The sequence below is a fragment of the Balaenoptera acutorostrata genome, chromosome 7 (assembly GCF_949987535.1).
Source record: "Balaenoptera acutorostrata chromosome 7, mBalAcu1.1, whole genome shotgun sequence".
NCBI lineage: Eukaryota > Metazoa > Chordata > Mammalia > Artiodactyla > Balaenopteridae > Balaenoptera > Balaenoptera acutorostrata.
The window spans coordinates 77,166,216-77,288,111 of NC_080070.1; the positions used below are offsets into that span (position 1 = coordinate 77,166,216).

Consider the following 121,896-nt stretch of genomic DNA (forward strand, 5'->3'; position numbering starts at 1 on the left):
TTGTTTTCTCTTTCACTGTCCTTCCTGCACTTGTGGGTCTATGACTATATTTCAGCCATTTACAGTAGGTCTGGTGAGGTTTGAGGTGGGAGAAAAATGAAATAGATGTATTAAAGATGTCATCTTAACCCTGAAATTCTCATTCCTTTTTTCTTTTACATAAAATAAAGCGATTTTTAAATGATACCATGCAAAGAACTCCTACAAAAAAAAAAAAAACACACAAATAATCCAATTCAAAAACAAAGGACCAGAATGGACATTTCTCCAAAGAAGATATATAAATGACCAAGAAGTAGATGAAAATATGCTCAACATCACTAGTCGTTAGGGAAATGCAAATCAAACCCACATTGAGATACCACTTCATATTCATTAAGATAGCTATTATCAAGAAATGGAAAACAACAAGTATTGGTGAGGATGTGGAGAAAGTGGAACCCTTGTACATTGCTTGTGGAAATGTAAAATGGTACAGCCACAGTGTAAGACACTTTGTCAGCTTCTCAAAAACTTAAACATAGAATTACCATATGATCCAGTAATTCTACTCCTAGATACATACTTAAAAGGATTGAAAGCAGGGACTTAAACAGATACTTGTCATTCATTGCAGCATTATTCACAATAGCCAAAAAGTGGAAACAACTCATGTCCATCAACAGGTCAACAGATAAACAAAATATGGTGTATATGAATGTAAGCATAAAATACGTATATATATATACACATACATACAATGAAATATTATTCTGCCTTAAAAAGGAATCAAATTCTGATACATGCTACAACATGGGTGAAACTTAAAAACATGCCAAGTAAAATAAGCCAGACACAAAGGATAACTATTGTAGATTCCGCTTAAGTGACGTACATAGAATGGGAAAATTGGTATAGACAGAAAGTAGAATAGATGTTACCAGAGGTTAGGGTAAGAGAATGGAGAGTTAGTGTTTAATGAGTACAGAGTTTCTGTTAGGGATGTTGAAAAGTTCTAGAAAATGGAGGGCTGCACATTTTGAAAATACTTAATGTCACTGAATTGTACACTTAAAAATGGTTAAAGTGATAAATTTTATGTTGCATATTGATATATTTCACCACAATGAAAAAAATTAATTGGGTACATACCAGAGTGATCAGCATTAGGGTGCTCTGTTGACTATATTTTGTGGCAAAGTTAGAATTGAGCAGAAAACCTTTTGCTCACCTCTTATTGAATATCTTTCTTCAACCAATGACCTCACTTTCCTCCTAATGACCCTGAGTGGCTAAGGACCTTCAGCTGAACACCAGCAATCTCTGCACAAGCCAGCAGTAAATAATTAGCTGGCAGTCCGCCTGCAGCTGGGCTTCATTGGGCTGCACAGTGTTTCGAAATACTTTAATTTGCTGCCAACTTTTAAAATTAAAAACAGAAACTAATAATAATCTAGACACCCAACTCTTCTTAAAAATCAGAAGAGCTAGTGGCCCTGGGCTCACAGTCATGCATGCTCACAATGAACTGAAGGTAAGAGCTTGCAGCTGCCCTATTAAAACACAGTGCCCTAGGCAATTCACCATAGTCCCACCCCACCTACTTTCCTCCTTATATTACTTGCCTGGCCCTATGGGCATTTTAGTTTTCAAGCTCTTTAATAAGAGGGGATCAAAAAATAGAAATGAAGAAGGTAATCTATAAAGCTACAGGTAATATAGTAATCCCAGGATACCTGATTTAACTCCCCATTTTTCATTCATTTAAATGATGGGGGTGGGATATATTACATTTAAGGTATACTGAGAAACATTAGTAAAAATTTTATTTTTTATAAAGTGACATTTTATAAATGTGATAGTGAATTTAATTTCCTAATTGTATCTTAGGATAATAATAAATTTAGAGAACAAAACTGGCTCTAAGACTTTTTATAGGATCACAAAATCAATTCAAATCTACTTAGAAAATGAGTCATCAAAAGAGACTATATATCCACTCAGAACTGAATTGCCACAGCAAATAGCTGGGAAGAAGAAATAACAAGTACATGTAATTTAGGTACTTAGGTACTGTGTAGGTATTTGGGAATTGTAAATGAGAGAGCATATTGGACTGGGGGTGTCAAGTCCCTCCTGCCACTTCCTAGCTGTGGGAGATTTGACAGAAGAATGAGAATAACATTACTCATTTTAAGTTACACTGATAAGGAGATAGTACATGTGACAATGCTTGTAGGCTGTAATGCAGTATTCACATGGGAGCTATTACTTGTCTGCAGTGTGCTGTATATCTTAGTTCCCATCAGCTCAGTTCTACTCAAAGTGTGGTTGATGAACTGACACTGGCCCATGAACTCTTTGTTACAGGTCTGCAATAAGACAAATACCAAAGTTGATTGAGTAAACCTTTGGAAATAGCAATTTGATATCGCTGCATTATCCAAGCCTGTGATCAGTGACTCCTCAGACCAAGGTACAGACCAGTCAGTATTAGTGAACTCAGAAGATGAGGGGCATGTGGCATGAGCTGCATACAGGTCAGGAGCAGAAGGAACATTTATTTTAAGGTTAGTTTGTCAACTGAAACCCCAAGGTATATAAAAACCTGAAAAAGTAAGCATTTTTAATAACATTTTTACAGTTAATTTGAATGTTAATTAAGCCTTTTAAAAAATATGATGGCTAAATAAACTTCACTGGACATTTTTGCCAGAAACAAAAAACAAACAAACAAAAACCCAAACATACTTTTTCTGAATGTAGTTAACCAAATGATGACAATAGGAGTGATTCCAAAGAAAGAAAGGTTAAAGGAGTTTGTACCTGTTTTATTCAGAGTATGATCCCCTTGTTTTGCAGCCATAAGTGATGGCCAAGTGCTAAAACCACAGTGTGTTATCTGTAGAAACGTATAGCTAATGAAGCAATGAAGCCAGCTAAACTCCTAAACTTAAGTGATAGGTTTTCTATTTTATTTTATTTTATTTTATTTTTTAACATTTTTATTGGAGTATAATTGCTTTACAACGGTGTGTTAGTTTCTGCTGTATAGCACAGGGAATCAGCTATATGTATACATACATCCCCATATCCCCTCCCTCTTGCATCCCCCTCCCACCCTCCCTATCCCACCCCTCTAGATGGTCATAAAGCACTGAGCTGATCTCCCTGTGCTATGCGGCTGCTTCCCACAAGCTATCTATTTTACATTTGGTAGTGTATATATGTCCATGACACTCTCTCACTTTGTCCCAGCTTACCCTTCCCCCTCCCCATGTCCTCAAGTCCATTCTCTACGTCTGCGTCTTTATTCCTGTCTTGCCCCTAGGTTCTTCAGAACCATGTTTTTTTTTTTTTTAGATTCCATATATATGTGTTGGCATATGGTATTTGTTTTTCTCTTTCTGACTTATTTCACTCTGTATGACAAACTCTAGGTCCATCCACCTCACTACAAATAACTCAATTTCGTTTCTTTTTATGGCTGAGTAATACTCCATTATATATATGTGCCACATCTTCTTTATCCATTCGTCTGTCGATGGGCATTTAGGTTGCTTCCATGTCCTGGCTATTGTAAATAGAGCTGCAGTGAACACTGTAGTACATGACTCTTTTTGAATTATGGTTTTCTCAGGGTATATGCCCAGTAGTGGGATTGCTGGGTCATATGGTAGTTCTATTTTTAGTTTTTTAAGGAACCTCCATACTGTTCTCCATAGTGGCTGTATCAATTTACATTCCCACCAATGGTGCAAGAGGGTTCCCTTTTCTCCACACCCTCTCCAGCATTTGGTGTTTGTAGATTCTTTGATGATGGCCATTCTGACCGGTGTGAGGTGTAGTTTCTCTAATGATTAGTGATGTTCAGCATCCTTTCATGTGGCAATCTGTATATCTTCTTTGGAGAAATGTCTATTTAGGTCTTCTGCCCATTTTTGGATTGGGTTGTTTGTTTTTTTGATATTGAGCTGCATGAGCCGCTTGTATATTTTGGAGATTAATCCTTTGTCAGTTGCTTCATTTGCAAATATTTTCTCCCATTCTGAAGGTTGTCTTTTCATCTTGTTTACGGTTTCCTTTGCTGTGCAAAAGCTTTTAAGGTTCATTAGGTCCCATTTGTTTATTTTTATTTTCATTCCGATTTCTCTAGGAGGTGGGTCAAAAACTATCTTGCTGTGATTTATGTCATGTGTGTTCTGCCTATGTTTTCCTCTAACAGTTTTACATTGTCTGGCCTTACATTTAGGTCTTTAAACTATTGTGAGTTTATTTTTCGTGTATGGTGTTAGGGAGTGTTCTAATTTCATTCTTTTACATGTAGCTGTCCAGTTTTCCCAGCACCACTTATAGAAGAGGCTGTCTTTTCTCCATTGAATATTCTTACCTCCTTTATCAAACATAAGGTGACCATATGTGCATGGGTTTATCTCTGGGCTTTCTATCCTGTTCCATTGATCTATAGTTCTGTTTTTGTGCCAGTACCATACTGTCTTGATTACTGTACCTTTGTAGTATAGTCTGAAGTCAGGAAGCCTGATTCCTCCAGCTCTGTTTTTCTTTCTCAAGATTGCTTTGGCTATTCGGGTCTTTTGTGTTTCCATACAAATTGTGAAATTATTTGTTCTAGTTCTATGAAAAATGCTTTTGGTAGTTTGATAGGGATTGCATTGAAGCTGTAGATTGCTTTGGGTAGTATAGTCATTTTCACAATGTTGATTCTGCCAATCCAAGAACATGGTATATCTCTCCATCTGTGTGTATCATCTTTAATTTCTTTCATCACTGTCTAATAGTTTTCTGCATACAGGTGTTTTGTCTCCTTAGGTAGGTTTAGTCCTAGATATTTTATTCTTTGTGTTGCAATGGTAAATGGGAGTGTTTCCTTAATTTCTCTTTCAGATTTTTCATCATTAGTGTATAGGAATGCAAGAGATTTCTGTGCATTAATTTTGTATCCTGCTACTTTTCCAAATTCATTGATTAGCTCTAGTAGTTTTCTGGTAGCATCTTTAGGATTCCCCATGTATAGTATCATGTCATCTGCAAACAGTGACAGTTTTACTTCTTCTTTTCCGATTTGGATTCCTTTTATTTCTTTTTTTTCTCTGATGGCCATGGTTAAAACTTCCAAAACTATGTTGAATAATAGTGGTGAGAGTGGACATCCTTGTCTTGTTCCTGATCTTAGTGGAAATGGTTTCAGTTTTTCACCATTGAGAACGATGTTGGCTGTGGGTTTGTCATATATGGCCTGTATTATGTTGAGGGAAGTTCCCTCTATGCCTACTTTCTGGAGGGTTTTTATCATAAATGGGTGTTGAATTTTTCGAAAGCTTTTTCTTCATCTATTGAAATGAACCTATGGTTTTTCTCCTTCAGTTTGTTAATATGGTTTATCACATTGATTGATTTGCATATATTGAAGAATCCTTGCATTCCTGGGATAAACCCCACTTGATCATGGTGTATGATCCTTTTAATGTGCTGTTGCATTCTGTTTGCTAGTATTTTGTTGAGGATTTTTGCATCTATCTTCATGAGTCATATTGGCCTGTAATTTTCTTTTTTTGTGACATCTTTGTCTGGTTTTAGAATCAGGGTGATGGAGGCCTTGTAGAATGAGTTTGGGAGTGTTCCTCACTCTGCTATATTTTGGAAGAGTTTGAGAAGGATAGGTGTTAGCTCTTCTCTAAATGTTTGATAGAATTCGCCTGTGAAGCCATATGGTCCTGGGCTTTTGTTTGTTGGAAGATTTTTAATCACAGTCTCAATTTCAGTGCTTGTGATTGGTCTGTTTATATTTTCTATTTCTTCCTGGTTCAGTCTCAGAAGGTTGTGTTTTTCTAAGAATTTGTCCATTTCTTCCAGGTTGTCCATTTTATTGGCATAGAGTTGCTTGTAGTAATCTCTCATGATCCTTTGCATTTCTGCAGTGTCAGTTGTTACTTCTCCTTTTTCATTTCCAATTCTGTTGATTTGAGTCTTCTCCCTTTTTTTTTTTTTAATATGTTCCTTTATCTTAAAGGCACAAATTAAGTACGTTTTTTTATTTACTTATTTTTATTATTTATTTATTTTTGGCTGTGTTGGGTCTTCGATTCTGTGCGAGGGCTTTCTCTAGTTGCGGCAAGCGGGGGCCACTCTTCATTGCGGTGCGCAGGCCTCTCACTATCGCGGCCTCTCTTGTTGCGGAGCACAGGCTCCAGACGCGCAGGCTCAGTAGTTGTGGCTCACGGGCCTAGTTGCTCCGCGGCATGTGGGATCTTCCCAGACCAGGGCTCGAACCCGTGTCCCCTGCATTAGCAGGCAGATTCTCAACCACTCCGCCACCAGGGAAGCCCCTCCCTTTTTTTCTTGATGAGTCTGGTTAATGGTTTATCAATTTTGTTTATCTTCTCAAAGAACCAGCTTTTAGTTTTATTGATCTTTGCTATTGTTTCCTTCATTTCTTTTTAATTTATTTCTGATCTGATCTTTATGATTTGTTTCCTTCTGCTCACTTTGGGTTCTTTTTGCTCTTCATTCTCTAATTGCTTTAGGTGTAAGGTTAGGTTGTTTATTTGAGATTTTTCTTGTTTCTTGAGGTAGGGTTGTATTGCTATAAGCTTCCCCTTAGAACTGCTTTTGTTGCATCCCATAGGTTTTCGGTCGTTGTGTTTTCATTGTCATTTGTTTCGAAGTATTTTTTGATTTCCTCTTTGATTTCTTCAGTGATCTCTTGGTTATTTAGTAGTGTATTGTTTAGTCTTCATGTGTTTGTATTTTTAACAGGGTTTTTTTTTTCCTGTAATTGATATCTATTCTCATAGCATTGTGGTTGGAAAAGATACTTGATACAATTTCAATTTTCTTAAATTTACCAAGGCTTGATTTGTGATCCAAGATACAATCTATCCTGGAGAATGTTCCATGAGCACTTGAGAAGAAAGTGTATCTCTGTTGTTTTTGGATGGATTGTCCTATCAATATCAATTAAGTCCATTTTGTTTAATGTATCATTTAAAGCTTGTGTTTCCTTATTTCTTTTCATTTTGGATGATCTGTCCATTGGTGAAAGTGGGGTGTTAAAGTCCCCCACTATGATTGTGTAACTGTTGACTTCCCCTTTTATGGCTGTTAGTATTTGCCTTATGTATTGAGGTGCTCCTATGCTGGGTGCATATATATTTATAATTGTTATATCTTCTTCTTGGATTGATCCCTTGATCATTATGTAGTGCCCTTCTTTTTCTCTTGTAATAGTCTTTATTTTAAAATCTATTTTGTCTGATATGAGAATTGCTACTCCAGCTTTCTTTTGATTTCCATTTGCATGGAATATCTTTTTCCATCCCCTCACTTTCAGTCTGTATGTGTCCCTCAGTCTGAAGTCTGTCTCTTGTAGACAGCATATATACAGGTCTTGTTTTCTGTATCCATTAAGCCAGTCTATGTCTTTTGGTTGGAGCATTTAATCCATTTACATTTAAGGTAATTATCAAGATGTATGTTCCTATTACCATTTTCTTAATTGTTTTGGGTTTGTTTTTGTAGGTCTTTTCCTTCTCTTGTGTTTCCTGCCTAGAGAAGTTCCTTTAGCATTTGTTGTAAAGTTGCTTTAGTGGTGCTGCATTCTCTTAGCTTTTGCTTGTCTGTAAAGGTTTTAATCTCTCCGTCGAATCTGAATGAGATCTTTGCTGGGTAGAGTAATCTTGGTTGTAGGTTTTTCCCTTTCATCACTTTAAATATGTCCTACCACACCTTTCTGGCTTGCAGAGTTTCTGCTGAAAGATCAGCTGTTAACATTATGGGGATTCCCTTGTATGTTATGTGTTGCTTTTCCCTTGCTGCTTTTAATATTTTTTCTTTGTATTTAATTTTTGATAGTTTGATTAATATGTGTCTTGGCGTGTTTCTCCTTGGATTTACCCTGTATGGAACTCTCTGTGCTTCCTGGATTTGAGTGACTATTTCCTTTCCCACATTAGGGAAGTTTTCAACTATAATCTCTTCAAACATTTTCTCAGTCCCTTTCTTTTTCTCTTTTTCTTCTGGGACCGCTATAATTCGAATGTTGGTGCATTTAATGTTGTCCCAGAGGTCTCTGAGACTGTCCTCAATTCTTTTCATCCTTTTTTCTTTATTCTGCTCTGTGGTAGTTATTTCCACTATTTTATCTTCCAGGTCACTTATCCGTTCTTCTGCCTCAGTTATTCTGCTATTGATTCCTTTTAGAGAATTTTTAATTTCATTTATTGTGTTGTTCATTGTTGTTTGTTTGCGCTTTAGTTCTTCTAGGTCCTTGTTAAAGCTTTCTTGTATTTTCTTCATTCTATTTCCAAGATTTTTGATCACCTTTACTATCATTACTCTGAATTCTTTTTCAGGTAGACTGCCTATTTCCTCTTCATTTGTTTAGTCAGGTGGGTTTTTACTTCACTCCTTCATCTGCTGTGTATTTCTCTGTCTTCTCATTTTCCTTAACTTACTGTGTTTGGAGTCTGCTTTTCACAGGCTGCAGGTTCGTAGTTCCTGTTGTTTTTGGTGTCTGCCCCCAATGGCTAAGGTTGGTTCAGTGGGTTGTGTAAGCTTCCTGGTGGAGGGGACTGGTGCCTGTGTTCTGGTGGATGACGCTAGATCTTGTCTTTCTGGTAGGCAGGACCACGTCTGGTGGTGTGTTTTGGGGTGTCTGTGAACTTATTATGATTTTAGGCAGCCTCTCTGCTAATGGGTGGGGTTGTGTTCCTGTCTTGCTAGTTGTTTGGCATGGGGTGTCCACCACTGGAGCTTGCTGGTCGTTGAGTGGAGCTGGGTCTTAGTGTTGAGACGGAGATCTCTGGGAGAGCTCTCACCAATTGATATTACATGGGGCCGGGAGGTCTCTGGTGGTCCAATGTCTTGAACTCAGCTCTCCCACCTCAGAGGCTCAGGCCTGACACCCGGCCGGAGCACCAAGACCCTGTCAGCCACACAGCTCAGAAGAAAAGGGAGAAAATAAATAAAGAAAGAAAAATAAGTAAAATAAAATAAAGTTATTAAAATGAAAAGTAAAAAAAAATTGTTAAAGTAAAAAAGGTAATAAAAAAAAGAGAGCAACCAAACCAGTAAACCCACCAATAATAACAAGCACTAAAAACTATACTAAGAAACACATAAAAATGAGAAACTAGTCCGTCGCAGACAGCAAACCCCAAGTCTACAGTTGCTCCCAAAGTCCACGGCCTCAAATTTGGGATGATTTGTTGTCTATTCAGGTATTCCACAGATGCAGAGTATATCAAGTTGACTGTGGGGATTTAATCCACTGCTCCTGAAGCTGCAGGGAGAGATTTCCCTTTCTGTTTTTGTTTGCACAACTCCTGCGGTTCAGCTTTGGTTTTGGCCCCGCCTCTGCATGTAGGTTGCCCTCTGTCATCTGTTCTTCGCCCAGACAGGAGGGGGTTAAAGGAGCGGCTGATTAGGGGGCTCTGGCTCACTCAGGCCAAGGGGAGGGAGGGGTACAGAATGCAGGGTGAGCCTGCGGCGGCAGAGGCCAGCGTGACGTTGCAACAGCCTGAGGTGCACCGTGCATTCTCCCGGGGAAGTTGTCCCTGGATCACGGGATCCTGGCAGTGGCGGGCTGCACAGGCTCCCGGAAGGGGAGGTATGGATAGTGACCTGTGCTTGCACACAGGCTTCTCAGTGGCTGCAGCAGCAGTGTGAGCGTCTCATGCCCGTCTCTGGGGTCCACACTGATAGCTGCGGCTCACACCCGTCTCTGGAGCTCGTTTAGGCGGTGATCTGAATCCCCTCTCCTCACGTACCCCAAAACAATGGTCTCTTGCCTCTTAGGCAGTTCCATACTTTTTCTCGGACTCCCTCCCAGCTAGCTGTGGTGCAGTAGCCCCCTCCAGGCTGCGTTCACGCAGCCAACCCCAGTCCTCTCCCTGGGGTCTGACCTCTGAAGCCCAAGCCTCAGCTGCCAGCCCACACCCGCCCCAGCAGGCAGGTGAGCAGACAAGTCTCTCAGGCTGGTGAGTGCTGGCCGGCACCGATCCTCTGTGCTAGAATCTCTCTGCTTTGCCCTCTGCACCCCTGTTGCTGCACTCTCCTCTGTGGCTCCGAAGCTTCCCGCCAGCCCACCACCCCGTCTCCGCCAGTGAAGGGGCTTCCTAGTGTGTGGAAACTTTTCCTCCTTCACAGCTCCCTCTCAGAGGTGCATGTCCCGTCCCTATTCTTTTGTTTCGGATTTTTCTTTTTTCTTTTACCCTACCCAGGAACATGGGGAGTTTCTTGCCCTTTGGGAAGTCTGAGGTCTTCTGCCAGCGTTCAGCAGGTGTTCTGTAGGAGTTGTTCCACATGTAGATGTATTTTTGATGTATTTGTGGGGAGGAAGGTGATCTCCACGTCTTACTCCTCTGCCATCTTGAAGGTTGCTCAAGTGATAAGTTTTCGCATTAAAAAAAAAAGTTCAAAACAAACAAAAAAATTATGGAATAAAAAATATTGGACTAAAAAGTTGACATAGACATTTAACATTTCTTTAACAAACATCTGTGCTTTGAGAGCTTCCTATAAAATGGCACTTCAGGCTGCTAAAACTAACGAACCATATACAGTTTCAAGGACATTAGTGAAAGACCAAATCAAAAATATTTTCTTCAAATTGTCTGATGAATGTAAAGCAAAAAAAAGTAGCTCAGGTACCACTTTTTCTAGTGGTACTATAGATCAATGTTTTCAGAAACTGGCTAATGATATGAAGGACTAACTTAATGATAAATAAAGCTAGCAAAATATTTTTCATTGCGTGGTGCAGTGGTTAAGAATCCACCTGCCAAGGCAGGGGGCACGGGTTCGAGCCCTGGTCCAGGAAGATCCCACATGCCGCAGAGCAGCTAAGCCCCTGCGCCACAACTACTGAGCCTGCGCTCTACAGCCTGCGAGCCACAATTACTGAACCCATGTGCCAGAACTACTGAAGCCCACGTGCCTAGAGCCCGTGCTCCACAACAAGAGAAGCCACTGCAATGAGAAGCCCGCGCACCACAAGAAGAGTAGCCCCCACTCGCTGCAACCAGAGAAAATCCCTCATGCAGCAACAAACACCCAATGCAGCCAAAAATAAAATAATTAAAATAAAAATAAATAAATTTTTAAATATATATTTTTCATTGCAAGTTGATATGCACAGATGTAGCTAACACGTAAAGTTAGTAAAACAAAACATAGACACAACTTTGATATATGTTATCTCCTATGAGTAACATTATGAGCAATCCAACCTGGACTGTCCATTAAAATCTTTAATGCTGATAAACATGTGTACATTCAGATACAAATGAACTTATTTACAAAACAGAAACAGACTCACAGACATAGAAAACAAATTTACAGTTACCAAAGGGGAAAGAGGGGGGAGGGAAACATTAGGAGCTTTGAATGAGCAGATACAAACTACTATATATAAAATAAACAACAAGGTCCTATTGTATAGCACAGGGAACTATATTCAATATCCTGTAATAAACCATACAAACCAATGGAAAAGAATATGAAAAAGAATATATGTGTGTATATATAGATAGATATAGATATATAGATAGATATAGATATAAAACTGAATCACTTTGCTGTATACCAGAAACTAACACAGCATTGTGAATCAACTATACTTGAATAAAATTTTTTTAAAAACATGTGTACAGGGAATTCCTTGGCAGATCAGTGGTTAGGACTCCACACTTCCACTGCTGGGGGAATGGGCTTGATCCCTGGTCGGGGAACTAAGACCCCACATGCCTCAATGTGGCCTAAATAAATAAATAAATAAGTAACATGTACATTCAAAGTATTCACATAGGAATTTAATATAAGAATCATTATTTCCCTCATAACTTTGTTTAGTTATGATTGTAGAAACAAAAAGTTGAGTGTACAGCAATTTCTATACTAACCACCACTGGGTATGTACACACCCAGTGAGCATGTACGGTTCTTGTATCTCTTTTCCTGTATGATGTCATATATATGTCTCACAAAGTAAAACCAGAGTGTAGAGATTGAATGAAAGAGGAACAGAGCTAAGAATAATTTCCAAGTTTCTGACTTAAGCAAATGAAAAGGTGGTAGAGGCAATTTACTGACATTTTGAAGAAATAGGATTAGGGAGAAAAATGTTTCATTTTTGACATGTTTTTAAGATATACTTGTGAGATATCAAAATAAAGATATTCAAAGTGGATATGATTTTCTTACTCAGAAAATAGAAATTTAAGGAGTGTTCAGAATTTCAGTGTTTCACAGCTCACTTCTAAATTAGTTTTATGTAGTGGAAAGAGCTGGAATTCACATATCCCATATTTTACTACCATAGTATTCACATATCCCATATTTTACTATCAAATGTGCTACAAACTAGCTGTATAACTAGAGATATCACCAAACCTTTCTTAGCTTCCATTTCCTCAAGGAAATAGAAATCCTACCTCATTCATAGGGTAGGTAACTCAACTATGAGCATTTTGAAAATGGAAAAGACAAACCAATGTCCAGAGTTACTATTATCTCTTATGCTTTTGGATAACAAATCAAACAAGCCATTTATTTTCTTTGTTTTCATAAGAATATCATTCCTTCATAAAATTGAAGGAAGCAAGTTTAGAAGAATTTTTCATTTCTAAAACAAATAAACTTTAAAAATTAAAAAAAAGAATAAAGTTTTAAAAGAGCTATTCTATTGTGGTCATTTTTAAAGGACCCAATATCAATTTTAGAAATCCAATGATCACAGAATTTAAATGAAAAGAATAAGTTCTCCAAAATTCATATTTTATTAAAGCTCTTTACATTTTAAGAATTAAACCACTCACCACAGATTTTCTGTTACTATTTTGCAAGGTGTTGGAAGTATTAAATATATAAAGACTATCATCATTAAAGAAAATACCTTGTAACCCCCAAAACAAGAATAGCATTAGAGTTACCGCATGTGCTTTTAAGTCAGAGGGTCTGTGTTCTAATTCTGACTCCACTTTATAGATGCCTGGGACTTCCCTGGTGGCACAGCGGTTAGGAATCCGCCTGCCAATGCAAGGGACGTGGGTTCGATCCCTGGTCCGGTAAGATCCCACATGCCGCGGAGCAACTAAGCCCCTGCGCCACAACTACTGAGCCCGTGCGCCTAGAGCCCACATGCTCTGCAACAAGAGAAGCCACTGTGATGAGAAGCCTGCACACCGAAACAACGACCCAACACAGCAAAAAGTAAAAACAAACAAATAAATAAATTTATATAGTTGCCTGAACTTAGACACATTATTATTATTATTATCATTATTTTGGCCACGCCATGCACAGCCTGCAGGATCTTTTTTCCCTGACCAGGGATTGAACCCCTGCCCTCTGAAGTGGAAGCATGGAGTCCTAACCACTGGACCACGAGGGAATTCCCCTAGACACATTATTTAAAGTAATGAACCTAGTTTCCAATCAGTAAAATGTAAATATTTATAGTATCATCCTAAGGGAATGGTTAGGAGCATTAAATGAGATGATATATGTAAAACACTTAGCACTGTGTAAAAGGGCTTGAGAGCAATTAGATAGATGTCTCATGAAATCAGAAAAAAATGATTAGAATATATATGAAAAATTGACCAGCTTCAACAGTAATCTAATTAACAGTGGGTTTTTTTGTTTGTTTTTTTAAATGTTGTTGTTAAAAGCATCTAGTGCTGGCAAGAACAGAAAAGGAAGGATTCTATTATTACTAACACAAGAGTAAATGGATAGAGGGAGATGTCAACATGGCAGAGTATGAAGACCCTGAACTCATCTCCTCCTACAGACACACCAAAATTACAACTACTTACGGTGCAACTATCTATGAGGATGACCTGAAGACTAGAAGAAAAAGTTTCCACAACTAATGACATACAGAAGATATCACAATGAGACAGGTAGAGGGGGACGGAGACACAGTATAGTCAGGACCCATACCCCCAGGTCGGAAATCCACAAAAGCAAGAATAGCACAATTGTAGTGGTTCTCCCCAAGGAGTCCAGGAGTGCCGCACCAGGAAGACAAACCCCCAGAGTGTCTATCTTTGAAAAATAGCACATTTTATGTTCAGGAGAACCAGAGGGCTATAGGAAACAGAGACTCTACATAAAAAGGGCACACACAAAATCTCACAGGCTCTGAGTCCCAGAACAGAGGCAGTAGTTTGAAAGGGGGTCTGTATCACCCCAACTGCTGATCTTGGAGCACCTTCTGGAGAGGCAGGAGGAAACTGAGCCTCCCCCTGGGGATGGAGACACGGGGGCAGCCATTTTGGGGAGTTCGTACTCCTACAATAACACCGGTACTGCAAAGTGCCATTGTGGAATCCTCGCTCTAGCCTATTAGCACCGGAGACCCAGCCATGCCCACCAGTGGATCGACATCAACCCCAAGCACCTCTGGGCCATGGAGCCAACTATGCAGAGCCTACCCTACCCTCCAATAGCCCACAAACACCACACAAGGCAGAGCCTGACAGAGGCCAGCCCTGCTTACCAGCATGCCCATGAAAGTTGGCTCCCGCCACAACACAAGAGCCCATACGGCCCATGCAGGGGCACCCTTAGAGGATATGGCTCTGGTGACCAGAGGGGAGCATATTGCTGAGCCCCATAGGAGATCACCTACATGAGGCCATTTCTCCAAGACTGGGAAACAAAACTGACATCCTAACATAAAGAAATCAAAACAAAGAACTGGGCAAAATGAGGATAGGGAGGAATACGTTCCAAACTAAGGAATAAGACATAACCTTAGAAAAAGAAGGAAACAAAGTGGAGATAAGCAATCTACCTCATACAGAGTTCAAGGTAATGAATATCAGAAACATACTCATAGAACTCTAGAAAAAAAATGGATGAATACAGTGAGAATTTCAACAAAGAGTTAGAATATATAAAGAAGAATCAAACAGAGCTAAAGAATACAATAACTGAAATTTAAAATTCACTAGAAGGAACAAACAGTAGATTAGATAATACAGAGGAACCAATCAACAATCTGGACGACAGAGAAGGGGAAATCACACAAGGCAAACAAACAAAAAAAATTTTTAATAAGATAGCTTCAGAGACCTCTGGGACAACATCAAGCTTACTAACATTCACATTATAGGGGTGCCAGAAGAAGAAGAAAGAGAAAAGGGGGTAAGAACATACCTAAAGAAATAATAGCTGAAAACTCCCTTAACATGGGAAAGGAAACTGACATTCAGGTCCACTAAGCACAGAGAGTCCTGAACAAGATAAACCCAAAGAGTTCCACACCAAGACATTATAATTAAAATGGCAAAACTTAAAGAGAGACTCCTAAAAGCAGCAAGAGAAAACCAATTAGTTATGTCAGGGAACTTCCATAAGTTATTCAGCTGACTTTTCAGCAGAAACTTTGCAGACCGGAAGGGAGTGGCACAATATATTCAAAATGATGAAAGGGAAAAGCCTACAGCAAAGAATGCTTAGTCAATAAGGCTATCATTCAGATTTGAAGGAGATATAACGAGTTTTACAGACAAGCAAAAGCTAAGAGTTCAGCATCACTAAACCAGCTTTACAAAAAATGTTAAAGGGATTTCTCTAGGTGGAAAAGAAAAGGCCACAATTAGAAGTATGAAAATTATGAAAGGACAAATCTCGCTGGTAAAAGTAAACACATAGTAAAGGTAGTAGACCAACCACTTATAAAACTAGTAGGAAGGTTAAGAGACAAAAGTAGTAAAATCATATATAACCACAATAACTAGTTAAAGGGATATACAAAACAAAAGATGTAAAATATGACATCAAAATCATTAAATATCGATAGGGGAGTAAAAATGTAGGGTGGTTAGAATGTGCTTGAACTTAAAAGATTATCAACCTAAAATAATCACATATATATGTATAAATAAACACACACACACATATATATAAATCTCTGGTAACAACAAACCAAAAACCTAATAGATACACTCACAAAAAAACAGAAAGTACTCTAAACATAACAATAAAGATAGTCATCACATCACAAGAGAAGAGAGCAAAAGAAGAAAAGAACAGAAGAGAATTACAAAAAACAGAGAACAATTAGCAAAATGGCAAGTAACAACAATTTTTTCTTCAATGAGCTATCAATAATTACTTTAAAAGCAAACAGAATAAATGTTCCAATCAAAAGACCTTGAGTGGCTGAATGGATTAAAAAAACAAGAGCCACACACCAAGGGGGGAAAGTGGCGGGGGTGGTGGTGGGATGAATTGGAAGATTGGGATTGACATGTATACACTAATATGTATAAAATGGATAACTAATAAGAACCTGCTGTATAAAAAATAAATAAAATAAAATTCAAAAAAAGAAAAGAAAAACAAGAGCCATATATAATATATGCTGTCTATAAGAGACTCACTTCAGATCTGAAAACACACACAGACCAAAACTGAGGGGATAAAAAAATGGTATTCCATGCAAATGAAAGCAAAAAGAAAGCTGGAGTTACAATACTTATATAAGACAAAAGAGACTTTAAAAGAGACTTTAGGACTTCCCTGGTGGCACAGTGGTTAAGAATCCGCCTGCCAGTGCAGGGGACACAGGTTCAATCCCTGGTCCGGGAAGATCCCACATGCCGTGGAGCAACTAAACCCGTGCGCCACAACTACTGAGCCTGCGCTCTAGAACCCATGAGCCACATCTACTGAGCCCGCGTGCCACAACTACTGAAGCCCGCGTGCCTAGAGCCCGTGCTCCGCAACAAGAGAAGCCACCATGATGAGAAGCACATGCACCGCAACAAAGAGTAGCCCCCACTCGCCGCAACTAGAGAAAGCCCGCGTGCAATGAAGACCCAACACAGCCAAAATAATAATAATAATAATAATAATAATAATAATAAATAAATAAACAGTTTTATAAAAAAAAAAAGACTTTAAAACAAAAACTGTAATAAGAGAAGAAGAGAGATAATACATAATGATAAATGAATCCATGAAATAAGAAAATATAACAATTGCAAATACATATGCACCACACATGGGAGCACCTAAATACATACAGCAAATATTAACAAACATTAAGGGAGAAATTGATAGTATATAACACAGTAACAGTAGGGAATTTTAACACCCCACTTAAATCAATGGACAGATCATCAACTATACATGAATGGTTTATAAATTATGGCATATCACCTTCTGAACTGATGCATTGAGATGGACACAACATCACTTCCATGGTATTCTTACCCAAAATGCATAACCTGAATTTAATTATGAGAAAATATCAGAGAAACCCAAATGGAATGATATTTTACAAGATAAGTCAGGATAATGAAAGGTAAAGAAAGATGGAGGAACTATACCAAATTGGAGGAGACACTACAACTAAATGCAATGCATGATCCTGGACATTTGCAAAACAATTGGTGAAATTTGGATAAGGTCTGGAGATTAGTTAATAGTACTAATAGGTCTGGAGAATAGTGTAATAGTACATAGTTAATTTTCTGGTTTTAACCATCATATATAATTATGTATGATGTTAGCATTCATAAAAACTTGATGAAAGATATACTGAAAATCTTTGTATTATTTTTATAACCTTTGCTAAAACAAGTTATTCCAAGATGAAAAATTTTTTTTAATTTTTAATTAAATAATGGAACATTCATACAATAATTATGCAGCCATTAAGCATGTTTATATATAAATAATCTTAATGATGTTGGAAAATGCTCACATATAGCATTGTGGAAGAGAAAACAAAAACAAAAACCAGATTATGAATTGGATTATAAAGTACAAATTCAACTATGTAAATTATACAGTACATGCCTTGAAAACTAAAGCCCAGAAAGAATCCACTAAAATATTAAGAGTAGTCATCTCTAAGTAGAAGACTATAGGTGATATTTTCTTTATTCTTTTTGCACTTTTACATTTCCCAATTTTTTCTTCAATGAGCATCTCCCATGTTTAGAATTAGAAAAATGTTATTTTTTAAAGCACACCATAAATTTTGTATCACAAAAATTCATTTATACATATTTCTTCAGATTTGTTTTAGTAAAAAAATACTTTAAATACTTTGAATTTCCAAAACTATGATTTTGATAAGCCAACAATGATAAGTCTTGGCTTATGTTAGTTTCTTAATTTAGTATCAGTATATAGCCAAAAATGATTCATGTTTTTACCAGCTATTTGGAAATAAGTTCTTGGCACTATGCCCCTCTAAATCCTGTGAAACTCATGTGTTGAAACAGTTACTTTATTTCCACCTAATAACTGGAACCATTCCCCAGGTCATCAGAGAAGGTTGAACATATGCCTGAATCTCAGTCACGAATAGAAGGAGCAGAAACCTAATCATTTCTTTTTAGCCTACTACAAGTTAAGAGAAGAATGCATTTGTGCCAGAAACTGGAAAATAAAAAAGAAATCAGATCTCGCTGGGAGACAATTCAAGATGGCTACCAGGTGTCTTGAACACCCCTTTCTTCATATGACAGCCTCCCGAGTAATAGGATATTTAGCAATGCACAGTTGAAGGAGTATAAAGCATGGCTCCTTATCCCAAAATACCTCATCTATGAGATAATATATATGATTGTTATACACATGTGTCTGCTCCCTCCATCCAGGCACTGCCTGGATAAATATAAATAAATATCCCATAATATTCCCCTAAATATATTCCATAAATATTCCCCCATTCCTACCCTGACAAGCTTAAGACCAGGCCCCCATTCATGTCTCCAGACTTCCCATTCCCTACTCCCACTTCACTGAATTGTGAAACTTCAGTCACAATTCTGAGCTTGGTTCACCTTTGCATCCTTACCCAGCTAGTCTTAGCTTTCAGTCACAACTGCATCAATACCAACTCTGTTCCAATCTCATCTCTGCAGGTCAAACCGATCTACAAAGCTCCCAAGGCATGCAGTAGCAACTGCTTAGTCATTCAGCCCACTGTCACCCTCCTGGACCCCCATGGCTTCATCAGCCTGCCTCTACACTTCAGTACAGCTCTCCTGGACCATCTCCACCATATGCTTTCTACACTCTGCTTCCTGGGGGCCCAGTCTCCCCACATGTAACATGCCAGGAAAAGACTGATTTACACTGTCTCCTATTTTTGTTTTTTCTTAATTTATTACTGTCCTTATTCCAGAAAGGACTTAATATAACATATACTCTGATTCTATATTCTATTGGGGTATAGTTGATGTACAATATTATGCTAGTTTCGGGTATACTACATAGTGATTTGACATTTGCATACATTATGAAATGATTACCACAATAAGTCTACCAACAATCTGTCCCCATACAAAGTTACTACAATATTATTGACCATATTACATATGCTGTATATTATATCCCCATGACTTATTTTTTATATAGCTGGAGGATTGTACCTCTTAATCCCCTTCACCTATTTTACCCAGCCCCCCAACTCCCCTCCCATCTGACAACCACCTGTTTGTTCTCTGTATCCCTGAGTCTGTTTTCATTTTGCTTTGTTTTATTTCATTTATTTTTAGATTTCACATATAAGTGAGATCATGAAGCATTTATCTTTCCCTTCTGACTTATTTCACTTAGCATAATCCCCTCTAGGATCCATCCATGTTGTCCCAAATGGCAAGATTTGATTTTTTTCATGGCTGAGTAATTTTTCATATATATATATGTTATATATATATATATATATCTCACTTCTTCTTTATCCATTCGTCTATCTATGGACACTTAGGTTGCTTCCATATCTTGGCTATTATAAACAATGCTGCAGTGGACATTGACAAGCATATATCTTTTCGAATTAGTGTTTTTGTTTTCTTTGGGTAAATACCCAGAGGTGCAACTGCTAGATAATATGGCAGTTCTAGTTTTAATTTTTTGAGGAACCTCCATACTGTTTTCCATAGTGGCTGCACCTATTTACAGTTCTACCAGCAGTGTATGAGGGTTCCCTTTTCTCTACATCCTTGCCAATACTTGTTTTTTGTTCTTTTTTTTTTAATACATAAATGTATCTATTTATTTATTTTTGGCTGCATTGGGTCTTCATTGCTCTGTGCGGGCTTTCTCTAGTTGTGGCGAGTGAGGGCTACTCTTCGTTGCAGTGCACGGGCTTCTCATTGCAGTGGCTTCTCTTGTTGCAAAGCATGGGCTCTAGGTGCACAGACTTCAGTAGTTGCAGCACACAGACTCAGGAGTTGTGGCTCACAAGCTCTAGAGCGCAGGCTCAGTAGTTGTGGCACACGGGCTTAGTTGCTCTGCGGCATGTGGGATCCTCCCAGACCAAGGATCGAACCCATGTTCCCTGCATTGGCAGGTAGATTCTTAACCACTGCACCACCAGGGAAGTCCCTTTTGTTGTCTTTTTGATGATAGCCACTCTGACAGGTGTGAGGTGGTATCTCATCGTGGTTTTGATTTGCATTTCCCAGATAATTAGTGATCTGAGCATCTTTTCATGTATCTGTTGGCCATCTGTGTGTCTTCCTTAGAAAAATGTCTATTCAGGCCCTCTGCCCATTTTTAAATCAGTTTATTTGATTTTTTTTTTATGTTGAGTTGTATGAGTTCTTTGTACATTTTGGATATTAACCTCTTATCATATATATTGTTTGAAAAATCTCCCATCCAGTAGGCTGCCCTTTTGTTGAGTTTCTTTCCCTGTGCAAAAGCTTTTTAGTTTGATGTAGTCCTATTTGTTTATTTTTGGTTTTGTTTCTGAGGCGACAAGATCAAAAAAAACATTGCTGAGACCAATGTCAAAGAGTTTACTGCCTATGTTTTCTTCTAGGAGCTTTATGGTTTCAGGTCTTACAATTAAATCCATTTTGAAACTATTTTCCTATATGGTGTGAGAAAGTGGTCCAGTTTTTCCAACACCATTCATTGAAAATGTTGTCTTTTCCCCACTGTATATTCTTGCCTCCTTTGTTGCAGATTTATGGACCATATAAGCATGGGCTTATTTCCTGGCTCTCTATTCTGTTTTACTGATCTATGTGTCTGTATTTGTGCCGGTACGACACTGTTTTGATGACTGTAGCTTTGTAGTATAATTTGAAATCAAGGAGTGTGATATCTCCAGCTTTGTTCTTCTTTCTCAAAACTGCTTTGGTTATTCAGGGTCTTTGGTGTTTTCATAGAAATGTTAGAATTATTTATTCTAGTTCTGTGAAATATGTCACTGGTAAAAATGGGCATTGCATTGAATCTGTAGATTGCCTTGGTCATTTTAACAATATTAATTCTTTCAATCCATGAGCACAGTATAACTTTCCCTTTGTTTGTGTTGTCTTCAATTTCTTTCATCAATGTCTTATAGTTTTCAGAGTACAAATCTTTTACCTCCTTGGATAGGTTTATTCCTAGGTATCTTATTCTTTTTGCTGCAACTGTAAATGGGATTGTTTTCTTAATTTCTCTTTCTGATGGTTTGTGGTTAGCATATAGAAACAAAACAGATTCCTTTATACTAATTTTGTATCCTGAAACTTTACTGAATTCATCTATTCGTTCTAATAGTTTTTGGTGGCATCTTTAGGATTTTCTATATATAGTATCATGTTGTCTGCAAAAAATGACACTTTTACTTCTCCCTTTCCAATTTGGATTCCTTTCATTTCTTTTTCATGTCTGATTGCTGCAGCGAGGACTTCCAATACAATGTTGAATAAAAGTGGGGAGAGTGGGCATCCTTGTCTTGTTCCTGAGCTTAGAGGAAATGCTTTCAATTTTTCCTTGTTTAGTATGAATGCTGGCTGTGGGTTTGTCATCTATGGCCTTTATTACAATATGTTGAGGTATGTTTCCTCTACACCTACTTTATTGAGAGTTTTTATCATCAATGGATGTTGAATTTTGTCCAAAGCTTTTTCTGCATCTATTGAGATGATCATATGATTTTTATTCTTGGGTTGTTAATGTGATGTATCATATTGATTGCTTTGTGGATTTGAATCATCCTTACATACCTGAGATAAATCCCACTTAATCATGATCCATTTAATGTACTGTTGAATTCAGTTTAATATTTTGATGAAGATTTTTTGCATCTATATTTATCAGTGATATTGGCCTGTATTTTTCTTTTTTTGTGGTGTCTTTGTCTGGATTTGGTATCAGGGTGATACTGACCTCATAAAATATTTGAAATCGTTTCTCCCTTCTCGATTTTTTGGAATAGTTTGAGAAGGACAGGTGTTAAATCTTCTTTAAGTGTTTGGTAAAATTCACCTGTGAAGCCATCTAGTCCTGAACATTTGTTTATTGGGAGTTTTTTGATTACTGATTCAATTTAATTACTGGTAATTCATCTGTTCATATTTCCTACTTCTTCCTTACTCAGTATTTAAAGATTGTACATTTCCAGGAATTTATCCAACTACTTCTTATGGCTATAGATGATTTTATTACTTTTGTCTTTAATCTTCCTACTAGCTTTATCAGTGATTGATCTACTACCTTTACTGTATGATTGCCTTTACAAGTGAGACTTTTCCTTTCATAAATTTCGTATTTCAAGTTGTGGTCTTTTCTTTTCCACTTAAAAAAGTCCCTTTAACATTTTTTGTGTTGTCAAGCTGGTTTAGTGGATCCGAACTCTTTTATTGTTTGCTTGTCTGTAAAACTCTTTATCTCTCCTTCAAATCTGAACGATAGCCTTGCCGGGTAGAGCATTCTTGGTTGTAGGTTTTTTCCTTTCGTCACTTTGAATGTATTGTGCCAATCCCTTCTAGCCTGCAGAGTTTCTGCTGAAAAGTCAGCTGAGTATCTTATGGAAGTTCCCTTGCACATATCTAGTTGCTTTTCTTTTTTTTTTTTTTTTTTTTTTTTTTAAAGGATTTTCTTATTTATTTATTTATTTATTTATTTATTTTTGGCTGTGTTGGGTCTTCGGTTCGTGCGAGGGCTTTCTCCAGTTGCGGCAAGCGGGGGCCACTCTTCATCGCGGTGCGGGGACCGCTCTTCATCGCGGTGCGCGGGCCTTTCTCTATCGCGGCCCCTCCCGTCACGGGGCACAGGCTCCAGACGCGCAGGCTCAGCAATTGTGGCTCACGGGCCCAGCTGCTCCGTGGCATGTGGGATCTTCCCAGACCAGGGCTCGAACCCGTGTCCCCTGCATTAGCAGGCAGATTCTCAACCACTGCGCCACCAGGGAAGCCCTAGTTGCTTTTCTATTGCTGCTTTTAAGATTATCTCTTCATCTTTAATTTTTGCCATTTCAGTTATAATATGTCTTCAGTGTAGACCCCTTTGGGCTCATCTTTCTTTTTTTTTTTAAAACTTTATTAATTAATTTATTTATTTATGGCTGTGTTGGGTCTTCGTTTCTGTGCGAGGGCTTTCTCTAGTTGCGGCAAGTGGGGGCCACTCTTCATCGCGGTGCGTGGGCCTCTCATTATCGCGGCCTCTCTTGTTGCGGAGCACAGGCTCCAGTCGCGCAGGCTCAGTAATTGTGGCTCACGGGCCTAGTTGCTCTGTGGCATGTGGGATCTTCCCGGACCAGGGCTCGAACCCGTGGTCCCCTGCATTGGCAGGCAGATTCTCAACCACTGCGCCACCAGGGAAGCCCCTGGGCTCATCTTTTTCAAGACTCTGTGCTTCCTGGAACTGGATGTCTGTTTCCTTTCCCAGGTTAGGGGAGTTTTCAGCTAATTTTACTTCAGAAAAGTTCTCTACCCCTTTTTCTCTCTCTTCTCCCTCTGAGAACTCTATAATGCAAATGTTAGTATGCTTGATGTTGTCCCAAAGATCTCTTAAACTATCCTCATTTTTTAAAATTCTTTTTTATTTTTTCTGTTCTGCTTGGATGATTTCCACTACTCTGTCTTCTAATTCACTAATACATTCTTCTGTATCAAATAATCTCCTATTTATTCCTTCTAGTTTATTTTTTTTCAGTTATTGTATTCTCCAGCTGTTTGATTCTTCTTCATATTTTCAAACTCTTTGTTAAATTCTCACTGTGTTCATCTATTCTTCTCCTGAGTTCATTAAGCACCTTTATGATTGTTACCTTGAACTCTTTATGGTGTCTACTGCTTATCTCCATTTCATTTCATCCTTTTTCTGAAGCTTTGTCTTTTTCCTTCATTTGGAACATATTCCTCTCTCTCCTCATTTTGCCTAATTCTCTGTGTTTATTTCTATGTATTAGGTATATCACCACATTTCCCAAACTTGGAAAAGTGGCCCTACATTGGAGACATCCTATGGGACCCAGTAGCACACTCCCTCTGGTTACCAGAGCTATATGCTCTCAGGGTGTACCCTATGTGGGCTGTGTGGGCCCTCCTGCTGTGGTGAGGTTGACTACTGTGGGTGTGCTGGCAGGCAGAGCTGACCCCAGCCCTGTTGGCTGCCAGGCCCTGCCTCATGTGGTGGCTGCTGGCCCACTGGTGGGTAATGTCAGATCCCAGTATGGCTGTCTGCTGTGCCCAGAGTGTCCTAGGCTGGTGCCAGCCCACTGTTGGTCAGGTAAACCCCCAGTGCTATGAGGCCAGAGGGAAGACTCTGAAATGACCCTTGCCAGCACCAGTGTCCTTGTGATACAATGAGCTACCAAAAACTGCTGTTGCTAATGTCTGTGTCCACAGGGGGAATTCCAGTTGCCTCCTGCACCTCTGAGAGGCTCTTCAAGATCAGCAAGTTGGTCTGACCCAGGCTTCTTTCAAATTACTGGCTCTGTGCTGGGACTTGGAGCACGTGAGGTTTTTGCATGCACCGTTTAAGAGCAGAATGTCTGTTTCCTACAGCTCTCTGGTTCTCCTGTACACAAGTCCTGCTGGCCTTTGAAGCCAGACATTCTGGGGGCTTGTCTTCCTGGTACAGGACTCCCAAGCTGGGAAACCTGATATAGGGCTCTGACCCCTCACTTTTGGGGGAGAACCTCTGCAATTGTGATTTTACCCCCATTTGTGGGTCACTTACCACCTGTTGTGGATTTTGAGCATACTACATTTCTGCCCTTCCTACCCATTTTGCTGTGGCTCCTTTTTTATATCTTTAGTTGTAGAAGATATTTTCTGCTAGCTCATTCTCATAGATAGTTGCTCTGTAAGTAGTTGTAATTTTGGTGTACCTATGGGAGGAGGTGAGCTCAGTGTCTTCCTCCTCTGCCACCTTGGTCACTCCTTCTAAGATGGGATCCTTAACCCATGTGGCTTTTCATAGGGCTTCTACCTGCCCTATGAAGTATAATGGGATCCAAAACTGTGTTTCTCTATGACATCAATTCCTGCCCCTTCTAAGACAATAGTGTCAGAGGCAATTCTTTTCCCAAAAGAAAAACAAAGACAAGGCACTGACCTTGAAATACAAGCTAGAAGCCAAGTAAAATAAGAAGACAGCAAAGGTTACAATACTGATCTTGCTGTGTGTGCAGCTCAGACCTTTTTACCAGCCAAGTGCTGCTCTTCCACATCCCCTGCTGGATATATAGTTGCTGCTGCAACTCTTCCAAAGTCCACAGCCCCAGGCCAGCTGGTCTGACACATATTTACACCTCAGAATGTATAGACTAAACTTTAAAGAGAAGCCACACTTGCTAATCACATTTCATTAACGTCAATGCCATACTAGAGAAAGGGAGCACCCCTCAGTGCAAAAAGTTATTTGATATTAGGAAAATTAGTCTGAGTTTCCCTGGGCTTCAGTTTCCTCATCTATAGCATGTGATGATAACATTCACCCCCATATGGTTGCCATAAGGATTATATGAGCTAGTACTTGCAGTAGAGCCTGGCCCTGACAGCCAACCAACAATTTTATCTCTCCAGTGCCCTCTAAGTGGCACCCAACCTCTTGGCACCCTAGTGACTTTACCTATGAAATGGTGATAATACCTACACAGTCTACTAGTAAGACCTGGCTGTGCCCAATGAGATAACGGATGTGTGTCAAAGCACTTTCTAAACCATGAGGTATGCTGCTAATTAATTCATCAGTGACAACACCTGCCTGGCACTTTGAAGAGACAAAGATGGCAATGCTAGTTTCGATCCTTGCAGAATTTTATAAATTTGTGGATGAAATAAGCCTGCGTGAGAATAACTATGTTTCAAAGCAGAGTCTAAGTGGCATATTTAGTTTTACAGAAAAAAAAAAAATGGGATCATAGAGGAAAGAAAAATTGGTTTTTGTCTGAGGTGGAGAGTGGGACAAGAATGACAGATGACTTCCTGAGTGTGTTCAAAATCGAACCAGGTCCTAGAAACAAGTAAGATTTGCGGCACCAAAAATGAGGAGAGGGCCTCCCAGACTCCGAAAAGAGTGAGGGCAAAGATGCAGAGGAATAAAGTTTCTGGGGACACTAAGGACTCCAGTTTGGCTGCAGTATGGGATGAGGTACCAGAGTAGAGAAGAGGGTTAGAAAGAGAGGTTTGGACACCGTAGGGTTCTGTTGAATGGAACTTTATAGCCAGGCAATGATGAGCCATCTAAGGTTTGTGAGCTGCCTGTCTGAGGAATTTTACTGAAGACAATGTGAAGGATGGCAAGATATGGGAAGAATGAAGGTGAATACAGGAAAGAATTGATTGCCAAATAGAGACAATGGCTTGAAATGATTTGGCAAGGGCAGGGGGAGAGAAGGGACTTAAAGGAAGGGGAAAATATAAATGGAAAGCATTATAATCAGAGTATTGAAGAAAGAGGGCCACATATTATCACTTGGTTTTACACATACCAAAGAAAAAATATCAGAAGAATGTCGCAAGCTCAAATTGTTCCTGTTCTTAAGTAATCTTCAAAAAGACAGAAGCAGTGAGATGAAGTTGTAAAGTGCTTCTTTTCCAGACTTCTAGAATTAATAGGGCAAAAGTAGGGGTGGTGGTGGAATTACTTAGCATCTGAGTAGGTGAGTTTCAGAAATAAATCTCAGCAATATGCATTCAGTCAACATATACTCTGATATCTGCTTTTGACTTTTAAAGTTCCATAACGTGTTACAAATTATATTATTCTTAAAATATGTTTACCTGAGAGCAGAAGCTTATCTGCCTGTAACTCCATGATCATCCTGCACAATGAGGAATTTACCCTGCTGCTTTTTCAAGGTAGATTGGAAATCAACCAATGCAAATCAAACCTTCTCATTTCATCAAATATTATTCACCCCACTGACTAAATTGAGAAAACAAAGACAAATACAATATGGAATGGTCAACTCATCACAGCAAGGATGGGGCTCTTCTGCCTTCAGCACACTATCTAACATATTAGCGATAATTAACATATATTAAAATAAGCTATCTCATCAAGCATATGCCCCCAATTAAGATGCTTATTACATAACACCTTCACACAAAAACATACTTTTCAGGATTTGGCAAGTTCTTCTTTTAAAGTCATATGTGTTTAATGTAGAAAATAAGAAAAAAGAAATAGCAAGCATGGGACTTCCCTGGTGGTGCAGTGCTTAAGAATATTCCTGCCAATGCAGGGGACACAGGATTGAGCCCTGGTCCATGAAGATCCCACATGCTGCAGAGCAACTAAGCCTGTGCGCCACAACTACTGAGCCTGTGCTCTAGAGCCCGCGAGCCACAACTACTGAGCCAACATGCCACAACTACTGAAGCCCGCGTGCCTAGAGCCCGTGCTCCACAACAGGAGAAGCCACTGCGAGGAGAAGCCTGCACACTGCAATGAAGAGTACCCCTGCTCGCCACAACTAGAGAAAGCCCGCACACAGCAGCGAAGACCCAACGCAGCCAAAAAAAAAAAAAATTAATTATAAAAAAAAAACTTCACAAAATTATTTTTAAAAAAGAAAAAGAAATAGCAAGCATGATCTAATGTACCATGATCGATATGCATTTATCATTAATTTTGGGTATACTTCCTCTTAGTCTTTTTTTCTATGCTTTTTTTTCTTTTGGGCCTCTCAGCATGGCTTGCGGGATCTTAGTTCCCTGACCAGAGGTTGAACCCAGGACCTCAGCCATGAAAGCCTGGAGTCCTAACCACTGGACCACCAGGGAATTCCCCTTTCTGTGCTTTTTAAAGAGGCATGTTAAGATTAGAATGTGTGAAAAAAAAAAAAAGATTAGAATATGTGTGTGTGTGTGTGTGTGTGTGTGTGTGTGTGTGTGTATCATCCTGCTGTTTTATTTTGCTTATCATTATAACAAATATTTTCCCATTGTTAAAAACTGGAAGAGTTCCCTCAGAATCCATATTGCTTTAAGAAGACAAGCTGAGAAACTAATCTGTATTAATTTAGAAGTGAATGGAGATTTCCAGTTTGCAGTCCAACATTTAAAAGCTTAGAAGTCATCACAAGAAAAAAGCTGAACAAACTGATAATCAACAACCCTTCCTAGATCCATAGAAAATTAAGGTCACAGGGCAAACCCCAGCCCCCAAATTGGAAAAACAAACAAATATAGAGAATCACCGCTTACCAGGAACAGAAGCCCAGGAACAGAAAGCCCACTGCTAGAGTCAGTACCAGTAAGAACACGTAAACTATAATCGATGAATTGCTGGAGTCTCATTGTAGACAAACGTGAAAGTTAAAAACTCTGAGGGGTCATGTCTTAGGAAAGCTCCCATACTTTCCTGAGTTTTACCTCTAAGAGCCCCACTAGGTTCTCAGTGTGAAGACTGGAGGAAAATTCCCAAGTGCTTCCAGCAGGGGGAGGGGAAATATAATTATTTTGAAATACACACAGAGAATTCTGCTCTCCTTAACAAAAGCCTGCCCTCAAGGGAAACTGTTTTACCTTAACCTAACAAATTTGGGGTTTACAAGAGCCTAACCAATCTGGGAAAAGGAAAATACCCAATTTCAGCCCCCTCTAGACTACCTGTCTCACCTGGGGTGGGGAGGTGGAGGCAGGAAAGAAAGCTGAGAAGCACTTGTGGAGGCCACAGCCCCGGGGCACAGGCGCACTAACTATAGGACTGTAGAATGCCTCCCGTCCCCATATCCCCACCTTACAACCACAAAACAGGGCCCCTGTGTAATAACAAGGGATTACAGCTTGAAAGAACTGCCAGCCTCAGACCCTATTTGAGTAGGAGTCTTTTAGGAAACCAAAAGACATGGGAGACAAAGGCAGGCCATTAGAGGAAATTCTAGGCTCTGCCACAGCTACAGCAAACGGTAAACACAGCCTAACTCCCAGCCAGATAAACATACAACATCACATTAAAATCCTATTAACCTCATTTCCCTTAATCCAATACATCATGTCCAGCTCTGAACAAATAATTACAAAACATGATAGAAAGCAAAAAAAAAAAAAAAAAAGAGTCAAACAACAAAGTAAGCATCAGGACATATGACAGAGATTTTGTAATTATCTGACAAGAAATTTTAGATAACTATGATTATATGCTAAGTGCTCTAATGGAAAAAATGGACAATATGCAAGAACAGATGGATAATGTAATCAGAGAGATGAAAACTCTAAGAAGCTATAAATCAAACACACTGTAAGAGAAGTGAAGAATGTTTTTGATGGGCTCATCAACAGACTGGGCGTGGCTGAGGAAAGAATCATAGAGCTTGAAGACATCAATAGAAACCTCCCATACTGAAAATCAAAGAGAAAAAGGAAAGAAAAGTGCAACAAATTATCTAAGGACTATGAGAAAATTACAAAAGGTATAACATTACATGTAATGAGAATACCAGAAGAGAAGGTAAATGAAATACTTGAATTAATAATGGCTGACATATTTTTCAAAACTGATGACAGACACCAAACCCCAGATGCAAGATGTTCAGAGAACAATAGGATAAATACCAAAAGTCCTACACCTAGGCACATCACATCCAGACTACAGAAAATAAAAGACAAAGAGAAAATCTTGAAAGAAGCCAGAGAAAAAGAGCATCTTACCTATAGAGAAAAATAAGAATTATATCAGATATCTCTTCAGAAACCATGCAAGCAAAAAGAGAATGGAGTGTAATATTTAAATTGTTGAAAGGAATGTAATGGGGGAGTGTTTGGGGGTCCCTAAGACCACCTTCATGTTCCATGACTCACTAGAGGGACTCACAGGATTCAGAAAAGCCAAATCATAACCATACTCATGGTTATGATTTATTACAATGAAAGTATACAGATCAAAATCAGCAAAGGAAAAGGCACATAGGGCAGAGTCCAAGAGAAACAAGATACAAGCTTCCAGTTGTCCTCCCCAGTGGAGTCACACAGACAGTGCTTAATTCTCTCAGAAATGAAGTGTGACACGCGTGAAGTGTTGCCTAGCAGGGAAGGCTCACCCAAGAGTTGATATCCAGGGTTTTTATAGAGTGCCCACATGACTGATATTAGCTATTTAGCCTTCAGTCCTCTCCAGAGGTCAAGCTGATACAGTGTGGCCCAGGGCCTCAGGGAAACAAAATCAGACGCTCACCATAAATCACATTGTTAGTGTAAACTATCTGACATAGTCCAAGACACCAGATATACAGATACACTCTTATCAGGCAGGGCTTAGAAGTTATGACTCAGGTGATGGTCAAGGACCAGTCCTAAAGACCTTTCTTTGGAATGTATGGGATTTGGACAACACAGGCCTGATGAGTTGATCATTTACTACACGAGAAGCCATTAAGGACACAGTTGCCTACATATGAAAAAGCTCATCAGATGGTAATGGAATCGGATGCAGAGCTCCTTGGTTCTGTGTGCCCCTTCCCACATAGGCGCTGTGCCCTCAGTAGAACATATACTAAAATATGGCTGTCAAACAGGAAGGGCAACAGTGTTCCTATGATCCTTGCTGAAGAGTCCATCAGTGGGAAGAGGACTTTGCAGAAGCTTCTGTTAGAGAGAACATAGGATTACTGCTGTAGAAAGGCAGTGTGATGGAGAGAAAGGAATTGCAGGCTCAGAATGAGGACACCTGATCTAATTATGACATTTGTCTAATGGCTTCAGGGTCTTCATCTGTAATATTTTTCCTACTTAGAGACAGAAAGCATTATTGCACAGTAGGTAGGAGTGCCAGCCAGGGCAGGCTTAATGGGCAAGCAACCTGTGTGGGCACACACAGCCCTACACTCAAAAGAGCCAAGAACTTCGTTTCACGCTCTGCTATTACCATCTTGAAATTCCTAACAATTTTTAAACAAGAAGCCCGACATTTTTGTTCTTCACAGGACCACACAAATTATAGAGCCTGTCCTGGTGTCAGGATTGGAATGGGCCTATGGGTTCAAATCCCCACCTACCACTTTTTAGGAATATGACCTAGGACATATCATCGAACCCATTTTATTATTTTTTAAAATTTAATTTAATTTAATTTTACTTTATTTACATATTTATTTTTGGTTGTGTTGGGTCTTCATTGCTGTGCGCAGGCTTTCTCTAGTTGCTGCAAGTGGGGGCTACTCTTCATTTCGGTGCGTGGCTTTCTCATTGCGGTGGCTTCTCTTGTTGCAGGGCATGGGCTCTACGTGCACGGGCTTCAGTAGTTGTGACACATGGGCTCAGTAGTTGTGGCTCGCGGGCTCTAGAGCGCAGGCTCAGTAGCTATGGTGCACGGGCTTAGTTGCTCCGTGGCATGTGGGATCTTCCTGGACCAGGGATCGAACCCGTGTCCCTTGCATTGGCAAGCAGATTCTTAACCACTGTGCAACCACGGAAGTCCCTTGAATCCATTATAAACCTATTTTCTTTTCTGTAAACTGAGGATAAAAACAGGTTGTTGTGACAATGAAAGGAGATAATATATGGAAAGAAACAGCATTGTACTACACATAGTCTACAAGTGGTAACTATTATTTGTTCTCAACAATGACAAAATGAGAATATATTAGCTGCCCTCATTTTAGAGTTTATAGAGCGTATATCCATTGCTGTGTAACAAATTACTCCAAAACTCAGTGGCTTAAAACAACATTTATTATCTCACAGTTTCTATGGGTCAGAAATCTAGGTGCAGCTTAATTGGGCCCTTGGCTTGGTCTCTTACCCATCAGGGTGTCAGCTGAGACTGCAGTCACCTCAAGACTCAAGAGGAAAAGAATCTGCTTCCAATCTCACTCATGTGGCAATTGGCAGGATTCAGTTCCTACTGGGTTGTTGGACAGAGGGCCTCAGTTCCTTGGGGCTGCTGGCTGTAAGACTCTCTGTTCCTTGCCAAGTGGGCCTCTCCATAGAGCAAATCCCAACTTGGCAACTCACTTCCATCAGAACAAGCAAGCAAGAAGAACCAGAGTGAGACTGAACAAGACAGAAGTCACAATCCTTTTAGCCTAATATCAAAAATAACCTATCATCATTTTTACCATATTTGAATCATTAGAAGCAAGTCACTAGGTCCATCCCACACTCAAGGGGAAGGGATTACACAAGGGCATTGTTAAAGACTGAACTGAGTCACCATAAAATCCATATGCTGAAGTCCTAACCCCCAGTATCCTAGCATATGACTGCACTAGGAGACAGGGCCTTTAAAGAGGTAATAAGATTAAATGAGGTCATATGGGTGTGGCCCTAATCCAATATGACTGGTATCATTATGAGAAGAGGAAGAGATACCAGGGATGCACAGGCAGAGGAAAGGCCCTGTGAAGACACAGTAAGAAGACAGCCATCTACAAGGCATGGAGAAAGCCCTATGAGAGATACCAAACCTGTCAAGACCTTGATCTTGGGTTTCCAGCCTCCAGAACTGTGAAAAAATACATTTCTGTGTTTAAGTTGCCCAGTCTGTGGTATTTTGTTATGGCAGTGCTAGCAAACTAACACAGGAATGAATACCAGGAGGCTGAGAAACACTGAAAGCCATTTTAGAAGCTGCCACAGAAGACCTTGGCCTAGCTTATTGTCAAGCCCCTTTTATGCAACAGTCTTTTAAAAGGAACTTCTGCTTTTGCAGAAAAGAATACAGTTGGCACTCTCCACCATGGCAAAGTAGCCTGACAGCCATTAAGCAATCTTAAATAAATCTGTATCCAGGAAATTTTAAGCTCTGTGATTTACACTGTCACCTGCAAAGATGTCAATTGCTAGAATTAACATTCTTAAACCTTCAAAACTTAAGTAATCTCAGATTACAGAACATTAAAGACTTTCAGAATCACCCCAATGTGTCCTAGTTTGTTGTATTTCAAAACCTTGTTTTGAGATTAGACCTATTTCTTTTGCCATCATTTTTATATCTATGCATACCCTAGGCATTTTCTGATCTAATCAGAAAGGAAAGCCAGTAATATACTTTTTTCCAAACAAGTTCTTTAAAAAGGATTGACATATGCCGAATTTCCTACAGCTGCAGCCTTTCAGACAGGAATCTTGCTCTTTAAGAAAAAGAAAGTAAACTAATAGTTCTATGAAGACCTTTTCAATGTAAAATAACTCGTGGGAGTTTTCTTCAAAGCATTTGAAAATTCTAATAATCTAGCTATCCGCCCACATCAGTACTCTTAATTAGAGCCTCTTTTTACTTAAAAGGAAGTATAACCAAAAACAAAAAAAAGCAAGAAAAAATAAGATTAAGCCAAGCATATATGCCAACTCCACCTCTCATTGACCACTGTGTCAATTAAAAAAATAGTCTGGGACTTGCAGTTCCAGCCATGACAAAATAGCTGATATTAGACTTAGCCTTACTGACATATTCTGGGCAAAAGACATAAAATAACAATTTTCAGAATTGGAGAGCAATCAAAACAGAACTATGATACTTGAAAGAAGGAAAGCAAAATGAGCTTCACATTTCACCCAGCATGGGAAGTTGAGTCCAAGAAGAAGTTGCACTTCAAAGGACAAAGGAAACAAACTGGAGTTGGAGGTTGCCATGGTGGCAGGGATTCAGAGGTCAGGGGCTGAAGAGGAGGGAATTGCACAGGAGAGAACTTCAGGGAAAAGAACTCACGAAATTTTATAGAAATTCTTCCCATATCCTTGGCCCCAACCTCTTTGAGTACAGGGTGAGACTCCCAGAATCCTAGCAGAGAATAACTGCTGGGATACTGGAGAGCTGGGAAGGAACTTCAGAGGCAGCACAGCGCTGGGAGGATGGTGGAGTTCTAGCCATCTAACCAGCCAGAATAGAGGGATATTGGATCCTAGACTTTCATATGTCACAAAAAAAGATCATGCTCTAGGTATAAGGACTATACCCTGGGAGAAAGGTCAAAACTGAAATAAACCCACCATAACAGTCGAAATCCAATCCTCATCAGAATTAAGGTGATTTGCCAGTAAATTAACTGGCAGCTAGAACAAAATTCAACTCTTTTTAGAGGAAGATAATACTATCCGAGCTTCTAAAAGTATCATCCACAATATCTAGCTTGTGTTGACCTTTAAAAAACAAGACAGCCAGTTATTTTACCAGGAAAATGAGCTTATTCGGAAATAGCAGAGGAATTGTTGTTCAGGACATGCAAACTAGGGCACGCCACAGGCAAGTCTGAGGACACAAGGGGAAGGTGGGCTTTTATTAGGTTTTTAGGACGTAACTGGGGAGGACTGTGGTGGGTCTTCATTGGCTGCTGGCAGTGGGCAGCTTGTTGTTGATGGGTCAGAAGGAAATCTTTCCTCCTACTGCAGTCTGTAAGCTGTGGTGAGTGATATATGGGTGAGAGCTCCCCCTTCAGGGCTTCCGGATTCTGTTTTAAATGAAGTTTCCTTTATTTTCTCACATGAAACAAAAATTTACCAGGTGAGAAGAATCAAGGTAAAGAGACTAATAGCCAAGAGTTAGAATATTGAGATGATCCACATATTGGAGTTAGCAGAGATGACTTCAAAATAACTATAATTAATACATTAAGTAAAACAAGTTGATTGACAGTGAAGATAACAAGAGGGAGTTCATCAACAGAGAATTAGGATGTTATTTTTTTAAAGAAATCAAGTAGATATACAATAATTGCAAAATTCAATATCAGAAATTAAGAATTTATCAGATGGGTTAACAGCACAACAGAAAACACAATTAATGAATTTGAAGACAGGCCAAGAAAATATATCCACACTCAAGCAAGGAAAGAGAAAAAATAATAATAGAAAAAATAAGTCACCTAAAATCCATTTTTGGAAAGATACTCTCTTAGTTACTTTTCTTTTTCTTCTCCTTTTCCCAAACAGGTTACTTTTGAGAAAAGTAGGGTAAGAGTGAGATTTAAATGAATACGCACCAGGTGAGAAATATCTACAGTCTCTGACTTAACAATGTTTCAACTTAACAATTTTTTGACTTTACAATGGTGTGAAAGCAAGATGCCTTCAGTAGAAACCATGTTTAGAATTTTGAATTTTGATCTTTTCTTGGGCTAGTGAAATGTGGTACGATAATCTCTCGTGATGCTGGACAGCGGCAGGGAGCTGCAGCTCCCAGTAAGCCACTCCATCATGAAGATAAACAGCTAATACACTTAAAACCATTCTATACCCAAACAACCATTCTGTCTATCACTTTCAATACCATATTCAACAAATTTAATGAAATATTCAACACTTTATTATAAAATAGGCTTTGTGTTAGATGATTTTGCCCAACTGTAGGCTAGGCTGAGCAATGATGTTCGGTAGGTTAGGTGTATTAAATGTATTTTTTACTTATTTTCAACTTACGATGGGTTTATTAGGGTGTTGAAGACAGTCTGTAATTAAGAATTAGGCTTGGCCACAAAAATTAAGCAGAAAGAATGCCTGGACAACTCAAATCTCCCCCTTTCAAAGCCCCCACCCTCTCCACATCCAGAGGCCAGAAGCCAAACCATTGCACTCTTCTTCAACAAGTTCAGGACCTCTACTGGACTGCCCACTCTTCCAAAATTTGGTCTCAGACCCTACTTTTTTTTTTTTTATCTTAATGATATTTTTTAACATCTTTATTGGAGTATAACTGCTTTACAATGGTGTGTTAGTTTCTGCTTTATAACAAAGTGAATCAGCTATACATATACATATATCCCCATATTTCCTCCCTCTTGTGTCTCCCTCCCACCCTCCCTATCCCACCTCTCTAGGTGGTCACAAAGCACCGAGCTGATCTCCCTGTGCTATGCGGCTGCTTCCCACTAGCTATCTATTTTACATTTGGTAGTATATATATGTCCATGCCACTCTCTCACTTTGTCCCAGCTTACACATCTCTCTCCCCAAGTCCTCAAGTCCATTCTCCACATCTCCATCTTTATTCCTGTCCTGCCCCTAGGTTCTTCAGAACCTTTTTTTTTTTTAGATTCCATATATATGTGTTAGCATATGGTATTTGTTTTTCTCTTTCTGACTTACTTGACTCTGTATGACAGACTCTAGGTCCATCCACCTCACTAGAAAAAACTCAATTTCGTTTCTTTTTATGGCTGAGTAATATTCCATTGTATATATGTGCCACATCTTTATCCATTCATCTGTCGATGGACACTTAGGTTGCTTCCATGTCCTGGCTATTGTAAATAGAGCTGCAGTGAACACTGTGGTACAGGACTCTTTTTGAGTTATGGTTTTCTCAGGGTACATGCCCAGTAGTGGGATTGCTGGGTCGTATGGTAGTTCTATTTTTAGTTTTTTAAGGAACCTCCATACTGTTCTCCATAGTGGCTGTATCAATTACATTCCCACCAACAGTGCAAGAGGGTTCCCTTTTCTCCACACCCTCCCCAGCATTTATTGTTTGTAGATTTTTTGACGATGGCCATTCTGACCAGTGTGAGGTGATACCTCATCATAGTTTTGATTTGCATTTCTCTAATGATTAGTGATGTTGAGCATGCTTTCATGTATTTCTTGGCATTCTGTATATCTTCTTTGGAGAAATGTCTATTTAGGTCTTTGGCCCATTTTTGGATTGGGTTGTTTGTTTTTTTGATATTGGGCTGCATGAGCTGCTTGTAAATTTTGGAGATTAATCCTTTGTCAGTTGCTTCATTTGCAAATATTTTCTCCCATTCTGAGGGTTGTCTTTTCGTCTTATTTATGGTTTCCTTTGCTGTGCAAAAGCTTTGAAGTTTCATTAGGTCCCATTTGTTTTTATTTCCATTTCTCTAGGAGGTGGGTCAAAAAGGATCTTGCTGATTTATGTCATAGAGTGTTCTGCCTATGTTTTCCTCTAACAGTTTTATAGTGTCTGGCCTTACATTTAGGTCTTTAATCCATTTTGAGTTTATTTTTGTGTATGGTGTTAAGGAGTGTTCTAATTTCATTCTTTTACATGTAGCTGTCCAGTTTTCCCAGCACCACTTATTGAAGAGGCTGTCTTTTCTCCATTGTATGTTCTTGCCTCCTTTGTCATAAATTAGGTGCCCATATGTGCGTGGGTTTATCTCTGGGCATTCTATCCTGTACCATTGATCTATATTTCTGTTTTTGTGCCAGTACCATACTGTCTTGATTACTGTAGCTTTGTAGTATACTCTGAAGTCTGGGAGCCTGATTCCTCCAGCTCTGTTTTTCTTTCTCAAGATTGATTTGGCTATTCGGGGTCTTTTGTGTTTCCATACAAATTGTGAAATTTTTTGTTCTGGTTCTGTGAAAAATGCCATTGGTAGTTTGCTAGGGATTGTACTGAATCTGTAGATTGCTTTGGGTAGTAGAGTCATTTTCACAATGTTGATTCTTCCAATCCAAGAACATGGTATATCTCTCCATCTGTTTGTATCATCTTTACAGACCCTACATTGAAAAGGTGCTCACCCTGTGTCTCATTCCCTCAAGCTCTGGATATTGAGCAAATGGATATGCTAATTAACATAATGCAATTCATTTCTTAGCCCTTACAGATTACCATTCAACATGATAATCCTGGAAATACAATACATAATGCAGAGAAGTAAATTACTGAGATTGGAATTTGATACTCTAAGACATGCAAGTATGGTAGTACTTTAGAATAGAGACACTTTATTTTAAATAACAGTAATGAGGAAGAAGAGAAGGATGATAACAAAAATAACAATACCTCTACTATTTGCTCTAATTGCATATAAACTCTTGATCCACATGGCATTTAAACAACTCGTCAATATCAGAAATAATGTAAATGCATAATCTTAGGTGTTTTACTTACCTTCCTTCAATCTATTACTTAGAAGACCCAAAAAGTAAAAGAAAAAAATTAAACTGTGGAGAATGATCCTGTTAAAAGATATTCAGTATTAAATATATCACAGAGGAGGGAGTTCTTCAAGACAGTAAATACATACTGTTACAGAACTTATAATCATATACTTATTGAACAAAGCATTTCATAAACTGTTTTATTCTAGTTCTTAAAATGTACTTGTAGCTCTTCTATAAAGTTTAGTTTTCAACTAAATAATAATAGCTCTCCATTGTCTATCAGAAGACATCTAAGCTCTTTCTTCTAACATTCTAGACCCCCTATTATCTGCTTTTATCAAACTTATCCACCACATCTCTCTAACTACAGCCCCCATATACAGTTCTCCTCACATCAGAGCAGTGCCTGTTTCTTGCATATACCTCTCATTAAAAATGCATCCAGTGATGAATCTTTACAGAAACTCTGCCCAGATCTTTGGTCCTGAGCTGTATGAGCACAGGGTGAGTGAGACTCCAGGAAACCCAGCAGAGAACAGTTACTGGGAGACCGGAGAACTGAGCTGAGCAGAAAGTCAGAGGTTGTACAAAAATTTACTTTTGGTAGGCAACTAACATTCTATGCCATTTCTACTTCTTTGCTTACCAAATATTGAGACCCCACTATGTGCCATGTACTATTCTAGGTGTTAGGGATATAGTAGCAAACTAATCAACTAGGTCCTTGCCCTTATCATAAGAAAGCCAGGAAAATGGGGAGGGTTGAAAGAGGGAGCAGGAATAGTGAGGGAGAATTAACTGACATTTGTTGAGGTCCAAAGGCAAGAGAGGGTATGACTCTAAGAAACTAATGTGATCCTTTTGGAATTTATTACTAAAACCTCTTCTCATTTCACTTCACCTTCTCTAGTTGATCCTACCTATTCTAGAGAAGATCTATTTGATCTTATCTCCTCCCTGGAACCTGAAGTCAGGGTAGTAAATAAAATAATTCAGAGAAGTTGTAGTGAAGTAAAATGAGAAACTATATTAGTTATAAATTACAAATGGAACAAAATATAAAACTGTAAATGAAAATATACCAAAAGATAAAGAAGTTGTGATATATATACATATAAACATACATACACACACACACACACACACACACACACACACACACACAGAGAGACAATGGAATACTACTTGGCCATAAAAAAGAATGAAATTTTGCCATGTGCAGCAACATGAATAGACTTGGAGGGCATTATTCTAAGTCAAATAAGTCAGACAGAAAAAGACAAATACTATACAATATCACTTATAGGTGGAATCTAAAAAATACAACAAAATAGTGAATATAACAAAAAAGCATCAGACTCACAGATACAGAGAACAAACTAGGGGTTGCCAGTTGAGGGGATGGGTAACATAGGGATGGGGGAGTGGGAAGTACAAATTATTGAGTATAAGATAGGCTACAAGGATGTATTGTACAACACAGGGAATATAGCCAATATTTTATAATAACTGTAAATGCAGTGTAACCTTTAAAATTGTATAAAAATAATTATTTTTTTAATTAAAAAATAAAAACTATGTTTTCTAACAAACAAATAAATAATAAAAAAACATATACCAATGTTTTCTAACAAACAAATAAATAAATAAGAATAAAAAATATATACCAAAGGAAACCTTAGGAAAATATTTTTTTCCAATCTCAAGACAGAAAGACTTTGTTAAGTATGAAATAAAACTCAGAAGGCATTTTTAAAAGTCAATGATTTGATTAATAAAATTCAAAACTTCTGCATGGCAAGGATGGTCATAAGCAAAGTCAAAAGACAAATGAAAACTTGGGGGAAAATATCTACAACTAATATCACAGATAAAATTTCCCTAAAATATAAAGTGCCTATAAATCAATGTAGAAAAGATCAATACTCCAACAGAAAAATGGGCTAAAGGAAACACAAATGGTTATTTAAAATATGAAAAGATGCTTTACTTCACTCATACGAAAAATGCTAATTTAAAGAACAATACACCATATTTAAAGAACAGTACACCATTATCTGTTTGGAAAGACGGAAAATGTGATAACACACAAGCCAGTGAAGCTGGGAGCAAATGGGGGCTTAGTCTTCAGAGACCTACTAGACTCCTAACAGCACACAACTCAACCATTCCTAGGGCATGGCCTTTATCTTCATGGTCCAGAACAGCTGTGATCCAGTTATTTCAGATCCAAGAAACATATCGATACTTCCCTTTTAGGGAGACTTCCCAGAAGTACCACACAACACTTCTGCTTACATCTCAAATATCAAATTATCAGTCAAAGAGCCACACCTAACTGCCAAGGAGTCTGGGAGCCTTTTAGCTTGATTGCAATAGAAGCAGCTAAATATCACACTTTGAGAAACAGAAAATGGATTTTTGATAGGCAACTAACATTCTCTGACATGTCTACTTTTTGCTGACCAAATATTCATACACACTAATTCTCAAGTCTCATCTAGATATTGCATCCAGGTCATAGTTCGGGAATTCTGGGAAATGTGCACCTCCCATTTGGACTGCATGGCTCTCCAGGGTCCAGCAATCTAAGAACTTAAAGACAAGTTAACTGCTCCCAATTTACCCAATATACAAAGGTAAAATAGGAGCAAGATAACCACATTAAAACTGCCATTCAGAAAAGGGGAGAGAGGAAAACCTGCGGTGGTCACTGGTCCATAGCAATACAGAATTACATGGGGCAGAAACAGAGACTTCCTTTCCTGGCAGTATCTGGGGCTTTCATTTCTGCTTTCATGGAAACTCCTTCTGGGCCCTCTAATTTTGCTCTCTAGGAGTTTCTTTCTTGCCCATGGCCTCATCCTCAGTAGGCATTAGGGAACACCAGGGAGCTATTGACATTTCTTAGCTCAATTCCTGTTAGTGGCACAGTTTTCTTCAGAAAAAAATGTATTTCTCCCTCTCTGTCTCCATGCCCTTTTCCTTACTTCCTCTTCTGGACTGTCCTTGATGTAAGAGGAAAGAAAATGCTGCAGTACATTTTTTTCATCATTCCAGTTATTATTATTTAACTTTTAATATCTTTGCTTCTTACAGGAAAGAGAACATCAACTCAAACTTCCCAATACAGTTTCTGTCAACGTCAAAAAAGTTTTTTACATTTAATTCAAAAGCATTTGTAGAACACCTACCATGTATGATGCACTAAGGATCCCAGGTTCGAGGAGATCCTGGTCCCTATCTTGGCATGGTGGTTACAAGGTATACACAACTGGCAGCACTCATCAAACTGTATACTTAAGATCTGTTCATTTTAGTGTATGTAAAATATACCTCGATAGAAACGTACGCTATTCAAGGAAAGATTAAAAAAATGTTTAGTTTATTATAGTTGGCATAATAATTTCAAGCAAGTTAAATTTATGATATGAATTTGACTACTCTATGTGCTATTGTGTATGGAGCCCTGGATACTGGATAAAGTAGATGGGCCCTCTCTATGGAACTTGAAATGTTAATATTTTGTAGTGTTGCAAATGTCCATTATACCACTTCATTCGTTGTATAAATTACTTTTAAATGTGGCATGTATCAGTAATAACATCATATGCTTTTAGTTAGCAGACATGGGTTCAATTCCAAGTTTTCTCTGTGATCTGGGGAAAATGACCCAAGCTTCTGTTTGATCTGCAAAATGGAGATAATGTCCTACTTCACAGCATCGTTGTGGTAACTAAATGAAAAAAGTGCCAAGTCAGAGTAAACATTCCCTTTCCCACATCATCTCCTCCCAACATCTTTTGATGTCATCTTTTGGCCAGGATTCATTACCAATTATGACTAACACAGAGAAAAATACTGGCCCTTTACAATGACTCATGTTATAAAAGTTTACAGTTCTCAAAGCATTTTATACTTAACACATATAATTGTATAACTCACCCATTCATTCTTATTGAACATCTACTATGTCAGTACCTGTGCTAGCCTCTAAAAATACAGTCCTGTGTTTATGGAGCTTGCATTCTAAAGGTGAGATAAAATTATTTATATACATATAGAAAACCAGGTGGGTAAAAGTTTTTTGAAGAATAGTAAGACAAGGTTAAAGGAGAGAATGAGCTGAAGAAGACATACAGATGGCAAACAGGCACATGAAAAGATACTCAACATCACTAATCATCAGGGAAATGCAAATCAAAACTACAATGAGGTATCACCTCACACCAGTCAGAATGGCTATCATCAAAAAGTCTAGGGGCTTCCCTGGTGGCGCAGTGGTTGAGAATCTGCCTGCTAATGCAGGGGACACGGGTTCGAGCCCTGGTCTGGGAGGATCCCACATGCCGCGGAGCAGCTGGGCCCGTGAGCCACAGCTACTGAGCCTGCGCGTCTGGAGCCTGTGCCCCGCAACGGGAGGGGCCGCGATAGTGAAAGGCCCGCACACCGCGATGAAGAGCGGTCCCCGCACCGCGATGAAGAGTGGCCCCCGCTTGCCGTAACCGGAGAAAGCCCTCGCACGAACCGAAGACCCAACACTGCCAAGAATAAATAAATAAATAAATAAAGTAGCTATAAAATTAAAAAAAAAAAAAGTCTATAAGTAATAAATGCTGGAGAGGGTGTGACGAAAAGGGAAGCCTCCTACGCTGTTGATGGGAATGTAAATTGGTGCATCTACTATGGAGAACAGTATGGAGGTTCCTTAAAAAATAAAAATAGAGTTACCATATGATCCAGCACTCTGGAGGTTCCTTAAAAAATAAAAATAGAGTTACCATATGATCCAGCACTCTCACTCCTGAGCATATATCTGGAAAAGACGAAAACTCTAATGCAAAAAGATACATGCACCCCAATGTTCACAGCAGCACTATTTACACTAGCCGAGACATGGAAGCAACCTAAATGTCCATTGACAGATGAATGGATAAAGCAGATGCGGTATATATATACAATGGAATATTACTCAGCCATAAAAAATGAAATTTTGCCATTTGCAGCAACATGGATAGACCTAGAGATTATCATACTAAGTGAAGTAAGTCAGACAGAGAAAGACAACTATCATATGATATCACTTACATGTGGAGTCTAAAATGATACAAATGAACTTATTTACAAAACAGAAAAAGACTCACAGACTTCAAAAACAAACTTACGGTTGCCAAAGGGGAAAGGTGGTGGGATGAGGGATAAATTAGGAGTTTGGGATTAACAGATACACACTACTATATATAAAATAGATAAACAAGGACCTACTGTATAGCACAGAGAAACTATATTCAATATCTTGTTATAACCTATAATGGAAAAGAATTCAAAAAATATATATATGTATACTGAATCACTTTGCTGTACACCTGAAACTAACACAATATTGTAAATCAACTATACTTCAATTTTTAAAAAATAAAATTAAAAAAGAATGGAGATATAAGACTGGTGTAGGGTTTGCTGTTTTACATAAGGATCAGAGAAGCCATCTCTATCAAGATGGCATTTGGGCAGAGAATAGAATAAACCCATGCATATGGGTATCTGGGAAAAAGAGTTCCAGGAGAGAAAACAGCTAACTCAGACTCCAAAGTGAGAACATGCCTGGCCTTTTTGAAGGACAAGAGATCAAAACAGCAAGAGTGCAAGTGAACATGGATGAAGAATCCTAGGCGAGGAAGAGATCAAAGGCACATAAAACCAGATTACAGTTTTGTAGGTCATAGAAAGGATTTGGGCATTTACCCTCAGTGAAATAGGAAACCACTGGAAAGTTTTGATCAGGGTGTGAGGAGATCTTACTTTTAAAAGGATGTAGAAAAGACTTTAATGCATATGGGAAAGCAAGAGGGCTACTGCAAGTCTAGGACAGTATTCTCAAATCTGAGTTGTATCCGTCACCTACAGGACTTTCTAAAACAGATTGATCACACAAAAAGAAGTTCACAAATGTTCACAGCAGCTTTATTCATAACAGCTAAAAACTGGGAACAACTCAAACGTCCTCTATGTACATCCATACCATGGACTACTCAGCAATAAAAAGGAATAACCTGGATAAATAAACACACCACCTCAATCGATCTACAGAGAATTATGGTGAGTTTAAAAAGCCAATCCCAAAAGGTTACTTCCTGTATGATTCCATTTATATAACTTTAAAATTAGTTTATTTATTTTTGGCTGTGTTGGGTCTTCCCTGCTGCGCACCAGCCCTCTCTAGTTGCGGTGAGCGGGGTCCACTCCTCGTTGCGGTGCGCAGGCCTCGCATTGCGGTGGCCTCTCCCGTTGCGGAGCATGGGCCCCAGGCACGCGGACTTCAGCAGTCGTGGCTCCTGGGCTCCAGAGCACAGGCTCAGCAGCCGTGGCGCACGGGCCCAGCTGCTCCGTGGCACGCAGGATCCTCCCGGACCAGGGCGCGAACCCGCGTCCCCTGCATTGGCAGGCGGACTCTCAACTGCTGCGCCACGAGGGAAGCCCTATGTAACTTTCTTGAAATGACAAAATCATAGATGAACAGATTACTAGTTGCCAGGGGTTAGGGACAGGGATGGGGTGTGAGGGAGGAAGGTTGGCTATTACAAGGGCAACCTGAGGGATCCTTGAGGTGATGGAAAAGTTCTGAGTGTAACAATGTCAATATCCTGATATCCAGACTTACAAGATGTTACCATTGGAGGAGACTAGGCAAAGTTTACAGGGATCTTTCTGTATGGGTTCTTAAACTGCATTCAACTCTACAACTATCTCAAAACAATAAGTTTAATTCAAAACAATGGTTGAAGTAATTAAATCACACACACAGACCACTGGGGCTCATCCCCAGTTTCTCATTCAGGAAAACCTCAACACGTGCATTGCTAACAAGCTTCTAGATGATGCTAGTCTGGGATCAGCTATGACAGCCACTGGTTTACTGAATAACACATTGGGGCAAATATTATTCCTATTTTGTGGAAGAAACTCAAGTCTACAGAGTAAGTGACTTCTCTACCAAGGGTAGTTGGAACTAAGCGGCAGGGCCAGGATTCAAATCAGGTCCTATCAGCTCAGTGTTTGCCTAAGTAAAATCAAGGTCAGAAATAATCTTATTTGTAAGGACTCTCTAGTGCCTAGCACAGAACAGAGACCAATGCTTGCTAAACTGGATTGCACTGCCCTGAAATCTAAAATTCAATAAAATGTAGGAGCTTAGTTATAAACATTTCACAAACCTTCAGAGATACAGACATTAAAATGGTCCTAGTCTCAGCTCTTATCCTATGCCTTGAACAAATGCTTAAACTCTGTTTCTTAGCTTCCTCAGATGTGAGAACAAGGAACTGGTCCCTTTCCACTTAATTCTGGATTTCTTTCTTTAAAATCTTCTGGGGTTTTATAAACAGCTACAAGTTAGTTCCTGAAAGAAAAAAAAAGTTACATTTCCTATCCATGTTAGTATTTTATCAAAGTGGACACTTGCCATAGCTTTATTTCAATTTCTGGAAACCCTAAGTGAAAAAGAAAAATGTGCACCAAAATACTAACTAAACAAAAATTCACTGACAACACGTTTAGTAGAAAGGATGAGGGCGTGGGGGAAAAAGGCCACAATCTTAAGCAATTCTATGGGGATTTAAAAGCTGCTCAGAGCTTTTAGCGAAATCATACATGCCCCGATTCACGGAAATGTTAAAGCAATTTCATTAACTGCATACCAAAAACGGTTTCCCTGCAGTTAGCTCTCCGGAATTCCACTTTAAAACCCCCTTATGCAATAAGCCTCCACAATAGTCTTGTCTCCTTGTCTCCTAGGCAAAGGTAACAAAACTTGAGGAAATAGTCTTAAATAGTTAGGAGGGTTTTACATTAGAAATAAGAAATTTCTGGTAATGATAGCTCCAGTTACCGGAGATTACATTCATGATCATTCTCTAACACTGGATGTTAGAAACATTCAATCCAATGGGCACCTCCCAAACCATGTCATATCTTGTTTCAGGCCTACTTTCCTATAATTAATTACAATTCCCAAAACTAAGTAAATAGATCTATTTTGTTAGAATTACAAAAAAAGCTAAGTTTAAAAAGGGAGGGGGGCTTCAAATACAGATAAAGGTCCCAGGAAACCAGGATGCAGAACTGAAAACTAGTTCCATTAAATGCCTTTTCTTCTATCAAAAAATAGGAAGTGTTACTATTCTGTGTAGCTCACTATGGGCTCTTGCCCAGCCACCTCTAGCTTCCTAACAGTACTGAGGGAAATCTAAGACTCACGTTTAACTCACAAATCAGACACACAACTCGCCAATGCCATTCCCATTCCCTACCAACACAGCCAAAGAACCCTATTTCTTTTAATCAGAATGTTACTCCAATGCAGTACAGGAAGTAAGGACTCAGTTTGTCACAGAGAGCTGTCTCTACTTTTACTACTTCAGAACATCTCAGAAGGAGTTATTAATTCACCGCAAAAGGAAACTGGAATCCGTTTGTTAAGTGAATGGACAGGAATTAACTTGGAAATTTTCTTATTTTTTTAAAGTAGCATCTAGGCACATACATAGATTCCCTGTTTTGAAAAAGTACCAAAAGGCTAAATTTTTACCTAACAGTCCTATCATGTTCAATTCAAGAAGGACTCAAGACATAACATTGTTAAAAAACATTTATTTTAATACAGTCTATCATAAATAAGTCAGTAGAGGTTCCACTCTGCCACAGACGCATCTGAGAAGTAAGAGCCCTGTGCCATCCAACTGGTGAACGTCTGAACGATGTCCCATCTCTTATCCCAGCCACAGCGCACACCTTCCATGTTGTTCCTCTGCATTGATTGCTTCCAAAACCAGATGACCAAATAGTCCTTTATCCCCAAAGTAAGCTAAAATGTTTGTGAAGAGGAAAAATAAATTAAACCCCAAAGTAAAAACTTCTTAAACATAGCTTAAGAATTAGAAGATTGTATACATTTATGTTTGTGTTTACTCATCTATCAAATTCAGTTAGCAGAAGGATCAATCTCATTGAGCAAAAAAAACCATAGAGACCTATTTAAAGAAATATAGTTTTACTACTTTTTATTGTAGTTACCTATTATAAACAAAAAGGAAAACATAAATTGAGGTCAATCAAAATATTGATATGAAGGATTGATGAACCCAGAAAATAAAGTTGTATCATTATTAGATCCAGGAAAGAGACAAGAGATGTTTTACTTCTAAGTCCTGTTGATTAAAAATGTAGTTTCTAGTAGTATGTCAACTTAAATAAAATTGCATTACAAAATGACAATCTGAGCATTCTGTTAATTTTTAGAAATTATTTTCCCTCTGCATATAAACAAACCAACATGCATCTATTCCCAATTTTCAAAAGTGTATTAAAATCTCACATTAAACCCCAAGTATTTTTGCATACAGTTAAGATATGAAAACAAATTATTCATTTATGGAAGTCTCTTCCTCATTGGTAATGAGCATCTAAGATAAAGAGAAAAGAAAATTTTCCTTGGCTTTATAAAGATAATGGGAACAATCATTCTCTCAGTTACTTAGTATTCATATATTTTGCCTAAATAATGTTTTACTAAGATATTGCCCCTTATTCACTAAATTCTGCATTTTAAATAAGGCATTCATATCAACCAACCACGTACAATGCACCATCCTGAGTGAAAGAGGAGGACACTAAGGCAAATGGGGACCTAATCCCAAGGAATCTAACAACTTAACAAGGGAAACAGACCATAAATCATGAACCACATTATCTCCATAAGTATTATATAAATAAATTTATATATAAACAATAAACTTTATATTGCTAAATAAGTTTTATATTAATAAAACATTTACATTACTGAAAAGCCTAGCAGATACAAGTCTATTCCTTTCAGGGTACAGACCAGGTAACCCAGGAAGACCTCTTAGTCAAGTCTCCCCAGTGCAAGCAGCACAGTATATGAAATTCTGTAACAGGATAACTCTTATCAGCACTGCTCAGTTCCTTCCTAAATCACAAATATCCCTGGAAAGAAATCAGACAATGTCCCTAATGACAGAAAAGAATGATCATCAGCACCAGAAATGACAGGAGCACTGAGATGACAATAAGGTGAAGAAATAAAAAGCAGGGGGGTGGCTGCTTCATCCAGTCTGCAACTTTGAAGGGTCAACTCTTGGTGGGATAACTGAAGCCAGTACAACAAAAGGGTACATCTAGCACCACCTCTGGATCCTGGATCACCTGGGGCTCAAAAAACACTATTTCTCAGGATGCAGGTCTAGTCTAAAAACTGTACAGGAGGAAATGCTGTATGAGTTCCTGTTCCAAGACCACCAAGAGGTTAGGATCATCTAATTAAGTTAATTCAACATTTAAAAAGTGTTGCCAAAGTAGTTGGCAGCTACTTTAGGTACTTGCAGGACAACATAGAATGCAAATAAGCAACAAGCATAATACAAAGCAAAGAATGACAGACACAAAAGAATACTACAGGAACACAAAAAATGGAGCAATTTCAGTTAGGAGAAGGGGGAAAAGATTTAGGGAAGAGGTGACATTTGAGATTGGGCTTTTCTAGACAAGTGAAAACTGAAAGGAAGAAGCATTCCAGGCTGAGGGAGAATAAGCATACAAAGGCACGAAAAAATACAGTTTATTCTGGGATTAGCATGCAGTGTCATGTAGCTAGAGCACAGTTCTCACAGGAGAAAGAAGTGGGGTAAATGAGATGACATAGGAAAGATTAAAAATTATTATTAATAGTTTACTGCTCAAACATTACTTGTCAAGCACTGTCATACTTTACACACAATATTCTTATTCAATCCTCATCGCAATCTTACAAAGTAGATCATATGCCCAACTTATAAAAGAGAAAACTTATCTTAGAAAGGTTAATGGCCTCTTGGGAAGAAGTATTTGATGGTAACTTTCAGGGCTTGGAAAATGTTCATACAGCTTGCCCAGGTAGTCCCATCTCTGACAATGTTCCCTAAGGTACTGTTTCCCTAAGGAAATAACTGGTCTGAGGTCAATCGGCTACTCAGTAGCAGATACATTACCTAAAATCCCATTTCACAAAAAAGAAAACTGATAGTTCAAAGAGTAAAGGCTAAAAGAAAGGAGCTTGGTGGGGACCTTTGAAAGCAGTTTTAAGAAGCTGTACCATAAAAGGTTAAAGAAAGAGAAAAGTGAAGAAAGGAAGCAGTGAGTGAAGAACATTTACTGAAGAATTTTATCAGGGAAAAGAGAGTAACAGCACAAATGGACACAAAGAGGGCACATATGGCAATAACCCTTAAGAAGGAAAAACCCTTGCTTTGAGAAAGGAGAGACTGGCAAGTCAGAGAAGATGGAGGAAATTCATATCAGATGGCACTGTGCTAAGTAACAGGTCATATTACCTAGGGAGGCCACATGACCCAGTGGAAAGTGCGTAAGCCTTGGAGACAGACATACTCTACCACCTACCAACTGTGTGATCGGCTCTGAAGGACTGAGGTGACAATTAGAGATACTGTACATAAAGCACTTAAAACAGTGGCTGACACACTGTAAATGACTGTTAGTAACATGACTATTATTATTTCTGCTCATTCTAGAAAAGAGTGGCTTAGATTAGAAGTCTGAAGAAGCTGAAGACCTAGAACAGCCAGTGAAAAGTCTGTTAGGACAATCAAGAAATACCTTAAGACAGAGGGTAAAGCTGAAATCCCATGGCACCTGTGCAGGGGTCCTAGTCATCACAGTGCCAGTCCTTTCTACAGAGCAGTCCTGCCTGTTCCAGATTCTGCCTTCACACATACACATATACACACACACACGCCTACATACGGCTTCTACACGTATATACATACACACACACATGTCTGAGTATATGAATATATATAATCTGTGTATCTGTGTGCGTTGTGCGTGTGGAAGTTTTCACAAGTGCTTATCCAACAACTGCAAGGTTGTTTCAGAGAAAGGAATTTGACAATGCATTTTCAGAGTCACAAATGTTCATACACTTTGACAAGGAAATAAATCAAAACCTATGCACATAAAAATGTTCGTTATATTGTTATCTGAAATACTAAAAAACTGAACAACCTAAGTGATCAACAACTAGAAAATATATGGGCTATCAACTCTAACATTGGGTGAAAAAAAACAAAATTCTCTGTACTCTTGTTAGAATGACATAAAAGGCCGTATTTATCTGAATAAGGATAAGACAGGAATACAGGTATTAAAAACAGTTCAGCTTTTAAAGTGGTAGGATAAGTTAGTTCTTTTCCTTTTAAAATATGCTTCATTATGGTTATAACACCAATGCAGTATATACTGGGCTGGCCAAAGAGTTCGTCTGGCTTTATCCATTCTTTATCCATTCTTACCCAAATGAACTTTTTGGCCAACCCAATAAAAATTAGGAAGGGGAGAGAAAGTAGTTATCTGATAACGTAAGTTAGACTGGTCTGCAAACTGCTGCAGTTTTCCAACAGCCCAAAACTACACTTGACTGATAAAGCTCCGTTACAATACGTACCACTATTTCTCTTTTGCTTGCCATGACTTAGTACTAATGTATGAATGTTTGCCTTGCAATGCTTATTTGTAAGAACGGTACCTCAAAACAGTTGGTTCAGGCATTCCAGGATCTGCACCCCTCTTAAATCCTGAGGGAGATGGGGAGGGAAGAAACAGAAAGAGAATAAAAACTAATTAAAACCCTAGCAGACAAAAAATTTACAATCAAGACTTTTTCTTTTTAAATCAATCTAGGGGAGCTTCCCTGGTGGCGCGGTGGTTGGGAGTCTACCTGCCAATGCAGGGGACACGGGTTCGAGCCCTGGTCTGGGAGGATCCCACATGCCGTGGAGCAACTGGGTCCGTGAGCCACAATTACTGAGCCTGCGCGTCTGGAGCCTGTGCCCCACAACAAGAGAGGCTGCGATAGTGAGAGGCCCGCACACCACGATGAAGAGTGGACCCCACTTGCCGCAACTAGAGAAAGCCCTCGCACAGAAACGAAGACCCAACACAGCCAGAAATAAATAAACAAATAAAAGAAAGTCTAAATAAATCTAGGGTAGCTAGAATAATATCCAGATCTACCAGAATTACCTAGATTTACCTGCACAACAGAAGAGTCTTGAATCTTCACTAGAGTATGTGATTATGTGCAGAACTAATCAGTAGGGAAGACAAACTACCTTATTCCTATATTGCACACAATTAGCACAGCAGCCCTTAGCACACACTCTTTCATTATTAGTCATTACGCACAAAAAAGATATCACAACAACCAAATCATACTGGATGAACTAAAAAGAGCAGAAATTTTTTTTTAAACTAAACTTTTTTAAAGAAACAATTGAAGATATCTTATTTTATCCCCTATGAACCACTCTTTTTATAAAGCAGCCAAAGATTGGTGATAGAAAGAAGGAAAAAAATTTCAAGTTATTTTTAATTAAATCAACACTCATTACAAATATGATTAAATAAAACTTTTACGTTTTAAAATATATCAATTAACTAGACAACATATATACTAATTTGCTGAAATAACTGATTAAAATTAGACTTGGCATCAAGAACTGTGGAGTATGAAATTTTACCCCATTTTCAAGACAACAAACTGGCCCGCCAGTTTCACAGATGCTGGTAGAAGATACAAGATTCCAAGTCAGAAACAAGGACAGTATTTCCATGGTGGCGCAACGGTTAAGGATCTGCCTGCCAATGCAGGGGACACGGTTTCGATCCCTGGTCCGGGAAGATCCCACATGCGGCGGAGCAACTAAGCCCGCGTGCCACAACTACTGAAGCCCGCGTGCCTAGAGCCCATGCTCCGCAACAAGAGAAGCCACCACAATGAGAAGCCCGCGCACCGCAACAAAGAGTAGCCCCCGCGTGCCGCAACTAGAGAAAGCCCGCACGCAGCAACAAAGACTCAACACAGCCAAAAGTAAGTAAATAAATAAAATTTAAAAAAAAAATGTTAAGGGAGAAAGTTTAGTTATTAAGAAAAAAAGAAGGGAAAAGAAACAAGGACAGTTTATTACTCCCAGCAACAGCTATAGTCAGAGTATTACCATTTAGGAGACGAACCCTGAGATTGGGTAACCAGAATCTTTCATAATGGGCAGTGAGCATGTCTCCCCTTTGCCCTGGAACTATTTCCCAAAGCTGTTCACCCTACAAACATCCTTAAAAATATGGAACAAAGGGTGGTCACCGCCTCTGCTCACCAGATTTGTAGAAATTCAAGATACTATGGAGAATTGTCTTCCAACAGGTAACTCATTAAAATCCTTTTGTTGTAACTGTCCAAACACATTCTTTATCATCATGACACTATCTGTCCGATTTTATAGCACTATATTCCCACTATACTCCCTGAAGCCCTAAAAGGTATGTTTGAACCTAAATTACACAAGAAATTCAATCTGCAGTTGCGGCTTTTAGTGAGAGCTAAGGTGGAGAAGTAAAGCACAGCAACTAGGTTAGACATGAAATTAAGCTTAGATACAGTATAAGGAAAAAGACAATGATTAACAAGGAAGAAGCACCAAAAAGATAGCCTTAACATCAATCTCCACCTGAGTTGGACACTAGGGTACCAAAAATCACCGTAATGGTAGTGCTAGTAAAGAGAATATAGCCGGTGTGCACAAAAAAGAAAATGAGGTGGAAAAGGAAAGCATTATCTACTCTTCCGACCAAAACCCCTGACACACAGATTATAACAACCAGCTACAGCTTTCTGGCAGTAGAAAAAGAATTTCAAAAAGGGGAGGAGGGAGAGGTACACGAAGACTTACAGAGCAGCAAAGAAACCACAGGGACAAAGAAAGCAAGAGCAGACTAAAACAGAACCCGATATACACAACAATGGAAAAAGGAGATGGTACAAAGACGGGGAAGAATCAAAGCCCCCATACCTTCCTTAGCTAAAAGGAGAGTTCCTCCCAGTGTTTGACTAGCCAAACTGGGCCGTTCTACCATTAAGTGAAAGCTGAGGTGGGGATGAGTCTGGAAGAAAGAGGGGAATAACAGCCTGTAAGGGCAGGGTGTCCCAATTACTTGCCCTAACCTTTGATACCTATACAAAGTCACTAATATCTGGCAAAGTAATGCTTCTTTTAAAAATACGTTCAAAGGGCTTCCCTGGTGGCGCAGTGGTTGAGAATCTGCCTGCTGATGCAGGGGACACGGGTTCGAGCCCTGGTCTGGGAAGATCCCACATGCCACGGAGCAACTAGGCCCGTGAGCCACAATTACTGAGCCTGCGCGTCTGGAGCCTGTGCTCCGCAACAAGAGAGGCCACGATAGTGAGAAGCCCGCGCACCGCGATGAAGAGTGGCCCCCGCTTGCCGCAACTAGAGAAAGCCCTCGCACAGAAACGAAGACCCAACACAACCAAAAATAAATTAATTAATTAATTTAAAAAAAAATGCGTTCAAAATCAGGGAGGAGGGACTCCCCCGGCAGTCCGCTGGTAAAGAATCCACCCTACAATGCAGGTGACGCGGGTTCAATTCCTGGTCAGGGAACTAAGATCCCACATGCCGCAGGGCAACTAAGCCCGCGTGCCACAACTACTGAGCTCGCTGGCCTCAAACTACAGAGCCCACACGCTCTGGAACCCACGCACCACAACTACAGAGCCCATGTGCCCTGGGAGCCTGCGCACCACAACTAGAGAAGAGAAAACCTGTACACCACAACTAGAGAAGAGAAAACCTGCACGCCACAACTAGAGAGAAGCCCGCGCACAGCAACAAAAGATCCCGCATGCCGCAACTAAGACCCAACGCAGCCAAAAATAAATAAAATTAATAAAATAAATAATAAATCTTTTTAAAAAAGATTTATTAAAATTCTCCAATTGGAGAATATTAGAAAAAATATTTTAAAAATAAGGGCGGAAAAATATCTGTTTAAGTCCTGCATACTGAAGTATTTCCAAGTTATCAGTTGGCTTGCAACTCATGGGGAAATGGGAGCCAAAGCTACCTAGAGAACGTCCAGCACAGTCAAACACTCTGTCAAGACTGACTGAAGGTACTTTATCTTACACCAAAAAATTTAAAAAGGCAAAAAAAAAAAGCAGCAGCACGTAGTTAAAATCATAGGATTCTGAAATATGAACCTGAGTTTTAGAAAATGTCAAACTGACAGAGCTGAGACTCTTTCCTCTCCAAAATACTGCCTGAATACGGCAGATTAAAATTAAAAAACTATCCAAGGCTAGAAACAGGATAAAGTCCCAATGTGCAGCCCTAGGTGAAAATATTTGCCTGAGCACTTACAAATCTTTGCACTACAGCATAGTGGTGAAGAGTATGGGCCTTGATGCCCCAATGCTTGAGTTCATAATTCCCCCACGTGACAGCTGTGTGGCCTTCAGCAAGGAACAGAACTTTTCTACGCCTCGGTTTCCTCAGCAGTAAACCCGTTACTCCCGGTGAGAACGCAGAGGCAACCAACAACTATTGTCTTAATCATGCCTCAAAGCAATGGCATACCCACGAGGTTCACCGGCCTCTTTCCACTTAGGCCCACCTGGAAAGGTGAGGATAAACGCCCTGAAAACCTACCTAGTGCCAAAGAGTGAATTAGTTGTTTTCACATACGTCAGGTCGTCCTAACTCTCTCAGAAAAGTAGGTCACCTCTAGTTTACAGATATAAAAACAGGACGGGAGGCATTACGTGACTTGTTAGAGACCGCCCACCCGAAAAAAAAAAAAAAGTAAAGGGCAGAACAAGAACTCGAACTCAGCTGAGACCGACCCCACTCGACCGGACAGCCTCAAAGGACATGCGCGGCGTGGTCGCGTTTCTCTCTCCCGCCCCAGACCAAAAATGGAGTCTCAGCCTCCGCACCCCGTTCCCTCCCGACTCCTTCCAGGTTCTTCTCCTACTGACCCAGGTATATCACGAGAGGAATAAAGCCCCAACGGATGGCAAACTGGCCTCCCTTGAAAAGCTGCTGCAGCCTCTGCTTGGCCTCTTTGCTCAGCTTCACCATGGCGACAGCCCGGGCAACACACTTCAGGCAACTGCAGCAACCGCGTCGGAAATCCGAAAAAAGAAGGAGACGCGCACGCGCCAGACACACAGCCTTTACGGCAGGAGACGTGAGCGTCGCCAGCGGAGGTCGTAATTCGTCACCCTTCCACCTGCCTCTCCGCGGCCCCGCCTGTGGAAGGCGCATGCGTGGTTGAGTCTCTTCGTTCAAAGGCCGAAGTTCGCTTTCGTCTATTTAGGAATCGCCCAGTTTCGCTGATTGCGGGATGCCTGGGGGCACTGGTCTTGGGATTCCTTCTGCCCGGAACGCCCTCTGTCTGCCCACAGCCTTACCCATTTTTTAAAGTGTATCTCCAAGTGTTCTTTACCTAACATAGAAGGAACATTAACTAAATTCAAAAGGACCGGGTTTTAGTCCCAACTCAAGTTATTCTGACTTGCCGTTTAATCTTGGCCAAGTTATTTAACTTAATCTCTGTATCAGTTTGCTTCTTCAAGCTGAAGGTTGAACTGCAAGGAAGGTTACAAACTGAAACCCAACAGAGCCCCATCCATGTTTTCTTTGACTCGCAGGGTGTTTGGTTGTTTTATTTATTTTTTGTTACATTTTAAATTACTTGCCAACATTTTAAAGTTTGGGAAAGTTCCCATGAAAATCTGGACTTTTTCAGAGAAGTTGGCGAATCTCATTGCAATCAACACCCATCTTGCCCTCGTTGGTTTAGAATTGCAGTGGTTCTCACCCCTGGCTGCACAATAGAATCAGTGAGGCGATGTAAAGGCTTACTCCTGCTGGACCTACTGCTGCTGGTTTTGACCCCAGGTTGAGGACTTCTTGATTTCTAAGGCTGTAAGAGATTTCTAAGGCTTTGACCTTGATGCCTTTCCTGGCTCACCCTCAAGATACATCATATTTTCTTTTAAATTTTTTTTTTAAGTTTATTTGAGCAAAAATTTGTTTAAATCGGGTAGTTCCAAACCAGAAGTGCTCTGTCTTTTAAATTCTTAAGGTGCCCAATGGCACATAAAAATTTCCCCTAGCTTTCTGGATATTCTTGTGCTTAGCTCATCATCATAATAACAACTAGTCTACTTTACCTGTGTTAAGTGTTTCAGTACAAAAGTTCGTTTTAATCTTTAAAAGAATTTAAGTTTGCATTGCATTAAAGCTTATTTTACTAATTCTTGTAAGGAGTAAACTATATATATTATAGGCCTCATTTTACAGATAAGGAAACTCTTTCTCAACTTTTTATCCAAATGCCTGATACATAGTAAGGATGCATTTCTGTCAGTGGAGCTGAACAATGCCAAGTTTATTTGCCTTTATCTAACATTCATGGAGCTACATGCTAGGCATTAGAGATATAAGATTTTTTTTTTTAAGGCACTACCTTTAAGAATTTCATGTTTGGGTGGAAAAGACTGTGCTAAGTCCCACGATAAAGTTGTACACAAAATACAATGGGAAGGCAAATGGAGGACACCTTACAATGCCTGGAGGTGTCAAGGAACTTTTGAACAAGCCAATGGTAGTCAAATTGGAAAAGAGGAAATAAATTTGAATCATTAAGAAGGTTAAATCAACAGGACTTGTTGGCCAAATGAATGTGGAGGACAAATTTGAAAAAGGTGGTCAAAGATGACTGCCCAGTTTTGAACTTGTGCAACTAAGTTAGTAGTCTCACTCCTCTGTCTCCACAAAGTCTAAATTATACAGATTCACCTTCACAGTGATTCCTACACATAGGGTTGGGGATTCAGGCAACCTTATAATGGCTGGAAGTGCTACAAAACTTCACTACTAAATTTTTTTTTTTTTAAGATTTTTTTTGATGTGGAAAGTCTTTATTGAATTTGTTACAATATTGCTTCTGTTTTATGTTTTGGTTTTTTGGCCCCAAGTCATGTGGGATCTTAGCTCCCGGACCAGGGATCAAACCCGCACCCCCTGCATTGGAAGGTGAAGTCTTAACCACTGGACCACCAGGGAAGTCCCTATTTTTAAATATATAAAATGCACACGCAAGAGAGTCTTCTCCTATTATAATAATAATTACCATATAGGGCTTCCCTGGTGGTGCAGTGGTTGAGAATCTGCCTGCCAATGCAGGGGACACGGATTCGAGCCCTGGTCTGGGAAGATCCCACATGCCGCGGAGCAACTAGGCCCGTGAGCCACAATTCCTGAGCCTGCGCGTCTGGAGCCTTTGCTCCGCAACAAGAGACGCCGCGATAATGAGAGGCCCGCGCACCGCGATGAAGAGTGGCCCCCACTTGCCACAACTAGAGAAAGCCCTCGCACAGAAACGAAGACCCAACACAGCCATAAATAAATAAATAAATAAATAAATAAACCCAAAAGTTAAAAAAAATAATAATAATTACCATATATTTGTTATTATGTGCCTAGAAAGAAATGTAGAGAAATATACTTCAAACTCTTTGTAGTAGTAATTATCTCAGGGGATGAGGGAGGAAATTATTGGAAATCTTCACTTTCCATGTATCTCTGTAATATGTTGATTCTTTTTCATATTACTTTTATTTTTTAAAAAAAGGTAGATTTTAAAACAAAATAAAACTCTCTAAGGACTCCCTATTGCCTTTAGGATAAAAGATTAAAGATAAAGATATATTGCACAACCTACATGGTCCTTGAAGGCACCAGATTTTCTCTCATCTCTTCTCTTACCTCTGCCAGAAATGCCTTCCCACACCCCTTTCTTTTTGAAGGTCCATTCAAATATCTACTCCAGGATGTAATCTCCCCGACCTGTCCAGGGCAAGTTGAACACTTCCTCTGTGGTGCCCCGACTCTCAAGTTGATTTATCATTATTTATTAACATGACCATTTCCCCAAGTAGACTACAGGCACAAATCTCATATCCTCCACTACTGTATATGTAACACTTGTGGCATTGTTGAATGAATGTCATCAGGAACTAACAGCCTTGGTTAATTATGCTACTTAATCAGCCACAGAACAGGTATCTAAAATGCTTATTTGTAAATTTATGATTAGAGATATTCTTGGCAAAAGAACTGACATTCTCCTTCCTAGTGGGCAACTACACACAGACAACCAATTAGAAATAACTAATGGGCTTCCCTGGTGGCGCAGTGGTTGAGAATCTGCCTGCCAATGCAGGGGACAAGGGTTCGAGCCCTGGTCTGGGAAGATCCCACATGCCACGGAGCAACTGGGCCCGTGCGCCACAACTACTGAGCCTGAGCGTCTGGAGACTCTGCTCCGCAACAAGAGAGGCTGCGATAGTGAGAGGACCGCGCACCGCGATGAAGAGTGGCCCCCACTCGCCGCAACTGGAGAAAGCCCTCACACAGAAACGAAGACCCAACACAGCCAAAAAAACATAAAATAAAATTAAAAAAAAAAAAAAAAAAAGAAATAACTAATACTTACTGGGTGCTTACTATATGCATGCACTGTGCTTGCTTACATGCCTTAACTCGTTGAATCCTCTCAACTCTGTGAGATGGGGACTGTATTAACAATCTCATTTTGAGGAAACTGAGGCACAGGGAAGTGAAGTAAATTTGCCCAAGTTCATAGAGCTGGTAAGTGGTGGAAGTAGTGTCTAAACCCAGACACTCTTACTCCAGAACTTGAATGTTAACCATGACACTAGACTGCGTTACAGAAGAGAAGTAAACACAGGACCAGAAGAAAAGAAATTGTATATTCTCAAAAAATATTTTCCTCATGCTGTGATAGATAAAAGAATTCTTTCCATTGTACTGAAGCAACACATACGACTAGACCAAATGCTGGCCAGTGACCCAAAGGGATGCTGACTGGCTGAACCAACCAGACTCTCCCTAAATGAGATGTGAACTCAAGATAGAAATAACAATTTGACCAAAGCTGGTAAGACAGAGAGAATAGAAGACATGAAGCGGCAGAAGGCACAAGTAGGCAGAAACCGTGAAGTAGAGAATATTGAGTTATAATGATATTAAAGCCCTCAGATAAAGAATAACATGCTTTCTGGGGTTTTTTGTTTTGTTTTGTTTGTTTTTTGGCCTTGCCGTGGGGCTTATGGGATCTTAGTTCCACGACCAGGGATCAAACCCATGCCCTCTGCAGTGGAAGCGAGAAGTCCTAACCACTGGACCACCAGGGAAGTCCCACGTGCTTTCTGGTGATAGCGCAATAAGATAGTCCCACCTGGAGTTTGCTGTAGGCTGAACAACCTCCATTCCCCAGCTTTATTCCAAAGTTGGTAAGCCTGGCTATGCCATGGTTCCTGTTCTGTAACGTAGAAGAAAGTGAACTAATCAATTACATTATAACCCTCATGGTCTCAGCTAATTATAAAATAACAGAAGAGAGGTGAAGACATGAAGGTGAGAAACTCAGGGGAAAAAATCAACTGTCAGGATTTCACCAGCAACATCCAGAGAAAAGATAATACTAACTCTGTCTTCTTAGGAAAAATATACCCCTAGAGAGGGTTAGATGGTTGAACCCTTTAAGTTGCTAAGAGGAAAGAAACCTACAGAAATATGGGTGGTGGACATTTCTGACAGCACAGCCAGGCTTCACAGAAAAACAGGAACCACTCCTTTAAATGTCTATTTCCACATCTGTAAAATGGAAAGGGGATAACTACTTGTTATGGACTGAATTCTGTCCCCCTCCCCCCAATTCATATGTTGAAGCCTCAACCCCCTGTGGAGGGATTTGGAGAAAGGGCCTTTAAGGAGGTAATTAAGATCAAATGAAATCTTAAGAGTGAACCCTAATCTGATAGGGCCTGTTCTTATAAGAAAAGAAAGAGACACTAGAGCTCTCTGTCCTCGTGCACACAGAGGACAGGCCATGTGAGGACAGAGTGAGAAGAGAGCACCTTGATCTAGGACTTTGAGCCTCTAGAAGTGTGAGAAAACAAGCTTCGGTTGTTTAAGCCACCCAGTCTGTGGTGTTGTGCTATGGCAGTCTGAGCAGACTCATACACCACCTAAGAGGGTTGTGTGTAAGGAGAATTAAATCAGATCATGTTAATGTATTAATAAAAGTACCATGTATCGGGCACCTCCCTGTGCCAGGCCCTTCATGGACATCATCTCCGGTCCTCCAAAACTTCATGCTCTTTGCACCCCTCACACTGCTTGGTGTGTAGTTGGTTTGTTGAATTTTGAATCTGAACATATCATGGTCTTATTAACACAACATTTATAAGCCATAATTGTTTTTATGCATTCACTCATTCTGGAGTACTGAGTACTGACAATGTGCAGCTCCTTGTGCTATGGATAATTACGTGTGGAGACCCATAAGAAAATGAGGTACAGTCTTCCACTTAGAGACTCTGTGATCTAGTTAAGAGAGAGTAAGACAAGTATATCAATAAGTTACTTGTCCATGTGACTAATCTTTGGAAAAACAATAACATCACATCAAGATTAAACACAGGGACCCAGGGGCAGAAGCTCTGCATTTGAATCCTGGCTCTGTCACTTAGCTGTGTGATCACGGTCAAGTTATTTAACCTCTCTGAGTCTCTTTTCTCATCTGCAAAAGAAGATAACAATAATATCCACCTCAATCAGTTACTGTAAAGATGAAGAGATAATATGCTTGAAATATGGGGCCTAACTAAAAGACTTAGGCAAAGGTAAGCTATTTCTCTTATTGTTTGTTGTTTGCGTCTTCGTTCTTACTGGTTTCTGTTTCAAAGATCAACCTTTTTCAGAAGTTTTTTCTCTAGCTCTAAGCCTACCTATCAGCAGCCTTCCAGGAACTGGGTGCACCTACTACATACAGAGCTACAGAGTGCGCAAGGGACAGACTGATACAAGCTGCGATAGAGTGTGAGCTCCTCAAGGAATAGAGTTTATACTCTGTGTCCATTAAATCTGAATACAATGCTGTGCCATGGAGGGAGCCTAACATATATCCATGGCTATAAAGAAAAGAACAGGGGCTTCCCTGGTGGCGCAGTGGTTGAGAATCCGCCTGCTAATGCAGGGGACACGGGTTCGAGCCCTGGTCTGGGAGGATCCCACATGCCGCGGAGCAACTAGGCCCGTGCGCCACAATTACTGAGCCTGCGCGTCTGGAGCCTGTGCTCCGCAACAAGAGAGGCCACGATAGTGAGAGGCCCGCGCACCGCGATGAAGAGTGGCCCCCACTTGCCGCGACTAGAGAAAGCCCTCGCACAGAAACGAAGACCCAACACAGCCATAAATAAATAAATAAAATTTAAAAAAAAACAAAAAACCAATTGTTTAAAAAAAAAAAAAAAAGAACACAGAGTTAGAAGTCATGTGGATCTGAGAGCAGACTTGTCAACCTTTGACTCCAACACTGCCATTTCCCCAAAACAAGAACTGCAAGAACTAGTTGATAATATATCAGAAAAACTACTTAATTCACCATGGTTACCAGGAAAACAGGGCCTATTTTCCAAAATGCAGCCAAATATATGCACCAAAATGAAAAAGAGGAAAAAAATTTAGCATGCATCTGGTTTTCCAGAAATGGTATATTAAAAATATATCAATATTCAAACACCATGTGCTTCCTTGAGTTTTTAACTCTTACTTTGGCCTCTTTTTTTTTCTGCTAGGGTGTTTTGGGTGGATAGATAATTTCTTACTGCCATGATACAGCTTGGGATTCTTAAGCATATCAAGCGAGCATATGCATGGAATACAATTTCTGCAAAGAAGAGATTAGCCAAAAAGCATCACTGGGACATCTACCAAGTGTAGGGTTCTGCCAGGAAAAGGGAGTTTCAGAAAACTGTCCTTCTCAGCTCCTGCCCACAAGGATTTGGGAATCTTATTTGGGGACAGAACGCACTTACCCTTGAAAGACAAGAGAGTATGGGATAAGAGCCAAATGTGTAGGGCAGACAATATACTGTTACAGAAATCTGGATGAGAGCCAAGTCACAGAGGGCTGGATTGTTCAGGGGGAACGTCACAGAACTGAGCCTGAGCTAGTTTCTGATGGCTGAGGAAGAGGGAGACAAGAATAAAGAAATGCCAGAAGGTGCAGGATTAGGAAAGAGAGAGTAAAACGATTTAGGTGGAACAGAAGCTCCAGGCAGGAAATAATGAGACCAAGTTATAAAAAGAACCTAAATGTCATGTTAAGAAATCTGGATTTTAGCCAGAGAGTAGCTAGAAAGCTACTGAATATTTTAGAGGAAAAAAAAAATTACAACGTAAAAGCAATTTATTCTTAGGGTTTAATTTTTTCAGTTTTCTTAATTTTGTTGAAAAGGAAATAAATTCACATCGTGTAAATTCAAAAGGTACAAAAAGTACTCAGTGAAAGGTCTCCCTCTGCTTCTGTCCCCTGCTACCCACCTTTACCCCTGGAAGCAAATCAATGTTACCGATTTCCTATATATTCTTCCAAAGATATCTATGCATATGTTTTGCAAATGGAATACAGTCAGATTTACTTACCTTAAAAATGTGATTTAAAGATTATTTTATATGAATACATAAAAAGATTTCTCATTACCTTTTTAAAAAATAGATGGATTGGTACAAAAGAGCATAATTCTATTTCTTTTACACTTTGCTGCTCAAATCTTCTCCTTGGAGGCAACCCATTGTCTCTAGTTTCATATACATCCTTCCAGAGATATTCTAGGTATATGGAAACAAATAAACACAAACTCACACATCCTCCTCACCCCTTTAAAAATATACAAATAGGATGCATAATATACACTATCTCACCTTCTTTCTTTATTTTAAAATATTTCTTAGAAACCCAAATAAAGTCTTTACTTAAATTAATGGTCCAATCTCAACTTCCTGGTTTTAACAATGGATTATGGTTATGTATATCTTATCACTGGGGGAAGCTGGGTGAAGAGAGAGTTGCTGACCCACAGGAACTCTCTGTACAATTTTTGGAACTTCTTGGAAGTCTTAAAATATGTCAAAATGAAAAGTATTAAGAATATTCCTTAGCAATTATTTCAGATCAGTACATAAAAGCTTCCCTTTTTATAGATGCATAGTCATACTTTTCATGAATAAAATATTTAACTTGTCCCCTATGGAGCCAAGTATCTCAGATTTCCTTTAAATTCCTGAAAATTAATAACAGTGTCCAACCGTGTGTACTCAGACTTTGACTCGATGGTTAAGAGTGGGCTAGGTACCAAACTATGTAACCACAATAAAGACTGTAGTGGGAAATCAGGGCCTGGGAAATCAGGAGCTCCCAGTTCTCATCCTAGTCTTCTCACTAATGTTTGACTTGCAGTAGGTCACTTAACCCTCCTGTTTTGGCTCTCTCATCTGCAACATTGGGATTACCTGCCTTGGTTACCTTTCAATTATCTTGAGGGTTAGACAAGATGATAGATGGAACATGACTTACTTAAGTTGAATCCACTATAAAAATAAAAGTTTGGCAAGTATGACTATCACCTATATCAGAATCCTCTACCTACAGTCAGAAATAGGAGTTATCTCCACAGACATAAAGAACAGATTTGTGGTTGTCAAGGGGAAGGGGGGTGGGGAAGGGATGGAGTGGGAGTTTGGGGTTAGCAGATGCAAACTATTATGTATAGAATGGATAAACAACAATGTATAGCACAGAGAACTATACTCAGTATTTTGTAATAACCTATATGGGAAAAGAATCTGAAAAAGAATAAATAAATAAATAAATAAATATATATATATACACACACACACACATATATATATTATATATATAATACATAATATATATATAAAGCTGAATCCCTTTACTGTACACCTGAAACTAACACATTTTAAATCAACTATACTTCGATAAAAAATAAATTAATTTTTTAAAAAGACAAAAGAATATAAAAAAGAATGCATATATGTAAAATGGAATCACTTTGCTATAGAGCAGAAATTAACACACATTGTAAATCAACTATACTTCAATAAAAAAAAAAGAAATAGGAGTTATCTCATGGCAGATTTAGTCTCCCTTTGAGTGCCAAAGAAAGCTGCATCTTACCCCATATTATTTTTGATTTAAAATAAAATTATTTTCTGAGCGCTTCTGTTTTCTAATCCAGTCACTAATGACTGTCAGAAGGGGTGCCACACAGTAATAATGATAAATAAAACATTTGCATTTCATAGCCATTCTGCCTCACTCCAATGCACAGTTTAATAACCCATCTAACAGGTTGACTCCTTGGTATTAGTACCTTTTGCAGGTAAATCATCCTGTTGGAGTCAAGAAGCAATTTTAGTTAACACCCAGACATTCTAAAGGGGTTTCACTCAAGGGCGATATTCAAAGTATTGGCTTCCACCAATCAGAATGGCACCAAAAGACACACCCACACTGGTTCACCTGGGCTGGGAAGCAGAGTGCAGGTTTTATTTTTGTTTCTTGTTTTTCCTGGAAGGGAACTTCATGTTGAATTTCTCCAAGAACTAGACAATGTAGCCAACACCTATGTTTAAATTTTTCAAGCTAAACATTTTCTCCTCAGTATTCTATGGTGCAGAACTGGGAAAGATTCAATGCCTTTTTTCTAAGGAAATGTGTGGCTCCTTGCGCAGAGTTGCTTGCTGCGTACACCCTGCTCAAAGTGGGTGCCTATTATCCCAGTGGCAACACCGGCTTATTTAAATTTTCATGGCCTGCTGTTCACTGGGCCTGAACTGATGATACTAACCAGGTAAATGGTTATGCCCTGGGATCCAGGAGTTCTACTTCTCAGAATTTACCCTAAGGAAAGGATGGACGCTTTAAGGGAGGTATCAGCTCACTACGATCATCCTAGCTGCACTCCTCACCTATAGGGATGGGTCCCCAGCAGCCAGCAGCTCTATCCAGTCTGACCCACCACTGGCCCAGCTGATTGGACAAAGCATAGATTCCCAACACAAAAAGAGCCAGTCGGAGTCTTTCTCCCAGAATTTGGAATTGGGACAAAGAGATTCCACTTCAGTCAAAAATAGACTCTTGTAAGATAGAGATATAATGTTGAAAGAGCGAAGGGACCCATCTTCTCCCACCATGGGGCCTGAGTAACAGTAAAAGCTGGTGGCAATGGGTGAAAAATGAAGCCCACCAGAGGGAAGCACCCAGAAGAGGCCCACCTGGCTACAGAGTCCATTCCTTTCCCTGGGCCCCTCACCTTTCCTCCCTCTCTGTGACACTCCCTCTATCATCATCAAAAGTCCGTCAATTGACTGACGATAGGGAATTCCCTGGCAGTCCAGTGGTTAAGATTCCGTGCTTTCACTACCGAGGGCCCGGGTTCAATCCCTGGTCAGGGAATCCCACAAGACACACCGTGCAGTGCGGCCAAGGGGGAAAAAAAAAAAAATGACGATAACTTGAATTGGTCTCTTGCAACTAAAGAATTTAACTAGAAAACAGCTCACCAAAATACTCATTGCAGCATGATTTGAGACTTGGAAGCAACCTCAGTGTTCAGCAGCAGAAGAATCACTGTCAGTGCTGCCATACACAGGTGTGCAGCCTTTTAAAACACAGATTACATAGACCGTGTAGCAACAGGATTAAAGAGTTGTTAACTGATACAAGGATAAAGCAAAATTTTATGAGCACTTGGGTTGCAGCTACATACAAAATATGTCTAAAGATGGACAAAGGCTGGAAGAGAAAAGAAAATGGACCAGAAAAAGTAGATGTGGAAATATGAGGTGATAAATACATAAAATTGAACATGGCACTGGGAATGGAAATGCAAGTAAGGATGTGAATGGCCTATTGAATGAAACATTGACTGGAAAGGCGGCAATTCAAATCAGCTATGAGATTTCAAGTTTGGGTGATGGTATTTGCTGATATTAACACAAATGGAAAAGAAAGGGGAAGGAAGGGAGGGAAAAACAAAAGAAAGGAAAGAGGGAAAAGAGGAATATAACAGTCCTGGAACAAGGGCTCTGCTACTGTGGGAGAGTTAACATGCATTGTTAGACACAGAATCATATCTGAACACAAACCTGAAGATCTTCTGGTTTTCATTCTACAAATGGAAAACCCGAGGTCCCCAGAGGTGAAGGCCATCTAGTTAAGACTTAACAGATCCAGGTTCTTAAAATTCAAGGCCAGTGGACTTCATATATACACCATACTGTCCATTGTTTCATAAAAATATACAAAAACTGGATTAAAGCCAAGATATAATGGGTTTGATTTGCAGACCTTTCCTCATTGACCTATTGATAAATTAAGTTCTCATTTCAGTGTCAGAGTCTTCCCTGAGAAACACTGCTATTTAAAAATATTGATTTCATAAAGTGATTATGGAGTTTGACAAGTTGTTCAGGTAACTGACCAAATAGCATTTTAAAATGATTTCCTTTCTTTCTTAATTTTGCTGTGCCAGGTCTTAGCTGCAGCACACAGGATCTTTGCTGCAGCATGCACGTGGGGTCTTTGTTGCAGCATGCATGTGGGGTCTAGTTCCCTGACCAGGGATTGAACCCAGGGCCTCTGCATTGGGAACACGGAGTCTTAGCCACTGTGCCACCAGGGAAGTCCCAAAATGGTTTCCTTTCTAATAAAGATAGGTCAAGAGTTAGAAATGAGGGCAAGACATATGTATGAAAGTTCCTCCCAGCAGGAGGCACTATAGCACATGGAATCAGACTACAGGGCCAAACCTTAGCTTTGCAGCTCTCACTAGCTACCAACTCTTGGATGAGTCTCAGGTGGTACGTAGTAGGTGCTCTATAAATGTCAGCTCTTATTATTAGCCAACTGAAAGGCAGGACTACTTGCCATGACTGCTGGTTCCAGGTCAAGGCATTAGGGACCCTTGGGCAAGCATGGAAGAGTCCAGTTAGGCAGACTAAGCCACACCAGGGCCTGGACATGCAGGCAAGCAAGTAAACAGATCAGATGAAATCTGAGCCACAGTTCACATTGGGTTTCCTAGAGAATATTCAAAGTTGAGTTTAAGGGGCAGGATGCCAGAACAGGAAATAATTGGAGAATACTCAGCTTAACCCTAGAAGAGAACTGAAGCAGGCCAACAGTGGTGGTAGTTGGGGGGTGGAAAAGGATATAATAGAAAAAAAGAGTGCTCAGCACCATTCAGGACATAGGAAGAAACCCGGTTACCTGGCGACATCAAATGGCAGGTTGGAGTTAGAGGCTTAGAGGTAACACTTGTTAAAAACTGTGCGGGGTCTAAAGTTTTACCCCATTTCCAAGCTTGCAAGTTACTCTTTCATGGACACTGGTAAAAGGCATGAGCCTCTTGGTCAGAGACTGAGGATTTTATTACATGTGGCAAAAGAAGTAGCCAGAGCTTTGTGTTGGTTTGCAGTGGTTCCCCATGTCCCCCGAATCCCACAGTGATGACACAAAGGACCCATCCAGGATGCCTGCCATGCAGAGGGTTGCCATGGGAGAGGAACACTGACCTGGAGAGATTCACTGTTTTTATAGTGAGCAGTAGCAAACCTTTGTCTGGGAGGAGGCATTGCCTCTTCCCTGAAGGTCGCTTGCTACACACATAACCCTGAATAATGGCCTGGACAAAGAGCCGTCGGGGCCTTGCATTCTTGGCATACTCAGAAAGAACAGACAGGGAGGCCCAGTGCCCATGGCAGATTCTCTCTTCCAACAACCCTTTTAAACCAGGATGGAAACTTTAGTCAGGGTGAATTCAAAAATGAGGTGGAATTATTAAGTCAAAAGAAAGGAGACCGTAGAAGCACAAAAGTGAGGTGCTGGAGAGAGCAGGTGAGTCAGAGGCTGCCTCTGGAGATAAGGAGAGACCCCAGACAGGGATGTGGGCCTTATCCAGCATAGAAGTCATAAGAAAAGGTAAGATCTGCAAGGGAGAGAAGGCAGAGAGAGAAGGACTCACATAAAATGCCCAACTGAATTAGCAGATGCAAACTATTACATATAGGATGGATAAACAACAAGGTCCTACTGTATAACACAGGGAACTATATTCAATACCCTGTGATAAACCATCATGGAAAAGACTATGAAAAAGAATATGTATGTATAACTGAATCACTTTGCCTTAGACCAGAAACTAACACAACATTGTAAATCAACTATACTAGAATAAAATAATTTTTTTCAACGCCCAGTTGAGAGGCTAGAACAAAGAGACAGAGGCAGCCAGGTGGAGCAGGAAGTTCAGGCAGGGGGAGAACCGGGGCTGTGTGAAATCAGTCAAAGCACGCCTGCGCTCAGGGGTCTAGGGAGACCCTCCCAACCCAGCCCCCGGCCGGGCGAGGGGCCCCTTCCATGCACTCCCTCAGCGCCTCCTGTCGGTTCCACCGCCCCGTGGCTGGCTGTGACCGCCCTGGGATTATAAATCCTCCTGGAACGGGGAGGCGTGTGATTCACCTCCATACCCAGGGTCTGCAGCAGCGCCTCTCATGGCTGGCGTTCAACGTACACACTGTGAAATAACAAGTCAACCAGTTAGTCGGTGAGGCAGTTTCTGGAAGCCTTACAGTGTCAGATTCTGCACGTGAATCATGTAAGATGAGGAGTGAGAACAAAGCGGCTGCTCGTGGAAACTGGGAAGTCACAGGTCCCAATTCCAGAAGGCGGGTTTGTCAGCGGAAAGGTACACACACCAGCCCTTCAGGCACTAAGGGTGGAGAGTGGGGTGAAAAGCCAAGGTGGCAACTCTTAATTCTTTATGTCCACCTCCCACCCCTTGCCTTGTGGGTGTAGAGAGTCACACCGCTTCGAAGAGAAGCACGATTGCTACAGCTGAAGCGAAAAGAAAGGGCAACAGTCAACTTTAGGTGTTTAGAAAAAATTTCCACGAGTGCTTTAGTGAAATCAGGTGTGGGGAGAAGCGGGGGAGCAGGGTACAGAGCTAACACCAGAGCAGTGGAGTCTGGGAAAGAGAAGACGAGGAAGAGGCCCTGCTTCCAGGAGACCCGGGCGAGGTCTGGCGGGTGGGGAAGGAAGTCAGAGATGGGGGCCAGGAACCCTGACTTAGTGGAAAGAGGGCCTGCCCCAGGGCACCGGGTTGCAGGGATCCTATCAGGAGATCACCGTGCTCCTACCTTCCCAGCTCGGGGCCTTCGCACTTCTGTGCCCTCTGCCTGGAATGCTCGTCCCACGGCCCAGCCCCTCATTGCCTTCAGGTCTCTTCAGAAATACTGTCTCTCAGAAGGGCATGGCCTGACCATCTGTCTAACATAGAACCCCCCTCCTCCATCTCTCTCGAGTCCATTTCCCTGATTTTATTTACTTTCCTAACATACACAAAACACGTCAGGGGATACATGACCACCAGAGTTCCTAAGATCCTGTTTTCTGTTTCTAATAAAACTAAGGGAGATGAACAAAAATACAAAAGGTTCTTCAACATCACTAATACATTTCTCTCTCTTCTAATGCATGTCTGCTACAGAGTAACATTTCGACTGGAAGTTCCCCTTTCAGGACCCCAAATGAAGAAAGAAACGTTGACATTAGATGGCAACACAGTCAGCAGTTTTGGTTTTTAAAAGAGAAGGTTGGGTCACCTCATGCATTGGGAAGCAGTGACCATGTCACATCCACAGAGCTCCACCACAGAAGACCCTCTGTTTGCCCCTCCTAAGACAGGGAGATGGAGGAGCAGGGATTCTCCACCACTCAGACTTTTGAAACATAAGTGACCTCAGCAGAGAGCTAAGAAGCTGACACGAGTAACATCTTATTAAATAACCATTACTCCGTCTTCTAATGGAAATCTCTCCCAGTAGCAAGTATGCAAAATCCCTCAGAAGAGAAAAATGTTTTTTTAATGGCAGAAAATTTTATATATCTCTCTCCCAGAGAGAACCCCTCTCTCAATGCCTTAAAAAGAACCAATTAATTAATAATATAAAACCCTGGCAACGAGAAGAGGGGGGCCTCTCCAGCTCAGGCCACATGAACCTAAACAGCAGGCCAACATCTGCAAACCAGCCTACGCCCTTGGGAGCACACGGATGGAAAAGTCAATTTAATCATTCCTTTTTTGCTGTAGGGCGAGGGCCTCTGTCAGCTGGGGCTTGCATCATGCCTGTGGTTTTTCCAGCAGAAGAAAACCCACTCGTGCACCAAGACTTTGTGGAGCCTTTCCAAACTGTCATGTGTGAGCTCACCTTTGGTGCCCCAGGACACCCCTTAACAGAATTGGGACCCTTAATGCCCAAGAAGGTAGAGCCCTAACACTTCGCTAGGGTAGGACCAGATGGTGGTCAAACCCTCCCCTACTACATGTGGGGCTCACTTCCATGCCCTGTGGGCTGATTACAAACTCCTAGTTTAAAAATTAAATAGCCAAGTCATCTTGAACCCAGTCCTGCAAAGGGGCCTGTCTTACCAAGGCAGAGAGAGGAAAGCCAGCAGAAGAAAGAGTGGTGAGAGTAGAATTCATCACAATTCACATTCAGTTGGATTCTGAGCCTCTTAACCAAAAAGGAAGCTCATTTCCATCAGTGGCAACTCCCACCGCTAATGGAGTGACCTGGGGCTTACTTGAAATGAAAGCCTCCAGCTACTAATGCAGGACCTAGGGCATCAGGAGAGCTAAGTGGTTAATGCCACAGGACTCTGGGGAGAACCAGCTCCAATTCTCTCTCAAGCCAGACAAGGTAAGGCCAGATACTAGAAAGATACCATCGCAGGAGGAAGAAGGAAGGCAGGGTGGGAAAATGGCTGCTTTTAAGCTGTGAGAGCTGCTCTTTATCCTCTGCCTTCCCTCACAAACACACACACACACACACACACACACACACGTACACACGCACAAGATGTGATAACTCTAAGTACCCCCTACTCCAACTGGAGCAGGAAAGAAGAGTGTTAGTATCAATGTGAGGAAGTAGCCAAAACTTTGTGAAGAAAGAGGAGGAACTTCTGAGGATCAAGAGGGGAGACTTTCCCCAGGACCAGGTTACCCAACAAGATCGGAGGCCCTGGGATAAGGTAGTTTGGGGATAGGAAGTTTCATTAAAGACCAAAACCAAGGGAATTCCCTCGTGGCCCCGTGGTTAGGACTCTGCACTCTCACTGCTAAGGGCCTGGGTTTGATCCCTGGTCAGGAGACTAAAATCCCATAACCCACGTGGTACAACCAAAAAAAAAAAAGCTAAAACTTAGTTCTCAGCTTCCTAGAGGATAGGAGAACCCTAAACAGGAGGAAATCACCTTGAGAGGGACATCAACTTTTACTAGAGGGAATGTGAAAGGGTGGTAACAGTTTTTGAAATAGATTGTGTTGTTCTTTTTTGTTTCTCCATACGTTCATTTATTCATTCATCCAACAAATAGTTACTAAGTGCCTGCTGTGGGTCAGACACTGCCGAAGGACAAAGAGACATAACAGTAAAAAGGACAGACAAAGTTTCTGCCTTCATGGACTTTATATTCTGCTGGGGAGGCAATCAATAATTTTTAAAAAGCAGCAAATACTCAGGTGGTGCTTTCCACGTGTCAGATCCATTTCTAAACCCTTTCCATATAGTAACTCATTTTATTTTTATCACAACCTATACGGTAGGTGCTATTATTATCCCCATTTTACAAATAAGGAAACCAAGGCATAGGCAGGCTAAGTAACTTGTCCAAGTGCACACAGCTAATAAGTAACAGAACAAGGATTTGAACCCAGGAAGTTGAATTTTAGAGTCCATATTTTTAATCGACATAGATTGGTACAGGTATGGGTATGGGTTTAGGTTTGGGTGTGGAGATGGAGAGGGAGATACAGACAGAGATAGAGAAGAGGACAGGAGACCTCTAAGTAAATCATCTTGAAAGGGACTTAGAAGCCAGCTGAGAGAGAGATAGATGGATAGATAAATAAATACGTGCTATCTATTTCTATTATAGATATAATATACCTATTTCTATTTTATAGAAAGCAGTGTTTAAAAAAATAAAAATAAAAAGCAGTGGGGGGCAGGGGGCTAGGCTTGGAACAGGGTGGCCAGGGCAGGTGCCATTGGAGTTGACCAGGGCAGATACCCAAGGCCTGGCCAAGCCACAAGCAAGTGTGATCATGAGTGACCAGGTCCCAGGCCTTCAACAGCAAACCCCGGAGAAGACAAGGGCTAGAAACAGTCCCATTACAGTGGTCACTGTCCAAGCAAAGGCCAGCTGCAATGCAGAAGATCCATCTGTGTCATCTGCCTCCCTTCCTGGGCCATAAGCACCTCCCCACATGCATTGGCCAGGCGCCATGGAGAGAAGGGAAGGGGAGCAGAAACCAGAAAGACGGGGCCTTTCTACAAAAAAAGACTCAACATTCCCCCTAAAAGCCTGTTTAAATGATTGAATCTGAGTAAATTTACTTGACTCGACTAAAATGTAAAGCCCCCTTGGCACCTCGAGCCCTATCTAGCAGAACACGGGCTCGTAAGGGAATGCAGATCAGCAACGGAAAAAATCTAGACTAACTCTGCTCTCGACTGAGCATTTGTGATGCTGCTGCCCCCCACTCGAAGGCTACTTTGGGAAGGAGAGGAGAGAGGACACAGGATGAACAGCAAGAGAAGCTAAAAGGATCTGTTGCTTTCCTTTAATGTGGTATGGTCATGGTTGCACAGATGTTTAGTCACGGCAAAGGGTAGGAAGGAAACACATGTTTAAGTACATCGCTGGAGAGACCAAAAGGATTATGCACTGTTCCATTATAATTTTTCTAAAGCTTAAAGCATGATTTAGGAGAAGCTGTTCGTGCCATTGCTGCATTCAGTTACCCAGAACAGATTTGGATGGGCCTGGAAGCAATTTCCAGGCTTCCAAATGTGGGTCATAAATATGTGTTAATCAGAAAGGACATTGCAGTCAAGTGGCTTCACATATTTACCATCACTCCTATGAAAGGCATTTATTAGCAACCTCCTACATGAGGTTCAGGCAGCCTGGAATTTATACGCAGAAATTAAGCAGTCATAATTCCTACCTCTTGAAACTTAAACTTGGCAATGTTGATTTGAACAATCCCATAAATATACAACTAAACAAAGCTCATCTGCAATTATTCTCTGTCCCAACTGTCTTCCAAAGTGGCTGTACCATGTTGCATTCCCGCCAGCAACGAATGAGAGTTCCTATTTTTCTACATCCTCACTACCATTTGGTGTTGTCAGTATTTTGGAATGTAGCTATTCTAATAGATATATAATGGTACCTCATTGCTGTTTTAATTTGCAATTCCCTAGTGATATAAAACAGGGAGCATCTTTTCATAGGCCATCCCATCATTTTTGCTGTATTCTATTCATTGGAAGAAATTCAACAGGTCCAGCCCACACTCAAGGGGAGGGAATTATACAAGGCCATGAAGAGCAGGAGATGGGGCCATTGGGGACCATCTCAGAGGCTGCCCAACATAATTAGATTCAGAAAAGAATGGAGGAGAGGAATTTGAGACAAATAAAGACAGTGCTTTTGAGGAGTCTTGCTATCAAGAGAAAAAGAAATGAAGGGTTAGTTGCAGAAGAATATGAAGTTAAAGGATGTTTTTATTTACTTGTTTTACAACTAGATCATGCTTATCAATAAAGGTGATATATTTGATATATTGAATATAAATACAAAATAGAAATGTATTTTATACCTTTATTCCTATATTTCCTAGAAGTCTTGTGAACAACAAGGCTCAGGTTTGTAGGCAACAAACCTGAGAGGGCATTTTTTTTTTTTAACTTTTTATTCTATATTGGAGTACAATTGATTAACAATGTTGTGTTGGTTTCAGGTGTACAGCAAAGTGATTCACTTATACACATACATGTATCTATTCTTTTTCAAATTCTTTTCCCATTTAGGTTGTTACATAATATTGAACAGAGTTCCCTGTGCTATACAGTAGATCCTTGTTGGTTATTCATTTTAAATATGGCAGTGAGTACATGGCAATCGAGAGAGCATTGTTTTAATAGTCTGTTTTGTACCAATGTAAGGGGTCAGAAACAAGCACACCTGTATCCCAGTGCTTCCAGGATGCTTACCTGTACACCCTCTGATTGCTAAAATCAGCCACATTTCAGCCATCATCCACTTCTATTTAGGCAAATGAAACCAGCAGTCCTCCGTGAGAGCAGACATTCTCTCTTGGCTTGAAAACAAGCCTACAGCTGCTTGGAAAAGGCAGGCTGCTGGGCAGAGACCTGCATGTGGCAAATGGCCCAACGACGCCAATTAAAATGTTACCCAACTGGAATTGCCGTTTAAATCATAAATGATGTCTGCGGTTGCTTTATCTCCTGACTCTACAACGACACAATAAAATGCGCACTAAACACAGAGACAAAAGAAAATGGATGGGCCAATTAATCTGTGCGAGCAAATGTCCCAGCTCTGTGTGTGATGTTAGTCCACTGAGAACAAATGAGTCTTAGGATCTCCTGGGAATAAGGGTTGGGGGAGGGTGACAAATAATGTGCTTTCTTCCCTTTCCACCTTCAGAACCAACTCAAGATAAGATACAGAAGGGAAATGAAGGTGTTAGCTTTACTACTGACAAGATAGTGACTTCAGAGCTGAGTTTGTTCTACTCCCTTTCCCCGTCTAGACCTTGGCTCACCATTACCTTATACTGATCCTGGGCAGCGAGGGAAGAAAAAGAACATGAATCTTCACAGCTCACAGCCTTCTGATGGACTTGCTCGTCTCTGAGAAAGATGAGCCGTTGGACATCACCTGCCGTAACATACATGTGGGCCAAAAATTTAAAATGAGTAAAATGCATGACCATGTTATTGCAGGGTTAGTAAGAAATACTATCTTTTATTCAGTTTGGACTATTGAAAAAGCACAGAGTTTAAGGGAGTGACACTTCATGTTCCCAAGTGACTATACACTGAACCAAGAAAACCCTCAATGGATTCCAAATGGTCACTTCTTACCCCCGTCTCCCCCTCCCATCAGAGAACATTAGAATCTTGAAAACAGGAAACAGGTGGAGGACGGATGCCAACAAGCCTACCCCGGTTTGCATGCTCTCAAAATTCATGTTAGAACAGGATTTTATTGAAATGCCTTCCTCTGCTGGAAGGGAATGAGGAAAGGGTGGACAGAAGCTCAGGGCATTATCCCACAGAAGTTCCTCCACAAAGAGACATGGCATGGGGAGCCGGGGTCGGGGGTGAGGGCTCCCCTCTAGCAGCAGCAAAACTAGCCAGAGAAGTGCCCAACACCTCCCGGGGGCTCGGGATGCCTTGTTCTACAAGTAGTTCATCACGTGTGTGAAAGGCAGGCCAAAGACACACCAAGAAAGGAAATACAGCAGGTTTCATCAAGCATTGACAGTGCACCAAGCTCTAGGCCATGTACCGGGAATGCAGGGATAAATTCATACTCAAGGTGACCCAAAAAAGCTACATTCTGGGATAAGACCCCACCACTACCATCACTATGAGCCTTGAAGAGTTTTATAGTATGAATATTCAACTACTGCAGGGGATCAATGGCGAATCTCTTTCCCTGGAGTCATTTCCCACTTACCTGAATATGTTCCAGGCACTATGCTGAATTCAGAGGATCCAGTAGAGTGGGAAAGCAAGTTCTCATGGAGCTTACATTCCATCATCAAGACAAGTCTACTTTTGGAGAACACCCTAAGGTGGGCTCTACTCCACCAGAAGTTCTGTATGATCTAAAAGTCCCTCTACTCTATGATTCTTCTTTAACTCTCTTGGCTTCTCCTATATCGTGAAGCCAGCTTCCTGCTAGTAATGCTAGACTCAGCCTAGGTACACCCCTCCTCCAGGAAGCCTTCCCTGATCCCCTTAGCAGGCTGGGCTTGGTGGCTTTGTGCTAGGCCCTTGGCACACTGCATAGGCTTGTACCACTTTATGTTTCTTGAGGGCAAGGGCAGTTTCTCATTCAACTTCACAGCACGGATCGCGGTGCCTACCGCTGAGTGGGCACTCAGTAAATATTTGTTGCCCTCTACAGTCCCTCCACCCAAAATGATCTCAAGTGCTCCAGTACCTAGGAAGCCTCAAATCTCAAAATTCCAGGGACAGATTAAGGATAAAACCAAATATAAAAGCAAGGCTGGGGGTGGCACAGTGGTTAGGAATCCGCCTGCCAATGCAGGGGGCAGAGGTTCGACCCCTGGTCTGGGAAGATCCCACATGCCGCGGAGCAACTAAGCCTGTGCACCACAACTGCGCTCTAGAGCCCGCGAGTCACAACTACCTAAGCCTGCGTGCCTAGAGCCTGTGCTCTGCAACAAGAAAAGCCACCACAATGAGAAGCCTGAGCAAGGCAACAAAGAGTAGCCCCCGCTCGCCGCAACTAGAGAAAGCCCACCCCACGTGCAACAACGAAGACCCAACGAAGCCAAAAATGAATAAATAAGTTAATTTTTTAAAAATAGTTTTTTAAAAAAAGCAAGGCTGGGGACTTCTGGTGGCTTGCAGACCCCCCTGGGGGAAAGCATGGGATACTTGAGGTGGGGAAAGTGGAAACGGACATAAATATCTAACATTATTAGGGTGCCAGGAGCTCCGTCGAACCTGCCGCGAGGTAAATGGACACCACGTTTCGGAAGGGCTCTGAGGCGGAAGTTCGGTCGGTCGGCCCGTGGCCCGAGCTGGGGGAGACCCGGGCGGCCGCCGCCTTACCCGCTTGCCCCAGGCCGCCGGCAGGGGGCGCGCGAGGGCCTCCGGGCGCCACTGGCGGGGCGGGTGCTCGGCCTGGTGCTGGGCCGGGTCCGGACCGGGCGGGGTGCTGGGGCAACTTTTTGGTTGGCTGCTGCTGGGTGCTGACCGCCCGGGCCCCTCTTAAACTCGGTCTCTCCCTTCCCCTCCCCTTTCGGCCTCGGCGCACGACTCGGTAAGTGGTTTCCAACCAGCTCGACGTCAGAGCCCGCCACGTGGCTTGGGGGTCTTTCCAGTGGCGCTTACCGGGCGCGCGCGCGCCCCTCCTATACCCGGGCCCGCTCCGTCTGGGCGGCTGGGACTCGGGTTTGGCCCCAGCTCGGCACCCGCTCGGGAGAGGCCTCCCAGCCCCCAGGGGAGCTGCTGTGAGGGCCCCTCTGGGGCGGGGACGTCCTCAGTGTGCCGGGACCCTTCCTCCCCGGGAATGACCCTCCTGGCGCCTAAGCGCCCCCTTTTCCTCCCAGGGGCCGAGGCGCCTGGCACCTTCTGTACCTGTGACCCCGACGCCCAAGGGATACGGGCCACAGGGAGCTTCAAGCTCCTTTTGCAATGAAAAAAGAAAACAACAACAAACAAAACTTCGAGAATGAAACTGACCCAGGACGGAGGCGCAGAGCCCGGGACGGTGTCCGTGTTCTAGGCGCACGCGGGGCCGCCGCCCGTCCGGTGGCTCTGACGACCCCGGAACGGCCAGTTTAGGAAGCGGGTTAAGATCACGGGCCTGAAACACTTTTAAGCTTCATTGTGGAGCAGTGTTAATTCCGGTGTTGGCAAGAAACGGAGGTAATTTCGCCCACACAGACACTCCCCCGCCACAAGTGCCTTCCAGTTGCCACTTCGCCCGGCGGTTGGGCTCTTTAAAAGGTCTGGCGTTGAGTCTTGCGGGAGCGGTTAACTACTGTGAGCCTTAATGAGGGAGCAATTTTCTCCCCCAACTTTTCAGGAGTGGCACCGCGTTATGCAGCATGGGACCCTCTTCCAACATTTTTAGGCTGTGAGGCTCGTTATGGTTGTCTGTCCTGGGAAAAAGTCGGCACCGTTGGGGTTCTGACTTGTGTCCGCCAAGATAAAGAGGAAAGGTTGCCCTAGAGAAAGTTTGTCTGAAGGAAGAGTTTCTAAGTTTCGGTGTGGCTCTCTTCAGCATCAGTGGGCATTTTTACTGTGTTTTACTGCTATACATTCCTATAGAAAGGTTTACTCTCCAAATTCAATAAAATTTGTAAAGATCTAAATTTAGAGTTGAGGGAATGAAATGAAGGAATCGTTATAGCTATCATGGGTACCGCTTAGTAATCTTCTCTTGAAATGGGAGGATTGTGGGGTGTTTTATATATTTGCCTCAGTGGTGAAAGACCCTTTTACTGATCAGAAAATAACTAATTTTACTAATTAGGAAACCGAATGGGACATCAATTTTATCATGCTTTTAAAGAGGAAACAAGGTGCAGCGTTGCAAACTGTCCTAGGCACCCCCTTTCCAGCCATATATATGGGGTGGGAACACACAGTTTTCCCTGCCCCGACTACCTGTATCTCTGGTGAACGGCACTACCACAGAGAGAAATGCAGTGGTCAGGCTTTGTTTTACAATTGGTTTAGATGTTGGGGATTCCTGTTGAGCCAAATGGTTCCCTCTGGGAGAGGGACATGGGCTGAGAGAGCCAGGCAGCAGGTCAAGGAAGCAGGAGCCTGAGCCAGTGTCTGTTTAAGGACTGTGGAAACTGAGCAAGTGCTGAGGACTGTTGCCCACTCCCTGGGCTCTGCCTGCGCCTCTGGGTAAGCAAGTCTCAGGCTTCCTTTGGTTTTTTTAAATGTTAAAAGTTTGTTTCCCTCTTTCCTAGGTAAATACTGTTGCCAGTCATGTTTATTTTTTTCCAAATTGATAATGTTCCATGCAACTGTAACAGGGAGATTGGAAAGTAGGAAAGTTGATGACTGCTGACTTTCTGTAAAATGGATTCCCAGAGTATTGGCACTTAGTTCACTACTTATTTTACTCCTGGCTGGAAATTACAGGAGATTCCCAGTGTCAGGAAGTTTGGAGAATGTAGCTGCTTTACAGTAACTCTACTTAAAGGTAGCTTTTTATTCATCAAAGGTAGCTGGTAGGTACCCCAATAAAAGACTCTTTACCAAACACACACATACACACACACAAAACCATAAAAAGTTAGCATATGATATTCTTAACATTGTTTTTCTCAATTTCCTACCAGGCTCAGTCCAGTTCAAGATGCTGGCAAACAGGTATGGACCAAATGGAAAGAATTTGGCTTGAGTTAATAAATACGAATAGAATTCTTGGCCAAGGATGAGAACTCTAATCTGATTGGATATCCTGCTCTGATGGGTTAAAGGATTTACCTGAGGCCAACATGATACGTAGGAATTTATTAAGTGCAATCACACCCCTCCCCACCTTTAAAAAGTATGTTTTAAATAAAATGGTGGTGGTGAGGGGGCTCTAGGAAATAGGTAATACTTTATTATGTACAGAAAAAGGTTGTTGTAGGGGGGGAAAAAAGGATTTTTAAGTGATTGGCATCTAATCTTTCAAGATGTTTATCTTTGGTGATGGTGGCCATTTTGAGTTAGACTCTTCCAGAGGCTGAGGGTGAATTGCTAGCATTAGGAAAATAGGATTTTGAGTTGAAAACTTTTTTTTTTTCATTTTTATGTCAGAACATTACTATGCCTGTGTTGACAATGTGTAGTACATTGGGGAATTCATTTTCCTTACCTGCACTGCTTTTGTGAACATGGCCTAGACACTGTATTTTCTTAATAGCATCTTATTTAGTAATTGCTGCTCTAATTACCTACTGTGATACTTTTCTTACAGGGCTGGTGCTTGAAAGCTTTTCGAGGAGATAAGGTGTATTTGAACATGTGACGAGTGACATATACAGAGTAGAGGTTTTTGCTTACTGTCCCTTTCATGGTGGTAGCAGGGGAGGACTTTTGAAAAGGTGCCAAATATCTGCAAGAACATGTATCTGCCCCATAGAGAATTTCTGTAGAATTCAATTCCATTTAAACTATTTAAAATCATTTTTCTGCCAACCAACCCCAGCCTGAAGCTCAACATAGTAACTACACTAGCTATTCTATCAATACAGCTATCTTAAGAAAACTGTCAGCTGCTTGAATTTACAAAGGTTAGTTCTAAATCCCATACTTTTGACTATTCTAAACTTTGTATGTTTCAAAGTATCCTTTTAAAAACTTGTTTTTTTGTGTTTACAGTTTTTCCTATAATAGATTATTTTGATGATTAAATTTGACCCCTTTGACAGACAATGGTATCAGTGGATTCCTAAGGAGCAGGGAGGAGTTTGCTGCATAGGGTTTGGTCGTGGGTGGGGGGGGTGTGTTGAAGAACTGCTCTACACTTTGATTATGGTGCTGATTGCCTTGGTCACATTTTGGAGTGAGTTTTACTGAATGTAAATTCAACTTCAATAAACATGGCTTTAAAAACTTACCCTTTCCGGCATCTTAATGACATTTCCAATGCAATCTGTGGGAAGACAGTCTTAGGTCAGTAATTGAATGATTTACTGAGATTAGAGGGGCAAAAACATCAAAATTACCTTGGGGTCATGTAAGTGACTCGTGCACAAATAAATACTCAAGAAACCATCAGTGTATATGCTCACCCATCAAGGGTGTACAGGTTCTCTTTATGGATGGTTCAGGCAACAGCACACACTCATCGTCTTAACAGCTGCATTTTCAATCCCATTTGGCAGGGTGTGAGCGGCCTGGCACTTTTCTCTGCATCTCTTGACAATGTACACTAGTGGCGACATGGTAGCAGAAAATGAAGTGTGAAAATTGTTACCCAACAAAATTTAGAATGGCTTTGGCCGATACTGGCTAAAACAGGGAATTAAGTGAGAGAATTAGGGAGTAAGTGAGGTTCTGGGTGCTGAGTAATTGGGTTTGGGTTAATCTCAAAGCTTGATGCATAAGTCACATGGATTACTTTTTCTCTGGGGATATTCAAGGGTGTTTTTGAAAAGAGGGATGGGGACTTCCCTGGTGGTCCAATGGTTGAGGCTCTGAGCTTCCACTGCAGGGGGCACTGGTTCGATCCCTGGTTGGGGAAGTTCCACATACCTAACAGTGTGGCCCAAAAAAAATTTCAAGCAATAAACAGTTAAATAAGATGTTATTTCCTTAAAAAAAAAAAAAAAAGGATGGGCCAAGTATTGGCTGTGAGTCACTGTTCTTTCCTGTGGGTAACAGGTCTAGCCACGGAGCCTGTTGAGCCCTACCCACCATGACCGTGGGCACTGGCAGCTGTGTTGGGCCATCTTGCCTGTAGGATGAAGCAGTGCCTGCAGATGCCTCCTTGTGCTTCCAGGTGTGGTACATAACCTGCTCCATCTCCCCCCAACTCCCTTCCCTGTACCGTGGCAATACAGAGTTATCTAGCACCTTGATTAAGTACAGCCTAGGATCACCAAAGTGAGTTGCAGCCAGTCCCAGGGCTGCAGTCAACTTGCCCTCCTTGGCATAGCACATACCTACATGTTGAGAAGAGCTAAAGCAAGAGTGAAAAGATGGCCAGCATGACTATTAAAATTACCAGGCCATTCTTTTGTGCTCAAGTGCCCTGAGGAGAAGTGAAGCAAATCTGGAGCTGAATGAAATGTTTTCAGAGGATTTATTAGTTCCAAGGGAGGAGTTATGGTCATGAAGAGAATCTTTACGACTATAAAAGAAAATGTGATTGGAATACAATTCTATTCACTGGTTATGGTTTCACTGAAAATGTCAAATCTTACATAAGAACTCCAGTCACTAACCTCCCCAGATGTCACTTGTCTGGTATTGGCAGTAGTGCCATCACTATGTCAGTTCAGGTAGATTGAGTCATATAATTAGATTCAATAATGCGCATATTCCATTTTTAAAAACAAGTAGTTTTTGTTTCTTAAAAGCAAGCACGGGCTTCCCTGGTGGCGCAGTGGTTGAGAATCTGCCTGCTAATGCAGGGGACACGGGTTCGAGCCCTGGTCTGGGAAGATCCCACATGCCACGGAGCAGCTGGGCCCGTGAGCCACAACTACTGAGCCTGCGCGTCTGGAGCCTGTGCCCCGCAACGGGAGGGGCCGCGATAGTGAAAGGCCCGCGCACCGCAATGAAGAGCGGTCCCCGCACCGCGATGAAGAGTGGCCCCCACTTGCCGCAACTAGAGAAAGCCCTCGCACGAACCGAAGACCCAGCACAGCCAAAAATAAATAAATAAATTAAAAATAGATAGTTGAGATGTGTGCCGAAAATGTCATTTAAAAAAAAAAAAAAAAAAAAAAGCAAGCAGGTCTTGGGACTTCCCTGGTGGCGCTGTGGATAAGACTCCGTACTCCCAATGCAGGGGGCCCAGGTTGGAACCCTGGTCAGGGAACTAGATCCCACATGCATGCTGCAACCAAGAGTTCACATGCCACAACTAAGACCCTGTGCAATTAAATAAATAAATATTTTTAAAAAAAACAAAAACAAAACAGGTCTTTGTAGTTCAAGTGAATATTCCAAACTAAGGTATGTATTTTTATTTGAGGTTCCACAAACAAGTATTTATATAATTTGGTAAATATTTACTGTGTTTCTCTTGTGTGTTAAGTCCTGTGATGGATGATTCCTGCCTTTATGGAACTTACACGGTGTGGTTTATCTGTGACACTTGGTAAGATGAAGCTGGTTAGAATGTGCCTCCCTCAACCTCTCTTTTAAGGAATAACTTCACTCAGTATCTGAGTCAATATCTGAAAGATTCAATTGTTAGGACAAACTATAAAGAGAGTATTATATCTATTTATACCCCCACCACATTCCCAGAATGATCTGGGGTGGCTTATAAACAAATAGCAAACAATACAATAATTAGAGGAGGGAATAAAAGCTCAGCAAGAAGAGAGCAGGGTATAAAACCAAACCATTAGACCTCATGCTTTAGGCTCCCGCCAATTTGGCTCTGAGCTTCCTAGGAGCCAGAGGAAATCCGGTTGGCAAGTTGGTCATTTGGCACTTGAATATAAATTTTAAATGGACGAGGTGGAGGGGGCAGGGTCATTTACATTCTAGGCTCCCTGGAACCCAAGTGAGAAGATGCTTTTTCTCCCTCATGATCTGAAGTACCTTGAAGGAAGAAGTAGAACAGAGAAGGTGTCCAGATAACTAAACAGGGGGATCTAGAGATAGTAAAGACTGAGGCATTTGACCAGGGTAGTAAGGTCAGTCAACCAGTGACCCCTGTGAGCCAAGGTCAGGGATAACACCTCAAGAGGAAAGCCATGTTGAGAACAAATAAACAGCCAGAGATGTGTATGAAAGGCTTATTTTAATTTTGTACTCATAAGGATTGCCTTTCCAAAATTTACCTTGTGTTCATAAACTGAAAAGTTCTGATTCTCATATTTTGTTATAAAATTGTGATTTCGGATTCTGATATTTTGTTATAAAATTGTGACTTATCTGGGACTATGCAACCACGGCTAGAAAGCCCCCTGCTTGAGTTTGTCTGTACAGCAAGGGCCAATTATCTTGAGGTACCCTCCCCAGTTGCCATCTGCATTTCCAGAACAGCTGCACATCAATCTGTTTCAGAGATAAAGAGACAAAATCCAGTCAGTTCAGGTTGATGTATGTCACCATGAATTGTTTCTGGAAAACAGATCAGAATGTTGTAGTTGATGGAATGATTTTCCAGTTGGACAAATGCTCTGGCATGTTACCCCCACTACCTGGCAGAATAGAGCCCATTGTATCATTTATAGGCTTCCTATAGTGGAGAAATATGTGGAACTTTGGGAATCATCACAGAGTCCAAACTGTACTCCAGTACAGTAGCCACTAGCCACATATGGCTATTGAGCATTTGAAATGTGTCTAGTGCAAATTGACATGCTGAGGTGTAAGAAACATCAGCTTTGGAAGAATTAATATTTTTTTAAAATGCATCTACAATCATTTGTATTATTTTTTAGATTCCACAGATACAGAAAACAAAACTTGTGGTTACCAAAGGGGAGAAGGAAGTGGGAAGGGACAAATTAGGGGTATGGGATTAACAGATACAAGTTGCTATATGTAAAATAGATAAGCAACAAAGATATACTGTATAGCACAGGAAATTATACCCATTATCTTATAGTAACCTAGAGTGGAATAAAATCTGCAAAAATACCGAGTCACTATGCTATATACCTGTACCTAACACAATACTATAAATCAACTATACTTCAATAAAAAAGAATGTAAAATCTCAGTTTTATATTGATTACAAGTTAAATGATAATATTTTAGAAATATATTATTAAAATTATATAAATGTGATTTGCATTATATTTCTGTTGGGCAGTACTGGTCTAAAACATGAAATATTCATGGAAACATGGAGATAGTCGTTCCACGATCCAATAGAAAGATGTTGCTGTCCTACTCTACAAGGCCTGGAGGAAAAGCAAGAGTAAAATTAGCACTTAAAATGCAGAATTTACAGGTAAGCAGCTAATTTTTCAAGGGCAGGAGGTGCAGGTGTAGAGAGCCAGTGGTACTTAGAAGACTTGACATAAATTCTACACTCAAGCTGCTAGCACTTCTGGAGGTTTTAAATAAAAGACTTCAGGATGGATTTATTAAACACTTGTTCCGAGACTCGCCTGTGCAAGTCCTTGTGTGTTCATTGGGCTAATTAAGGGCCAGGAGACGTGATGTGCTACCTCCTCAAAATACAGCCTCCTTAGTGAAGAATCTATGCGAGGAACAGTTCTGGTTTCCTGACCTAGTTGGTTGTGTGTGTGTGTGTGTGTGTGTGTGTGTGTGTGTGTGTGTAGTAACGTAGCCTTTAGGTTTTTTCTTGGAAAAGGAAAGATTGGGGGAGGTGGCACCATAAGTAGTACCAGAACTTATATACAGTACAGTTTTTTTCAAAGTACCTTATGTTAAGCAAAATGTTCCCAAAATTCTCTCCTTCCCTTGTTTTCACTCAACTCAGCTCTAAGAAGCAGGTCTGTGCAAAATTCCCTTTTGTGATTTCCTTACTGTGAATGACTTTTGGTCATTTTTGTCTTTTAACAACAGGTGGATTTTTCCTTTAGGTTTCACATTTCCTTTAAGCAGTGGTTCTTAAGAGGGGGTATGGGGGGAGGAGTATTTTACCCTCCCTGGGGACATTGGGTAATGTCTGAAGACACCTATGATGCTCACAAGTGTGTGGGTGTGGGCTTCTCCCTCCATCTAGTGGGTAGAGACCAGAGATGCTGCAGAGTGTCCTACAATGCACAGGACCGCCTCCACACCAAAGGAGTATCTGATCCAAAATGTCAACAGTGCAGAGGTTGAGAAACCCTGTCTTAGAAAATGTCATTCCCAACAGCACCAACCTGCTAAGGTGGTACTGAGTGTGCTACAGGCCATTCCCCAAATGTGACTCCCCCCCGACCCCCAGAAAGGTTCTCTGTATTTTGAGGCCTGAGGAGCCTTCATTGCTAGCCTCATTGTTCTCACTGCTAAGTGAATTTCTATTCCACAGCATTTACAAAGAAGCAATTCATTATTTAAAGCAAAGAGCTATATGGGTTTTCTTTTAGGCTCCCCAGAAGGTAGTTTTATGCTTCTAAGCAGCCAGAAACTCAAATTTTGCTCATCACAAACTAGTGGTTTTCTTAATCAGTGGTGGTCAAACTGGATGTCTTAGCTTGATTGCTGAGACGAAGCTTGCCCAAGTCAGCTGAGGGATCGTCAGATCCCTGGCCTGACCCTAGACCCCAGAAACCACCCAAAGGTTGTTACCATGATCTAATTCAACAGATAGCTTCAGTCCTTGTGAGGGGCACACAGCCCGTCAAAAGGACATTCACAAACCAGCTGTAGAACAAAAACCCAAGGAACTGAGACCAAACATCACTGACCGTGATCTAACTCTAATTTTAATACTGACCAGAAGATCCTGCCTAATTTTAGAACCCAAAGAACAATAAAAACCTGAAAACGTTGAATTGTGTTGGCAAAATTAAAACAAGCCCCTTCAAGTTGTCTGGAGTGGAATCTGAGTTGTTAATGGGCGTGCCACGAGTCAGACCCCTTTCAAACTCTGGCTTGTAGCCATCACCCCAAAGATGCATTTAAAGCAGTTGATGCTATTGCCAAAGGTGATGGTGACATAATTGCTCTCAAATGTAGCAGTGGAACAAGGTAAGCACCCAGTAGCAACTCGGGGAAATCACCGGAAACAGTGACATGGGGCCAGTGTTAGTAGGGCTCTGAGTGGTCAGAGGTGCTGCCTACCTCTCAGGTTGAAGTGCACTTCTTCGCTGTCTTCTGAGCATGGGCATTTGTAATCTTACCCTTCCTTGCATTAAAAAAATACAGCACTTGGCCCGTGGTTACAAACAGGGTGGAGATGAAGACCAGCATGCCGAACACGCTGCGGGGCCAGCATGACCAGGACGAAGTGGATGAGGCCCATGAGGTAGTTCAGGGAACACTGCACACCGTTCACAGCCCCTCGCTCTGTTTCCAGAATGTTCTCCTGAAGAAGCTGGCTCACAGTGAGGTCAAAGGACCAAACACCTACAGGGCAGCAGTGTGGGGGGAGAAGACATAAAAAGAGATGTCAGAGACCTCAGTGAGAATTCTGGCTCTGGCACTGACGGGCACGGTCACACTGGGTAAATGAAGCTTTCGGTGGCTCAGTTTCTCAGCTGTGAAATGGGAATCTTTAGATCCCATCTCGCTGGAGGATTACAAGAGACAGTACTGTGAAGTGGGCAGCATCATGCCTGGCATGGTAGTTACCGTCAATAATTTGTGGTAGTATAAACTGTATTTTTGAATCACCATCGCCACCATTATCACTAGGTAGCGATATAACTTCATTTTAGATGTATCTATTTATGTCTCCATTCCATTCCAAAAATGGTTCGGACAGAGAGCAAAGTCTTGAGCTTCACATCCAGCTCCAGTTCCGCGTGTTTCCTCTTCCCTCCTGATCTGACAGAGAAGGAATGAGCTTCCTCTCCCCTCCCCCACCTTTGACCACATTAAGAGGCTACATTTGATTACACTTCAAAAGCAGCCTCAGGACCTGCCATACAGGCACCAAATAAGTCAGAAACCAGGTGGCAATGCTGTCCTTGAGAGCCAGTCCCGGGGGCTCTTGTGCCTGCTCCCAGCTTCTGCCTATAGTTGGTTTCCTTCTGGATTCTCCCTGAGACCCAGCGCTGGCCCTGCAGAGGCCTCTTGTTCGCCTCTGTCCTGATCTCTGGACTCAGCTCTAAACTCAAGAATTATTTGGGTTGAATATGCCGTGCCCTCCAGTGTCTGCCTTTGCAGAGCATTGGCCAGGCTTTCTGTCCTCCTAGGCTGCCCTTGTCACCCTGCGGTAGCCCGCACCTGGGACCCTGGCCCAGGGTCCACACCCTTCTGGGCCGTCCCAACCACCTGGCATGGCCTCGAAGCCTCAGGGTTTGGTCTGCCAAAGGACTCTGAGCTGGAGCTCACCTATAAAACCCACACACCTGGCCCCTAACAAGCAGTGCGGACAGGTCAGAGGTATTTATGAAACACTGCAGCTGCACAATGTGAAGCTCTGGAAGCGAGAGCTGATTCTGCACTGACAGAATTATTTATAAATTGAGGGCGTATAGAGTCGCAGTTCTTAGATTTTAAAAAGCAAAGTGACTTTGGGGTAATATGTCAAATCCTGCTGCAGCCAGAGTTCTGTAACTTCCTTTCCACTAAGAACGGAAACAAGTATATACTGAGCCAATGTCTCGGGTGAGCTCTGTGCCTAGGGATCCACGGTAGACAGCAAGGAGGCCACAGGCCACCGGTCCTGGTGAGACACACGTCATCACGGCCACCAGGCCCAACCACGCTAACCACGCTAACACAGGGACAATACTATATCCTTTGGGGGCACTGGTGCTTTTAACGCGTGCAGTTTTGACCACACCACCACCCCTGGAGTGATTTGTAATTCTGCAGGGAATAAATGCGAATGGCATTTGCTGGCAGTGGGTGTGCGGGATTCACTCAGCATCCGTGTCACTCAGCATCGTGGTTCTCCACCTCACCGTCCACCCCGCACTCCACGCTCACGCAACAACGCTCGTGAAAGCACCACAATCACAGCCAAAATATAAAAATGATGATGACGACTGAAGATGAGACTTAATATTCATTTTTAACAAATAGCTCCAATACCTGTGCCTTTGGTCCTCTCCTTCCACCACCCGCCACGACTCTCCCTGATGGGTAGGTACTATCATCACTATCCCGTCTTACAGACAAGGAAACAGGGACACAGGGAGCTTAGGTAACGTGCCAACATCATAGGCAGCCTGGATCCACATCCGCATTGCCAATGAGATTTCACATTCTCTAAATGTGATGTTTCCTTTGTGTCAGGAAGAGCCAGTTGGACTTTTTTTTTTTTTTTAAGATTTTTAGAAATTTCATGTAATGTCTGAAACATTTATATTAACATATTTCCATATGGACTTCTTTTTTTTTTTTCCTTTAGAACTAGTTTATTATCATAATACTCTGTGAATTGTGTAAATCTTAAATGGCCAACCTGCTCTCAGTCGTTCATGCAATTAAAGGCTGGGGAGTACAAGCCAAATAGCCTAATAAAAGATAATTCACCTGTCAGGTCCTTCACTTAAAATATTTTAGAGGTTGGGTCATCTCCAGATGAAAGAACAGGTTTCTAAATCAGCTATTAGGAATTACGAACAGTTAATTTCTCATACATGCACATTACATCAGAGGAAAGAGGTTCCCAAGCTAGCCCGTGGTTTTATAACCTCTGGAATTGGACCAACAAAACTCTCATTTCCCCTCTCCCAATATTCCCAAGATTCTGTGGACCAAGGGGTTCTGGGTCTCCTTGATAGAAAGCAGAAAGGTATCCCCAAACCCCATGCCCCCAACCCCGCTGTGGGCCCAGGGGTGAGAAGGGGAAGCTCTGAGCCCCAGGAGGGCAGGGACCTTGCAGGAGCCCAGCGCCTGGAGTCGGGGCTGAGGTTCACAGCAGAGGCAGGCAGAGAGACGCTGAATGAAGGAGGAAGACACAGTCGGTTCAGCCTTTGATACTCTCCTTCCACCACCCACCACGACACTCTCCGCTCCCTCATTTTTGCTCTGGGGATGGGGGATCTCCTGGCTCTGAGCTGTGGCCTCGAGGTTGGACTGAGGGGAGGGAGCAGGGCTTGGGCAAAGAAATGATGCTCCTGGGTGGAAACCGGATCACAGGGAGTCCATGTCTAAGAGCAAGGTCCAGACTCTTCCCAGACTGGGCATCTGCAGGTCGAATCACTCGGGGCCAATATGCTGTTAAGCCCCATCAGTGTTGATACCCGATATGTCGCTGCTGAATTCATCAGGCATAAAATGACCAAAACAATTTTTTAAACACCCTAACCAAATCATATATGTCCTCACTGCCATGTATGAATGACATTTGGTTGGTGGCAGAGTTCCAAGACCAAGTTCTCAGGGGAGACAAGCTTGCAGATGTTCAGAGTCAGGCACCCTGTCTCTGGGAAAGGATTTCCCTCCCCTTCCCCAGGCAGCTAAGGAAAGCTCTGGGCCCACCAAGCTGTCTTCTTTCCCCTCTCCCCATCCCACTCCACAAGGAAAGGACCCAGGTCAAAATATTCCTTCAATGTGGATGCCATTTGTAGCATTTACATGCTTGACTCCTGGAAATAACTATTTTCACTTCCCCAAATCTCCGCATCTCCACATTTCGGCTTTTGCACAACTTCCCACCCCGCCTAGAGCACTCTTCCCTCTTCATGTCACCTGCCGAGCTTGCCCTTCAGGGATCTCTTAATTGTGGCTCCCACTGGAAAGGCTTCCCCAGCTCCCAAGACCAGATTTGATGTCCCTCCTATGTGTCTCCAATCCTCTGTCCTTCTCTAACATAGCTCCTGTCACTTTGTGTTGTTGGCCATTGCTAGTTACTCACTGTTTGGTCTCCCATCCAAACTGTACACTCAGTGGGGCTAAGACCTTGTCTGATTAAACCACTCAGGTATCCCCAGTGTCTAGGACAGTTCTTGTCACATAATGGGTTCTTAGTGAATGAATGATGAAGACTGACAATGACACAGTGATGAGACCATGAAATGCTTCTACGATTACTTAGCAACATCACAGGCTGCAGAATCCTATGCCACACATGACCCACTGCTCACAATTCCTGCCAGGATCACACCTGAGAAAAGCAAGGTGATGGAGATGTAAGGGAAGTCCCAGAATTGCTCTTGAAAGAACCCAGACTAAGACAAACAGTAAATTCAGGAAGGTGGACGTTGACAGGAGAGGGAAGACATGGGAGAGAGTAAAAGACAAAACTGCACATGCTTGAGATGTGGTAATGAACTCTTGGAAAGAGTGGTGGATATTTCCTCTGGTTATTTTTCTGAAGAAGCAGATATTCATGAAAAGGAAATGACAAATACCTTTCCATCTTCCAGGACAGAATAGGCAATGATTGCAAACAGATTTTTTAAGTACATAACAATTTGTAAGAAGTATTTAGCACAAATTAAGACAAACTCCAAAAAGGACTAGAAGAGCCAAATAAGGCTATGAAGGAAGGAGAGAGGGTCAGGTGGGCTAAATCCACTCTAGCCCAAGAACTGTGGGAAGGGTGAATTTGGTTATAGAAAAGAATTGATTGCCATAGCAGGGTTTTTTTGTAAAGATAACAATAACAATGAAAAAAACAGCCAACATTGACTTAAGTTCTACTCTATGCAGAAGGAAATAGGGCTTTATGTAGACTGTCTTATCTAATCGCTTCCCTAGAGCTTTATGTAGACTATCTTATCTAATCGCTTCCCTGCCATCAGTTCTGTTATTTTTATCCTTACTTTACAGATAGTGAGACACAGTGAGTTTGAATAAATTAGCCACACATGGTCACACAACTAAAAGTGATAGATGGGAAGATATAGCTCACCCTATCTATCTATCTATCTATTTACCTATCTATCCATCCATCCATCATTTAAATATGTATATCTATCTATTTACCTATCTCTATAAATACTTATATTTTATCCATACAAGGAGATCTGGTGAGCTTTAATTGCAAAACAACTTGAGAGAAAATATAATTATAAGAAGTCCAGGACCTGCACAGCAGGGGGAAAGGCAGCACAGCCTGAGGGAGGCCTCGGAGTGTGGCGTTCCAGAGTCTGGACAGTCGGTAAAAGAAGCCTACCCATCCTTCCTCAAGAAACTATACCAAACTGAATTCGAATTTCCTCATCTTAATTCCAACTATCCAAAATGATAATCTCACTTGTCCAGTTTAAGTCAGGTGTCAATACCAGGCTTACTCAATCACGCCTGACAGAAGACCATCAAGAAGGAGGATTTTTCTTGTCACTTAAGAGCACAATTTGAGGACCATGGATGAAGAATGTGGGAATAATGGGAAGCTATCTAAACTGGCCAAATTGGGAAAATCAACCCTAGCTTTCAGTTCAGTATTAGACACCACAACTGCAAGACCCTCATCTCTATCTGTTTTTAAGATCCTTGAGTTCATTGATTGAGATAAAAATATGATTTCATTTTCATTTGTCTTAAACTTAGCTTTTGTTTGAAACTGACTTTACCAACTCAACTTCTGTGCTTACCTGAAATGTCTGTGATTTGCAACTTAGTTTCACATAATCAACAATAAAGCAAAATTGCTTAGATTAAGATACAATTTTTGAAAAATTATTAGTCGACTGGCTGTATTTTTTCCATGATTGTTCTCCCATTTGGTACTGTATTACATTTCTCTTTAAAATTCTCATGTCAAAATTCTCATGCTTAAAATAAAGTAATAGGTAAAAATAACCATAAATAAAGTGATCATCCATTTTCAGAGATATACCAATGCAAAAAAAAAAAAAAAAAAGAACTCCAGAAAGAGAAACTGAGGTCAGAAGCAATGCCCGGGCTGTGTTGCCCAGGCAGATGGGCAACATTGTCAATAGGCAGGTATAGCTCTTATCTTGAGAGAATGGGGTCATATTTATTGGCAGGTTTACCTTCCTGTCATCCTTATCCTGATGATAAGCAATTTCTGATTTAAAAAACACTGCTGATAGCAGGGATGGCCAATTTATCTATTGTCTTGACCAAAACAGCCCATATTCCCTGACATAGTTGTCTCTCTAGCTTAGCATATTTAGGAAAGAGGCTTATGATAAAATAGGAAGGAGTTTGCCCTAAGGACCATGGAATAGGTTTTGCAGGCTGTAAACTGCACAGTCCCCAGGGAGTGCTACTCACAGTGGAAACTCTCTTAATGGAGCCCCTGGAGTTGTGTAGTGTACAACCTGTGTAACTGTACATGGCAGACCCACCTGCTCCCACCAATGACACCAACCATATGAACTGAATAACAAATGGCACTATTGAAGACTTCTCATTTCTCACTGTTTGAGGCACATTTGCAGACAGAATATTAAGATTATAGTTAGACACAAGCTCTGAAAAGAAGCATCGACATAAAGGAGGGGGAAAAAAAAAAAAGCAAGAGCTGTCTCTGAGTTTGCATCACCTTGAGTGTTCACAGCCTCCTGTCGCCTTTCTAGGAAGTGCCCCCATTTGTCGCTGGGGTTTTACAGCCAACTGGGGAACTAGTTGAAAAATCCTGGATAGAAATAGAGACTCAACAAGAAGTGAAACCAAGCTCCATCGAAGAATGAAACCATAACCGATCACATGAGATGCCCATGTCATCACCTGGCCCATGAACAGGAGAGCAGATATATTGATGATCTGGTCCAGCCGCCAGACAGCTGCATTCATCCCTGTAAGTGAGAGGACGGAAACACTACAACTCAGTGCATGAGTCTCTCCTCCTGGTGAATTTAATGTCATGTATTTGCTAGATTTGCGAGCTCACACTGGGTGAATGGCAGTGAAAACAGGAAAGATCCCTTTTAGTCTGACTATAGATTAATCATAGGATTTTCAACCTGGAAAAGACCTTTGAGATCAGTTCTGTTGGAACTTGAACAATTAACCAATGAGTAAACTGAGGGCTAGAGAGATTAGGTAACTTGGAGTTATTCCAACTCCTGTCTCAGCACTCTTTCTATCACATCCCACTGTCCGAACAACAACAGTATTAATAGCCATTATTATGACTAACACGTTGACAGGGAAGAGAGGGAAAAAACAGAGAACGAAGGATAGAAATAGTTGAATAGTCTTTGCCACACGCATAGTTCTAAGCCTTCTACACATATTCATCTCACTCAATCCTCGCAACAACTGTAAGGGGTCCGTAGTATCTCCCTTTTACAAGTTAAGAAACTGAGACATAAAGAAGTGAAATTATTTAAGGTCACAGAGAAGGTAAATGGTGGAGCTGATATTCAAACCCTGGCAGTCTGACCCTAAAGTTTATTCTCTTAACTATTCCACCATCATTAAAGAACATATTTACAAGATGATTTTTAAAATTAGAATAAACCTCAAATCTGAATCTGTGCTTTACTTTAGATTTCTTTAAAATTAATTAACAGCAAGCAGGAAGATTTTCTTTTACCCAGAGACAGGACACTTTCAACACCATGTCACCCGGCTTGTACCCACATAGCTGTTTTATTTTGGGTGTTGTTATTTAAGCCACAGTATATCCAAATAAGTGTAGTTTAGAAGAAAACATGATTATAAGGGGCTTCTACACTTTGTATGGAGTATATTTTAATAGACTCCTCTGTAATAGCTTCCTTTATCTTGGCTATCAACTCTCATGAACGTTTTCTAGCCAAGAGTACCAACTGCACAAATATAGGGTAAGACAAGATCTTCTGCTTTAGGTTGGCAATTTGAATATCTCACAATGAAAATGATCCAAGTTTTATAAATGGAAGAAAAAATAAAAAGATGCCAGATTCTTCCATTTAGCTCCATTATTGAAAAAAAAGATTCTACTTCTCACTATTAGTGATTAGGTGATAATCAAGTCACACTTGGGGATGAATTTTCTGGGGAAAGTAGAAGCTTACCATGGACGAAAATTAAGAAATCTTTTAATTCACTAATTTTTCAAATCTAAAATGACCAAAGAACCTCTGTAATATATTCAGAGGGGTTTCTCTCCCGAAAGTATGGTCTATATATCCTTTTGATAATAACGATCTCATCCATTTCTTACGTGCTTCCCATGTCCAGACATAGTGCTAAGTGCTTTACAAATCCTGTATCATCTCACAGAATCCTTCCCAAAAGTGAGCTGGCGGCAAGGTGGGGGGTTGTCATAATTTCTCTCATTCTACAGTTGAGGAAAGTAAAGTCTAGAGAAGTTAAGTAACTTGCAGCTGGTAAGAGCCATAGCTGGTTTTAGCTGCATTCAAATGCAGGTCTCTTTGACTCCAAATACCTTCCATTAAAGGCTACTTTCCTGCCTTTCTCGGAGCGCCAACTGTCTCATCAACTCTGTTCACTAAACCAGTCCTACTTCTCAGCAGATTAGAGAACCTGTGATGCCCTGTTATAGCCACAGCTCACCAGCCAGCTGGCCTCTGTTGCCACCTGTGAGGCTTACAATCCAGTCCTTCTGAATGCTGATGGTCAGTGCTGTGCTGGCCAGGTTTGCCAAGGCTGCCAAGGTGATCACAGCTGTGAAGCAGACCACCTATGGAAGGAGGGTAAACGGAGTTTGGAACCCAGGGATAGACTTTCTCAGCCCATTGTAATACATACAGTTACTTATCTGACAGCTTGAAGAACATCTAAATGAACCCAAAGACTTTTGAGAGAAAGAGGTTCAATGCAGGTTTGAAGCCAAATGTTGTTGTATTTATTCTCAGCGTTTTCTTCTTCCCACCCCAGTAGCACCAGATCCGGTGCTAATTTGTACCTTGCAGACAGAGACTCTGCTGTTCTATTGCCTTCATGACTGTGAGATTTAGACTCTGATTAACAAATTAGGGGTGAGGAGAACACTGGTTAAAGATTAGCCCGATCCCAAATCAGTGAGCAGGGCCATCCAGAGATGACTCACTGAAGGGCATTCTGGTCTTGCCTGTGACATTCACTCTCACAGCACAGGGGGGGAGATGGCAGACACTCACAGTGAACCAGCCTTGCCATACTTGCTCCAGCTCCCTTCTGTATGAGAACACAAGCATCAGGACCGCACAGCAGGTGGTGATAGAGGCATTCTGAGTGAAGAGCAAGACATGACCAACTGCAAAGGGAAACAATATTTACTCTTGGTTTTAAGAGACAGGTTACTATTACAAAATTGTTTAATGCAGAGTCACTGCAGTTGACCAAACCCCTGTGCCACCCAGGGTTATCATTCCCATCAGTAATCACAGGCTGAGTAGGAAGCAAAGAGCAGGCTTGTGCGCTCACTAAAGGCAAAGCCTTTACAACCAAAAGAAGAAGGAAAAAAAACGGTTTTGCAAGCAAATGAAAACATGCTTTGAGAGTAAGACGATATGAAAAGCAGGATATTAGATAAATCAAAGCACTTACATTTTTTACTGACATATCACACTCTTCTTTAATTTGTGACTGAAGTTATCAATATGGCCTAAGGACCAACAGTCCAGATTTTAAATAAGTTAGCTTTTTCAGTGCTGTGCTTTCAGAGAATGCCTTGCCAAACCTAGGTGAAATGAAAACAATCAGGCTGACTGGTAATCAAAAGACTTGGAAAAACTTAAGAAATCCTATATTCTTCCTGGGTAAAGGAAGGTTAAAGAGATATTAGAGGGAAAAGCTAAAAATAGATTGACATTTGAACAAATAAGTCTCCAGATAGTAATTCCCAGTTTAGACAGATTACTTGGTATAAAAGTTATCTTTTACATATAGAAATTGTCTTTAATAGAAATTACATGAGTGTATTATACATAGGTAATACCAGAGTATTAAAATGAAACATGTTTTTAGGAATTTAATATTAAAAATCTGTGATGGATAAATATCTAAAAACTACAATAAAATATTTTAAATATAGTACCAGAGAATGACAGAAAGCTGGATACCGCTTTTTCTAGTTTTTAAAACTTATGCCCTGTTGTTATTAAGTTCATATCTGTATTTTATTTCACTAAGTAAACCAAAAAAGCTAGCGAGGTCATAATTTACCATATCATTATATATGTATTACTTTTTATTCTTGGTTTCCTGTTGATCCAATCACCAATTAATACCCTGAATATTAATACAGATCCAGCCACCACTAAGCCAAACACTGCTGTTAGTAGAAGATTGTATCCATATAATTTTATCAGGACCACAGATATGGCAAAGTGCCACATTCAGTCTCCCTGCAAGGCAGTAGAAGCAAAGCATGTTTTAATCATTGACCTAAAAGATGGAACAAAGTTAAAATCCAGAAAGATGCATTTCTCTCAAATGACATGTAATATGCAGGATTTAAAACCAGAATGTCCAAAGTTACACTTTTATGTAGTACAACATTTTTAATGCAATACAGTTATACTTTAAAAAACTGAACAGAATATTATTTTAAAATCTTAAAACACCAAAAAGTCAAGAAGCCCAGGAGAGAATGTCAGATGAACACCTGGAGAACATGAGAAGCCCAAGAATTAAGCCTAGGTTACCCTGAGGTATCTGCTGATTCAGAAGAAACAATTGTGAAACAGAACTGCAGTTTTAGCAGCCTCAGAAAGTCAGATGATGGAAGTCTATGCTCAACAAAGACAAAGATAAAAATAGTTCTTACTTTAAGCTGAGCTATAACTCCACCCTTAGGGTAAGTTCGAGTAAACTACAAGTAAACTAACCATTGCCTGGACTTGTAGTCCAGCTTTACCTCATCTGATGGTCCAGAAAACCTCAAGCCTTGAGCTTGGATTAAACTGGTTCCAAATGGCTAGTGTCCACTATGCATCTGGGAGAAGCATTAAAATCCTCTCTAAAAGAAGATACTATCATATTAGGCTTCAAAATACTTCTACAATAATTTTATTTTTATTTATTTATTTTTTGGTATGTTTAATATTTATTATAATAATTTTAAAACACAATGCCCAGCACACAGTCAAAGATAACCAGTCATATAAGGTAATGAAACACTATGAGCAAAATCTACAATAAATAACATACAATAGAAACAGACCTATTGAGACTTCAGATATTTAAATTATCAGACACAGGCTGTAAAATAATAATGCTTACTCTATTTAAAGAAATAGATGCCAATTCTGACAATCTGAGCAGGGAATTGGAAACTATAAAAAATGACGTAGTCAGTTTGAAAAAGAACTAAAGAGAAATTCTAGGACTGAAAAACATAGCAATAGAAATTAAAATTTAAAATTCAATTGACGGTTCAATAGGAGGTTATAATTAAAGAAAAATTAGCTAACTGTAGATATGTATGAAGAAAAACCCACAATAAAACACAGAAAGACAAACTGAGGGAAACATGGTAGGAACAAAAAAGAAAAAGGAGAAGAAGAAACATATAAGAGGCCAGACAAATAGAAAACACAAAATAACATGGTAGATTTAGCGTAAATATATCATAAGCTACCAATAAGTATAAATAAACTAAATGTTCAAATTAGAGGATAAAGAGTGACAAATTGGATTCAAAAATACAGCTAGATGCTATTTACAAGAGACACATTAAAACAAAAGAATAAGAAAGACTGAAGAAAAGGACAGGTAATGATATACTATGCAAACACTAACCAAAAAGAATCCATGTCACTGAATTGATACCAAAGTAGGATTTAAGGCAAAAAAAGATTACCGGAAATAAAGAGAATCATTTCATAATGATAAAAGCTTAATTAATCAGGAAGATATAAAAATTCCAATTTTCTATGTACCTAATAACAAGGGCTCAAAATATATGACTCAAAAATCTGTAGAGTTAAAAGAAGAAATAGATAATCATTGTGGGAGATTTTAACTCACCATCTCCCTCCTGGTAATTGATAGAATAAACAAAAAATATAAATATATAGTAAGAATATACACTTATATATATATTATATATGTGTGTGTTCTACATAAAGTTTACATAAAAACAGTGTACTTGGCAACTTCAGAATACACATGCTTTTTAAGCACATGAAACATTTGTACAAATCAACAAAATGACCAGATAATGGATCTTAGAGCAAATCTTATTTTCAAAATACTGAACCATACAGAGAATGTTCTCTGACCTCAAGGCAATTAAGCTAAAATCGATAAGAAAGAAAATCAGAAATTCCTCATATGTTTGTAAATTAAGGAATTCATTTCTAAATAATCCATAGGTCAAGCTGGCAATCAGAAAGGACATTATAAAATATTTCAAACAGAGTATATCAACTTGTCAGATGCTACTGATATACTGTTCAAAGAGAAATTTATAGTTTGAAATGCATATATTAGAAAAGAAAGGCTGAGTTTAATGAGCTAAGTATCTATATTAAAAAGTTAGAAAAGGAACAGCAAATTAAACCCAAAGAAAATAGAAGAAAAGCAATAATAAAGGTAAGAGAAGAAATCAATGAACTAGGAAAATGAACATACAATAGAAAAGCTTAATAAAGCCAAAATCTGGCTCTTTGGAAAAACTAATAAAATAAACTGTGGTTTATTACGCAATGAAATACTACACAGCAATAAAAAGTAGCGACTCAGGGCTGTTTGCAAAAACATGGGATTACATACATAATGTTGAGCAAAAGAAGCAAGATAAAATAGAATATATATGGTAGAACTTCATTTATGGAAAGTTCAAACTAAACTTGAAATCAACTCAACTATATCATTTAGGGATGCCTACACCAGTGGTGAAACTATAAAGAAAAGCAAGGAAGTGAAGGCCAGAAAAGTGGGGCTCCTGGCTACTTCCATTTGTGAGGAAGGGGTATAATTGAGAAGGAGCCTATGAGGGACTTCTTGGGTGCTGGCTACATCCTAGCTTTTGACTTGAGTGGTGGTTTCATGTATTCACTTTATAAGTATTTGTTATAATCGTTCCATATATATATGGATATATATACATTATGCACTTTCCTCTATTTGTGCTAGAGTTTGTAATTCAAAACATTTTTAACAAAAATATACACACATTTTGCATCAGTTATTTCGAAACATTCTAATTGTCTATTACAGTTCTCTTAACCATTCAAAATATATTAATTTCATTTTGATTCATCTTACCCATATCGATAAGGCACAGCTTACATAAATCAAAAACCTTGGACTGATGAGGTAGGTCAAAGTTGCTCCTAAAACACATATTTACAAATGATAAACATTATGAAATAGTAAAAAAAAAAAAAAAATTATATATATATATATATATATATATATATATATATATATATTTCTTTAAAGCAAATTTTGCCCGTTAACTCAGAGAAAGTGAAATCCTGTTTGGCATGAGTTTGCTTTCAGACACTAGCCTGGTGCGAAATAAAAACACAGGCAACAGAAAAGCACATGGTTTTGTTCAACAAGTGAGAGGATTCTCAGGGCTTCTGCTTTGTTTTCCTTTGATTTATTTGCCACTGAGTGACCACTAGGGAAATATTTAACCATACCCCTTTTCTCACGTCTAGAGATGGAGTCAGAGAAGTAAGCAAGCCATTGCACTGCGATATGTGCCTTAAAGGAAGTAGCCCAGAGTGTGATGAAGAACATAGAAATGGCAGCCACTCAACCTGGGAAGGCAGAACAGGGACTTCAAGGGGACGTTACCCCTCAGCAAAATCTGAGGGCCAAGAGGCAGTCACTAGGAAGGAGGTTTGAGGGTGGAGCTAGCTTTCTAGGTCAGGAGAACCATGGGTTCGAAGGTCTGGAGAAAAGAGAAAGCCAACTGCAAACAAGAAAATCCAGAGGCTGGCGTCTAAAGTACCAAGTCAGAGAGAGTAGGAAGTGGGGAGGATGAAGCAAGTCCAGGGGAGATCCCTTCTTTCCAGAAAGAACAGGAAAGAGAGGCGGATCATTAAAGCCACTGGGCTCCTCTGTGGATGCCAAGCTGCAGGGGCCTCATCTCTGCCGGGGCCTTTCAAACACACCCACTACACCTGCTGAGCTGTGGGTCTGTCTCAGCTCTTCACCCAGGAACCCTCTCCTGCTTCCCTCCTGCCCATCTTGACCATCATTCTTTATTCTCACCTTTCTGACACCCTCACCAAAATAGCACCTGATCCCCATCTGTGCCAGCCACTGACGTCCCAGTTTTCCTGGTCTCTCGCTGCAACCTCCAGTGTGTCTTCCTCATTTTAGAGGGCCCTGTTAAAGCCCTTTTCATCAGCTCCCACCACCCTCCACCTAGCTGCATTGCTATATCTTCTATACAGGCTACCACCAATTTAAACATCCCTCCTCCAGAATAGCCCTGATATAGTAACAAGAATTCCTTCCTTCCTTCCTTCTCTTCCTCCCTCCCTCTGTTCCACCCCTCCTTCCTGCCAGCGCTCTTTTATGTATTCATGCATTCAAAACTTAATGAGCATCTACTATCTTTCAGGTATTCTGCCAGGCACTAGGGATAAAGTGGTAAAAAAAAGGTAGGGTTCTCACTCTTCTGTTATCCAGGGATAACAAACAACAGACAATGACTTATAACCTAGTGTGATGAGTTTCCTGTTAGACGGGGGTGGGTATCACCCAGTCACTCCACAAGCCAGTCATGGAGGAACTATGGCAGGTCACTTAGGAGGCTTTCTGGAACCCAAAGGGCAACAGAAGGCCCTGAGGAAGGCTGTCAAAGTTGGACATACCATCCCCTGACACAGGAGCACCACCCAGCCACCCAGCTCAGTGCTGGAAGACTAGTGCCTTGGGTCCTTCACATGTGTAGATATCACCAACCCTGTGGCCTTTCCCCAGGTGCACCTCCACTCTTCACCACCTCAGCAATGCCTGAGGCATCAGCACTTTGCTATCCACATCACAGCCCAACAATGGACAAATCTTCCAGCGACAGTTACTGCACTGAAGAGCAGGGTCTTTGGCTGGTAGCACAGTCTGCTCTAGGCCGGCCCTACTGGCCCCCAGCTACTAGCAAGAACTTGTTGGGAGCTGGCCCCTCACATCAGGAATTCTCTGGATTGTTATTCGATCTTCCATCTGGCCCAGCGAGAGGAGAGGTTCTGGCCCGGGGTACATTACTAGCCATTGGCTGATCTCACTTCAGATGGGTATCACTAACCATAAGCGGGGCCTTAGGCTGCCCACCCTCACACTGTGTTTTTCTCGTCCATTTACTTTCCTACTTTCCTGATTTCTCTTCTCTCTTGGAACATTTCCCACCCTCACTCTGAGCTGAGAGCCTGTTTGCTAAGCCACTGAAGATATAAAAGCAGTGGAAGAGGACTTCCTTCGCTTACCACCATTACACCTTCCCACCTGCCCACACCTGTGGCTCCACCTTTACCTGCTGTTTCCATGGGCGCCCAGCAAAGCCGCTCCTCACCACACCTCTCTCTCCCATCCTCCAAGATGTGGATCCTTTTTTTTTTTTTTTAAGTGATGTGTTCTTACTGTATTTTAGTTAAATCAAAAAGAAATGTTTCAGACTTCCCCGGCGGCACAGTGGTTAAGAATCTGCCTGCCAATTTAGGGGACATGGGTTCAATCCCTGGTCCGGGAAGATCCCATATGCCGCGGGAGCAGCTAAGCCTGTGCGCCACAACTACTAAGCCTGCACTCTGCAGCCCGTGAGTCACAACTACTGAGCCCGCATGCTGCAACTACTGAAGCCTGTGCACTTAGAGCTCCACAACAAGAGAAGCCACCGAAGTGAGAAGCCCATGCACCACAACCAAGAGTAGCCCCTGCTCGCCGCAACTAGAGAAAGCCCACGCACAGCAACGAAGACCCAGTGCAGCCAAAAATAAATAAATAACGCAAAAAAAAGAGAAATGTTTCATATAAAACACTGGGGAGAATCACTCAAAATATTTATCCTAAGCGTTAAATCTAAGTTTGGAGGTAGAATAGTCACGTGGCTTCTATCAGCAATGGGATGTCTCCCAGGGGTCACCGCAAGGAGACAGGCAAGCCATAGGCTACAGTGCAGCCCCAATAAGATACCTGAGTCAGGGACCCTGGGTGGGGGTATGGGGTTGGTGCTGGTTGACATAGTAGAGAAAAGGGGGCTCTTGGGCCTGCTCCAAGCCAGCCCTGCCACAGAGCCCTGGTGTAGCAGTCAGTGTCACAGTCAGCCACATCCAGAAGGTACCCAGAAACAGGGAACAGCCAGCCATGATATACCTGAGCACAACGCCAGCCATCAACACCAAATGCTAAACCATCAGACAAATGTGCCATTGTGGTCTTGAGGGACATCCGGACACGCAAAGACCTTCTGGCCCAGGCCAGGCAAGGCTATGTCTGCCTCCCAAGGACACATGACTACGGTTCCCAGTGATGGTTAGGTGGCTATTATTGGTCTGGGAATTCATTTTAATCCATCTACAATGAGTGTGCAGCATTCTTTCTAAAAGAAAGCCTACTTTTGGGCCAAGGGCTAGGGAAGGGGACAGGAGGGAACTCTAGTTAGGACTATTACTTGCTATGATCAGGACTTCCATTTAAACAGCCCAGATGTCGAGATTATCTTATATTGGCCTCACACAGGTTGGGGAGAAAGTAGAAGTTAGAACAATTGCTGAAAGCTTCTGGTTTTCTCTTTGTTAAGTCTGATGACTCAGACTGAATTGGGGCTTTTTGCAATAGGCAAGCACATCCTTCTTACACAAATGAGAGAACATGTAACTCACCTATCACAAAGCCTTGCAAAGAGAGGGCACTAGATCAACTGTGGCTAAAAATAGGATAAGCGGTAGTATATATTCTCTCCTGCTGCCTAATGTCCATCACAATGAGAACAATCTTTAAAAGTAAACTGTAGAGATTGCCAACAAACACATGAAAGAATGCTCAACATCATTAATCATTAGAGAAATGCAAACCAAAACTACAATGAGATATCATCTCACACCGGTCAGAATGGCCATCATCAAAAAATCTAGAAACAATAAATGCTGGGGAGGGTGTGGAGAAAAGGGAACACTCTTGCACTGTTGGTGGGAATGTAAATTGATACAGCCACTATGGAGAACAGTATGGAGGTTCCTTAAAAAACTAAAAATAGAACTACCATACGACCCAGCAATCCCACTACTGGGCATATACCCTGAGAAAACCATAGGTCAAAAAGAGTCATGTACCAAAATGTTCATTGCAGCTCTATTTTAATAGCCAGGACATGGAAGCAACCTAAGTGTGCATAATCGGATGAATGGATAAAGAAGATGTGGCACATATATACAATGGAATATTACTCAGCCATAAAAAGAAACGAAATTGAGTTATTTGTAGTGAGGTGGATGGACCTAGAGTCTGTCATACAGAGTGAAGTAAGTCAGAAAGAGAAAAACAAATACAGTATGCTAACACATATATATAGAATCTAAGGGAAAAAAAAAAAAAAAGGTCATGAAGAACCTAGTGGCAAGAGGGGAATAAAGACACAGACCTACTAGAGAATGGACTTGAGGATATGGGGAGGGGGAAGGGTAAGCTGTGACAAAGTGAGAGAGTGGCATGGACATATATACACAACCAAACGTAAAATAGATAGCTAGTGGGAAGCAGCCGCATAGCACAGGGAGATCAGCTCTGTGCTTTGTGACCACCTAGAGGGGTGGGATAGGGAGGGTGAGAGGGAGGGAGATGCAAGAGGGAAGAGATATGGGAACATAGGTATATGTATAACTGATTTACTTTGTTATAAAGCAGAAACTAACACACCATTGTAAAGCAATTATACTCCAATAAAGATGTTAAAAAAAAAAAGAGTAAACTGTATATTGTAATGTATTATAAAACTTGAAAGTGAAACAAAAGATAGATTTCAAGGATGGTTAGAGTTTCTATTTCACTGGACTAAAGAGACCCTGTCCAGGAAGACAAGAAACCTAAAGTCTCTTTTGGGCACCACTTACTTTCCTGTTAAACAGCAACAGGATACAGTGAAGAATGAATTTTAGTTCTACTTTCATTTAAAATCATTTCTGTTACCTAGTAAAGCAGAACCATATCCTCTCTAGAGAAGAAGAGTATATGTTTAACAAATGGAAAGTAGCTGCCATTTTCCCTTTTTCTTGTTAACAGAAAGTCAATCTTGCTCTGGGAGACAGTGCATCACTAGCCCTAGGGGATGAATCACAGCTGATGTTAAGTCACTTATTGTGATGGCATTTCCCAGACCCCCTGTAGCTAGGATTGGCCTCTGACTGTTTTAGCCACTGAGGTGGAAGGGGAAGTCTCCTGGGGGCTTCTGGGAAAGATTTTGCTTTCTTTTTCTTTTTTTGCCAACATCTATCATTATTATTATTTTTAATTATACACATACTAACAGGTGTGAGATGATATCTCATTGTGGGTTTTTTTTTTTGAAATATAGTTGATTTACAATATTTCAGGTATACAGCAAAGTGATTCAGCTACATATACATATATGTATGTATATGTATATATATATATATTCTTTTTCAGATTCTTTTCCATTATAGCTTATTATAAGACACTGAATATAGTTCCCTGTGCTATTCAGTAGGTCCTTGCTGTTTATCTACCTTCTATTTAGTAGTGTGTATCTGTTTATCTCAAATTCCAAATTTATCCCTCCCCCCAACCCCAAGATTTTGCTTTCTGATAAAAGAAGCAAGTGCAAGAGGAGAGCTTGCTTTTGCTCTTCCCCACCCACCGCTTTGCCTTTGAACGTGGCTGTGATGCCTAGAGCTGCAGCAGCGGCCTCGCAATCATAAACTGACACTGTCAGAAGCCAGTGGGCTGAGGGCGACAAGGCAGATGGGAAGAACAGCTGGGGCCTTGAAGGCATCACTGAATTGCTGAAACGACCCTGGCTGGATAACTTGTGCACTTCTTGTTTAGTAAGTAATGAAGGTTCTTTGAGATTCAGACCTTGCCAGTTGAGTTTTCTTTTGCTTGCAGCCAGAAACATTTCCAACTGATACACAGACCTTTAATGACTGGTTCAATGACTGCCCATATACCCAGTATCAAAATTTCACTATTGGGCTTCCCTGGTGGTGCAGTGGTTGAGAGTCTGCCTGCCAATGCAGGGGACACGGGTTCGAGCCCTGGTCTGGGAAGATCCCACATGCCGCGGAGCAACTAGGCCTGTGAGCCACAACTACTGAGCCTGCGCGTCTGGAGCCTGTGCTCCGCAACAAGAGAGGCCGCGATAGTGAGAGGCCCACGCATCACGATGAAGAGTGGCCCCCGCTTGCCACAACTAGAGAAAGCCCTCGCACAGAAACGAAGACCCAACACAGCCAAAAATAATAAATAAATAATAAATAAATTTTTTAAAAAAATTTCACTATTGCTAATATTTACCATATTTGCTTTATCTCTGTGTGTATGTGTATTTTCAATATATGTTGAAATTAAGTTGTCAGTATCATAACTTACCCCTTCAGCACCTATCTCCTAAAAGTAAGCACCTTTCCCTTCATGACTACAATGCCATTCTCTCCTAAAAATATTACTAATTCTCTGATAGTATTTGAGAGCTAGTCCATATTCAGTTTCCTTTATTATCCCCCAAATATCTTTTTGTAGTTGGCGAAAACTTCCATTTAAATGGTACAAATGGGACTTGAAGTTTTGTTTTACTTTTTCTTCTTCTTTGAATCAAAAAGAAAGATTCGGGACTTCCCTGGTGGCGCAATGGTTAAGAATCCGCCTGCCAATGCAGGGGACACATGTTCAATCCCTGGTCCAGGAAGATAACACATGCCACAGAGCAACTAAGCCCCTGTGCCACAACTACTGAGCCCATGTGCCACAACTACTGAAGCCTGTGCACCTAGAGTCTGTGCTCCACAACAAGAGACAATGAGAAGCCCACGCACCGCAAGAAAGCACAGCCCCCACTCGTCTCAACTAGAGAAAGCCCACGTGCAGCAACGAAGACCCAACCCAGCCAAAAATAAATTAATTAATTATTTTTTAAAAAAGATTAATTTAAAATATATATATATAAAATAAATTTAAAAAAAGAAAAAAGAAAGATTCATCACCCCCTCCTCCTGCCACAACAGAGTTTCATTCTTCAGCCCATGATGGCTTCTGAGCTCAGGAGAGCCTGGCAAGACTTGAATAAAGCTTTGGAATTAAGGCTGTAACAAATCACCTCAGCCATACACCCTTCAAAAGCGTAGTAAGAATTCCCATTTGGAAACTTATTTGGGCTTGGGTTCCTGGTTCCTAATGTTCTTCTCAATCAGACTTTGAGGCAAAGGACTATGGACATGGAGTGTGGAGTCAAGCTGTCTGTGAGGCAGTCTGCTCTGATTTGGGGACCTAACTTTATTCTCCCTCCCCAAATGACCCTCCACATCCCACTCCATAATTTACATGTAACAGTGGGACAAAATGAACAGGGGATGGCATTTTTTACCCCCAGTTGTAGTAATTACAATACTAATTGTGTATTTGAACTACTCAAAACCCTTTATAGTTGACACTCCTTATAAATAATTAGGAAAAAATTCAGATGCACCCACACTCTGACAGAGATGGGTAAACAAAGCTAATTGTTTTGTGACATGTAAATTAATGAAATCAACAGAGGTCTTTGTAGAACATTGTTGCATAAAGGACAAATGTTGCTTGATTATCTTTATTTTTTTTAACCTCCCATTTTACTTAATTAAAACCATTATGGGAGATTGGTTCAAGATGGCAGAACAGAAGTACGTGCACTCACTCCCTCTTGCGAGAGCACCAGAATCACAACTAACAGCTGAACAATCATCAACAGGAAGACACTGGAACTCACCAAATAAGATACCCCACATCCAAAGACAAAGGAGACGCCACAGTGAGACGGTAGGAGGGGCGCAATCACAATAAAATCAAATCCCATAACTGTTGGGTGGGTGATTCACAAACTGGAAACACTTATACCACAGAAGTCCACCCGCTAGAGTGAAGGTACTGAGCCCCACGTCAGGCTTCCCAACCTGGGGGTCCGGCAACGGGAGGAGGAATTCCTAGAGAATCAGACTTTGAAGTCTAGCAGGATTTGATTGCAGGACTTTGAAAGGACTGGGGGAAAGAGAGACTCCACTCTTGGAGGGCACACACAAAGTAGTGTGCGCATTGGGACCCAGGGGAAGGAGCAGTGACCCCATAGGACACTGAAATAGACCTACCTGCTAGTGCTGGAGGGTCCCCTGCAGAGGTGGGGGGTGGGTGTGGCTCACCATGAAGAAAAGGACACTGGCAGCAAAAGTTCTGGGAAGTACTTCTTGCTGTGAGCCCTCCCAGAGTCTGTCATTAGCCCCACCAAAGGGCCCAGGTAGGCTCCAGTGTTGGGTCGCCTCAGGCCAAACAACCAGTAGGGAGGGAACGCAGCCCCACCCATCAGCAGACAAGCAGATTAAAGTTTTACTGAGCTCTGTCCACCAGAGCAACAGTCAGCTCTACTCACCACCAGTCCCTCCCATCAGGAAACTTGCACAAGCCTGTTAGATAGCCTCATCCACCAGAGGGCAGACAGCAGAAGCAAGAAGAACTACAATCCTGCAGCCTGTGGAACAAAAACCACATTCACAGAAAGATAAACAAAATGAAAAGGCAGAGGGCTATGTACCAGATAAAGGAACAAGATAAAACCCCAGAAAAACACGAAATGAAGCAGAGAGAAAGAACCTTCCAGAAAAAGAATTCAGAATAATGATAGTGAAGATGATCCAGGACCTCAGAAAAAGAATGGAGGCAAAGATCGAAAAGATGCAAGAAATGTTTAACAAAGACTTAGAAGAATTAAAGAACAAACAAACAGAGATGAACAATACAATAACTGAAATGAAAAATACAATAGAAGGAATCAAGAGCACAGTAACTGAGGGAGAAGAACGGATAAGTGACCTGGAAGACAGTATGGTGGAATTCACTGCCATGGAACAGAATAAAGAAAAAAGAATGAAAAGAAATGAAGACAGCCTAAGAGACCTCTGGGACAACATGAAGCGCAACAACATTCGCATTATAGGGGTCCCAGAAGGAGAAGAGAGAGAGAAAGGACCAGAGAAAATATTTGAAGAGATTATAGTCGAAAACGTCCCTAACATGGGAAAGGAAGTAGCCACCCAAGTCCAGGAAGCACAGAGAGTCCCAGGCAGGATAAACCCAAGGAGAAACACGCTGAGACACACAGTAATCAAATTGACAAAAATTAAAGACAAAGAAAAATTATTGAAAGCAACAAGGGAAAAATGACGAATAACATACAAGGGAACTCCCAAAAGGTTAACACCTGATTTCTCAACAGAAACTCTACAAGCCAGAAGGGAGTGGCATGATATATTTCAAGTGATGAAAGGGAAGAACCTACAACCAAGATTACTCTACCCGGCAAGGATCTCATTCAGATTCGACAGAGAAATCAAAAGCTTTACAGACAAGCAAAAGCTAAGAGAATTCAGCACCACCAAACCAGCTCTACAACAAATGCTAAAGGAACTTCTCTAAGTGGGAAACACAAGAGAAGAAAAGGACCTACAAAAACGAACCCATAACAATTAAGAAAATGGTAATAGGAACATACATATCGATAATTACCTTAAACGTGAATGGATTAAATGCTCCAACCAAAAGACACAGGCTTGCTGAATGGATACAAAAACAAGACCCATATATATGCTGTCTACAAGACACCCACTTCAGACCTAGGGACACATACAGACTGAAAGTGAGGGGATGGAAAAAGATTTCCATGCAAATGGAAGTCAAAAAGAAAGCTGGAGTGGCAATACTCATATCAGATAAAATAGACTTTAAAATAAAGAATGTTACAAGAGACAAGGAAGGACACTACATAATGATCAAGGGATCAATCCAAAAAGAAGATATAACAATTATAAATATATATGCACCCAACATAGGAGCACCTCAATACATAAGGCAACTGCTAACAGCTATAAGAGAGGAAATCGACAGTAACACAATAATAGTGGGGGACCTTAACACCTCACTTACACCAATGGACAGATCATCCAAACAGAAAATTAATAAGGAAACAGAAGCTTTAAATGACACAATAGACCAGCGAGATGTAATTGATATTTATAGGACATTCCATCCAAAAAGAGCAGATTACACTTTCTTCTCAAGTGCGCAGGGAACATTATCCAGGATAGATCACAACTTGGGTCACAAATCAAACTTCAGTAAATTTAAGAAAATTGAAATCATATCAAGCATCTTTTCTGACCACAATGCTATGAGATTAGAAATGAATTACAGGGGAAAAAAATAAAAAACACAAACACATGGAGGCTAAACAATATGTTACTAAATAACCAACAGATCACTGAAGAAATCAAAGAGGAAATCAAAAACTACCTAGAGACAAATGACAATGAAAACACGATGATCTAAAACCTATGGGAGGCAGCAAAAGCAGTTCTATGAGGGAAATTTATAGCAACACAAACCTACCTCAAGAAACAAGAAAAATCTCAAATAAACAATCTAACCTTACACCTAAAGGAACTAGAGAAAGAAGAACAAACAAAACCCAAAGTTAGCAGAAGGAAAGAAATCACAAAGATCAGAGCAGAAATAAATGAAATAGAAACAAAGAAAACAATACCAAAGATCAATAAAACTAAAAGCTGGTTCTTTGAGAAGATAAACAAAATTGATAAACCATTAGCCAGAATCATTAAGAAAAAGAGGGAGAGTACTCAAATCAATAAAATTAGCAGAATACAAACCATCCTGAGAGACTACTACAAGCAACTCTCTGCCAATAAATCGGACAGCCTGGAAGAAATGGACAAATTCTTAGCAAGGTATAACCTTCCAAGACTGAACCAGGAAGAAATAGAAAATATGAACAGACCAATCACAAGTAATGAAATTGAAACTGTGATTAAAAATCTTCCAACAAACAAAAGTGCAGGACCAGATGGCTTCACAGGTGAATTCTATCAAACATTTAGAGACGACCTAATACCCATCCTTCTCATATTCTTCCAAAAGATTGCAGAGGAAGAAACACTCCCAGACTCATTCTATGAGGCCACCATCACCCTGATACCAAAACCAGACAAAGATACTACAAAAAAAGAAAATTACAGACCAATATCACTAATGAATATAGATGCAAAAATCCTCAAAAATACTAGCAAACAGAATCCAACAACACATTAAAAGGATCATACACCATGAACAAGTGGGATTTATCCCAGGAATGCAAGGATTCTTCAATATATGCAAATCAATCAATGTGATACACCCTATTAACAAATTGAAGAAGAAAAACCATATGATCATCTCAATAGATGCATAAAAAGCTTTTGACAAAATTCAACACCCATTTATGATAAAAACTCTCCAGAAAGTGGGCATAGAGGGAACCTACCTCAACATAATAAAGGCCATATATGACAAACTCACAGCAAACATCATTCTCAATGGTGAAAAACTGAGAGCATTTCCTCTAAGATCAGGAACAAGACAAGGATGTCCACTCTCGCCACTATTATTCAACATAGTTTTGGAAGTCCTAGCCATGGCAATCAGAGAAGAAAAAGAAATAAAAAGAATACAAATTGGAAAAGAAGAAGTAAAACTGTCACTGTTTGCAGATGACATGATACTATACATGGAGAAAGACACCACCAGAAAACTACTAGAGCTAATCAATGAATTTGGTAAAGTTGCAGGATACAAAATTAATGCATAGAAATCTCTTGCATTCCTATACACTAATGATGAAATATCTGAAAGAGAAATTAAGGAAACACTCCCATTTACCATTGCAAGAAAAAGAATAAAATACCTAGGAATAAACTTACCTAGGGAGACAAAAGAACTGTATGCCGAAAACTATAAGACACTGCTGAAAGAAATTAAAGATGATACCAACAGATGGAGAGATATACCATGTTCTTGGATTGGAAGAATCAATATTGTGAAAATGACTATACTACCCAAAGCAATCTACAGATTCAATGCAATCCCTATCAAATTACCAATGGCATTTTTTACAGAACTAGAACAAAAAAACTTAAAATTTGTATGGAGACACAAAAGACCCTGAATAGCCAAAGCAGTCTTGAGGGGAAAAAATGCAGCTGGAGGAATCAGACTCCTTGACTTCAGACTATACTACAAAGCTACAGTAATCAAGACAATATGGTACTGGCACCAAAACAGAAATATAGATCAATGGAACAGGATAGCAAGCCCAGAGATAAACTCACACACCTATGGTCAACTAATCTATGACAAAGGAGGCAAGGATATACAATGGAGAAAAGACAGTCTCTTCAGTAAGTGGTGCTGGGAGAACTGGACAGCTACATGTAAAAGAATGAAATTAGAACACTCCCTAACACCACACACAAAAATAAACTCAAAATGGATTAGAGACCTAAACGTAAGACCGGACACTATAAAACTCTTAGAGGAAAACATAGGAAGAACATTCTTTGACATAAATCACAGCAAGATCTTTTTTGATCCACCTCCTAGAGTAATGGAAATAAAAATAAAAATAAACAAATGGGACCTAATGATACTTAAAAGCTTTTGCGCAGCAAAGGAAACCATAAACAAGACAAAAAGACAACCCTCAGAAGGGGAGAAAATATTTGCAAATGAATCAATGGACAAAGGATTAATCTCCAAAATATATAAACAGCTCATGCAGCTCAATATTAAAAAAATAAACAACCCAATCAAAAAATGGGCAGAAGACCTAAATAGACATTTCTCCAAAGAATACAAACAGTTGGCCAAGAAGCACACGAAAAAGCTGCTCACCATCACTAATTATTAGAGAAATGCAAATCAAAACTACAATGAGGTATCACCTCACACCAGTTAGAATGGGCATCATCAGAAAATCTACAAACAACAAATGCTGGAGAGGGTGTGGAGAAAAGGGAACCCTCTTGCACTGTTGGTGGGAATGTAAATTGATACAGCCACTATGGAGAACAGTATGGAGGTTCCTTAAAAAAGTAAAAATAGAATTATCATATGACCCAGCAATCCTACTACTGGGCAGAGAGATGGGTAAACAAAGCTAATTGTGAGAAAATTATTATTTTTGGTTTTCCCAGAGAAAACCATAATTCAAATACACACATGCACCCCAATGTTCATTGCAGCACTATTTACAATAGCCAGGCCATGGAAGCAACCTAAATGCCGATCGACAGACACATGGATAAAGAAGATGTGGTACATATATACAATGGAATATTACTCAGCCATAAAAAGGAATGAAATTGGGTCATTTGTAGGGACATTGGTGGATCTAGAGACTGTCATACAGAGTGAAGTAAGCCAGAAAGAGAAAAACAAATATCGTATACTAACACATATATATGGAACCTAGAAAAATGGTACAGATGAACTGGTTTGCAGGGCAGAAATAGAGACACAGATGTAGAGAACAAACGTGTAAACACCAATGGGGGAAAGTGGCAGGGCGGGGTGGTGGTGTGATGAATTGGGAGATTGGGATTGACATATATACACTAATATGTATAAAATGGATAACTAATAAGAACCTGCTGTATAAAAAACAAAAAACAAAAAACAAAAAACCATTATGCTCAGAGGAACTTGACAGCTTCATATTGCTGATGTCAATGTGGCAGTATTGCCTCCGCAGGGGCAATGTGCCCCCTTTCTCAAGTAGAGCTTACTAGAATAATGTGTAACTGGAGACTTACCTAAACGACTCTTCTCTCTCTTCATCTGCCTGGTGCTTGTGGTTCTAGTCTCTTTCTCCTCATTTCCAGAATTTTCGGTGTCATTTAGTTCTCCCAGCATTACTACATGTTGGGAGAAAAAGATTTCAAATAATGAAAAATATATTTAAACTGGTCATAAAGTGGTAGAAGTCAATGTGTTTTAACTTAATTCCATTGGATTCCTCAAAAACCATTAATATTTCATTCATTTTAACTGCAGAAAGTTAATTGTGTAATCTGTTAGAAGGGCCTTATTGCATATGAATAAAGTCATAGCAATTGCTTGTGAAAGTTAGAGGTTTATTATTAATGCTCAAACCCCATTATTCTGGGGGAAACATTCAGCCAGCTCTAATCAGAGACTCACAAACTTATCACACCCAAAAAATGGTTAAAGATATGTTTTCACTAAATTATCTGTGTCACCATTCAACCCAGGAACAATGGTGTAAGTAATTTCTCCCTCTTCAACATGTTATTTTTCCAACTTTTTCAAAAGGGCACATTTCTTAAGCTTGAAATAACTAATGCAAGTCATAAAGAAAAGCTTTGTTACGTTTTCACAAACATATCCCCAAGAAACAAATGCTTGCTTCTGCTAATGACTATTTTACCTCTAAAAGGAGTGAAAGCAAGGAATTTCCAAAATTTTAACATTCTGCTTACCGAACATAGACAACAGGAAGGTTTGGATCCCCCCACTGGACTCCCAGAGACTGTGTAGAAAGATGAATCACAAAGCAGTGCCATGAACAGCTTGGGAACCATATCCGGGCATTGCTACCATGGGCCGCTTTGTGCAGAAAGTGTTAGACATGCAAATGTTTCCTGTGGGCTGTGTAAAGAGAGGCCAGCAGTTTCTGCCACCCGTGACCTCCCAGCACAGTGTGCTCTGACGAGGCCCTTCTGGGGCTGTAGGGTGCTGCACCTCACCTCTCCTGCCTCAGCCTGGGCAAGGACAAGAGATGTCCAAAACATCCCTGTCGTAGAAAAACCTAGGACACATGCAGGAACATTCGTTAAGATTCTTTTTTGTTTTGATTTGTTTTGTTTTGTTTTGATTTTGGTTTTGGGGGGGGGGGTTTGGCCACACCACATGGCATACGGGATCTTAGTTCCCCGACCAGAGACGGAACCTGTGCCGCTGCAGTGGAAGCGCAGAGTCCTAACCACTGGACGGCCAAGGAATTCCCTCGTTAAGGTTCTTAAAGAAGAAAGTTTGATTTTGTGCTTGGAAATATATCAGAAATCACTTAGAGGCAAACAAGAGCCCCCTGCAGAGTTGAGCAGCCACTCATCTCCAGATGCCTCCACGCTTAAAGTGCTCTCTTGGGGCTGGGGCTGTCCAGGCCTTTCCAGGCAAGGCTGCCCAGCATCTTTCTCTTCCTCCCTCCAGGCTTTGAACCAGTGATGCTCACCTGTGGTGTCTCATTCTCTCAGCAAACCGTGCTGGCTGGGCCCTGCACACATGAATCCTAGGAAAGGTTAATGGCAAGCCCAAGTATGCGGATGGTCCTCCTGGATTGACTGACCCTCTTTCCAAGAGCGATGCCAACTTAACCAAGAGGATTCCATTTTTAATGGGAATTTCAGGACTCAGTATTTTTTCTTGGGTTGAGGAGGGTGGGATCAGGGATGTTTCTAGTTCTTTGGTTCAGAATGGGTAACATTTAGTAGCAGCTGTGGCCCAGCAAAACCTCTTTTTTGTTATTTCTGTCCCAAGACCTTAGAGCAGGGTTCCCCAACCCCTGGGCCATGGACCGGTACTGGTTCGCGGCCTTTTAGGAACCGGGCGGCACAGCAGAAGGTGAGCGGCGGGCCAGCGAGCGAAGCTTCACCTGCCGCTTCCCATCTCTCCCCATCGCTCGCATTACCGCCTGAACCGTCCCCCACTCCCCCACGCCCATCCATGGAAAACCTGTCTTCCACAAAACCGGTCCCTGGTGCCAAAAAGGTTGGGGACCTCTACCTTAGAGCACTGAGTAAAACATCCTTCAGATCCTCCTGATTCACTTCAGTAATGACCTATAATACTTCTCTCAGACAGGCTCAGATTCTTGGGACCATCTCCCTGTTTAGTCCATACATCTTGTTTGCAGTGACTGGCAGAGAGTTAGTTGAGACATCTAGGATAACAGAGCTTTTACTGTATAAATATTCTACCAAAGAAAACCAAAAAGATATCATAAAGCATTCAATCTGACACATTCCAGATAAATTATTCAAATTTTGCTGCAAATGCTTCAGCCTAAAATAAATGGCTTTGTTTGCAGAACTGTGTATGATACCGCACATTTGTCAGAACTCCTTACCCATCCGAAAGTGCTGTTGCCCTGGTAACTGGGGAGCTCGGCAGAGCTAAGAGATCCTGCTGGCGGCAGGGGTAACATAAACCCCTTGAGGGCAGGGTTCACGTCCGTTATATTCACCGCCCTCTCTGAGGTCCCAGATACAGGGCCAGGCACAGAGAGGGCACTCGAGAAATGAGCCCATTTGCTGTATTTACAAGTGTAAGAATATGGCAATAGCATCAGGTCCTGAGCTTGTAGGGCAAAGAATAAAAAGGACAGGTCACAACTTCATCTTTCATGTATGCATGTGTGACGTCACATGGATGAAAAAGGAGCAGGAGGAGTTGTTCTTTTCAAAAGGAAAATATTCACAAAATATATGGAAATAGTAACACAACTTTGAGACCATAGGTGGTTTCCCTGAGCAAGATTTGGCAGGAATCAAAAAAGCCAATTTAGCGCTCTAGGAAGAAACTTGATGGTACTTGGGAATGGGAGGAGAATTTTACAGTACCTCATCAAGTGGCATACACACACACATTATATTACAGATGTGTATATACACATAAATAAACATACATACTATATACATAAGTATATGTTTGTGTATTTGTATCAAAGATCCCTGTGCTCTACCTCAAACTTTCCATGATGAAATGAGATACTTTGGTCATCAACAGAGAAATAATAAAATAACTCCCAAAGTTTGGGGAGAAGGGGAGGCTGGGGAGAAAACTGTTCCATATTTAGCATAAGACGACCAGTTTCCTAAAAAGTATCTTTCTCTACATAAACTACAAAAAGCATTTCAAAATTTACTTTATGCTTTCCACACCTTTAACAAAACTGACATATCCAAAGTCAATATTGGAAGAGAAAAGGGATTATTTACTCACCCCCAGAGGAGCAGCCTTTCTCTCTTTTAAAAGATGTTTCTTCTTGTTGGTGGTGGTTTAAGTAAGAGGAATGGGAAAGTGGGAATCGTAGGGAGATAGGCTTTTAATCTCCAAAGGAGAATATTTTCCCCCTCACCACCCGCACATTCCCGGTAGAACGATACACTTGATTTAGGGTCCCAGCGGCAACTGAAGCCTTAAATTAAAGGCTCAAAGGAGTTCAAGGAAGAAGCGATGGGGAACCAGATTAGACAGAAGGTCTCTCCAAAAACATACACATTCAGTTTAGACCAGTCGTATTTTCCAACCCGAAGCACACTTCCTACAGACTCTGGCGGTCAGCGTCCTTCCAAGCACAGGAAATGCTGACATCCGTGCGCAAGCACATCTGCAGGAGTCACACTGCCTGGGCTCAGACCCAGGCCCCACCCACCAGCCATGTGGCTGCAGTCAGGGTCACTGATTTCCTCAAGCCTCCGTTTCTCAGCTCTAACACGGGCATAACAATAGTACTTACCTCACAAAGTGGTTAGGAAGATGAAACAAGGATGACAGCGCATGAAGGGTCTTAGGAGAGGGTCTGGGGTGAAGTTAGTGCTCAAAAAAGCACAGCTAGGGGGCTTCCCTGGTGGCGCAGTGGTTGAGAATCTGCCTGCCAATGCAGGGGACACGGGTTCGAGCCCTGGTCTGGGAGGATCCCACATGCCGTGGAGCAACTGGGCCCGTGAACCACAACTGCTGAGCCTGCGCGTCTGGAGCCTGTGCTCCGCAACAAGAGAGGCCGCGATAGTGAGAGGCCCGCGCACCGCGATGAAGAGTGGCCCCCACTTGCCGCAGCTAGAGAAAGCCCTAGCACAGAAACGAAGACCCAACATAGCAATCAATCAATCAATCAATCAATCAATCTTTAAAAAAAAAAAAAAGCACAGCTATTGTCATTCTGATTGGCAGTATTGCATATTCAGTTATTATCATTATCAGGAACAGCAGCATTGTTATACTCAAGGAGTTTGGTTTGACTTAAGGTGAAAGTGTGAAATGGTGATCAACATGAGGGAGAAGGTGTAAATGAACCAAAACCTGGGTCAGCTCGCCCGTGCATGCAGTAAAGCCAATCTACTGACACCAGGTTGTGGTGAAGGAAAGGGCAGTGTTTATCGCAGGGCGCCAAGCAAGGAGTCCAGGTAGCAAGTGCTCAAAAAGCCCGAACTCCCCCGGAAGGCTTTCAGGGAAAGGTTTTTAAAGACAGGGAGAGGGAGAGGGTTGCAGGGTGCGTGATCAGCTCATGGACATTCTTCTGATTGGTTGGTGGTGAGGTAATGGGGAGTCAACATCATCAACCTTCTGGTTCCAACCGGTCTTGGCTCTTCGTGCTTGTGGGCAGCGTGCAGTTAATTTCTTCCACCTGGTGGGGGTTTCAGTATCTGCAAAACAACTCAAAGGATTTGGCTCAGAATATTATCTATAGCCTTTGAGGAGGAACTAAAGGTCCTCGACTTTGTTTAATGGTTAAATTATTATTTTGTCTTGCTTGACTGTTTTCCTTTGCTTCTGCACTTTCTCACTTCTTTAATTAAATATATTCTTTGGAACTCTGGGAAGGCCTAGGAGGCTAAAGTTATTCTACAAACAAGAGGCAGGCAGAGGACATGTGCCAGGGGCGGGGGTGGGGGTGGGATGGGGGTGGTGTCCGGCTGTCCCAAGGAGGCCCCATAGGGTCCTGTTGAGTTATAAAGGCAATGAGTAATTTGGGGGGAGATAAAAATTAAACCCACAAACACATTCGCACTCCTTTCCCTCTGTGCCAGACTGTCAGCCCCTACAGCTTTGAGATTAATCTAGGTATTGCCCTGAGATTAAAGTAACAAGCTGAGCTCCTCCATGCATTATCCATAGTGATAGAAACAATGCCATCAGAGTGACACAGAGCACAATAAAAAGGTAGTTTTACTCTTTTAAACTAATTCTTAAATAATTAATGCATAAGTAGATTCTCCTCATAAAAATACAAACAATACAGATAAGGACAAACTCTCCCTTGACCACTATCCCCAATTCTAGAGCCCTCCCCAGAGGTAAGCACTGTTATCAGGGTGGAATGCATCCTTCAGACTTTGTCCATAGAAAATGTACACTATTCATTTTGGTTCACATAAATGGACTCTCTGTACTATTGATATTTGGCAACTGCTGTTTTAATTCATGAGTGTCTGGAATGTTGCCATATTTGTATATATAAACAGTTCTACCTTATTCATTCTTTTCAATGTGTGTCTATTCCCAGTAACGGAGTGGATAGCCTTCACAGGGCTGACGAGATTCCATCCCTTGCCCCCTTCTGTCTTTTGCAGAAGCAGTTACCTTGTGGGAGGAAATGTCACTGGCTTGAGAGTTTGGAGAGTGTTCTTTGGTTCTACCACTTCTGACTAGAAGTAGACCTAGAGAACTCAGTTCCCTTATCTATTAAACAAGACAACTGGATCACACAGTTCTGATACAGCTACAATAATCCATGTTTTGGGTATTGAAACAGAAAAGCTGTTCCTCAGAATGAGGAAAGTTGTGGGAGTGGGCAAAAGCTGATGATTTCTAAAGAAGTTCTTCCTGCAAAGAGGTGAATGCTTTCCACAAAGTTCAGCCCACTTACAAACTAAAGTCTGGTTTACCTCATTCTTTTAATGTTCGCAAACTATTCAATAGCATGTGGGCTTTATTTGAAAATCACGAGAGTCGAGATATTTTTGAGTAGCCACAGATACAGAAATTCTTCTGGTGGAATTTAGTTGAAAATATTTGCATCTGGGCTGTTTACTGGGTAGGGAATTAGGATGTTAGAGGGCAGATTTGGATGAAAGCTAAAAGGGAGAGATTTCAGTGCCCTAAAAAGGTTCATTCAATTGAATGAACACCCACTATGTCCAGTGGTGAGGACACTAAAATAAAAACCAAGACCGTTGGCTTTTGTACTTCCAAAATCTTCGCCATTGTCTGTTCTCTACCCAAAAGATGTCTGCATACTGGAGTAGTTTTCTTGTTCCCAGTCCATTACCCAGGTACTTTGTTACTGGAGATTTCAGTCCATTACCCAGGTACTTTGCTACTGGAGATTTCAGATGAAACCTTGAAGAACTATTTGTCAGCATGGCTTTTTAACAAGGTTCCCTTCAACCCCACCATTAATGTTTTAATCAGTAAAAGAGAGAGAGGTGGTTGACAGTAACATTTTCATGGCTCTTATTTATTACTCTTTATTATCTTATCTGGAATATATTTTTAAATTATCATTACTGACACCAAAAAGAAATATTCTTTCACCAGAAAACAGGGAACTATTATGCTGTGGATGAGCAGTGATAAAATTTGGAGTGTGTGGGGAGGTTGAATGTGAAGTTTGCCGTATGGGATGAGGGGGAGGGGAAGACCCCAGCAAACCATCACCTACCTTCTTTCCTTTACAAACCATCACCTACCTTCTTTCCTTTACCCTCTGAACTGCAGTAGGTGGCAAAGGCTTGGGGAGTCCATAGCATGACTGCCCACACCCTCTGTTGCTGAGCCCTCAGGAAAGCTAAATTCTGCCCCTTTGCCCCACACCACCACATTCTGTTGGACCAGTTCACACCCCCAACCACATTCTCACTCCCTAAATGTAGTCCCAGGGCTCCAAGGTTGAGGGGCTCCAGAACTGATTTCTTATTTCCCTCCCAGGATCAGCCTTGTCTATGGAGTTAGAGATACAAGCTCAGAACATCCCAACCCCAGCTGGCTCTCCAGTTGACTAAAGAGGTCAATTCTTAGCCTCCAGTGCTTAGACTCCCTGCCTGCCTGCGTCCAACACAGTTATGGTAAAGTGGGTATTGGAAAACCCTAGTTTTCTTTCATAGAGTGTTGAACATAAATCCATGAAAGGCTAAGCAAGTCTTCCCCTCCCCCATCTCCCAGCGCCTTCCTCCAGCCTTTCTACATAAATCACAACATTTTAGAGCCTACAGAAATCAGGACTAGTGGTCCTAAGAACAAAGGTAAGGTAGTCCCGTTGGTTTTTTTGCAGCCCCCTTTTCCCTTGTGGTGACTTCCCTCTGTGCCTTCCCACTGCCCCTGATGCCAAAGGTCCTGATTCTAGGGCTCCCCACAGCAGGAGAACCTTCTCAGTTTCACCACTTATCACAGTACCCCTTGCCGGGGTCCTTGTTAATAGTCTAGACCACAAAGAAAAGGATGGGGTAAACACATGCAACCTCATCTCTGAGCCCCGGGACCAGATGCCTGCCCTATACCTCCCAAGGAAGTGATGTTGTTTAAGAGGGTCCCTGGAGGCAACAATGTTTTTAAAATTTTGTTTTTAATGATAGATCTCAAGTACTATCAGGTCAAAGGAGGTTGGAGTTTTTCAAGTGGTAAGTTTTTTCTGAAGCACCCCAAATCTCCCCACATTACCCTGCTAATATCATTATTCTATGAGTTTCTTCAATATGTTTTCATTCTCAACATTTGAGGGCTGAAATCAGGGAATGAAATTGCCATATGCCTCCAATTCAGTGAGACAGAACAGACTACAAGCTGTAAGTTATTTTATAGGTAAACCGAACACAAGTTAAATTATCAGTAAATTAAAATTGGATTATATGGGCACTTTGGCAAAAATACTTTGGACTTTAAAAAAGCAGACATTAAAACTACTATATCTGTGTTAGGCTGAAATTCTCAAAAATATCCCATGTAGATTGTTTATGTGTACACACACTCCTTTTCTTTGTTTCTTTTTCTTTTTTTTTTTTTTCATTCAACAAACTTTTATTGAATGCTTACCCTAATCTAGGACCATTCCAGGCACTGGGGATACAGCCTTGAACAAGAAAGCCCACTTCCTGCTCTCAGGTTGCTGACATTATCTTTGAAGAGAGAGAAAGAATAGGTAATCAAGTAAACAAGATGATTTCACATGGTGATGAGTGTCTCCAGCCAAATAAAGCAGGTTACTATGATGGAGTGCCTGGGCAAGGGGCCTCTTTTGTTTTTGTTTTTTGTTCTTTTAGGGATATAAAAGATTTTAATACATGGAGAGTTATACTATTTTTGGATTATAAAATTCAATTTGTAAGGATGCCAGTTCTCCTCACATGTATCATTTTAATGCTTTGCATCCGGGACCCCTCCTTTGCACACACTCTGCCCCCCTCCACTTGGGCCTAGGCAGCAGTGCAGGGCCACACTGCACAAGGAGGCGCACCTGGCAGCCTGGCCTCTGCCACCGTCCTGTGGAGGCGCCCTCCTCCCTCCCACTGGCTCCCACAGTCCCCGTCAGGCTGCTGCTCTGAGGGACATCCTCTTTTCCAGGTGGCCCATGCACTCCTTTTCTGACGAATCATTCCATATATACTAATCTGATGTCAGAAAAAGCTTGGACTAGAATCTTGAAACTTCCCTTTTAAGTGAAAATACTTGCATTCTCAAAAACTTTGTTCTCAATTTCATTTTAGATAAAGAGATTAAAATGCACGTGTATGTTGTACATGGGTGTGAATTTAATAAAGTAATTTCTTTAGAATTATAATTCGTTTCCATTGTGACTAACAGCCTTCTAGGTGTGGTGGAAAGATGAATATGTGAAATTGAACAGAAGGTCTAACATTCTTTCCTCCTCATTTTCATTCATGTGCAACCCTTTCCGGTAGCAGGCTCTGGAAAGGGTAGTTCTATTAGAGGCGTTTACATGTAAATGCTAGCTTGCCAAGACGTCTCCAGAGGTACGGAGACCAGCAAGTCAACACCAACAAGTGCTGAAACTCACCAGGTCATTCCTCTGGGAGCCCAGACCCCTGAATCTCGCAGGCACGAGGGCCATCTCAAGTTAACGGCCTTTCTTCCATCCTTATCCCTCCCTGTGAACTGCTTCCCCTTCCTTTTTGTCTTAATCACTATGTGAATTTCAGGCATTCTTATCATTTTTTTTGTTCTCACATAAGCCTTATTTTGCCCCCAACATTGAGGCAAGCAACCCTGAAAAGCTCTGAAAGCATCATTTCCACATTGTAAGTTATCATGTAGTCATATTTCATCTGCTGAAATCCATTGATCACTACTTAGCTAATCATCATGATTTAACTTTCCACCCTGCAGAGATCTTTTGCACACTGCTATTTCTCTAAACAATAACACGCAGGATATGGTGTAGGGCAAAGATAGAACCAAACACCGGCAAGACAGAGAAGCTGTTTTTATTATTGTGATTTCCTTATGTTGAACACACTGTGATATCCAGCTAGCCGAGCTCTGCGGTTAATACTATATTCGAAATG

At 41.0% G+C, this 121,896-nt stretch overlaps 1 protein-coding gene, 1 long non-coding RNA gene and 1 other non-coding gene across 10 annotated transcripts; 1 reads left to right on the forward strand and 2 right to left on the reverse strand.

Annotated features, from left to right (window-relative positions):
- Positions 1 to 46,626: 46,626 nt before the first annotated feature.
- On the reverse strand, positions 46,627 to 55,126 carry TOMM7 (translocase of outer mitochondrial membrane 7). 2 transcript variants are annotated; one of them, XR_009008923.1, is made up of 3 exons: positions 54,904 to 55,126; positions 50,515 to 50,644; positions 46,627 to 46,860 (listed from the first exon to the last, which is right to left on the reverse strand). XR_009008923.1 is itself a non-coding variant. In XM_028166966.2 (3 exons), the coding sequence occupies exons 1-3, from the start codon at positions 55,004 to 55,006 to the stop codon at positions 46,845 to 46,847; spliced, it is 168 nt and encodes a 55-aa protein (XP_028022767.1). In that variant the 5' UTR covers positions 55,007 to 55,098; the 3' UTR covers positions 46,627 to 46,844. The 2 variants fall into 2 exon arrangements, 1 of the variants encoding a protein (XP_028022767.1); XM_028166966.2 differs by having other exon boundaries at positions 50,596 to 50,644; positions 54,904 to 55,098.
- A 4,078-nt stretch (positions 55,127 to 59,204) lies between these two features.
- LOC130708614 (uncharacterized) lies at positions 59,205 to 115,204 on the reverse strand. Of its 7 annotated transcripts, none has more exons than XR_009008895.1 (11): positions 113,077 to 115,204; positions 112,390 to 112,491; positions 98,804 to 98,871; positions 95,138 to 95,270; positions 94,729 to 94,844; positions 85,910 to 86,194; positions 80,098 to 80,132; positions 74,536 to 74,645; positions 73,955 to 74,215; positions 62,508 to 62,635; positions 59,205 to 59,279 (listed from the first exon to the last, which is right to left on the reverse strand). It is a non-coding gene; the product is annotated as an uncharacterized LOC130708614 (long non-coding RNA). The 7 variants fall into 7 exon arrangements; XR_009008891.1 differs by having other exon boundaries at positions 77,210 to 83,218; XR_009008893.1 differs by having other exon boundaries at positions 80,272 to 86,194.
- On the forward strand, positions 78,915 to 78,985 carry LOC114238142 (small nucleolar RNA SNORD93). Its single transcript, XR_003623558.1, has one exon. It is a non-coding gene; the product is annotated as a small nucleolar RNA SNORD93 (small nucleolar RNA).
- Positions 115,205 to 121,896: the final 6,692 nt, after the last annotated feature.

Coding starts and splice junctions, on each gene's coding strand:
- TOMM7 (XM_028166966.2), bottom strand. CDS start 55,006: ATGGTGAAGCTGAGCAAAGAGGCCAAGCAGAGGCTGCAGCAGCTTTTC. Junction 50,645..54,903: donor TCCTCTCGTGATATACCTGG/GTCAGTAGGAGA, acceptor CATCTCCCTCAG/GATTTAAGAGGGGTGCAGAT.